Below are 122,383 nucleotides of genomic sequence, written 5' to 3' on the forward strand. Positions count from 1 at the left end.
CTGAAACAAACTTTGAGTTTCATTAGCAAAAAACGAACACGAACAGTAACAAGTAAATGTAAGTAAGTAATAATAATTAATAAACAACAATAATAATGACAATAAGATTAAAGTGAAATAAATTTTCCTAATTTAGGCAATTTAAATATTTCAATTAATGTACAGTGTACTTATATTGCCAAAAGAAATCGTTTATGGCCAACTCGCCGTAGCGTTAAGCCAATGCCGAAACTACGAAAATGTGGTTCAAACGTCGTTTTGTTCTGTTTTTAAGAACTTGCTATTGTTTTCAAATTTAAACTTCCTAGGATACACGGTAGGAAACAGGTGTTCGCCAAACTGTAACAGTACCTTCTTTAGGCAATCATCTATTTGCACGGAGATACTGTGGTTGCTGTTAATTCATCATTGTTGTGATCGTGAAAATAAGACTAAGTCAAACAAAAAAATGTTCTAGCCAAATTAAATAACGGTTATTGTTTACAACAATTACGCCTGTTGCGGTAAAAATAGTTCATCCAGTATGGATGTTTTAAAGATTAATTTTTGTTTTTAAATATCGTAGATAATTTTTCGCTAGAAAAATTCAATTTTCTGTTTTTTACAGTTTCTACAAATTCTACGTTTTGCAAACCGAGGCCGGAGACCGAGGTTTGCCTTGTATACACAAAGCTACTTCGCCGTTTTTTTTATCCAACATCTCCTCCTAATGCGTTCGACGGTAATTTTCGCACGATAGCTTAATAAACGCCTAAAATCATGTAGTTTGTCTCAACGCCTTTCGTTTTTCGATCTTTTCGATTTCCGAATTACGAAAGAGGAACAAAACGAATTTCGCTGATTGGCCGATCATTAGAAATTAACATAGGATTGGCAAAGATGCGGAAGTTATCGAACCAAAACCGCTGACCATTAACATACAACTAGTACAATACTTTATGTGCCATATGCACCAGTATGCGCATAATACCGCGCGGCTGAATTGTAAAATATTTTGGAAATGTAAAAAATGCGGAAAGGCGTAATATAACAGGGAACTTCTGATACAACTGCGAAGCGAAGCGAAGCAAAATTTTGTACAGTGCTTAAAACAACCATGTAGTTTGTCTCATTAAGGGTTCGTTTTTCCAGTTTTTTTCCTCTCCGTGTTACGATACGGGTTCGAAACGAATTTTTGATTTCATTGGCGAAAAGAGGAAAAGGATAACTGTACCTTAACGGGCAAGGTACATACAAAAATTAACATAAGTAATTATTATTAAAAAGAAGGGAATTTGATGAGCACAATAAACGTCCCTGTAATCCGCGAATTTCCGACTGGAAGATATAATTTCCGATAGTGTTCTTGCCGGTGAGACAGAGGATAAGAGATTTTCGCCGGTCAGATAGAGAAGTACAGGGATTTTCGCCGGTAAGATGGAAGTACAGGGACTTTCGCCGGTCTGATGGAAGTACGGGGATTTTCGGCGGTCCGATAGAAGTACAGTGATTTTCGCCGGCCAGATAGAACTACAGGGATTTTCGCCGGTAAGATGGAAGTACAGGAATTTCCGCCGGTCAGATAGTAGTACAGGGATTTTCGCCGGCCAGATAGACGTACAGGGATTTTCGCCGGTCTGATGGAAGTACAGGAATTTCGCCGGTCAGATAGAAGTACAGAAATTTTTTGCTAATATGTTATTTGGCTCAACCTTCTTTGTAGACGACGGTTTTAGCGATGGCACTTCCATAAACAGAAGTATATGTAAACACGTCAGTTACACGTATTCCGATCAGTTAAATTCCGTTTCCTAAATCTTTATAAAACTACCACATTTCTTTCATCAGTACTAAAAATTCTCAACCGAGGCCCGAGGCCGAGGTTGAGCTTATATATTTAGTGATCACATAATTCACATTGAAAGGGCACAGTGTAAAGATAAAGATGTGTGTAGGCTTGTGTTATTATTAAATATCTGGACATATTCGTGCAATGCTGGGTTGTTTAGCAACAGAAGCGATTATTCCAAACCTCAATCCGTCGGGCATACTCATATTGCTGATTTCCCTGGCTGCCCGAAGGTAGTAGAGGGCGGTTTATCTACGCAATGGATCCAGTGTTATCATGTACGTAATGCGAAATTAATATTATACTTTCCGATTGCCTTACTGTTCAACGTAAGTCTCGAGTTTCGTGGAGTTTCACGGATACTTATTCTGCATATAGATATACATGTTCTGCAAATTCCAATCTATCAGCAGCATAGGCGTCCAGCGGCGCGCTCTGCGTTTTGTCAGCTACGATGTTATTTATTACGTCACCAAATTGCAATCTGTATATATATATAATTACAAGTACCAAATCTTAATACCACTGAGTTGTGTATTCAGTTGCACAAATTAGATAATAAATAGAAGCGAGAAAACTTACGCGTGACTGTACTATATTAAAAGCGGTAGTATAGCAATAAAAGGTCACTAAAAGATAGTTTTAGTAATTTAGGAAAAAAATATAATGCTGCATCATTTATTTGTCTTGCGAGCAAGACATCTCCGAATCCGATTCTCCTACTGAACGCTCATCATCGGATTGGCTCATTTCCGAATCACTTTTGCCAATGGAATCTGCACGATCGTCATTGTGAACTTCCGGATGGTCACCTAAAAAACAATGATAATGGGTTATTAAGTATTACCGTCATTGTATGTATTGTGGAACACAACAAAGTATTAACCATGGAGTGCTTCTTTAGCCTTATCAATATAGGATTCCAGGTTATCCATTGCATTGGAAATATCTTTTTCATTGTCACCTTGAGTCAGATATCGGTTAGCAACGAGCTTGCTGACCCGGGAAATTTCAGTTGCTATGGGAACAAAGGATTCACATCCTACAGTAAAACGCAAGACTTTTATTTTCGAGCAGAGTAAATACAAACCATAACTTACCAATCGAAAATCTGGTCTTGTTCAACTTGGATTTCAGGTCAGCACAGGCGTCTGTCAGTTTAGTGATATGTTCGGCTCTACCGTCCCCGTAATTTATTACAGCATTGGATAAGTTGGACAACTCTCCCCATAAAGCCAGATAGACTTTGGATCTGGCTTTGATTTCTGTCTTTAACAGATTTGCCACAGGAAGAACCTTACTGGCCGTGCCAATGTTAGTGCGCATATCCTTTTCCAGGAGCTTGGTTTCGTCTTTCTTCTGTTTGTTGTCAGCGATGATCTTATGTATTGGTTGGTAATCGGTTTTTGCATAATCTTTAATTTCATCGATCCAATGTCCCTCACCAAATGCTGGCATGCTTTCTGGAAGGCATAATTGCAAATGCTGTTGAACCCCCTGAACGTGAAATTGTTCCATTGCCTGGGCAGCGTCGAGCAACTTCTTCAACAATAGAACGAGTGCCGTGAACAGCTTTTTCTGTTGGTGATGCAAATAAGCAAGATCGTAGGAGCTCTTCCGAAAGCGTCGTACCAGCTTTCCCTGCAACATAATCATATTGGCAGTTAGATGCGATATATAATACAGATATAACTTACTGTTTCAGTACGCCACTTCTCAGGTTGATTGCTCAGGCGCTTGGTGATGTATTTTGCTGTTTTATTGCGATAATCTTTGTTTCGGGTGTAGTCTATGCTGGCCCATTCTTGGAAATATTTGGGCAGCTTTGTAGAACGGGATTCGGCGGGGCATCTAATGAAAAATAAAATGTATTATTTTCCAAAAATGTTTGACGCACGCTAACTTAACTGACAGAGTACTGTCTAAAATTCAAACTTGAAAAAAACTATTTCTTTAAATGCATCACATATTCCAAGCGTTTTTTTTGGAGCATCTTTCGTTTGCCTGTTTTACTAAAAAACAGGCAAATGAAGGATACTACAAAAATTAATACTATGCTGTATTACACTTCTTGAAACTAAAGGACCTCGTTACTTTTAAAGTAAAAAAAATCAGCTATCAGACAGAAAGGATCCAGCTGTTATTTATGTTTTATTGTGCAATGTGTTTATTTCTGGAACACTTCTCGTTCGCCTGTTCGGTTTATTAAGCAGGCGTTACGGGAAGTGCTGCAAAAAGTAACACACTGAATTCCCTGTCAAGCGGATCAATAAAGAAAGAAAAATAAAGACAGAATAATCCATATGACTTGCATAGATAACTGTCATTTTGTCAATGAATTTATATATCCAATCACCAAGTTAAACGCTGGAACATGCTGGTCGACTTTAAAATACCCCGCCACAAATTCCAGCGCAACAAAATGCTGCACGTTAGTTTGTTTATTTATACACGAGGTAATAGCAGTTTTTATGTGTACCAACCAGGCAGACGACGAACAAGCAGCCTCAAGAAACTGGTCCTCTTCCGAGTATAGTGATATGCTTAACCATGAACTGCCGGGAGATCCCGACGACTCCGGTAAGTGAATCTGGGTAGTTTATATTTTTTACGTTGACAACTCGAAATCCTGTAGGATATGAAACGGATTCGGACCGTTCCGACAGCTCCTATGAAACAGAAGAAGAAATTGGTAATTAAGGATATACATTTCGAAGGCATTAGAAAATCTCCTTTATACAAATTTCGACTTTCAGGCGACTGTGACTGTACCGAAGAGCAACGCGGGGTCAATGGAGAATGTCAAGTTGCCTGTCATGGAAAGTCTTGAGGAAACGAAAAAAAGAAGAATCCGAGCACATTCTATTTAAAGAGATGCTGGAGCTCTTGATAAATTTCCGATAGGTGTTCAACTTTTTTAACACCCAATATATTGCATTTTCCACTATTAAAGATTACGCATGTGCCCTTTTTTAGCTTAACTGTCATTCCCGGAAATATTTCAGGTTCATAATATTTGTCTGCAGTTGAATGACCGATACTCTCCAAATTTTGTCGATTAATCTGACATGAACCAATTATGTTGACAACCTGATATTTGGTTATTCGTGCTCTCTTGTATCCCATAGCGACAAGCTTTCGACAAAAGTACCGTGCGTATTTTTTCGAGTCAGAAATCGTTTTTCCACCATTAATAGTTATTTTTCCGTTGCGATATAACTGACAGTGGAATTTATTAGGAAAAATAACGCGCCACAAAAGGCAGGAAAACTTTTTTGGATTATATTCTGTGATAAAATTTCGGTTAGCATTAACGTATTCCAAATTAATTTCCTCATTCAACTCTGCAGTCGCAACAATATTTGTTATGTGAGCCATGTATCCCAAAGTTATTAATTTCCTCATTCAACTCTGCAGTCGCAACAATATTTGTTATGTGAGCCATGTATCCCAAAGTTGGTTACGATCTCAGATTCCAGTGGCCTTTCGGTGCATTAATATGTGGTCCGACAATGAGCGGAAAAACACAATATGTTCTCAGAATGCTGAAAGGTAGTGCAATGGATGTTATGCCAACAAGAGTCGTAGTAGCTTATAGTCAATGGCAGGACTCTTATGAAGAAATTAGAAAAGTTTTTCCATCAGCAGAATTTATAAAGGGACTGCAAGGGGACCTCCTCGAAAACGAATACTTTTCCAAAACGGATAACAATCTTTTAATAATTGACGATTTATCCGGTGAAATGGCAAAGAGTGAGCTAGCCACAAAATTATTCACACAGGGAATACACCACAGAAACTTATCTGTAATTTATATAACACAGAATTTGTTTAAACAAGGCAAATCCAGTAGAAACATAACTTTAAATACGCAATACATTGTGCTATTTAAAAATGTGCGCGATAACAGTCAGCTTGATTATTTATCACGGCAAACAGGATTTAAGCACTTGAAAAAAGCCTATAATAAAATTACATCAATCCCGTACGAGCCATTGGTTTTGGATTTAAAACCAAACCGCCCGGATTATTTACGAGTTAGATCACATGTTGTACAGGAGAATAAAGCCGACATCCAAACAGCAAGAATATATACGGATCCAAATTTCTGTGCCATACCATCACCATGACCAGACATTTAAAGGAACTTGCGCCGTTTTTATTGTTTCTCTCGTCTCTCAATGCAAAAGATCGAAAAGCCGTGGCGAATCATTGCAACAAAAAGCATATTAAAGGGTTGGAAGAGTGCTGTTTAAATATTGTGAAAAACACTGTAAACTTGTCACCTGCTGATACCCAAATCTGTAGGCGCTGGAAGAGACCTATACGATTATTGGCATTGCGTCGGTACCCTGTAAAATCCAAAAAAGCGCTCCTGACACAAAAAGGTGGTTTCCTTGGAGCTGTTCTTCCAGTGTTAGCTAGTGTACTAGCTGGTACTCTTAATGCTCAATAAAAAACAATGGAAGTGCATTACATTGTTCCGGAGCGAGACATTAAAAAGCGGGCAGCTGAACTCACTGTTTTGGAAGCTCCGCCCGAAGCACATAACATTTTATCGTTAGGTGACCTGACGGCAAAAATTCTGTCAAGTACAAACTTGAGCGAATGGCAAAAAGCACAATTACTTAGCAAGAATTTAGAGCGCTTCATGGCATTAAAGCCACGAGCACTCCAAGAAGGCAATCCTTTGGACAATCTTCCTATAAATATAAACGATACAGCTTCTGCGGTTTCATCGGCCCTAACCACCCCGTTGGCTGAGCACAAGAAGGTCAAAAGAAAAAGATCGCGAAACACTACGGCCACACCGAAACCACGGAGAAAAATCTACAAGAAAGCTCTATCGGATATTGATTCTGACAACGCGGGGTCGGACGGGTCAAGGGGATATGATACGGAGCCTCCGTTGTCGTATCTGGAGCCTATCGTGAAGATAAAACGCGGAAAGCGAGTGCTCGAACAATCAATGAACGAAACGAAAATATCGCCACAAAACAAATATCAAGCAGTAAGCCCAAAGAAACAAGTTCCCCGAAGGGGAGCTCGAGAGCGAGAACAGACAAAGTTTTTTATTCAAGGACAGGGTATTAAAGGCCGTTGGTTAAAAGTTTTGTGAAAATGTCTGGCTGTGTACCTTTAAATTTAAATTTCGGGCAAGGGATGAAACTTGAACTGTGTTTCATCTTGTTGCTCTGATGACAGCGACGAAAATAAAATAGAAGACTCTTCTAAAGCCGTAGAAAAACCGAACGTACCAGTCAAATTCGACCAGCCTGTTTCCAATGGATCAACACTACCTCAACCCGAGCGCACTGAGTAGTCTGGGAGGATTAGACCGTTTCTACAAAAATTTGCCGGAAAATGCTTCAAAAGATGAAGCAAAGCGAGTTTTGGAGGGGGTTGACGCGTATACATTGCATAAACCTGTAAGGCGAAAATTTAGAAGGAACCCGGTTATTGTTCTTAACAAAAATTCACAATTACAAGTCGATTTGATGGACATGCAAAAGTTCAAAAAATGGAATAAAGGATACACTTATGTGCTTGTAGCCATTGACTGCTTTTCTAAAAAAACAGAATGCGAACTAATCAAGTATAAAGACGGTCCATCTACGGCCGAGGCATTGGGTAAAATTCTGAACCGCATGGGTCCATTTGACAAACTGCAAGCTGATAAGGGTCGTGAATTTTTTAATAAGCATGTAAAACAGTTACTCCGCCAGAAAGATATTTTGCTATTTAGTTCGGAAAATGATGATATAAAATGTTCTATGGCAGAACGTGTCATTCGCACTTTACGTGATCGCATCTGGCGTTTATTCACAAGTCGAAAATCGCCCTTATATCATGATCAGTTACAAAACATTGTGAACGCATATAACAACACCCCACACTCTTCACATGGCTTATGCCCTTCGGACGTTTATGATGAGAATTCCCTTCTCGTATTTAATCGATTGTATGGAAATACGAACCAAAAAAGAAGGAAAGCAATATTTAAGGTGGGCGATTCAGTCAGAATTGCAAAGAAAAAAAGAGATTTCGAAAAAGGATTCGAAACAAATTTTCAGGAAGAACTATTTAAAATAGCAAAAGTCATACCTCATATGCCAGAAACTGTCTATCGGCTTTCAGATTCAAAAGGTGAAGAAATATTAGGAAAATTCTATGCAGCCGAACTAACACGGGTTCGAAAATGAATAGTCTGCAATATCAGCAGCCATTTTACGTAACCCTTCCCAGTGATGCATGTACGGATATTTATATGGATAATACGGCCTCTAGTTGGAAAACCAAACTATGCAAAACAATTTCATTAACTGGAAAGTGGGAGGTGGCTGTTGTGGAACTATGTTACCCGAATTCCATGTACAACCTTCCCGGAGAACAGACGATGGACTGTTTTCAAGTGTATGATATTGTTCCAAATTCGGAAAGTAAAATCGGAATGGAAAAATTTATTTTTGAAAAGAAACGTATAACCTTACACGCAGGAAACTACACTAACGAACAGATCATCGAGACAATATCTCAACAAGCACCAAAGCTTTTACTTGCAAAAGGACAAGAATCCAAAAAGAGGAAAGCGTTTTCCATTCAGCTACTTCCCAATAATCAGAAAGTGCAAATCATAATCGCAGCCAACACAGTTATTTTAGCGATTAATAATGAGTTGCTCAAACGAATATTAGGAATTCACTATCGACAATTGTTTGGCTATCCGGATTCTGTGAACACGAGTGACTTACCGCAGAGTGCCGACGGTTTGAAACAATTGGAAGATTTTTTTATAGAAAAGAAAAGGCAACAACAGATTACGACAGCGGTAACACCAGCGGCAAAAATCCCAACACCAGCAAAAGAGGCAGTACTGTCGCCTTCACCTGCGGCGCCCATAAATCCAACTGCAACTCCACCTTTTGTGCCAGCATCCAGTGCGCTGCCAAAAATAACGCAACCGATTTTAAAACCTGTCGAAGGCAGTCAAGCATCAAGTTCAAAGAAAACAGGTCCGTCCCAATCTTCCAACCCTTCAGAGCCGGCACAAAAAAAATCGAAGCCAGCGCCGATTCTAATAAAGAGTTTTACGTGCACGGCACAGGAAGCTATCAACGCAAAGATTGGAAATCAATCTTTATATATTTATTGTGATGTCGCAGATTTCACTCTGCTAGGGGACACTTACGCGCAAATTTTAAGAGCAGTGCCTATTAAGGACACCGAGGCATTCAAAATTATAACCGAACGCTTTGAAATGCCTCATTATGTTCCACTTTTACGTCCGATTTTTGACAAAATTGAGGTAACTATAGCTACAGATCTCGGTGATAACGCTAAATTTTCGACAGGAAAATCAATGGTTAAACTTCATTTTCGGCCAGCAAGATATTAAAAATGGGCTATAAAAATTTTGTTCCGGAAGCAAGCTTGTTTGATGATTTGTTGGGACATACTCAGCTAGGCGGTGGATTTGTACGCTATCGCGGAAGCTACCAGAACGGTGGTGGTTTCGGAAGTTTTCTTCGGGCCGTATTTTCCAAAGTGGCGCGCTTTGTTGCGCCAGTTGTTAGGGCTGCAGCGCCGCAAGCACAAGCTGCATTAGCTGCAGCGACTCCTCATTTAAAAGAAGCGGCGAGCAAGGCAGTACAAGAAGTGGCCAAATCTGTTGGCAGCAAAATTGCACAAGCTCTTACCCCAGCCCAGCAGTCATCTAACGGTGGCAAAAAAGGAAGAAAATGGGTATTAAAGAAGGCATTCAAACGAAAACGCATTACAAAAATCGGGCGTGTTCCTCCATTTGATCTACCAGACTACATATAGAAAAATGACTTCCATAATTGAAGGATCGGAACCGGCTATTGCCGCTGAATCGCACATCTTTGCAATTCCTCCGTCTTTTGCAGACCGGTTCCGAACGGAAGAGGAAAGAATAGGACCAACAGCGGCGATTCCGGAAAATATTCCGGCCGGTGGTGACATTAATTTTTACATTGCCCCCTCATCAAATGCCATGGTTTCCCTGCCAGACTTAAGCATAGAATTAGAAGTAGCATTAAAAAAAAGGAATACAGACAACGGTTGGGACCGAATCCAATTGACGGATACTTGTGCTCCTGTCAATAATCTGATTCCCTCAATGTTTCAATCAGTTCAGGTTTCAGTGGCTAACCGACTGGTTAGCGACTGTGCAATCTACTACCCTTACCGGGCAATGTTTGAGTGCCTACTGAGTTATACGAAGGATGCAATGGGAACACAACTGACTTCTAGCGGTTTCTATTTGGATAAAGCTGGAAGTTTTGATGACGCTGCTGGCAACACGGGAGAACAAGCTCGTCTAACGCTTTTTACAAAATATGAATATATTCCCCTTAGCGGAAAATTATTTTCCGATATTTTCATGCAAGACAAGCCATTGATAACAGGAGTTCCACTCCAGATACGTTTTGTTTTGCATAAACCCTAATTTTATTTACGCGATTGGGCAAATCCGGTTACCAATGAATATAGGCTGTTTATACGCAACCCGAGAATTTTCGTACGACGTTATGTTGGTAAGCAAGGGTTGATAGAAGTTATTTATTCCAACTGAAAAAAATTTAACAATTTTCTTTCAAAAAGTTCAATTATGGCTATTACAGGTGTTCCAGAGTACATGAATGCCATTAGCAAGCGGTTGCTGACAACAACGGCAAAGTATCCAATTGAACGCGTTCTCATGCGTCCGATCGAATTGCCGGCTAATATTCAAAGCAGTGTATTCAACAACATTCACATTGGTCAGGTTCCTAAAGTGTTATTTGTAGCTTTCGCCACTGCGGATGCTTTCAACGGCACAAAAAAAGCCAATCCTTTCAATTTTCAACATTTCAATTTACTCAAATCAGTGTTGAAGTTGATGGACAATCCTTCCCTAACCGCCCGTACGAACCGGATTACGCAAACGGAAAGTATTTAGACTGCTACGATGGTCTTTTAGACACTTTAGGAAGGCGCAATAGTCCTTTCGGTGCGCTGCCGTTTAATCGAGACGAATATGCAAAAGGATTCTGCATTTATGGTTTTGACCTAACTCCTGGAGGAACTGGGCTTGGCCCACTGAGTTTGATTCGTCAAGGGAATCTGGGTATTCGTGTGGTTTTCAATGAGCCGCTGAGACAGCCGACGATCATGATTACGCTTCTAACGTTTGACGCAGTGATAGAAATTAACAATTTCCGCCAGTTAATTTGTGACTTTACAAATTAAAATGGATAATCTGACAATAACCAAACTTCTATGTGAGAATTCGGAAACAGCAAGAATATTTCGAGGGGTTTATGCCCGTGACACACTCCCGAAACGAACTGAAGTTTTTCCAGCAGCATATATAGTAAACACTGACTTATCCACCGGTTCTGGTGAACACTGGCTGGCATTCTATCAAAGTGAACCGACGTCAATTGAATTTTTCGACTCTTACGGACGCCCTGTAGAGCTGTTTTGTCAGATTAAAGACTGGATAGCTAATTTACATGTGGTTTATCAAATGGAACGCATACAACAAACATATTCCACAGTCTGCGGTCAATTTTGTATATTTTTTATTCATAAGCGTGCTAGCGGGGAATCATACAAAGACATTATTCATTATTTCACGAAGAATTTTGCAAACAATGACGCAATGGTTTGTCAATGGATAAACAATCACTTTAACATTAACACATCAATGTATGCAGAGCTTACGTAGAATGAAAAACAAAGAAGAAAAAAAATAATAAAGCAGCATCAGCAAATTTTTTTGGGTTTTAGATTTCATATTTTTGGTCCCTGAGGTAGTAAAAACGGTGGCAGCAGTAGCAGTATCATTAGCAGCAGCACAAACAGTATTAAACATGAATTTTTTTGGGTTTTACATTTCATAATTTTTGTATCACAAGATGCATGCAGGAAACGATAGTAAGGAAACAAGCAAACAGAAGCACGTTACCGTCTCAGGCGCTATTGGTGTTGGAGTCGCCAACGTCTTCGCTTGCACTGGCTTCATCTTCGGCTTTAATGTCGTTGTTAAGAGGTCCTTTCGGCTTCCCATTGCCTACTTCCGTAAGCTTCAGCTTCTCCACGGCAATTCGCTTGACGGATTCCCATAACGCTTCCTTGTGCTGTTCCAGAAACTGCTTGGCATTGAAACTCAGAATCTTGTCGAATCCAGTAAGTTGACCCCATGGACGTAGCAACAGCATCATCCCAATCATCCGCTTACCATTACCGAGCTCGGTAGTGATGTCGTTCATCATCTCGTCAGTTAAATTCAGTGGATTTATACCCCACTCACACGAATGACTAGCCTCACGGACGGTCGGCTGTGTAAACAGCGTAAGCATTTCGCCACATCGAGCGCAGTTTTCGTGCAAGCGATCCAACCACATACCATACATGGCAAACGGCAATCCAGTCAGCAGGGAAGTAAAATCGGCATCCGCCAAAGTTGCAGTTGCAACCGGAGACTTACGTGCTTTCAACAGAGCATCAATATCACGAAACATTGTCAGGTCCTGTATGGTCGTGCGAAGTGATTCAAAAGACTTGATGCCGAACGAGACGCCGTTTTTGGTGGCCTGCATGTCCCCATTCCCTCGCTTACAAAACTGGCGGATGTTTGCCAGTGCCACATTATCATAGCTAGACCATACAAAGTAGACATCATTGCCAAGATGGAAGAGCGTTGACAGATTGCCACTAGTCAGCTGTGGGTCGCGAATCAGTGTGGCATTGGCAATGTTGTTGTAGATTAAACCGACAAGCCGCATAAACTGGTCATTAGTCAGAAAAATGTGCTTCTCACCGACCGACCACTTGGCATCTGGACCTGGGTTGCTGGTGGTAAAATCTCCGATTACAAACTCCAGGGCTTGAGTTTCGCTGTTAATTCGAGAGCAAACAAACTTATCGTAACCGAATTTCATCGTAGGGAAGCCTTCGTAATAAAACGCAATCTTTCCGCTGGCAAACTTTCGCTTGGCTTCGCCGACTAGATCGTTCTTGTCGGGAACAAACGAACGCTTAACCGGTGGCAGGCCAGTCATTGCTGTTGTAAAGACTGCTGCTGCTGTAAAAAAGTAAATCTGAATTCAATCAGAACCAAGAAAATCAAAATGAAGAGACTGACGAGAGTGCAAAGCCGACGCAGTCGACATAAGTGTTGCTGCTATATATCCACTGTTTTATGTCCATCAACAACTCTACCATCGAGTTGCAATAAAATGAAGTGCAGAAAAATATTTCTCTGTTGCACAAAATTCTAGTGCGTAACAAGTATTATAAGCGCGTTGCTGATATAATTCGCCCAGTCACGCAAGTTCACGTCGTATTTGTCATCGTTAGGCGTTCCAGAAGGTTAGGCTAATAGCTTATTTCATCAGGAGTAATTAAAAAATACCTAGATCCCTAATGGATCGTTTTGCAGCCATTCGAGGTACGCAGCAGCAGCGGCCTGATCCGCGATATCCAGCAGAGAGTGTCGAGAACCGTATGGAAACATTTCGCAACTGTGGGGGTAAAGTGAGCGAAGAGAATGCTCGAAAGTATGCTGAACTGTTTTGGTACTGCTCGGGTATCAAACATCAGATTCGGTGCCTGTTCTGCCACAAAATTAAGGGACCTGTGAAGAAGGCATCTATCCAGTGGCTTGCAATGATGTGTGCACTGGGACAGTAGCTTTTAGATATCGGCAAGCGGCGTCAGCTAAAGTAAATGGAATTGTTGTCGACATTGATCAGGATAACATTGAGTACAATCACAGGGCGCCGAGTAATCCAGAGTGCGAAAAGTATAATGCAATGTTGGCCAGAGCATTTTCTTTTGACGACCGGCCATGGCCAGCCGACAAACGACATCTGGTCTACAAGCTGGCCGAAGCAGGCTTTTATAATTGCGGTAAGTTTGCCATATATGTGTGTGTGTGTGTGTGTGTGTGTGTGTGTATGTGTGTGCGTTTATAAGCAAATGCAAACACCTGCCGCATTTGCAGCAGCTGGCGCACAGTATAACTGTTCGGCTTCTGAGGCGACCGTTTTACCAAGGCGCACGGGGGTGGGGGGCCCCCGTTGCTCCCTTCCGAAGCTGTCGAAGAATGTATCGGAAGTGGTAAACAACGACGACCGGAGCGCTTCGCGCTCCGGGCGCCAGTTGTTTACAGGACAACAAAAGTGTTTTCTCTGTTGTTGTTGTTGTGCCAGGGTTAGCATCACCGGTCCCCTTATTACCTCCGGATATCATTCGCTGCTTCTACTGCTATGTTTTTATTTCCGGATTACCGCAAGATTTTGAGCCATGGATTGAGCATGCACGCGTCTCTCCGGCTTGCGCCTATGTCATGAACGTGAAAGGCAAACGGTTCATCAATGATGTTATACGGGCTTGCCGGTCGCCCATAACCGATATTGGCTTGCAAGGTAAAGAAAAATATATATGAATAAATACATATGACACAATTGCTGCTGTGATTCTTTCTTAATATTACAAACAGTCTTATATTCTTATATAAAGCTTGGTTTTTACAACAATTTTTGCATCAAAATACTTGTGATCTGCAGGCGTGCTGGTTATGGACACAAAAGCAGCTCTCTTGGGATACGAACCAGCGGCCCTCGAACGGGCGAAAGCAAAGAATAAGGGGCGGTTCTATTTTTGGGAAGAAATGGAAGAAGCGCTTGAAAATCCGGACGTGGAATTTCTAGAGCAGACGTATTCACTGAAGGACGCTTTGGAGGTACCTGTTGGAGATGATGCGAGCACTGTTGAACGACTGAAGTGTAAAATTTGCCTCGTCCGCTACGCCAACACGATGATTACCCCGTGCAAGCATCTGGTCATGTGTGGACAGTGCGCAAAATCTTCACTGGAACCAGGAAGCCAGTGCGCATTCTGCCGTCAGGCAGTGGAATCCGTGACTTCGATTTACTTTACTTGATAGCACGTTTTTCTGTGCAAGAATTTGTCGTGCAACAAAATATCACACCGCAAAATAATGTGCCTCATATTACTTCTAGTTTACATATATATTTTTACATGTTCGAAATTTCATGGCTTGTGTGTTTTTTTCCTACTCTTTCTGACTCAGTTCAGGTTTACTTGCATTATTGTCCTCATAGTTTTTGATTTTCCGTGTCACACACACATACACAAACCCACACAACAATATATCTGATTAAAATGGACAACAATTTCGGTTTTTCGGATGACGCAGAAGATATTTTGAATGTGCTGTTGAAGGAATTTAATGCTAATCCACTTCCTCTACCACCACCACCACCACCACCAACACCAACAACTACTGCGACGGTAACAATGTCATCGTCTTCACCATTTTTGTCAAATTCAGGTGTATTAGGTAAGGAAAATAGCAGCAAAATTAAAACTCTTATTACTGTTTTATTATTATCCAAAACTGGAGTAAAAATAACGAGGTATCAGCAAGAACACTTATTGTTGTAAAGTTGTGCCTACTATTTTAAAACTAAAATTTACCTGCATGGTTTAAGCAATGCCAGCAGCAGCAACAGCAACAACAGCATCAAAAACAACAGCAACAGCCGCAACGGCACCAACAGTTACACTTGCACCAACGGAAAATTTGCAGCATAATCAGCTGTCAGCACAACAGCCTGAGATGCTGTCAAGTCCGTGGTCGCCACAACCGAATCAACCAGTTTTCAAAGGTCAGAAGCCACATTTGTAATTCTTATTTAAAAAAAGCATAAAATTATAGGAAATACAATAATAGAATAATAATTTTCGAACACTTTTGATGTTCGTTTTTTTGATATGTTGCAGACGAAACAACGGGAGCTGAAATCGTTCATTATGGTGACATAAAAATATATATTCGTTTCTGATATTAATTTTGTTAAATTGTCATTTTTCTTGTGAATAAGAATATTTAAATTATACAGGGTCTTTTTGTGTTACAGTGGGTGACCAGATATTTCGTCTAACCACGTTATATGGACGTCGAGAGGATTTGAAACGTAATACATGTGTAGACTCACATTTGTTACTACGTACTATTGGAAGCGGCAATAATAAATTTTCTTATTAATATTCTCCATAATTTTGCAGCTATTAATCCAGTTCTCGGATACACTGCGCGATATGAATGCTACAATGAGCGCCATCTTTACATCATCTTGTCACCCTACAGCATCCTTCCGGAATTGTGCTATGGTGATCAGCAACTGCCCATTTCGTCAATTGAAGAAATTTTAACTACACTGCCCGCTATACCAACAGCTGTGGTGCCCACCACATCACTCCAACACCCACTTCAAACTGTTTATGCCGCTCCTACGTCCTCGACGGCCGCTCCCGCTCCTCCTCTCTCCGAGACAATTAATGGTAGAATCGCGCTTTGATTATAAACTTTCATTTTATAACAACTTGCTGAAATATTTTTTAGGTACTCTGCCTACTGCAACTGGTGCGGCGACTAATAACAACAACAACAATAAAGACGACGACAACGAAGACCAGCATCTTGTTCCGGCAGCTAAGCGAACAAAATTATCCCCAACGGCTTCGATGGAATGGATCACACAAAACTTTAGCAGCAAAAGAGACGAAAAGACATTGCGCAATAACTACCAGTTGTACCGAGACGCATATAGCATTCTGTACCGCAAAGGATCTACCAGTCCTTTTATTGCGTTTTTTTGCTCGTCAAAATTTGCGACAGTCGAATTTGTGATTGCCCGCCACAAAAATGCTCGATGCAATGAGCTCGTCATCACTTTGGATATTCTGGGCAAAATCGTTGAATGGACCAATTCAAACCTCTCTGCGAAAGGCCGCCACAAAGCTGTTTCCACCTCTACAGCCAATGCGCATGCGGGAACACTTTTCTGGTACGTTATTGATAGCCACACAAACACGCAGGCAACTTTTGTTCACGAGAAGCGTTCCGCCACTACCAGCGATGATTCATCGTTGGTGTTGCGTATAAAATCCGGTGACACCACCTCCAAAAATAATATCGCCGACATAAAATCGGACGAGCTGGATTTTATAAAGCAGTGCTATAATCATTTCAACACAATTAAAGATTTGCTGCTGTAAGACTGATTTTTCTTTTGCCCCGTCTATCAAAATGGCACGTGTGTTTAATGGTGATAATGCTGAGCATGGTAATGGTAATAATAATGCTGATGCTGTTAACCATGTTGATGACGAAGATGATGTTGCTGCTGCTAACGACGTTAATGATAATATTGATGAAGACCCTTTTCATATAAGAAATTTTTTTGTTCTGAAACCAATAAACGATTATTATAATCGTCATTTCAAGATGACTTGTAAAAGATTTCAGTGTAAGGTACATCACCTTAGTCATATTCCGTTTTCCGAAATCCCTGATACAATTGCTGCTATTTTGGATGCAATTTTGAACAAAGTCCTAACTGATATTCCTAATCATGAAAGGTGTCGCATTAAACTACATAACCGCCATCTGGCGTACCCTATACATACACCTTTCATTCGCCGTGATCAGATGACTGTGGAGCGATTGATGAAAGAAGTTTCACGCGTGTTAAATTCGAACCAGGAATTTGTGCTTGATGAATCGTTTGAGCTGGAAATTCACCACTCCAACCTTCCTGCTGGCTCTTGTCAATACGACATACCCTTGCTGTTGCGCAGAAAACTGGAGAAGATGAGCAGTGTTGTGCGCGTCCGTAATTCCGATAACCTTTGCTTAGCCCGAGCCTTAGTAATCGCCAAAGCATTAGCTGATGAAGATACACAGTTATATAATCGTTTGTACCACACGAAAGGTCTCCGTACTGCTTCCGATAAATCGCTGCAAACAAAAATGGCCAAAGAGCTCATCGCTGGTACAGGATTGGACTTGCGACAATACACGCTTGAAGATGTTTCCCTTTTTCAACAGGCGCTACCCGGTTACCAAATCCTGATTACAAGCATCGACCATCTTAACTCAATTATTTTTGCTGGTGAATATGCAGAAAAAAAATTGCGAATTCTTCACCATAATAATCATTTTGACGTATTGAAAAGCTTACCAGCATGGTTTAAGTCTTCCTACTGGTGTGATCGATGTAATCAAGGATACGATCACAAGAACCGCCACCGCTGTATGTATCGTTGTAAGCAGTGCTTGAGGCCTGATTGCTGTCCTGCTGGTGACGAAAAACTCTACTGTCCAGACTGCTGTCGTACATTCAACGGAGAAAACTGTATGGACCATCACCGCACCGCCGGTTCAGCAGGCAACGGAATCACAATTTGCCAGACCTACTTTATATGCCAGTTATGTAAGTCGTTTGTTTCACGGGCGTCGCGCTCCACAGAACATGTCTGCGGAGAAATATTTTGTAATATCTGTAAATTGCACGCTCCACAAGATCACGTCTGCTATATTGAACCGGAAATTCTGACTGAGCAAGACATGGAGAAACACGAAAATGCAAAGTTTTTATACTTTGATTTTGAAACGTTTCCCTGTCCTGAGACTGGTAATTTCATTCCCAATTTAGCGGTAATACAGGATGAATCGGGTGAAGAGTGGATTTTTCCATCCGACATTACACAAATTGGTCGCGATATAACAAATGAATTCTGTGAATTCCTGTTTTCGGGCTTACACAGAAACGTCTACGTTTTGGCTCATAATTTGAGTGCCTTCGATGGATTCTTCGTACTAAAGTGGCTTTTAAAAAACGGCATTGTGCCGAAACTCATCATGAATGGTGCAAAAATAATGCAACTAGATGTTGCCGATTTTGGTATTAAATTCAGAGATACTCTGAATTATAATCCTCAATCACTGGACGCCTGGGCTGAGGCATTTGGCGCTGCGGAACAGAAAGCAAAATTCCCACATCCAGTTAATCGACCCGAAAACTTTGGGAAAATTATTGCTTACCCGAAGAGAGAAGATTTCAATTACAGCCTGATGAGCAACAAGGAAAGAAAAAGGTTTATTAAAGGATTTTATCGCAAAGACCGCCGAAAGAAAAAAGGATTATATAACGTTAATGAAGAATTGGTAAAATATTGCCAGCAGGACGTAAACACCTTGCGCGTATGTTCACAAGAATACAGGAAATTGTTTATGGATATTTCCAGCGGGCTCTGCCCGTTCACTTCGGCTCTCACCATCGCTGGAATTTGCCACTACTTTTGGCAAGCGCGGATTTTGGAGAAAGATTTGCTGGCTGTTGTCAAGAGTCCGAATCAGCGCTTGCGCTCTCTTAAATGCAGTAAGTGGCTTAATTACATTGAGAATACTGAGGGGAAACAGCTGTTGAGAGAGTACAAGATTGGAAAATTTTTTGTCGACGGTTTTGACAAAGAAAATGAATTGATCTACGAATTTTATGGAGATTACTGGCACGGCAATCCGTGCACAACGAAGGCTACTTTTATAAACCTGACACGAAAATTAACCATGCAAGATTTGTATTCTACAACGATGGAGCGAGAAGCAGCACTACGGGAGATGGGCTATTCAGTTATCCGGATGTGGGAAACTGAATATGATAAGCTCATTACGGAGGATGAAGATTTTAAATACGGTATTAATGAGATTGAAATAATTCCGCCACTGCATCCGAGAGATGCCTTGTACGGTGGCCGGACGAACGGCACTCGCATTCATTACAAATGTGCCCCAGGAGAAGAGATACGGTATTTTTTATTTAGAATAAATTTCTGTGTTCAGAAAATATTTACCAGCTATAAATAATATAAATCAACTGTCTTCCAGGTTTGCAGATGTAATTTCCGAATATCCATTTGTGAATTCACGAAAGCGCTATCCTGTCGGACCGCACGTTCGCATCATTAAAGATTTTGATCAGAACTTGGAAAACTACTTTGGACTAATGTGCCTCACTGTTCTTCCACCGAAGCAGCTCTGGCTACCAGTTTTGCCATACAGAACGGGAAAGCTAACCTTTCCTCTCTGCAGAATTTGTGCTGACACGCAGCAGAACGCAACATGCACACATACGGATGCTGAAAGGTCGTTAACAGGAGTGTGGTGTTCAGTGGAGATTTCTAAGGCTCTCGCTTTAGGATATACTGTCAGAAAAGTCCATGAAATCTGGCATTTTCCTGATTCACGGGAAGGCCTTTTTGCTGAATATATTCAGCATTTTCTTAAGCTGAAAACGGAGGCCAGTGGTTGGCCGTCGAACGTCCAGACCGAGGAAGATAAGGAGCGTTATGTTCAAGAATTTTTTGTGCGCGAAGGCGTCGCAATAGAACCAGCCAAGGTTATGAAAAACCTTAGCCTCCGTGCCTTAGCTAAACTGTTTTTAAATAAGTAAGTCTAATATATGCAATACTGACAAAAGTCATTTTATTATTATTTTATTTAAACATTTCAGCTTCTGGGGCCGGTTGGGAATGCGTGAAGACCGGCTGGCGACTCAATTCATTTCGGAACCGAAAGATTTTTATGAAATCCTCCTTAACGACGCTTTGGAAACGCATAACACTGAATTTTTTAGCGATACTATACTACAGGTTTCGTACAAATCGAAAGAAGATTTTATCACCACGAACCCAAAAACTAATGTCATTCTCGCAGCGTGAGTTTTAGCGCTTTATCTTGTGAGTGCTTTTTAACAACAGTAAAATTCAATAATTTTTTTTTTGCTAGGTTCACTACAGCCCATGCACGGCTTCATCTGTATTCGTACATGGCCCAGGTGGGAAGGCGGCTTATATACTTTGATACGGATTCCCTGATGTGGATCCATCGACCCGGGGATCCAGAAATTGCAATGGGTAATTATATGGGAGATTTAACGAATGAATTACATGACCGGGAATATATTGAAGAGGTCACCGTATGCGCCCCCAAGTCCTACGCTTATATCACCAGCAAAGGCAGACACATTTGCAAAGTCAAAGGATTCACGCTAAACCGTTCTACAAAAAAGACATTAAATTTAAACACCTTCACTTCCCTCTGGACGATGCCAGGCCCACAAGTGTACCCGCTGCGTTATTCCTCTGTTATTCGCAGGAATAAAAGAACACTGGAAATCGATGCGGTAGATCAAGTCAAGCGTTTTCGACTCACCTATGACAAGCGCAGGATTTTGCCTGACCTTTCAACGCTCCCGTTTGGGTACGTTGAGGAAGATGTGTAATTTAAATTTTGGTGCTGCTGCATGACAGCTACCGCTATAGGCAGAATAACATCTCCTATAAGCACTACTAATATTAAAATTATTACGCAGATAACGGCAAGTGCCTTTAGCGCAGGTTTAGATTTTTTTGATGACTCCATCTTTGTGTTCAGTTACGCGAATTTCCAGTTCCTGAACTTTGTGACTTTTAACTTACTTAAATAGTATTTGTCTCTCTTTGAACTATGATTGTTACAATGTAATAAATGACTGAAAAGTATAACGAATCGCTGCGGATATAATTCTAACAATAAAAATATATCACGCTTCCGTAAAGAAACGTATGTTGATTCGGTGAGAATAGTTCGAAAGTTTACCGCAAAATATTTAAATCATTAAGAAAATAATTTTGTTTCACGAAGGAATTATTTTACACTTAACAACAGCTTACCCAGACAATTCCGCATCCTGTTTCGGCTTCTTGACTTTATCAGCCATTGTTCGACGCTTGGGCATTGCAATAATAATGCTATCCACCCTGTAACGTCCTACCAAATATCCAATATATTATTAAGGAAAATGAGTAATATATTCTTTTTTTTGTCTATTTAAGTCGTATTACAGTATCAGTAAAATCATATGACAACGTTATTCTGTGAATTAAAAGCGTATTACCGAGATGCATATATCACCGCTTTGCGGGGGTTGGTACTTGTCCAATTGTGATTGGCCTGCAACAAATATGAGCATTAATTTAAACTCAGTGCAGCTCACAGAAAACCAAAGCGCAAAAGTTATAATACGATGCACATATAAATGCAAAAATATATAACTTGAATATACAACAGAAATAATATTTATAATAAATTGTTCAAGTATTAACAACAGCAATATTAGTACTTCCCTAATGAATACTTATAACAACAATAAACAATAATAAAAGAAATAACAAGTTGTAGTTGTAATCATGTAATAATAATAATGTATTATTAATAGCAATAGAATATTAATAACAGTATTAAATAGTTCATTGAATATTGCTATTATAATTCATGGAATAATATTATATTATTATTCAGTAACAAATTGTTAATGGAATAATAATAAAATAAACCTACAGGACTGTAGATCAATGAATCGCAATGGTAGAATGGAGCATTAATGCTTGGTGACCTTTCGAACGTTTATCGTGGCACCACAGTAACTGTAAAATAGAAAGTAATAATTAGTCAGTGAGACCAATTAGTTGAGCTGAAGACCGAAAAACAAGTAGATGAATAGTTTCTAATAGCAATAAGAGGTTAAACAACAGAAATAAAACCAAAATTATGAAATAAAATTGATTTTTAGTCAAGTGGAAAAAGTTGGTCAGGATTGGTGAGAAACTTTTTCCACCTACGACCCCTCGTTGTTTTTGAACTTCGAAACTTAAAAACGTAACATAAAAGTAGTTCGCATACCACGTAACAATAAAGTGCATATTAAATATCACTTACTTCGAGGGCAACCGCTTGAGGGACAACAAGGAATAGGGAGTAATAGCAGGTTTCAGAAGAACCGGGACGAAGGTGGAAAAAATCTGTCAGAGAACCTGACGGACTTTTTCCACTTTGCGTTAGTGTAGCCAATCGTCAAGCCATAATCATACGGAGCGCTCGCAAGGGCACTGTATTATCAGCAGGAAACAAGAATATAACGAAATGATATAATGATGTCATAGTAGTGATAAAAATTTTATACATACCTTTATTTGTTGCCAGTTTTTTAAATAAAAATGTTAGTTTTCGTCTAGTTGACTCAAATGTTCACGTTAAAGTACAGCATTACAACGCTGATCAGAACTATGACATGAAGGAAAACAACATTCCATCATGTCCGCCTGATTATCACTTGACATGGATGAAAATGGTAAGTTAACTTACACACACCATTTGACTTTCATTTCATACTGTTTCCTCTCATAGACATATCATTAGCAATTTTACAGAATGGAAAACGCTTCTGATAACGAAGTATCTTCCACCGTTCCTGATGAACAGCCAGAACAGGTGGAATTGCCAGAAGAAATTCCAGTCCAGCAGCCAGAACAGGTGGAATTGCCAGAAGAAATTCCAGTCCAGGAACAGGAGGAGCTTCCAGCGGAGGAAGAGGTTCATGATGGCCAGAAGGAGTTGCCCGAAGAAATCGTAGCCCTGGGACTGGCGGAGCAAGACATTCAGTTCTTGCGGGAATGTGCCCGCCGCGGAAACCGTAAGTACTTTAATTACGTAGCTTTTTTATTTTATATATATATATATATATATATATATATATATATATATATATATATATATATATATATAATTCGTGCCATTGCGCGCCTTTGTGGACGCGATGACCGACGAAATGCACGAACAGGCTGCCGAATTGGCAGGATTTTTTTACCAGTTTAATAAAAAATGTTTTTTTTCGTTAGCTGGATTGCTTTCCTTGTGATTTTGCATTTTTTTTAATTTTTAGCACATTTAACTAACGCTTTGTTTATTAACCGAATATTTGTGATTAAACTTTACTCACTCTATTGTTAAAGATCCGTTAAATCAATCAAAACATATCCAGGGGCAGTAGTTACAGCTAGGGGCAGTAGGTACAGGGGCGGTGGGGGAGGGAGTTAGGGGGACCGGAAGTCAGGACTATGTGGGCAACGGAAGTGGTGGCGGGCGTGGGGGCGACGGCAGAGCGCGGGGGGGCGACGGACGTTGGGGCAGTGGAGGAGGAAACAGTACTGTAGCGGACGCGGGGCTGTGGCGAAAGCAGGGGTAATGACGAACGCGGGGGCCAGCGACGGAAGCTCGCCTGTGGCGAACGCGGGGCTGTGGCTGATGCGGAGCCCACTAGCGGACGCGGGGACGACGGCGGGCTAGAAGGGTTTCGACTGATACGTGCGCGAAGGCGGACAAGGGAGCAGAAAAGACGAGAGAACGGGTCTGGCGTTCTTGCAGGTAGGCCTTGCAGATTGCAAATATTTACCGAGTACTCATTCGTATTTATAACAAAATATGTGATATTACCATAGCGAATTACTTTCTGTTGAAATTGTCATTGATTTGCAGTTGCCAAATTCTCTTAGAAATATTATTTGTGTTGGTTATTTATCGACTATCAAAGTAAGTGCAATTCTTGTCGTTTTATTTTATTTAATAATTTCAGATGAAACGTACAAGCTGCCCCTGTAACCAGCATCGTATCCCTTGCTGAATGTTGTGCGGATCCGCTGAACAATTATATATCTACAGCGTCGACATTTTATAAAGATCTGTAAGTGAACCGTGTTTCCGTTACAAAGTGTTTTTTGTTTATGTTTCCCATGGATTCCTTCACTGTTATTCACATTGCCGATGCTTTTCTGCACGTTCGGAATCATCTTTAGTATGGAACGCACGTGCTTTAATTTTGTGCTGTTAATTTACAAAAATAGTCTAAAACACGCGTTGTCACCGTGTAAAATAATGATGGTTAACATTAGTCTTCGTTTTTTGTGCTTAGGCTGATCGCATGATCTGACTGGATAATTATTTTATCCGCTAAGCAGTTCCTGACCATGATTTGGTATTCCGTCTCCTATATTCCCTAATCAAAGCGCAAGGATGTGTTCCTTCCTGTATCGGATAAAATGATCGGTGGTGAGCTGGCTAACGTATTTCTAGCATATTCTTTTGCGTTGCATTTGTGTCAGAAATATTTGATTTTAATATTATCGTGTATAATAATACGTGTATCAACGATTGGTTTGCATATGTAGGTCCGCTCTCCAGTTATTTAATTGTCAAGTCCGGCTGGGATATCGTTACGATTGTGTGCGCCTTGATTGTTTCCTTTGGTTGCAAGTGAAGTGCTTTCACCACTGGAATTAATTTTTACTATTTCTTATGGAATTATTATCGGTATGTCAATATGGTTACTGATGCGATCTTGTGATTTGTTTGTACTCGAGTGACATGGTGCTGTTTGCCAGGGTTTTATTTTGGCTGATGTATTTACCCAGAATTATTGTTTTGGCTGAATGGTTCAAAGAATCGCTTTCGAAGCGTTTTGTTTTCGATAAATTTGTATTTAAAAAATTATTTCATTAAGTACTGTTGGAGTTATGAAAACGTGTGGTTCTGTTAGTATTAAGTATACGGTAATTAGAAATTTTTCTATATATTGTGATTTTTTTGTAATTTATTATGACGTAAACATTTACAGTCCGGAAGTCCAGATGGGACGTGACAAAACGCAGAGCGCGCCGCTGGACGCCTATGCTGCTTCTATCATCATATCATGGTTGATGTGTACCCACGAGTTTGGATAAGCCATTTTGACGGCAACGCATGTGTGATCAAGAATCTGGGTGCAAACTGTATGTATCGATCAATGCGTACTACTGTATGTTAGTCAGTATTACTTTATTTAGATTTTCCTTTCGTGAAAGAGCGGTAAGCAGGAACATTATCTGCGTTTCTTTAAATTATCAGTAAACTTGTGAAGCGCACCGCTGTTAGCTAGCACTACAGTTAAAGACCGAAGCGAAGCGCCGAAGCCAAAAACATAATTAAGTATACACAGAGTATAGACATGTCGAATAATTCTTGCTTTTACTAACTGTGGTATATGTAACAAAAGTCACCTTCGGCTTCCGCTCTTATGGTCAACAATCGATTCCCAGAAAGTGGGTAGCTCGTCTGAGTTCGGAGATTCGTTTGTGAAAATTTAGGTGGGCTTTATTATTTCCCGAGTTTTAATAGAATGCAGCAGTGCTCGTACATAAAGAAGTTTTTTCTTGGATAATGCCATAGCGTTGAAAACTGCATTAGGTGCTGAATTTGCCGCGAGCAGGCAGTGATAGTCAATTGTACTTTGCGGATAGTAGGCGGATTAATATGATTAGACAATCATTTGGAAAGTTTCCGTTTTTTTCTTTTTCCGTTTCCGTTTTAAACAGCTTTTTTTTGGTGACCTTTTTTATTAGAGGGTGCTGCACATTCGAGATCTACGGTAACTTAATTAATTTTATTGGTGTTGTTAATTTTTATTGTTAATTTTATTTATGGTTTTATTAAAAAGGTGGCGTACAAGCTGCATCTCTCTTCTCCTTTGAGAGATACGGATAATGTACTAAGGCTCTTCAGCGGAAACAGTGGCTCTATCGATTCCACTCCACGTTTTCACACGGGAAAAGCCGACGAGGATAGGGCCGGATGCGAATTCTCGTTCACCAATATGGACAACTGCTTTCTCGTAAGTTATTTCTTGGCCTTTATGTATTTTATTGGCCCATGCTAACGTTAACGGAAACTGGGTCCTAATGCAATTTTCCGAATTTTCCGTCCATTTTGTGACAATTGGGGCTGTAGGTACGCAGTTGTTAGGAAATGTGGGTCCGGTGTACTTGTCAAATCCCACCAGTATTGTGTTAGGAAACGAATCTGACGGCGAAGTACCCGGCTCATAAACTATACCCGCACACACCCTAAAGCCGCATTCCCGCATGACGCTGCTTCGTCTTGACAAATGAAGTGCTGGCTGAAGTCCCATCGCTTGTTCTTCACTCGTTCAAATAGCATTTATTACGTACCACTGATGTAAACTATTTGTTTTGTGGTAGTCGTCCACAACACATTTGTTGCCACAGTGGTCCCGTTTTGTTCTGCCCGTGTCTTTTCCACTGGCTTATTTAACTCAAGGAGAGCGCTTTTATTCTAAATCATAGGCTGGCTCGTTTTCTGCAAAAACATGCAGCGCGCGTCGGACAGAAGTATGGATCTGTTTCTCAGTCGGCAAAAGCAAGTAAACTCTCGTGGTCATTTTATTATGGTCTCTTTCTGTTGAATCTCCAGTGCTGATCCGGTCCAATGCATTCGTAGGTGTTTCTAATCAATATGAATCCCGCTTTGCGGGTGGAAGGTCTGCAGGATAAGCATTTACTGAAAGCTGTACGACAAATCGCTTGGCCGTAGTCCGCAAAGTCTCCAGCAAAACCGTCGCCTTAGTATAGTCGATCAAGTGAAGGAGGCAACTGGTTGATATTACCAAACAGGTACACAATTATACCGCCGGAATGTATGTCCGAATACCCTGGTTTCGCTTATCTGGCAGGGTTTGTCCTTTTCTGCAAATAGCGTACGGGTACACCCAATCATACTAAATTTGTCGATTATTAAACAGTGCTAATTAAACACCCAATCCGATGACCGTTGAAGCTCTTTGGTTATGCGCCACCGGAAGTTGGCGCTACCGAAAGTGTAATGTCTCCAAGGTTTTAAGGTTTCAAAGGCAAAGTGAGTTCCGTTCAGTCCGATGACAGTTTTTAGCAAGGTCATACGAGGAGGAGTAAAGCATCTTCGGTAGCGCGTTCGAATGTCAAGACCCTTTGAATACTGTGCGTTGATTGTGCGGCGGCATGATTCTCTTAACAGCCAACCGTGGAAGGTTGCCCATCTACGTGCAACGTGACCGTCACCCGTGGATGAGTGCTATGATTGATAGTGGCCAAGTTAAATGTGGACTGCCAGCCTTCCGCAGTTCGCTGTTAAATGAATCATGCTGTTGCACACTCAACGCACAGTGTTCAAAGAGCCTTGACATTCGAACGCGCTACCGAAGTTCGAAGATGCTTTACTCCTCCTCGTACGTCATTTGTGTATTGTGTACAGTGCAACTTGCATATTATTGTGCGAAGTGGCCGGCAGTAACAAACAAGTCTAGTCGGAACTGAAATCGAATATAAGCGAATGAAATAATTAGTGGTACAAATGAATGGCTACTTGGCCTGCAGAATGGTGGAGGCAACGTATTGAACTGTTGCTGACGCATTTTGCGTGGTAAAGCTTAAGCATCCCCTGAGAAAAACATAGCGTTTTCATAGCATTCGATTTAACTCCAGTAAGCGTGCCTAAAGCATTGGTACAAGTATGCAAACTGGGAATTTGTGTGTAGTATTTGTGCATAGTCATCTGCTTTCCCAAGTCCGATTTTAGCCTTCCGCCTTCCGGTACCAAACTCGATTGTCTTGTCGTCGGTTACTCAATGATCGTAGTAACCGCCCGCTTAAAGTTTTTTTCGTATTCCGCAATCGCACTTCTCAGGGCAAACTACTCATTTCTACAAATTTCTTCCAACTGCATAAATTTAAGATTAATAAGCGGAAAACCTTTAAGCAATGGTCTTCTAACAGATCTTACCTGAAGGACTATTGAAGGCGGTTAAAACTCAAAACTATTACTCGCAGGAGTACCCGTTTTCTAACTGTAGACCTCTTGCGTAACAAAACCTGGATCGACGACATATTTAATCCCGTAAATGGTAAGGGTGTTCTCGCTGTTATTCATGGCAGTAAAATTATTAATTGCACCAATTCGGAACAGGAAATAGCGCTCAGGGACATACGAGTGAAGGCACTGTCTTACACCAACGTGTGTGATTTTAAGAAGTTTGTGCCCTGCAACCACCTTCTCGTCCAGGACCTTGTATGGAAGCGCGGTTGGCCACCCGAGTATCTCGGCATACTCTGTAAACGAAGATCTCAAATAACACGACAGCTAATAAATACAATTATATAAATCGTATAGTTATACTCCTTTAAATAAAATTTTTGAATAAGGAAGGGGAATAAGGAAGGCGGGCGCGTTGTCGAAGTATTCGCTGAATTTCTGGACGTCCAGGGTGGCCGATGTTACAGTACATCTGATAGCGGGGCGCATTTCATGGGCCGCTTTTATCAGTCTAAGAAAGACGTCGGTGTGCAGAGTTCGCTCATGAGCCTGATCCAACATTACCACATCATAAAGAGTCAATCAGGATCCAAAAGGCATTCTCGCAGTAAGGTATCGCCGTCCTGTCGCTTTATGACTGTTTCCCTGCTTGTGCAGTCCTAAAGCGGACAGTGTACCCATTTACAGAAAATTTACGGTACCTGTTAAATTATGTAAAACTTTGTAAAGATTATGTCTTCACTTGTTAAAGAAAGAAAGGTTTTACGTTGCTGTTTTCTTAAAATTTGTATATCTTTGACATTTTAGCAAGAAAATTAGCTGTTCTTTCTGAGCGTAACCTTTTTCGTATCCGACCTCTTGCCCCGGGTGAGAGTTGAGCTCCTCCGCCACCCTTTCCGCTAGTGACAAAGCAGCCTCCCTCCGCGGTTGAGTACATGCAACCTTTCCGCGCGTTGTGAAACACTCTTCCACCAAATACTGTGTAATCTGCTTTGATTTTCCACTGCCCGTTTCGCCAACTACGACCAGAATTTGATTTTTGCTGATGTTATTCAGCAGCTCATCACATCATGCATTTCATTGATCGGCAGCGAATGCCGATGATTCAGTACAGACGTTGTCATTTGCGGTTGGAACATCATAGTGCTTCATGCATAACAATTTTAGTGTGAAGTATGTACTCGTATATGTATAACTTTAATAATACGACATGATGGTGGCTGACCAACAGAGCGACTGCATTAGGAATCAGTACAGCAGCAGGTAGTGCAACAGAAAGTACTGTACCTTTTATATCTTATTGTTAAACTTTGCAGTATTTTGCTGTAGTAATCATAACTTGCATATTCGATGCTAATTTTGATAACGAGTATGATACAAAATTCCTACACGCAATGCCTGGAAGCGACTCCGTATTTTGGGCAGCTTACCATTTAGCAGCTTAGCTAAATGTTCGCTTGCTTGGTACGGAGGAGTGTTCTCTCAAACGTTCTCGATAAGGCTATTCAGTTTTCGTACAGTACAAATACCGGTAGCGTCTATCTCTATTCTATGTACTTTACGTAGCCACGGGATCACGAGACTGCTTTAACTAAGAATTAATGAGATCAATTTTCCGGCACGCTTCAACACTCCTACAACACAATCTGCGTGTGCGAATTCAAAACAAAACCATCGCATCCTTAAATACATCAGTAAATTTAGTTCTCTCAGTCTGGTGCCATTAATTATCAAGGAATAGACTGATATAACATGACCGCAAGAAACGGCTTCGCCTCGCGTTTCTTGTGGTCTAAGGTCGCTGGTCACAAATCTGAAAAAGCCGTACACCTCGAAGTGGGGAAAAATCTCGTGTGGAAAGCAATTAATTTATCAATTTAATTTTGCCCACTCTCACTGATTTCACATTCTACTGTTTTTGAATTTTTTTTAAAGGTGTGTCAACTGCACGTCTACAACTGTTTATGTACAATACTTGTACTCGTGTCCCTTCATTTTGTCCACCACTCATTTCGTCCACCACTCATTTCGTCCACCACTCATTTCGTCCACCATTCATTTTGTCCACCGTACATTTTGTGCACCATACAGTTCGATTCACACTACCGCACCTACTTCGGTAGGTTCGACGCAACCGCCAACATTATGCTGAAGACAGTTACAATGCTCTAGGTTTTCTTAGGATTTCTTGGGTTTCTTAGGTAATTCTTATGTAATTGTAGATTTCTTATGTAATAATTTTCTTCGGTTTTCATGGTTTTTTCGGTTTAAACGGTTCTCTGCTGTTTAATTGCGTAAATAATTAGTGGACAAAGTGAGTGGTGGACAAAGTGAATGGTGGACGAAATGAATGGTGGACAAAGTGAATGTGGTGGACAAAATGAATGGTGGACGAAATAATAGGAAGCCCTTGTACTCCTATCATACGGATCGATCGTATGTAGGCGGATTAACCTGCCAGGATCGGCGTGCAAAGGTGAATTTTATGGCCTTCGGCTTTCACGATGCACGAGCTGGTTATCCTTAACCAGACTGCATCGACAGGATGGCTACCGGACTGCCGGAATCTCTCATAGAACTGCTTTAAGCGCAATCTGTCCCTAGAGTAGGGTGGAAGAATGGAAGATATTTGTATTAGAATACTCCTTGAGTTCTTGAAGGAGAAAATTATCAGTAAATCTATGATATTAGATTTTGGGTTTTTCCTGTTTTCTGCGAATATTCTAACTTTGGGGTGGGGTGGAACTCTCTCCGCCCCCTCCCGACCTAAAAGGTCACAGGCTGCGGGCCTATCTTCCGTCTGCGAGAAGCTTTCAGCCTGGCGTGATTTTGGACTCTTATAAAATAACACTATCAGATTACAATTTGCGTTAAAATATGTGTGAAACCAACAAAGTGCTGACGTGCTGTCATTGACGGCATTTGATGCCGCACATTTGTAAAAAAATACATTTTGTTTACTAAAAATAATAATATCAATTCAATATAAAATGTATGACAGTACTTGTTATTTGTTAAAGTACGTAGTTACCGTGTCACAAGAAATTTTCCATCAGTGCAACAGCGACAACGATGGAATGGGAAATGCGTACACAACGTACAGTGTGTTGTTTGTTGGTGCATAAGTAAGTATTAGCACAGTGTGTCTGTGTGTTTGCTAATTCAGTTGCCAGGCAGTTGTTGCCTTAAAAGTTAAAGAGTAAGGTACGCCACTCCGTTACGCATACGTGTAGCTTGTGCAAGTAAATACCCATCACCTCACATTAGTGTACAATGTACATATTAGTGATATTACGCTTGTGCATGCAAAGTTTATTCGCGGCCACTTCGAGCTCGCCGTTACTCGTCCTCTTCCTTGCTCGAAATCCGTCAAATCAGTAGAAACTTTACGAAGCGTAGTCTGCATGTCGATATGTTACAGTATGTTATTTTCCTGTTATTAGTGGCTTGTCTGCCTTCGAAAATTGCTCTGGGTTTTGACTGACGGGACTACTGAAGGGTTCTTTTTCTTATAAATCTATCTTATAGCTATTTTGACCCATTACGAAGATGCCATAGCCAAGGGGTAAGTGAACTACCCATGAGAGATGATGAGAACAAAATGTCAAAACGCTTCGTTGAATTATTTTTCTGCTGGTTGAGACAATTTTGGGGTTGATCGCTTCGTCGAGTTTTTCGTCGACTTCCGGGTTTTCTTCGTTTTCGTCTATGTGACCACTTAATGCATCCAGTACGACTTCTTGATAAACGTCAAGCTGTTCACTTGTGCTTTCTCAGGATATTCGCTGTTACGAGTACTGTGCTACCATAAATTACCTGAAGTATCACAGATTCAACCTGACTAGCAAGGTAATCATTACACTGCCCACAATTTTGCAGTCCTTCACAGATGTATCCTAAGCCAATTATTGCTCCGGGATCCGTGCCGAGTAATGTATGGCTACTCCCGATGCGTGGAAGGAATCTGGAAGGCATTCCTTTGTATCAAACGAATACATGTTCAGCTAACCTCTGGTTGCAGTGACATGCCGGCAAAGTAACCCGAACATAGAGGTAACATCAGCTGCAAGTCATTTTCCCATCTTCTGGATTCCGCATAACATGCCGCAAACATTGTCGCTTTTGGTGTTTGGTACCGAACGTGTTTGTGCCGGTTCATGTTGTGGTATGCTATTCTGCTCACTACAGATTGTTTATTCTGCTCTTTCACGATCACAAGAACTTCAATCATGCAACTATCTCGACGCGAACTAACTTTACGTCAAGGTTTACGCCACATCCCAGTTTCAACGTCGGTCTCAACGTCGTCAATGAGACGCTTCGGGGGCGTTGCGGCTCACCATAATGCACGCATTCATACGTGAACCTCGAGCATCGGTGTGTCAGTGTGATACAAAATCTGTCCGAAGGGGTCTTTATGGACAATTGGGCTGTTCTGACCAGACACATATTATATTCTTTCTTGTACGTTTCTAAATTTCGAAGGCTTTCGAATTGCATTTCAAGGCCTGGGTCCATTGCGCAAATCGCCGTGTTCGAGTACGTACTTAGTACGCCAAAAGCTTGCGGTTCATTCACTTTTTTATTCACTGTGAGGTTCTTACTTTTTTGTCTTTAATCGATTTGGCAACCGAATAACTTCGCGTCCTGACCGGGCGCATAAGCAATTCCCTGTGCGCCCCGATTGTCGGGGCGCATAGCACTGACCTAAATTTTAAGGATTTTGTTCGAATTCATTTTCGCATGCCGGTATCAGCATGTGGACGTCCTTTGGTCCTAACCAACTGCGAGATGACGGGGAAAGGCTTCGGCATCCCTTGTTTTCCTTGTTGCCGCTACTCATGGGCGTCGCGAGGGGAGGGCGCGCTGGCGCCGCACTTCCGGAAAAAAAGTGTTGAATACCCATATAAAAATCAGGGAATTTTGAACTGGCGCCGTTGTCAAGGCCCCCCCCCCTTCAGAAATGCTCGCTGCGGCCCTGTCACTACTTACATGTATCGCTAGATATTATTTTTCATTAAAAAACAATAAGCCGGTTGCGGTATCAACGAAGGGGTACAATTGACGATAGAATTAACGACGGGGTACAATTAACGAACGTTTAAACGGCAGTACCCGTCGTTATTAACGAAACGAAGGGGGTATCGTTTCGTTAAATAACGACGTTGAAATTCAGTAATGAACAACTGGGCCCACATGGACCACTGAGCACGAAGACTGCATAGGCGAGACAGTCTACCCAGTGAATTTCCGCCTGGGCATTCAGTCCTGAGTTGCCCACTCGACTCGAAATTTCGAAAATTGTACCAGTCTCGACAGTTGAACTTGTGTCAGTGATTTTTTTGCCAGCCATTTAGAAAGCAAAATAATTTACTTTGTCATAAATGTGAAAATTATTGTAAAAACTAAAACACAGTTATACGAATATTTTGCTAATACAGCAACCAAATGTTCTAACTTCTGTAGCATCTTTGTAGCCTGTACTGTGCATCACTGCATACTCACCAGTTTTCAAGAAATTCACGCTTTTCAGAATGAAATGACTGATCTGTATCACGTCTGTGCGGAAACTTAAACCGCAGTTCCCTCTAACGTATTTACATCACATGAAAAATCTGAATTTTGTTATCTTTACGCTGGTATTAAACGAAATGATGAATGGAGACTGGTTGATAGCAGTTCCTTCCGTTGACTTCAGGGGCAGTAAATTGTTTAGTGTATAACGCAACCTCTTACTCGCATCAACGGAACATTAAATTAACAACGCTAAAACCGTCGTTAATTTTGCCGTTAATCGTATGGCCGTGCAAAACGCAACCTACTTAATGTCTATAATAAACGTGATACGAAAAGATGTGTCTGTAAAATGGGGATGCGAGAGGGTACCAATAACGGTTTCCTGATACGAAACGCTTATCTGCAGAAGTTTTCGGAGCAAGCGAAACCTGCTTATCTAGATTTGTGTTTTGGAGAAAAATACATTACCTAAACCGAATAGCACCTAGAAGAGCGAAATATTCCTGTCATTTTACTGAAAGCAACATAATAAAACGTTCTTCTAAAACTTTTTCTTGCCCATCAACTTGTTGTTTTAATTAATACCGATTACAGAGAAACACGTGGAAGTGTCTGTCATGGCATTGCGTATATGCAACTACTCTGTATAGTCTAACGTGTCCTTTTTAATAGCGTTTGTTATGTACTTATAATGTACTTGTACATACTTGTAATGTTCGCTGACGTTCTCAGTTATTTGAATGATATTTACGGATCTCAAGATAAAATTCAATACAAAAACATAAACAACTGCACAACTAGAGCTATTAAAAACTTTCTGATGGAGTGTCTGAATATCTTATAATCAGCCCGTCATGACGTACTGGATCAGCAAACTTACTGCGTATTAACTACTTCCATGTTTTACTACATATTTTCAGCGCCAGCGCACATGACTACCCTAGGGTTTATTTAAAAATTAGTAAGGAAAATCGAGACCGACCCAGGTAGACAAAATTATATAATAATATTGGTTTATAATATTGACTTATTCAAAATTTGCAACGGCAATTTCAGAAAAACATTGACCACGCCGGATTTTTACCTACATTTGTCATGAAAAACGTTGAGAGCTGCCGCGGTCGGTTTTGACTTGGCATCAATCCAGTCTGCCAAAGACTATTGTGGTGCCAAGTCGAAACCGCACTTTTTCGTACAGTGGGTCGTATCCGATTAGCATATGCGTCACTGTACGAAAAAGTGCGGTTTCGACTTGGCACCTCAATATCACCTTTCGCGACCGGATGGATCACTCCAGCGACACCTTCCGACTGTATGTTCCTGCTACCAAGCTAAAAATGCAAGACAGAAAAAATTTTTAATCGACACATAATTATTAATTGACAAGCTGGTAAAAAATTAAAAAAATTGGTGTCTGCTTTTTTCCCAACAAATATTAATTGGTTACGAACTTACGGTTAGCTGAAGAGTTAAGACATAAAATGAAGCACTTACAGTTAAATGTAGTCTTGTAGATACGTACTACGATAGCGCGATCTTTTTTGCGGAATACATCCAGTTTCTCAATGCATCCAGTTTCTCTGTATAATGCTTTGCAGGATATTTACAACAGTACAAGTACACGCAGTACAGTAATAACGCGATTTTGAGAGTCATCTCTTCTTGTTTTGTGACCGTGGACATCTTTTTCTCCCGTACTTTGATCGGCAGATTCGGCACATCTCTCGTGTTCTTCTATGCTCCGTTATTCTAAGCCGTTAAAGTTGTGACAAACGCTCGCTATGATTACCTAATGCGCACAGAAATAAACAAAACTATAAAGGAGGTCGAATTAAAAATTTATTCAGAAGAAATCTAGCACCAAACGGGAGACGACCTTTATCCGGTTTCGCTCATTCTTTCCGAAAAAGCTGTGTTCGTCGATGAGAACATTTTAACAGTGTCCATTTCTTCTTGAAAGCGACGAAGTTTATTACCTTCTGGATTGCGGAACACACGGTTAACCAAAACTAATAATTTTACAATTTATGGGCGAGCCGTCAGTTTCGGAAATTGCTATAGTGGTCTGAAGTTCTGAACCGCCTAAAACATCGTCATTTACCTGATGAACGTATCCAGTCACAGTGTCTGAGTTTCAGAGTTGTTTTCTAAGAGTTTTATTACCTAATAGGAAAGAGAATAGGGTAATACGAGCACAAGAATCAATGTCCTGGAATTTTTTTCCGACGATCCGTTGTCTTCTTTATCCTTGCGTCAGCTTCACTTTGGCGGCCATTCGTCGTTTAGCTCCTGTCCGGCAGATATTTGTGTTGTACGAAACTGGGATTAATATTTAGTTCAGGATTGTCACTTTGGATTTCGAGATTTTGGTGACCACGGTTCGCACCCTCTTCTGGGGAATTGTTGTTTTTTTTTGCTGTCGTTTGTGGGATTTGAGGCTTTTCTACTTCTTTGGGGAAACAGTAAACCTCTTTATTACAGGAACGGTTAAAATCAACACATATGGTTTAATGCCCACGTGTGCTTAATTCCTGTGGCTCAGATGCTCGTGTTTCGAAGGTCATACGCTGGTCGGCGCTGTACTGCGTATCGTTGTTTTCCGTTAGTGTACTGTTGTGAGTAGTGTAATGTGGACTATAGGCAACTACAGCGTTCGTTTTTTGCCGAATGTTTTACTGGCCGCTTGCCCAGCATCGTCGCACACTGTTTTGCAAAGTTCTTGAGCAGTGGCGCGGTGATTTCGCGGTCATTGGTTAAGGATGTCGAAACCGTTTCTTGCCGCTGCGATATTATGGATCACGGTTTTTAAAAAAAATAAATACAATGAGCAACGTCCACAATAACTGACACATGCTCGAACATCGGGCGACGAGCATATGTCAGTTATCGTGGTTGCTGTGGGTGGATGTTCAGTTTGTGAATATTGGAAGACTGCACTGAATTTAATATGAAATGCCGAATTTAAAGGGATTGTACATTCCGCGGTATTCAGGTTCAAGCGAAATACTACGCTGTTCGATAATGTATGACTGGCATACTCGAGTTCCGTTTATCGGGCTAGTACGAATTCGTAACATTCGGTTCACATAAGCCGTTTCCTTTCATTCGTAAAAATGTATACGCGGTGTTAGATCGCGGAACAGCGCGCTAGTTTTTGAGGGAAGTTTCTGTAAAGTATAATTATGTCATCCGTCACAGCGAAACGTGCTACAGCTGCGCTCTGTAGTGGGTTCCGCTGTGGTCAGTTATGGTTCATACTCGCAATAAAGTCCGACTGCGGTAGATTTGCCAAATCCCGGAGTTTCAACAGAGTGCCATTTCAGATCAGTCGGCCTCCATGCGGCATTGTTTTGGCCGACTGATCCATGCGGCATGCGGATCAGTCGGCCTCCATTGCCGCTGGACAAATCAGTCGGCCTCCATGCGGCATTGTTTTAACTTTTAAGATACCATTACCCAGCCTTTCATTTTGGTGCCCAATTTGGCCACCAGGAGGCCGAATTTTCCTTGCTGCAGTAGGGCAGATAATGCAGTAACAGCGCACTATGATATGTATATTACGTAAATTGCCAATAAGAAACAATGGGCTAATCATTTTTTTTATAGCTTTTATTCCAAATTTGCTTTTCGTATGAGTTTTCAGTCCACTTTGCGCTCACTGTGATATCTGTTTTATTACTAGCTTAAAGAGGTACACCCGTGATGCTGGCGTTATCCTGGATTTTGTTTTGATAACAATGCTGTAAAACGCTATAATCATTCTGTCGTGATTAGCGTGATAGTTTTCGCGCTGGTCGCGGAAGAAAGACTTATTTCCCGATGGACTGAAAATTTCTGCACGTGGTGATGTACAGAAACTTTCGAGAATGCCCGACTGAATCCACGGTTGGTCCATATTTCGCACATTACTGTATGGCGGAATTGTACCGTGCGACAGATATCTACAGATATCTAACTTCCAGATTGTCAAGTCGTTTTCGGAGCAATCCGTTATAGCGGTTATTTTCCAGTAGCTCTTCGTGGGTTTGTCGACCCCAGAAGGCAAAGCAGCCCGGTTTAATGTTGTGAAAATTAACTGAGTATTCGTCGCTGGCCTGTTTCGGCCGGAACCGAATACAAGTTATTGTCAAGCTTCCAGTGCTAAATTAAAGATATCGCTGCTTTATAGCAGTCAACAGGAACGTCAAACAAGTCGATGTTATTCTGTCGTGTCACCGTTCCGACTGTACACATTAAAATGCCTCTGGATTTTTTCAGTTTGCTTCCTTACAGTGCTGCATCGTTGTCAGTGGACAGCAGTGTTCCGCTAACCGTACCGACGTTCAATATTATTGTGGTGCAACTTATTAGAAGAAAGAAGACAACTTGCCTTTTCACAAGTTTCCTCACCTCGCATGCACACAGTGCTGTAAAGTGTAAATATCCATTCGTCTGGTTCGCGATCCAATGCTTTCTTTAGAACTAGACGGCTTTTACAAATAATAGCCACAATTACGTTTTAGTCTCCGGTTACGTTGAGTCTCCATATTAAAGCTATCACTGTCGCATCCTCTGAGTCGGCGCATTCGTCGCTAGACTAGCTGCTGCTTTCTGCATTTGGGAATCGGCATAAGTTTTCGAATCCTGGAGTTTGCACTGTTTTACGGTTTTTAGGTATCTGCATTCCTGATCCGAAAGCGATAAAATAAACCGGGGTCTTCATAACAAAAAAAATTCTCCGCGACACAATAACAGCGATTCATCTTTTCGAGAAAACTCGCTGATCGATATATGACTTTAGGAGCCGTATGTCGTGTACATTGAAATTGGCAACATTTCTGTTTTTTTTATATTCCGAAAATGCCGGTACGTTGTCGCGTAAATATGACGCTAGGTTCTGATAACCCTTCTCGTACGTATAATCGGCTAAATGCCGATTATAATCGGGCCCCAAACAATGTTCGGTGGTGCATCGGAACCGACTCGCTGAACCGGGATTTCGCTGGCCAGTCCTTAAATTTAAGAAGCAGCTGACTACCGTTTTCATCAGTTACACGATCGACACAAAAACACAAAATAGTTAGGTTTCCAGATTTCACACACAACGATAAGGCTCATATATATTTACTTGCGCTCGCATATAGTTGTACTCTTTAAAATTAAGTACTGTCTTTATTAGCATATGCATGCCTTTAATTACCGCTAGTACGGTTTTAAAGCACCCCGCACGCAGATATTATACTCTTTACACTCCCTTTCGTCTGGTGCATTTGTTTTACGAAGAATCAGCGTGGCTGTAGATCATAAATATGGTCGTATGGCGCCACTTTGTGGCTTCAGAATGCTTCTCCCAACCGGAATGACATAGCGCTGTTAACGGTATACGGTTCTTAACGATAAAAGATCCTAATCGTCCGATCCATTGTAAACCGGCGAAAAATGTATACAGTTCTGCAATTTTAACTTTCCCTGAATTTTAAACTGCTACTAAAACACTATCGGAAAACCGGAAACAGCCTAAGCCGTACGCTAGTTTCTGCGTCTAAAACCTACAGATTTTGAAAATACGCAAAAGAAGAATATGCTGTGTCGGTACTCGTACATGTTTAAAGAAAAGGAATAAAGCGTAACTGAAAATTTAAAGATATTTTTTTATCTCGCTGCTAACTGTATTGTATCGTTGGCCGCTTGGCCCTGATTTCGCACATTTCTCGGTGTTACATTTACTTGTATTCTCTGCGAATGCCGTATCTAGCACTCAGATAAATTACTCCGTATTTGGCAGCATATTATTCAGCGATTTCGCTCAATGTCTGCGTGCCGGTTATGGAGTGATTTTCGTACCTAATCATAAGCTTACGAAAAGTAGGAGCTAACGGAAAACCGGTAACCGTTCAACGCTGAATGCCACCGCCAAACCCGACATCTTACCATTGGGAATCGTACAATACGAATATATTCAGTAATGCAAAAGTTAGTTGGTAATTTGACTAACTGCCGAGTGCATCGTGATAACAGACATGCAGTCACATGCTGAACAGGAACAGTGAGGGGCCGCGGTGATGTGGGTACTGCTGCTGCTGGCGGGCACATTTACGCCGTGGGTGGTCATGATACCCGTACCCACACGTTGGCCACCGTGGAGCGCTAGAACGTGGTCAGCAATGTGGGAGTATGTGGCATCCTTACCGACGCCTTTGGAGAAATGTACCGTCGTCAGTCTCGTTCCAGCAGGTGTACGCGTTCGGAGGTTGCACGTCGAATGCTCATACTATTACCAACTCGGCATTTTTTACGACCCAACATCAAACGTGTGGCACGAGTTGCCCCCGATGCCGACTGCACGATACTGCCCTTCCGCCTGCGTCGGATCCGACGGATGGATCTACGTTATTGGTAATCAAATACCGTTAATGCAATGTGCGGTATTTCTGTTTACATTTTTTATGTCTTTGGTTTAATTTTTGGTAGGGGGATATGGATCTCAGGGAAGTGTAGGGTGCGTGGAGGCTTTTAATCCGACAACGAAGCAGTGGTTAAAGAAATGTGAGTTCTATGTCTCAGTTCAAACCAGGGCATTTTCGCGTGTGAAAATTCTGCGAATTTTCCTATTAATTTGTGCAGAATGGTAGTACAGATACACATATGGGAAGTGTTTAAAAATAGTCTGAAGTGAAATGGTCCAGTCTCCAGACTGTGGATCATAAAAAATTTAGGAACTATGTAAAATCTGCCGTAAGAGCGTTTATTATCCAGTATCGATTTTCAAGTGGAGCCGCGCATAATAAATTGTAGTGTTTTGTACAGAGTAGGTACGAAGTGGGTTTAGTCTTCGCAAAAACCGGTTTTGTGCGTTCACATAAAGCCGTGACTAAACCACACAGCATACAGAGCAGCAAAACGCATTGCTGTATACTGTGTTAGCCAGCAGCTAAATAAAGTTTCCCGAATTTTTTCCTAAGAGGAAGAATGAGACCGATGCACTTGCAACCAGAAAGAATTTTAAAATTTTTCTAAACTTTCCATACGCATGCTGCCTGTCTGCACAGTATGAAGTTTCTCTGAATTTACACCCGGACCCGGTAAATGTGCCCTGGCCAAATGTCTCATCTGAAATCAAATCTTCTGAATCAAATACCTGCTTTTCTTCTTTATAATAGGTGACATAGGCCGTCTTCTGTACGGCGTCGGAACGTGCTGCATGAGTGACAAAATTTTCGTTTTGGGCGGCATTGAAAGAACTGAAGGTGAGAACACGGTAGACGTGTACGATATACTTTTGGACACATGGACGCCCAGTGACAGCCAGTTGCCAAATGGGCCTTCGGTTATACTGTAGTTGAAATGTGAACTGTTTAATACCACTGATTGTAAACTATTATTTTGATTTGTAGTTATTTGTAACTAACAGATTTGTTGCCGCAGTGATCCCGTTGTGTTCTGCCCGTGTCCTTGCAGTTGCCACGGGCTTATTTAACTGTAGCAGGGCGATTTAACTGTAAAGCATAGGGTGGCTCTTTTTCTGCAAAAACATGCAGCGCGCGTCGAACAGAATTATGGATCTGTTTCTCAGTCGGCAAAAGCAAGTAAACTCTCGTCACCATCTTATTATAGTCTCCTTCTGTTGAATCTCCAGTGTTGATCCGGTCCAAAACATTTCGTAGATGTTGCTAATCAATAATAACACCGCTTTGCGGGTGGGAGGGCCTGCAGGATAAAAGCATTTATTGAGAGCTGTACGACAAATCGTTTGGCCGAATTCCGCATGACGGAGAGATCAGTACGATAGGAATAATTACCGTAATAATCTGTCCTACCGACCTACTCAACGACAGAGTATGAGCTAATATCTCAATGTGGCATAGCTAAGCCTACGAAACTACGCGAAGCGAGAACTGCACCTCCGACGATATTTTAATTAATCACTCCGAACATTGCCAAACTCAGAATGAGAGAACTGATAATCAAAGTACTGCCACTCACGGACTTATATAGACACGGCGCATTCGTGTAGAAATAACCAAAAGTAAATCCAAACACTAAAGGAAAGATCGAGAATGTACAGCGAATAATAGAAAGTACGAGTAAACTCAGTAAAGCCGTCACTTTACGTACGAATCGCTACTGTACTGCTATATTCCGTCACGCAAAGCCTCCAGCAAAACAGTCGCCCTACAATGTACGTGACCGGTCACGTATAGAAGGCAACTGGCTGATATCACCAAAAAGGTACAGAATCCTGCCGCCGGAATTTACGTGCGAATCTCAAATAAAGGGTGTACAATGACGCTAGCTGGCCGCTCCGAAACTAAATTTCAAAACAGCAGCAGCGGATGGCGATAGTTTTTACGGCATGTGAAAGGAGTTATGGCTATAATGGCTTATAATGTGGTAATGTAGCTATAATGTGGTATTACCGAAAAACTGGTATTATGTGGAATCACTGAAATGTGTGATTATATGATTTTCATACTACTTGGATGTAAGTACATGATCTCCTCCCCAGGAAATGTCCGTCCGGGAATAAGGAAAGACGGCTGCGTTATCGAAGTATTCGCTGAATTTCTTGGCGTCCAGTGTGGGCGATGTTACAATACATTTCAGGGCGGGGTGCCTTTTAAGGGCCGCTTTCGGCAGTCCAAGGACGATGTCGGTGTGCAGAGTTCGCTCATGGGCCTCATCCAACGTTACCACAATATAAAGAGTCAGATCAGATTCAAAAGGCATTCTCGCAGTAAGGTACCGTCCGTCACGTACTTTAAGACTGCTGCGCTGCTTGTGCAGTCCTCAAAGCGGACAGTGTACCTGTTTGCAGGATGAAATGGTACCGTTTGAATTAAATAGAACTTTACAAAGCTCATGTCTTCGCTTGCAGCCAGTCTCTGGACGGGTGCGTTCCCTTTAAGTACAAGGAAGAAACGTATTGCGTTGCTGGTTTTTCTTAATTTGTGTATCTTTGACATTTAGCAAAGACAAAATTGACTGTTCTTTCTGAGTGCTACCCTTTCACCTATCCGACCTCTTGTCCCAGCTGACGGTTGAGCTCCTCCGCTACCCTTTTCGCTAGTGACATAACAGCTCAGTGCATGCATTCTTCCGCGCGTTGTAAAGCACTCTTCCCCCAAATACTGTGTGATCTGTGTTGATTTTCCACTGCCGGTTTCGCGAACTACGACCAGAATTTCGTTTTTGCTGATGTCTTTCAGCAGCTCGTCACGCAGTTCATGGATCGGCAGCGAATGCCGTTGATCCATATGGACATTGTCATTTGCGGATGCAACATCAATAGAACACGAAAACGTTTCTTGTATAAAGCGATTTCATGTGCAACAACCTTGGTGTGAAAAAATATGTGTAAGTACGTGTAATAATAAGCAACTTTAATAACACGATGTGACAGTGTCTGGCCCAGTGGCCAGCAGAGCGACTGCACTAGGAATAAGTACAGCAGCACGTAGTGCAAAAGAAAGTACTTTTACCTTAATCGTAAATAGCCTTTACCGTATTGTGTTATAGTACCAACAATTTTTGTACTTTCGATGCTAATTTTGATAACGGGTATGATACAAAAATTCCTGTACATAAAACCGGGGACTCCGTATTCTGGGCAGCGTATCATTTAGCAGCTCAGCTAAATGTTCGTGTGCTTGGTACGGAGGAGCGTTCCCTCAAACGTCCTCGAGGCTATTCAGGAATCGTATGGTACCGGTAACTTCATTTCTAAGTGTCCTGCGTCTAGACTACAATTTGCGCTAAAAATTTAGCAAAACCAACAAAGTACTGGCGTACACACTGAAGTACTGACGTACTGTTATCGATGCTGCACATTAGAAAAATAATACATTTTTTTAATTGACAATAATAGCAGTTAAATATTTAAAAATGTTTAGTATAAAACGTTTAAATTTGAATCATTTTAAGTGGTATTACGCGTATATGCACTTTGTGTAGTATGGCTTTGCCCAATGAAATTTTTCACACCACTTAGTTGTTACAGTACATAGTTATTATACAAGAAGTTTTTCCAAGTTCAACAGCGACAACGAAGGAATGGGAAATATACAACGTACGGTGTGCTGGCATTGTTGTTGTTGTTGTTGCATAAAATAATGTACAGTGTGTGCGTTGCTAATTCAGTTGCCAGGCAATTGTTGCCTTAAAGTGTAAGTACTTACGTATTAGTTGAGCACCTATTAGTGTACGTACCTGTTAACGTTAGTACTTATTATTACCTCACATCTTACGCACGTGCGTGCAGAGCTTATTCGCGGCCATTTCGAGCTCGCCGTTACTCATGCTCTTCCTTGCTCCAGAATCGTCAAATCAGTCGAAACTTTACCAAGCTTATCCAGCATGTTGATAATGTCATATTATTTTCGTGTTTAATTAGCGTGTCTGTCTTCGAAAACTGGTCTGGATTTTGACTGAAGGGACTAATGAAGGAATTTTTTCTTATAAATCTATCTTTTAGCTGTTTTTCTCTGTTCCGAATATGCCGCAGCCAAGGTAAGTAAACTGGTCCATGAGAGATGATGAAAACAAAATCTTGAACGCTTCGATGAATTTTGTTGCTGAATAAGAGAATTTTTGGTTGATCGGTTCGTTGAGTTTTTCGTCGGCTTCCGGGTTCTCTTCGTTTTCGTCATTGCTGACCACTCTATGCATCCAACGGTCAAAGGTCAACGGGTTTCCCTGTGCTTTCTGAGGATATTCGCTGCCACCTTGGAAGACAATATTAAGTAATCGTTTATATCTCGAAACGTGTTTGCGTCGGTTGATGCTGTCGTACAAAATGCTCTGCTAATTATTTTACGCTGTTCTTCCACAGTCACACAAACTTTCAACCATGCAGTTGTCTCGACACAAATCAAATTTACGGCAAGGGTTGCGACTGGTTACGTATCCTAGTTTTAAAGGTGCTTAGTGGGGTTCAATGACGGCAGCAGTACAGGAGCACGGTGGAAGGCGTTTGGTTTCGCCCTTATATAATCATGTTTCTTGTACGGTTCTAAATCTAAATCTCGGATCTACCTCTCTTTCCATTTTGAATTCAACGGCGTGCAAGGAGTTTTCGACCCATTTGTTCCTCTGCTTTCGGTTTTGGTGCCACTTATTGCCATGTCAACGTCCGCCATGTTATCTGCCACTGTGCCACCAGCTGCCACGCCGAGGGCAAAAGAAAATGTGGCGCAAAACTTCTCGACTCCAGGAGGACCATATATGTATATGTATTAGTGATACGAATCGGAATTGTTCTGATATTTAGGATGTCAGTTAAAACCTCCCAAGGGTGCCGAAACTGAGGTTCTTACTTTTTCGTTTTTAATCGACAATGTGTCCTCTATCAGTAGGTCGTGAATTTTTTAAGACACATTTTGTCTCTATGGAAATAATTAATATGGTTCGGCGCACAGCTAGCTTTATCGTACGTACAAGAACACTGAAATAAGCATCCTCACCCGAAAATTTTTGGACGCACACCCGAATACCTTCGCGTCTTTACCGGGGCATTGCCAATTCGCTGTGCGGCCCGACTGGCATAGCGAAAATTGTAACAATTTGCTGAAGTTCATTCTCGCATGCATGATGCCGGTGCTAGTTGGTGGACGTTCTTTGGTCCTAACTGACTGCAAATTGACGGGGGAAATTTCAACGTCATATGCGACGGTTTCATATATATCGCGAGATGTCCCCAGGACGTACTGGCGCAACACAGAGCCCCAGGGCCGCCGCGTGGTGAAGCGCGAGAAAACAAATATAATTCCAATATAAAATCAGATAATTTATAGTGGGCGCCATTCTCACTCTAGAAAACAACGGCGCTCCTGCTTCCAAAAAGCTCACAACCGCCCTGCCGCTACTTACTATTAAATGTTGCTTTTAAAACGATGTTTATTATGAATATGGTGCGAAAAGGGGTGCATGTAATAAACGGAGATGCGAGAGTGTACCTATAACGGTTTCTTAATATAAATCACGTCTTGGCAGCAGTTTTCGGGCAAGCGATACCTGCTCACAGAGATTTGTATTTCTGTAGAGGGGATTTGATAAAGCGAAAAGTTGGAGAGCAAAACATTCTTGTCTCTTTACAGCAAACAACATGATAAACGTTTTTAAAAACCTAAACACCGTCATTAATCACTCAAATCCATGTCAGCTATTTCATGAGCTTCTTCGTCGCGAAATAAGATATATACTAAAACGCTCACATTGCGCTCGAGATTCCGTTTCTAAGGTTCCCTCCCTGTTTTGCGTTTCTTTGCTGCTTGCTGCAATTGTATTTCCTCGCTGTCCGCAAATAATGACCGTTGAGTTGTCTATATCCGATAGTGTGAGAATAATTAATACTTGTAATCCAAACAGAGAACTAAAACAAAACAAAGAAGGCGCGTTATTCGCATTCTGACGACTGTGTCTGGATGGCGCCACCCAGACTTCCCAAGTGATGTAAGCCGATCAGCGCAAAAGCGCATCTGGGAAATTGAATCTCAGTACCACAGCACTTTTAAGTTCTCGGTCATCATGTGTAATGTGGGTTTTTTCCTCGTCCCTTGTCGTATATCTCTCCTGCTGCACGCTTAAGTGGTAACAGCTTTTTTCCCAAACCGATGTTGTTTCCCCATTTCTTGAATAATATATTTACGAACAATTTGTGGCAGCAGAAACATGTTCTTTCGACGTATTTGAAACCCGCGTGTTTCTCCTAGTACGCTAATAAGATACCGGTTTTTTTTCCAAAAAATAATTTAGGTTTCATTGGTTAAGGTTAGCTCGAGACATACTGTAGTTACATTCGACGTAACCCTTCATACTAAAAACTTTTATAACTCATTTTCTTATCTTCAAGGTAAAAAGTAATTTTTTCAGAAGGAGCATGTTGTTTTTTGCAGCGCTGCAAGGCCTTTCTCCGTCAATTATGGTTTTTAGTGCAAATCGTTGCAATCGCGCACCAGCGGTGGTATAGAACGTTCCAAGCATATCGCGTTACCAGATAATGTTACAACGTTTCACGGAGTTTCAAGCCACATTCCCATTTTAAGTTGACTGATATTCAACACGCACATTGTTACGCGTAAAAACGCGGAGTGCAAAAGACGCTTTAAACATACGGCGATCATGTACAACTGAAGTATCGTGTGTGGTTTTTTTTATGGCAAACGGTGACACCTTTGTGTTGCTGATGCCACTTTCCATCCGTCTCAAATTAACCATTCCTACGAGCTCTGCGCAATTGCTTTAACAACTACAGCGTGTAATTATTGTTTACGGATGCCCTGGCGGTGTGCAAAACATTTTATGAAATTACAGTACTATTCTAAAGAAGCATACAAGTGAAAAACCTCCCCGTTACTGCATTAAGCCATCATCTTTATTAATTTGCGTTTTCAAGCAGCAAATTTATTAGTTACTTAGGTCCATATCGAAAATTAATTACCGATTAAGAGAACCACACATGTTTAAACCCTTCTATCATGAAATTTAAATATAGGTACAGTACTAGGATAGCGATATCTTTTGCGGAATGTCGATGTTTCCAGTTTCTCTGTATAGTGCTTTGCAGGGGAAGTACAAGTACATGCAGTATAGCATTAACACGATTTTGTGAGTCATGCGCAGTCATCTCTTCTTGTTTTGCGTAGCTTTGAGTGGCCGTGGGCGTCTTTTTCTCTCGTACGTTGATCTGGATGTCTCTCGCGCTTCTTCTGTACTAAATACTTCCGTCATTATGCACAGTTAAAGTTGTGACAAACGCTCGCTACGATTAATTAATGCGCACAATAATAAACAAAATTTTAAGGGAGGTCGAATTAGAAATTTAACCAGAAGAAATCCAGCACCAAACCGGAGATGACCTTTATCCGGTTTCGCTCATTCCTTCCGATAAAGCTGAGTTCGTCAATGGGAATAATTTTAACGTCGTCCATTGCTTCCTGAATGCATGAAGTTCATCACCATCCGAATTGCGAAACGCACGGTTAACCAAAACGCCAAGTTTAAAATGATGTATGGTCGAGCCGTTAGCTTCGGAGATTGCTAGAGTAGTCTGCACCGCATAAAAAATTACCATTTACATGATGAACATATCTCATCATAGTGTTGGGTTTTCAGAGTTGTTTTCTAAGAGTTTTTATTACCTAATAAGGAGAAGAATAGGGTAATACGAGAACACGCATCAATGTACTAGAATTCTTTCCGGCGATCGGTCGTGTTCTTTATTCTTGCGTGAGGTTCACTTTGGCGGACATCTGTCGTTTAGCTCCAGTCCGGCAGACGTATGTCTTGTACGAAATTATTGTGATCAATAATTGGTTCAAGATGGTCTTTTTGGGTTTCGAGATTTGTGTGACCACGGTTCGCACCCTTTTCAGGAGAATTGTCGTTTTTGTTCCTGTCGTTTTTGGGATTTGGACGCTATTCTACTTTTTTGGGAAAATCTCTTATTACGGGAACGGTTAAAATCGACAAATATGGTTGAATGCCCACGTGTGCTTAATTCCGGTGGCTCAGATGCTCGTGTTTCGAAGGGCATACGGTGGTCGGCGTTGTACTGCGCGTCATTGTATTCCGTTAGTGTAATGTTGTGAGCAGTGTAACGCGGACTATAAGCAACTACAGCGTTCGTTTTTTGCCGAATATTTTACTGGCCGCTCGCCCAGCATCTTCACACACCGTTTTACAATGTTCTTATGCAGAGGTCCGGTGTTTTCGCGGTCATTGGTTTAGGATTTCGGAACCGGTTCTACCGCTGCGATATCATTATCGGTCACGGTCTTTAAAAAATAAACACTTTGGGTTGGTCGCCCGATGTTCGAGCATACGATTGTCAGTTATTGTGGTTGCTGTGGGTGGATGTTCAGTTTGCGAATACTGGGAGATCGCGCTGGATTTTAATATGAAATGCTGAATCGAAAGGGATTTGTTGTCGTATTCATGTTCAACCGAACGCTGTTCGATAATACAATACGTATATCACTGACATACTCGGGTTCGGCATATCGGGCTAGTAAACGTTCGGGAATATAAGCCGTTTCATTTCATTTTTAAGGACATGCGGTTGAGGTTTGTTATAGCGCCGAATAGAGCGCTGGTTTTTAAGGGAAATTTGCGTTAGCTACTCGGTTATATCATCCGTCATAACAAAACGTGCTACCGCTGCGCTCTGTAGTGGTTCCGCTGTGGTCAGTTATGCGGTAGATTTCCCATATCCCGGAGTTCCAATAGAACACCACATGCACTGCTGGACAAATAATCGGCCTCCCTGCGGCATCGCTTTTAAGATACAATTGCCCAGCGCCTCTGATTTTGACGCCCAGTCTGGTTATGATTTGGCAAATGTTTTCTTGCTGCAGTGCAGTAGCGCAGCTGATGCAGCACCAGCGCACTATGATATAATATTACGATATTACGGAAACTGCTAATAATAAACACTAGGCTAATTCTTTTTTATAGCTTTCGTTCCAAGTTTTCTAGCTTTCGCTTCGCTTAAAATTGATCACGCCCAAATTATTTTGTAACTAAAATTATGATGTTTTTGTACTACATTCAAATCTTTGAGAAAATTTTGAAATTATCCAAATTGCTTCAGTAAGGCTTGTACTGTCGTCACAAATTAACTGGCAGCCTTAAAATTAATATAACGGTTAACCTGTAGTGTATGCCATAGCAACACTCATGATGTTGTCCTCTGTAATATTAATTGCTCAGTTGAATAGCGTGCTGAAAGTCTAAATTAATAAATCGTATTAGCGTACACGACAGTGGCGTGAATGGATAGAGAATTCTGAGTTACGGTCAGATTGGAAAGGGAATTGTTATACCATAACGCACTGCACCATGCCTACGACGAGATCGCAGACAGCTCTGGCGACAGTTCCTTCGCATTCTGCGATGGAGCGATTTGATCCAGACAACACAGACTGGGGTGCATGGAAGCAGCGCTTTGACAACTTCGTCGTCCTGTTGGATGTACAGGATGATAAGAAAGTCAACTTACTGGTGGAAAGTTTGGAGCGCAAAGCCTTCGAGTCCCTGTACCAAGTATGCTATCCGCAGAAGATTAAAGAGTTCACAGTGGAGCAGTTGATATACAAGCTGGATCGCTTGTACGTCAAGCAGACATCAAAACATTACGAAAGGTCACAATTCTTCCGTCTCACCCAGCAACAAGGAGAAAGCCTTGTTGAATACAGCAACCGCCTCCGGGCGAAGTCAATCAACTGTGAGTTTACTGGAACGATATTGGACGAGATGCTGCTAGCTGCTTTCCTGGGCGGAATCCAACGGGAGAAGACGCGACAGCACCTGTACAGCAGGGAGCCAACCAGCATAGAGGGAGCGCTGGCCGATGCGCAAAAGTTTGAAAGCAGAATGGAGGAGAAGGACGAAAGGGTGATGGCCGTAAGGGGCAAAGGACCGAAAGGGGTAACGTGCACAGGATGCGGACGACGCCACCTCGTAAAAGATTGTTGGTACAAAAATATGACGTGTAATAAGTGTGGCGTAAAGGGCCACTTACAAAGAATGTGTGGTGGAAAATCCAATTATGTTTATGAAGAACCGGAAAATGTTAACGAGATAGTCAAGTACACCGATATTTTTGATTAACGAGCTGTTTTCCTTTTTTTTTGAGAAAGGAAGGTGTAGTGTATGCCATAGCAACACTCATGATGTTGTCCTCTGTAATATTAATTGCTCAGTTGAATAGCGCGCTGAAAGTCTAAATTAATAAATCGTATTAGCGTACACGACAGTTAACCCACTGTATACCGCGTTCTTTTGGTTACCGAATGGGACGAATCAAAATGTCTCACTGCTGCACTTTCTTTAATCAATTTTCCAACAATAAAAAAACAGTAGTGGCAACAGGTAACAAAGAAAATCTACAATTAAAGAAACGCTACTAAATAAAATATCACTGCTTAATCTGCTACGCTATCGCTACGCGGAAACTAAGTTTCAGTGCTGAATAGGAGTGTTTATTCCGGGTTTGCAAAATATGTGTAAGACCGCTTCGTGTCCCACTCTACCGATACAAGAAAGAGAACTTTGTTTTGGTAATTTCTAGCGAATTTTTTATTCTCCTTTGCGCGCACCGTGACATTTGCTTTATTACCAGTTTAAAGCGGTACATCCGTAACGCTGGCGTTATCCTGGATTTTTTTAATAACGATTGCTTTGAAACGCTATATCTATATTAATTTTGTCGTATTAATTAGCTGCATAGTTTACGCGCTGGTCCGCTTCAAGCTATGCGGAAGAAAAATCTTTTTCCCGATGAACTGAAAGTTTTTGTAGGTGTTGTTGTACAGAAACTGTGAAAAATACCCGACTTTATCCACGATTGGCCCATATTTCGCACATTTCCCGGTTATTACAATTTATGTACTTGCCTTTACCTGAATTCATTGCACATGCGTCTAGACTGTAGAGCTGTTAAGTATCCAGGCAAATTACTCCGTATTTCGGCAGCATATCGTTTAGCTATTTTGCTAAATGTTTGCTTGCCGGTTACGGGGTGATTTTCATTTCGTAACTTCAAGCGTACGAAAAGCCACTCAATATATATATTTGTTTAGTGCAAATAAGGTGCCGATGGTAAAACCAGAATCTTCTACATCTCATTCAGAATACAATAATACGAACATATTCACTAATTAAAAGTGCTTTGTTCGTGGTTGCGTTAATTTCGGAGTTAATCGTAATATGCGTAAATATGTACAAGCCCAGCGCGGATGAATAATGTCTGATGATTTTGAACATGTTTACATTAAGGAAGTACGAGCAAACTTTTGAATTTTTGGAAGATGTTAACAGAGTGTGCTTCTGTGCCCATAGTAAGTAACAATCTGGGGATTTACAAAAAGCCCATGTTAAGCTAATGGCCACCATGGTAACAAGCTTTTGAGTGACCACTGGACTGTGGGGATTGAGCTTTCCAGAAAATTTATGATGCAGGAACACTCTTGACACTGAGAGGATTCTGTAGCACTTTAGAGCGTGCAGATTGGATGTGTGGAACGGGAGAACATAGAGTAGAACGGCAAAGTGTCGAGGACCCTTGTTACTTAGTTAGTATTCATATAATAAACTTCAAAAGACTTAACGACGCTGGCGGAAGTACTGGTACTTTCAAAGTTTCGCCTGGTACCGTATCGTAAAAGAGCTGTGCATCAAAGTCCACAACGGTAAACCCATATTACAGTAAGATTCCTTTACGAACTGCCGTATCATCTGTCCGATGGAGCGATAATTCGAACCCTACAACACCAGAGTTGTGTTAAAATGGCCTTGTGGGAATATTTGCGGTATAGTGGAATCTACCGCGCAGAACGTAACGATGGAACGGTAACGGAATGGTCCCATATCAGGGATATATAAACCGCTGTCCACTACATACATATTGGTGTTTAGCGTCATTTGATTTCTTATTAACTCCATTAGTCGTTTGATTGAATATATTTTGCGCGTAGTTCACTGAAGTAAAATTCACCATAAACCATGGAATCTCGTGTAATGTACGCTGTCCTGTTCGCCGTTCTCGTCGCCTTCGCATGTAAGTCAGCAACCGCAATGTTTTTACGGCAATACCGATAATATACGGTCTTATTGTTCCTGATAATTAATATTTTGATAAAAAAGTGCTTTTGTATACACAGTATACAGTTTCAAACCGTTCTGCTGCTGGTAAATTACAGAATATCTCGCTATATGGAAAATTCAGATATAATAACGACCAATTTAAAATAAATCTGTTATTCTTTTTTGCAGCTAAATAATAATTATTCTCCATTGCTTTTCATAACAACAAGCCAACCTTATAGTATTTCGATACGAACGTTTTGCCGCTTAATATTTGCACTGGGAATTTCTTTACTAAGGTTATTGATTTTTTCTGTAGCATGCTATCCGTCCAGTGAAGCCGTCAGGGATAAACGTAACGTAATAACCGACGCAGCCAAAGGCGGCCTGGGAGGAGCAGTGGCCGGTGCCGTTCTACCGGGCGTCAGTGCCAAACAGGGCGCCGCATTAGGCGCCGCCGCCGGGGCGGGAGCCGGTGCGGCTAAGAAGGATGCCAAAGACCATCAAGCGGCGGCTTAAACAATTTTTATTCTGTACATATGATAATAATTGTTATAATTATGTTTTGTGAAAAAAAATTGCCAATGTATCAGTAACCGCTCCTGACAACGAATCTGCAAACTGTTTTGTAAAAAAAGAGAATGATATCCTTCATGGATTCCAAGTGCTGTGCTTGCCGGTTTGATTAAACGCGGCGCTGTGGATCGTTTCGTTGTACTATAGCCGCAACGTTTTCGCAAAATAAATCATGCTGTTAATAACGGCTAGGTAGCTTTCTGGTTATTTAAACGCCGGTATACAACAGCATACAGCGAAGATTTCATTTCCTGATTTTATTGACCTTCATCCCGATCAGTATCACAGTCATGCGCCGCTGTAGTCGCCGTCTGCACTCTGGCATGTAGAAAAACGCATGGGCACACAAAATAATCTATGGCAAATATTTTGTAACGTGCTACCGTCAGCTAAGAAAAATTTAAATAGGAGCGCATTTTTTCGACCGTCCCGTGAAATCAGAATTTTCTGCTTTTTCCACGCATTGCCAGTATTATAAAATGAATTCCCGGGTATCGACAATAGTCCCCGTTTTCTTGATCCTGCTGATCGGCAGCACAGGTAAATGTCACTATTAATGGAAATAAAATGCTTAATGGAAATTTTGCTCGGTGATGGTTTTCAAAAGAAAAGAAAATTCGGATATCCTATTAAAAAACTATATTACTAAACAAGCGATAAAACTTCAGAAAACCAGTAAGATAATATTTATTTGTAACAACGAAGAAGAGAATAACTTTTCAACCCAGAAAAGTTATTAAAAAAATGTTTACTAAAAACCTTTATATTATTTTATAAGAAAAGTTGGTGAAACTTGTTAGTGTATTCGTGGCAAATAATTTTACAGTTTGTGTGCCGGTACATTCCGTCGCCAAGCGCGGCGTGGTGAAGGACGCCATCATCGGCGCCATCGGTGGCGCGGTCCTCGGGGCGGTCGTGCCGGGGATGAGTGCCAAGCAGGGTGCGGCAGCGGGAGCGGCCGCCGGGGCCGGTTACGGTGCCTACAAAGACTACAAGACGAAGAAGCAGCAGAAACAGGGACAGCAAGGCGCCGGGAACGTGCACCACGGCGATGTCAACCATGATGTCAATCACGATTATTAACGTGCAATGTACATTGACTAATCTCGCTTTTTTAGCCGTACACACTTTTTAATTCTTAAAACTGGGCTTTCTGGCACTGCTTTGCATAAATGGGTTGGTTTAGTGAAGAGCGGCGAGTAAAACTGATGTTTTCCGGGAATATGTCTTAATCACGTCCTCCAGAAGCGTTTGTTGAGCACTTCGCCTAATATGTTGTGTAAAGATTGCACCTTGAGATGTTTGTGCTGACCGTTTGATCAAGTGTTTAGTTACTTGATGATTGTAATCGCCGGTTGACTCATCGTAACCCGAGCGCGTGCATTTCCGTTGAAACGGTTCGACAGTCGGTAAAAGCGGTGCAGTTGCGGTGCGTATTCTGTACGGTACAGATGCGTACCAACATCAATAACACGGAACAGAATATAAACAGCATTAATCACATGTGCTTTTTGAGTTGTAACTGACCGACAGTTATAGTCGCTTTTGGCTTTTCTTAAAATCCATCAATTTTACATAATAATAAGCAGCAGCCAGTTGCTCATTAGTTCATCATCTTTCCTCTTCCCAGCACAATGAAGACTTGTCAGAAGGGTTGTGCGACGATCATGGTTGCGGTGCTTTTCTTTAGCAGCACACGTAAGTAAATGTTATGCTAATTTTGGTAAACTGTTTATAAGTTTTAACTAAGAGATCCTGATGCGCGCTGTAATTATATCTGCATACGTACTTTGTACTTTCTAAAATATTTTAGACATGTTTCTGGAATGTTATTGCAGTACATCATTCACAGTACCTAATTTTTTTGGCCGTTAGTTTCGGAACAAAATTATTCGTGTAATGGTACCATAAAATAGACACTCATAATGTATCATATCATACTTCATGCTTTTGTTCGTTATACATATTTCCATTTACATACTCCATTATGTATGCCAAATATTTCAGTGCTTCCTTTTTTTGCGTTAGAAAATAAGGATTTACATAGTACAATGATGTACTAAACGCGCATAGCAAGACAATTTGTTGACTTCTCTAGGAAATTTAAGAAACTGTATGCTTACCACTTCCACTGTCTAACGAAGTTAAGTAAAGTGTACTGTATATAAAATCACCAAACTTAATTAATTTAGTTTTAGTTTGTGCACCGCTGGAGAATTCACGGTCGAAACGCGGAACGGTCCGGGATGCCATCATCGGAGCCATAGGTGGCGCCATCATCGGAGCCGTGATACCGGGTGTAGACGCCAAACAGGGCGCACTAGCCGGCGCCGCTCTGGGTGCGACTGCCGGTGCCGGCTACGGTTACTATAAGGACCGGAAACAGAAGAAGAAGGGCCAACAAGAGCAGGGAGGGACGAATGACAATACTAATGACGAGTACATCGACCGACATCGGGACTTTGCATGAGAGAGAATGCATATTTTTATGATATACTTTAAAATGTGATTCTAGAAAACCGATTCAAAAATGTACTTAATCTTATGATGTCTTTGGCTTTTGCCGCGATGTACGAATACTGGTACATGTGTTTTTGTATTTTTCCCCGAATACACATGTTCTCTGACCGCTAACATCTACCAGCGAAAAAAACATGCACCCAAAAGCAAATGGAAATTAATTAAGGCGCGCGCACTAACATTATAAAAATAAGAAATTAAGGGTTCTTTGTTTCTCTTCCGCTTTCACTGGGGAAATTTACCTCTGAAGTTTTTCTAAGAAATTTAAAGTAATGGACAAGAGCGGCGATAAGACTTGTGTTTTGGATGTCTTTTTTGTCATGTCACATAGCTGAAGTGCTTCTTTAATTTAAGACAAAACCAAAGTATAAATGCTCGTTCGGTTAATAAATGAGGCACTTCTAAATTGACATCCCGCCGCCAATCAAAACATCCCCATTACTCCCAGTTCCGCGGCAGTAACGATGACATCCCTGCGATCCACAGTACGCACAGCACATAGTTCCTCGCCCCGACCGCTTACAATCCCGATCCTCACGGCAGTCATCCAGCGGCCGATTGGGCGGAATATGCACTGGGCAGCTGCGCTCGCGATCCGCACGCAGCAGGTCATCGCCGTTGGTGCCCGGGCCGCGACAGTAGCGATTACACCGCCCATCCCCACAGTACGGGCAACAAACGGCCCCACGCCCCGTGGCCTGGCATTCGGCGTCATCTTCGCAGTTGTCGATGGTGCGACCTTTTGGGATGTCGACTGGACAAGAATGGGGCGAAACTAAAACAGAAATGTGTTTATATTGCGAATTCCGTTGCATGACCTTTGCAGTCTTAATCAAAAGGAAGAACGCAGCATAATCTTCTAATTTTAAAAAGTTTCAAAATTAAGCGCGAAAAATGTTACAGGTAAAACAATATCAAATACGTATTCTTATTGTTAGTGAAAATTAATTATAAAGCTAAAAAAAACTTTAACGGAATATGCACAGTGGTAGCGAGCTGGCATTCATAGAAGATAAAATATCGTAAGGAGATGTGTATCGAATATTCGAATCATAAGATTCATAACGGTGCCAAACACGTACAAAAACGATAAACGTGACAGGGAAGTAATTCGCGGCATTACTTAACATACAAAACAAGTTTAAAGGGTGAAGATGTCTTTTACTGTGTTGTGGCAATATGAGTTTTGTGGATAAATAAAGGTGAAATTATTTAATTAGAATACGACGTACGAGGAACGTTTTCGGGAGGCACGACTATATTACTGTTGTCGCCTTCGGAATGGCTGTCATCGAACCGGCACTGATACGCCATCATCAGTTTAGCCGCATCCAGTATCGTCATCGCATGCCGTTGGCCCATTTTCACAGCGCCCGGCATTCGTGGGATAATCGTCGGTCGCTGCAGATCTTTGGCGAAATCGAACGCCCCATAGTGCATAACCGACTCCACATCGTAGCCGACATTGTATGTCTCCATCAACGGCAGCCGATCGAAATTATTGAGAAACTGCTGATTGACATTGTCCAGGAAGATTTCGACATACTGGTCACGATCCGGTCGGGATTGTTCATGGAACAGTCCGAGGGAGTGGAGGATTTCATGCTGGATGATGCCGGATGTCATGCAAGAATGGTCTAGGTTAATGGGCTGTTTGCCGCCTTGGCGACCCACAAATGAATTGCATCTGTTATTGAAAAACGCAGTTTGAAGGGGATTTGTTACCAAATCATCCGCGCTCGTAACCCCGGCTATAAATTACCCGAGTCCGCGTTGAAAGTACAAGAAATCTGTTTCAGTTTCGACCGGTTTGAACGTAATGCATCCCAGTGTCCGGCGTTCAATGGTTTGCAGGGCGGTGGCAATAATCTGTTTCTCGGATGGCGCTACATGGTAGTCAGATTAAATTATGCATGTAAAGGTCATCATTCTAACCAGATGTCTACTTTTCGAAGATAAACAGCTGAAGTATCTGCTCGTAGCGATTTGAATTAATGCGCTTATTAAATCAGCGTGGCAGCAACCGACATTTAGAAACGGCTGTGTACCGACCCTAATTTATTTGATGGTTGACGGTTCTTACAGAATGATTCGCTGATGTTAAACGGGATGGCTGTTCCTCCGTTGGGCCAGATATTCTCCGGTAACAACTGTCCAGCTACCGTTGTGGCTGACGCACCATCGCTCAACTGTCCACTGGCCTTCAGCAGGATGTCACCGTGGAACAGGTTATTATTGGCAGCTGTAGATTCTTTGGACCACAGTATCGAAGGATCAATGCGGCTACGCCAGTCTACGAATCGGACATTCATGATTTGCGTTTGTGATATTACGTTGTTGTATGTCGGACATTCATGATTTTCGCTCAAGATATTACGACGTTCTATGTAGTTTTGTGCGCACTTAGTAACCCATGATTCGGGACAACATTGGTGTGTATTGGGGCACTTACCTGCTGGCAACGGTTCTGCGTAGGCTGTGTTTCTCCAGACAAGCGACTTATACAATGCAAAAACAGCCAACACTTTAAACATGGTTATCAAAATTTATGCTGTATACAGATCCGAATTACGCTTCCGCCTAATGGAGTCAGGGAGAGAAAGATATTTTATTGCGCTTTTCTAGCGTAATGCTAAACATTCAGCATCCAGCTGCAGGTTTTCACGTTTTTCTGCTGCTTCATTCGGCGCGGTGTTTTGCCTCAAGGAAGCATGTATCCATCTTAAAATTCTTAGCAATTTTAATACCGGTTCTTGGTATGGACGACGCAGTGTGAATTCATTGCTCATTACTCATTAATGTCAAAACATCTCACTCTTAGCTGTGTGACAGATTATCAGAATTTTTAAGACGATCTAACGACGGGGCATCCATAGCATAAAAAAACATCAGCTAACTTAAAAGAAAATTTGCACTGTCAACATCTGCGCAGAAGCGATGGGATGGTCCGTATAACTGCAATAAGAGGCACAGTCGCTGTAACCGCATCCACCAAACTTTCTCCAAGAAGGCTATAAAATCTCTGCGAAACAGAAAACGGAATACGAATATAAGTTATGCAGTCGCGCCGACTGTGTTTCTTGGAGGACCATCGTTTCATCCAGGGTACATGTAGTGGATCTTTCCAAAGCTCCTAAATAAAAGGCTTTTTGTCCCTTGCAAGGTCGCTGTAACCGAATCCACCGTGCTTCCGCTAAGGATTCCAAATGTGGAGACAGATTAGTATTTGCAGATGATGTAGCAGGCGTGTACGATGCCTGGGATGTAGCCTAGCAGGGTTAATAGGATGTTTATACACAAATCTTCGCCGCAACCACGCTCCAGGGCCACCCCTACCGGCGGCAGGAACACAGCGAGCACGAACTTACAGCAGTCGGTCCCCTCAAGTGGCATTATGAGGGCACCGTCACGGATGGTAATCAGACAGCCTTATTAGCGGATTTCGGTTTTCCACTCCTGCAGTTATTATTAACTAAGCACTTGCTTAAACTCAACAAAATGAAACGTACGAGTACCAGACATTTTGAGGATGTGTTTTTATGTCGTGAGTCCGTGACAATGAAGTCCCTCAGTACCGAGTGACTGCTCGCATAACGCATTTAATAAACTCGAACGTTTATTATCCACTACCCCGGAACTGCAGCGTTTTTAATTTCTCAGAAAAAGTTAATGATTTTCTTCCGGATTCACGCACAGATACTGTACAGCCGTGTTGCCAAGGCAGAACAGTTACTGTAGATACTTACTATCTACTGTACTACAAGTAGTCATCCACCGACAACTGGAGGTAATGTAAGGTGCTGAGCCGAGCGTAAAAGTGTGTAACTATGTATCGTTCCCGTTTATACTTGTACATATTTTCTTTTCTCCTTCATAGACAAGTACTTGCTCTATAGCGAATTTGACCATCATCCTCATATCAAAATTTTTAAGAAGTTTGATTTTTCACTTCAACGCATTTCTTTCAGCTGTCCAAAACGTGCAAGAAATTATATATTATATTGATTAACAATAATATTGATTAACAGCCCTTTTATTATCTGCGGAGAACAAGAACAGCTACCACAGAATACTCGTATGAATTCGAGAAAAAATTTACAGCTTACGCTAAAATTAATAAATAATAATTAACGAAATATCATTTGCAAAACTTGGGCAGATACAACCAGCTATACAAATACATTCGGTACAACCAGTACTCGTATTCAAATACCACATTCGGCCCTCAACCGTTTAAAAAATTATCACTGAGACCTGCGTCTCGTCTAATGTGATATCTGGATAAGGGAGCATCCACCGAATTCCTCAGTTGCCGACACCATCGATCCGGGACGAATGGACGCTGGTCGGGAGGTTGACCTCCCGAAATGCTGCCAGCATTGTAATCGGCGCTAGCTTCTACACCGCTAAATACCCATGACAAACAACAGCAGAATTCAGAAGATTTCCGTATAGAATTTTAAGGCTTTTGCATTAAACGTGGTATTACATCAGTATTCGGCTTAATGAGCCGACTTAACGCGTTCGACCGAAGTGAAAGTCTCGTTTGCTTGTGGTCCAAACTGCCCGCACCAATTCCAAGCTTATTCAAGTACATCGTAACGCTTATTATCCAGGCAAATTTCGGGCTACACTGTACACACTCAGCTTCAAGTGTTTTCCTCATTACTGCTTACGCATAATTCCATTACAACTTTCAAGAAATCTTGCAGCGGATTCCTAGTTTTTCGGTGAAATCATGCAAACGACTTCGAGTGGACGGTTCGGAAAAAGTATAACATTCTAGCGGACGAAACTATTCCGCTAATTGTAAACGAAAATGACCATAAGTGCTCCGTGACTTTTGGCATTTAAATCTGATTACTCAGTTTCTAGACAGCAAAGAACTGCTAAGCCGGAAACATAGTTATAACTAGACGCTCAAGTGGGTGGTGGAATAATGTGAATCCAAGAATTTTCTACTGATGTGCATGTCCACAACAAACATGCTCAAAAACTTTCCTGGTCGCCGCTTGCAAGCTCGGCAAATTTGGGATACGCGTAAATTTGCAGCCGATAATATAAATAGATTCTCGAACGTTATGTTTGGTAATATTTCCGGAACACATTCTCTTATCGCTGTTTAACATTATAAGCTGGAAAATCGCTGCACAAAGATGACTTCGGTTGCGATTATTGGTGTCTTCGGTTTGATGCTAGTCGGTGCGCTAGCGACGCCTTCCAGACAGGAGAGAGGTGAGTCAAAGATCATTAATAATTATTAGCCACCCTAGCTGAACGCAGCTGCGCTCTATATTGAAAGCAGCCTGTATTACTTTTTGTAGAACTCATCGGCGAAGCGAGTGAGACAACTTTGCCGGCTGATTACGTGCTTTTCACCGAGCGATATTGCATAAACGGGAATCCCACCTCGCGGTGCGAGATGTCAACGGGAACCCTGTGCGAATGCTGCCAGGAATACTACCAGTGGCACGAGTGCATGGAGAGCCGTCGACGGGGATTTTGGTAGCATCTGCGCTTGGCCCGCCACTCTGATCGTTCATTGTTCATTGAAAATGACATATGTATAAAAAAAGACCCTGAAACTGCGGATAAATATTTGCATGGTAAACAGGAGAAAACGAATCCGACTGTAAACTGTCCTGCTTCACTGGGCAATGGTTCAATAAATATTCATAATATTTGATTATTATGATTGTGTGTCCTATGCTTTGATTCCACGGCAAGTTCACTGCACCAAAATAAGCATAAAAGGAAAGCATTAAAATTTTAATAAAAAAAACTGAGCCGATGATCGCGGAAAACCAAATTTTTTTATCGTTGTGCAACAATTTTACTTTTTCTTTTGGTGGCTATAATTGCTTTTTTACCTTGAATAGACGACAGCGTTTTCCTGTCAGCTCGGCTTGTAAAGAGTGTAATGTAAACCCACGGTATTCGCTTAAAATTTTAGTGAAAACTCTACTTTGTGTTGGAAAACATGGATCCTATGGCATCAGCTACGCCACCTCGTTGAGGCTGGTCATTCATAATCATGATGCATACCGTAACACCATTTTTTAGAACAAGTTTATTGTATCATTGTACATGCACAGTAAAATCAGAGATAGCCAAGCACAAACCCGACAAGTGTAATCGTGCACTGTTAGCGACTATTTTTTGCTGTTCAGAAAGCGCGTGAAATATTATTTTTAGGATTAGTAATAGCAAAAATCTATGCACCCACATATAACAAGAGCCCAGCTACCAAAATACTCGTATAGATCCAAAAAAAAGCTGACACTAAAACAAGTTACAGCCATCTGTCACACTAACCATGGTAAATGGTAAATGTATTCCCAAACTGTGTACTGGTAGTCTCGATTCTGGGACAACCAGAATACAACACGTTCGGTATGCAACTTGCTCATTGTATTAGAACTGGCTCAATCGGTACCAAACTTTTATCGCGCGACAGTCGCGGCAACGATCGCGACGCTGTGATGGCCGCGATGCCTGTATATAGCCGCGATGCACCGCGACACGGCAGATACCGCAGTCAGGCATACTGCCGCGACGCCGCGATGGCCGCGATGCCTGTATATAGCCGCGATGCACCGCGACACGGCATATACCGCAGTCAGGCATACTGCCGCGACGCCGCGATGGCCGCGATGCCTGTATATAACCGCGATGCACCGCGACACTGCATATACCGCAGTCAGGCATACTGCCGCGACGCCGCGATGGCCGCGATGCCTGTATATAGCCGCAATGCACCGCGACACTGCATATACCGCAGTCAGGCATACTGCCGCGACGCCGCGATGGCCGCGATGCCTGTATATAACCGCGATGCACCGCGACACTGCATATACCGCAGTCAGGCATACTGCCGCGACGCCGCGATGGCCGCGATGCCTGTATATAACCGCGATGCACCGCGACACTGCATATACCGCAGTCAGGCATACTGCCGCGACGCCGCGATGGCCGCGATGCCTGTATATAGCCGCGATGCACCGCTACACGAAATATACCGCAGTCAGGCATACTGCCGCGACGCCGCGATGGCCGCGATGCTTGTATATAGCCGCGATGCACCGCGACACGGCATATACCGCAGTCAGGCATACTGCAGCGACGCCGCGATGGCCGCGATGCCTGTATATAGCCGCGATGCACCGCGAAACGGCATATACCGCAGTCAGGCATACTTGCCGCGACGCCGCGATGGCCGCGATGCCTGTATATAGCCGCGATGCACCGCGATACGGCATATACCGCAGTCAGGCATACTGCCGCGACGCCGCGATGGCCGCGATGCCTGTATATAACCGCGATGCACCGCGACACTGCATATACCGCAGTCAGGCATACTGCCGCGACGCCGCGATGGCCGCGATGCCTGTATATAACCGCGATGCACCGCAACACGGCATATACCGCAGTCAGGCATACTTGCCGCGACGCCGCGATGGCCGCGATGCCTGTATATAGCCGCGATGCACCGCGAAACGGCATATACCGCAGTCAGGCATACTTGCCGCGACGCCGCGATGGCCGCGATGCCTGTATATAGCCGCGATGCACCGCGAAACGGCATATACCGCAGTCAGGCATACTTGCCGCGACGCCGCGATGCCTGTATATAGCCGCGATGCACCGCGACATTGGCCGTATGACAGTTAGGCATAGCTACTGCATTTCGAGCGAGCGATGCTCTGATTAAGGGACAATAATCAATCGGGTATTGAACTAGTTACATGAACTTGTCTTCGAAATGTACTGGTGTTGATCTGATGAGGTTCAACCTCAAAGACCTGCGTTTTTGGGTTACAGCTTTTGGTCTATTTTTCCACTTTTGTTCGAAGAATAAAATGATTATGACGCTTCACACTTCTGGCAAGAAACACGTTGTTACAAATTGTACAAAATCAATAATATTAGGATGCCAATGAGCATAATGTAAGAACAAATGCATCTTTACGTGCATAACATATAACCAGGTTACGATTAACATAAAAGAATTCAGCATAAAGTAAACCTAATAAGCAAAAGGTATATAGCCGGCCGTAGGTTTGATTCATTACGATCAGACATTAATGGGAAAAACTCTGCAACTACCATAAAACTGGACCAAAATCAATGAAAACGTTTCGCTGAAAAGAAAAATCCCAATCTTTCGGTCTCTGTCGTCTCACGCATTTCAAGTGTCTGCCTTGCAGGCAGAACATTTGTAAATTTTTTCCGCTTTTTTCGTCAATGGTCGTTTTATTCCTTGGCACTTCAGATGATACCACAGCCTGCAAACCGTGCATCCAATTCCTGGATCGTCCAAGTCAATATCGCTCGCACAAAAGGAGCACTAAATAAACACAGTGTCTTTAAACCATTTAAATGGACAATGGTGCCCTAGAGTGTCCGACAAGTTTTATGCATTGCTGCTTGAGCATCTCGCTTCGGCTGAAGTAAATTACTAGTAGAAAATCCTCAGATTGCTAAGCGGTTTGCACAAATTGCAGCAAGCAAAACTAATGCGCTAACACGGTTACGGGTAGATGCCATCAGTCGTATATTAATATTCAACATAACTGTTACGAAATCCCGAGAAAAGTCAGAATCGCATTGCATGCATACAGGCTGCATCCCGTTTTCTAGAGATTTAGAAGAGCATTCAGCAAGAAACTGACCAATGCTTTCGAAACGTTCTAATACGAATCTCGTAGTATGATTCTGTCGCATTAGACGGAAGAGTGCTGTGCAGGAGAGCTACTGTTCAAAATTTGCGCGTTATAAAGCGTTAATAAACTGCACCGTCCCTATTACTGTATAAAGAAAAGTGGGAACATACGCTCCGAGTCCTGGCCCTGCATTGCTCATCGCAACATCAGCTTTCATGATGACTTGGTCGCGTCGAGTTGATTAGAACCTTTCCCTTTTTTACGGTTATCTTTACAGAAACCTTGCGGTGCATTACGGACTCAAGCGCACGAGAAAACTTGCTTTATTACTGTATTCACTGATTCCCCAGGCCATTAATATTCTGAGCGCCTCAAGGGGTATGCTCCAATTACTGGCACATGCTTGCCTTTCCATCAGGTTTTTCAAACTTCTTTTTTTTGGCGTGGACTAATATGAGTTTTGTGACACATATTTGAGACTATGGGCGACCATTTGAGGGGTTTTTCTAACTTTCAACTGACCTGAAGGGTGGGCTTTTATTACGGGAAGCTTGTAAAGCGGGGGGTGCCTTAAATTCGATAACTACGGTATAATGCAGTAATAACTGCACCATCTAGACGGATAAATCACGAGCAGCATTCATAAAACACTTCAATTTTTTTCATTTTTTGAAGCATATTTAGCCCACCGTGTTTTAGTTAGGCATAACGAAATAAAGCTGAATGAAATTATAACTTTCCATATTAAACTTCGCCTATGCATTCCCGACGCAAAAACCATAATAAATTTCCCTAAACAAGCAGAAGAAGACGCGGGAACTGGTCTGGTAAAACGGCAAAAGAACCAGTCTTTCCTGTAAACAGATTTGAAAAATTTCGATTTTTTGTGATTTCTACAGCATTATTTTGTTTTAAAGAGTGAAGACTTTGGAGCGGCGACAAGCAGGTCGAAAGGGAGGTACCGGTGATCGACTTTTTTGACGGTGTGAAAAATTAACGCGCACATTGCACCTGTATTCGAGGCGCTTGAGCTAGTGAGTATCCACAGTCCACATACTGCCATTTCGAAGGAACATTATTTCCTGAAGTGTTTACAATGCACACCGTCTGTGCTCAGAAGTAACCCAATTGTAAGAGTACTGTTCTACCGGTGGACAACGAACGCAAGCTGTTCACTTTGCCGCCGGCTCAAGTCCACTGGCGAACATCTGCTAATGAGATTTTTTTACTTTAAGGTCATGGCTATTTTGGCTTATTAATGAATAACCGGTTTTTTCAAAAAAATTCACAGCATAGATGAAAGGTTGTTCTATCGATGTGCAAAGAATGGCATAGATTAGATGAAACAATTTTAAAATCTCAATTTTCAAAATAAGTTTCCCTATACCTGTGGACATATGTCTCATGACCGGCTCGGCTCACCATTGCGCATGCGCCAGGTAATTAGATTGTCATTAGATGCACCAAACCTATAAAAGTATAATTGCGAGAGCGATTTTGAAAAAAGTTGTTTTTATCGAAGTTATATGTACTTAAGTAAATTTGAAAATGAGTATTTTAAAATAAAATTGTTTAAAATTAAAATATTAAAAAGCCCTCGCAAGGTGCAGGAGCACTGTGTTCGCCGATTTATGGTTGTTTCACTTAAAATTTTCTGCTGTTCTGTACAGACTAGTTAATTTTTAGGCGTGATTTTTTCATTTCAAACTTTAAACTGTTTATTTTAACCCGTTTTCACCGTTTTTGAGATGTGAATTTTTCTCATTTTAAACTAGACATGAAAGTGGATGCAAAAAGTGACAATGATTTGAAAAAACTAAGAAAACCGGACTATTTCAACTGAATAAAACCAAAATAGCCATGGCCTTAAGTTGGATAAATGGGCAGATTGAACGCGTATAGAAGTCGACTGGGTCTGCCGTTACTAACCGGCGAGCAAATATGGAATGATATTATACGTAAAGCGAGTCACAAATGAGAAATCAGAGGTGATACTAAAACCGCTTTTACCGTTTGTTGATATTAAAATCGTCTGCCTGTTTCAAATATTTGTTTATGAAAGACTTCTTATTTCCGTTCTCCAAACATTTTATGAATATACAGACAACGTACCAACATTTCTTGTCCCTTTGACGTCACTTCAATTTTCGGCTTCTTTCCCCGCGTTAGAGCTAACACACCTGAAAATTTGAAGGAGCACACATAAAAAAGAACATGTTTGTCAAGCAGTATTATTGTCGCTGGTTTAACAGCAACGACACCTTTTAGAATATCGGTTGCCGATTGGTAACTATCATGAAACTAAAAACATTAGTTTTAAAGGTTACCTTTTGGTTCTTCTGTACGCTTGCGCTTTGCTCGTTTTTTGGTGACAGCATCCAGTCCACTAACGTTTGCCGGATCTACAAAATAATCGTAAGAACAATTACAACATTACCGTGCTGTAAATTCTGTAGCCATATTACTAATATGTACTAAGCGGTGATAAATTAACAAAAGATCCGGTTTTCAAAAAACAATAAATTGTAACTTCATGCCTTTTGAAACCGCAGTACGGGGCGGCGACGGCAGTTGATCGGAAATCGGAACGGCATAAAAAACCTGAGGAACGTGCAACTGCGCACTAGTACTAGCGGTATCGGTTGTCGACTCTCGTTGCCGCGTAAAAATACTTGCCGCTAACGCGTAAAAATACTTGCCGTTGTCAACCTGGGACGACGAACCATCAAGTGCTCCTGTTGCCGACTCACCAGAACCGTCAGCTGGTGGAACGGTCATCGGCGCCGGAGTGATACCTTTTGCTCCTTGAGACGTGACCTCGTTAGTCGTATTAACCGAGAGGGATAACTGGGGTTCTGAGTTGGATGCAAGCGTTTCCTTTGCATCAGACGGAACAGAGGTGCTTCCTTCTGTAATTCCTGCAAAACCGAAAGTCATGATTTTGAATAATTGATGCAAGCGAGGCAGTATCAGCAGCTTGTCAATTTAAAAACCAGCAGGGACAGAATTTTACTCGTATACATAAATTTCACATGACAGAATATATGTACATTGCACAGGTTGTTGAGTCAGAATTTTATGGTTGCAGTACATTCAGCGCTTACCAATTTTCTTCAGCATTGATTTAACATTTTCGGAAATAATCTTCGCAGGAACCGCGGATGCCTTCAGAGACCGTCCACCAAGCCTTACGTCTCGCGAAGTATCAGAGTGTGAAACCAAGCGTAATGTCCGGACGTAAGGTTGTAAAAAATTAACATCGTTGCCTTTGGCTCTCAAATAACTTTCGATTCCATCTTGTTTGAATGCCAAGGAAAGTCCAGTGTTTGACCTTCCTGGGATAAATTTCACATTGTTCCGCACCTAAAGTGAAAATTTCTTGTTTTTGTTTCATGGTTTAATCTTGTTTACCAAAAGTGAAAGCACAACTTTGTTTTCGCTTGCAACTCAATTATTTGCCAATCAAAAACAACCCAAAAATTTATTTTAAAACATTTATTCTCAAGGCTTTTGCTGCGAATCTCCTGGACTTTAAAGTTGTTAGTGCTTTACAGCAAAAGACATTTTGGCCTAATATCTGGCCTGCCAGTCAGAAGGCACTTTGCTAAGTTAGTGTCAATTTTTTATTACTGTCAATTTTTTCGTCCCTTCCAACGATATTTCAAATGTGTAAATAAATCAAATAAAAATTTATGGTTACGTGCGATTTTGCGGCTACAGCGCTGCCGCTTACGAGCAAATTCAAAAGCGAATGGGTAGCCATTGCCGCAGAAAGCTCTCATAGTTAACGCTCCTCTGTTTTGTTCAGCGCTCCTTGGCCATATCCACCTCTTTGGCCCATGATCTAATTGAAATAGATGATCAATTACGCGCTTCGTTCCCGCTGTCATAATGAAACCCCAAACCTACTTTAAAATTTTTACACTTGACAAAAGCTTCCCCCACCCCCCCCCCCACCGAAGCCCAAGCCCGTTCCCGACCCCAGTACACGCAGCCAGCAAAATCCCTTGCAAGCATTCGTGCACGCAGCCGACGCCCGTGTTTCCTATGCCCTCAGTATCGACCGTATGAAAATCTTAAACCTGATAATTGTTATGTCGGCAAATTAATGTTGTTACATTATTTCAAAAAGCGACACTTGAGTGGCATACTGACATGCCTGCAGTTCACCCGTTCTAATTTAAGAAAGTATAGACTTACTAAACAACGGAGCGGAATCGATAACGTCAATGACTTTTAGATCTATGGCGCGATATCCAAACATAATCATTCAGATAACTACGCCGGTGTGGTACTTCGCTAGCTTTAGTAAATTCAGTCCCTAGTATCGCGTGTGACGTCTGCAGTGGGTAGTTCATGATTGTTAGCAGCATTTTACCTAAGCCGTTAGCTAGTACCTTGTAGTGGTTAAACTTAAACTAATTACAGCTGATAACACTTTTTAATGCAGAGCACGCCATTATTAGAACGCACCGTTTCTTCGTCGCACGTTTTCAGAGCTTCCTCAATAATTGCGTTGATGGTAGCAGGTGCTGACGAAACATGTTGCTGTTTCGTATCCGGCGAAAGGGGCGTTCGTGGTTGGACATGTTTGGCTTTGGTTTCTGGCTTTGACTGCCATTTAGCAGCTTCCTTGGAAGCGACCCGTAGTACAAAAGCGCGAAATTCAGTTCTATCCACACGTCCGTCGGGGTCTACCACATCCAAAACCTACACGATGCCCAAAGAGCACGAAATACTACAACGGTAAGCAAAGTAACTATCGCCAGTTGCTTTAGAATTTAACCATCACGAAATGAGGTATATATTCCACGAGTACAAGCATTTCTTGAAATAACGATTCGAGTTATTACTCGTACTAAGTGCTTGAGTATGCACGAAGCTTAAACCTGACCGGTACCGGTTTCTTTTGCTCAATTTTTCTTCGGTCGCTGTGACACACCGCCTAATCTCGTGACAATTACACAGCCAAACCACCTATGAGTAGTGGACATGCGCAATCTCTAATGTGAACGTAGTTATTGAGTGAACTAGATAGCTTACATTACACTGAAATCCCAGCTTACCGTGACGTATATTTTCTAGTTTTTGATAAAGCCGACCTCTAGAAATTGTATTTTTTGCAGAAGACTTCAGCTGATGTTTTAGCTCTCGTTTCATAGCACTTTTAGCCACTATTACGATATCTGGTGCATGCCATTTCTGACCAGTCGGCCCAAACTCACCGCTAAAAAATTTTAAATTCTGCCGTCAACTTACAAGCTTTGACTGCAACAATCCGGAACCGAAAAACCAACGAAACTACAGGAGCAAAAAAGGTTTGGAAAAATTCAAAACCTGTGGGCTTACAAATCCTGAAATGAGCCTGATAAAAAGCGAAAGTTGGACAAACTGTTCGATATAAGGGAGATACAAAGTAATCCGGCTGTTGCGGCAACGATGCGGTCGAATGGCAAGATTGCACCTGACCGATGAGATCAACATAAGTTCAACTCAAGTTCGCGATCGCAGCTTCTTCTCGGTTTGGTGCCGTCTATTTTACGGCGGACGCTGCATTATCGGTAAGCGTCTGCTCAGAATTCGGTTTTATGATACTGGTTGCGCTCGAATAATTACGCCGACTGTAGTGTACAGCCCCCGCAACTTCTTTTCAATGTAAACGTAGAACATCTTCATGCGGGCAGCATCGGCACTCTCACGGCGTTATTGCCCGAGCGATAATAATTTTGCCTACTGTCTCAGCAAATCAAATACGCCTAATGCAGCAAATAGTTCAGACGATGTGTACTGTACTGTACTTTTGTACTGTACTGTACGATGTGTACTGTACTGTACTGTACTGTACTGTAGTACTGTACTTATTTGGTTCCAGGAGGGCCAGCTTGCGCTCCAGGCAAACTAGAAGGTCGGTTTCATAGCTTTAGAAACAGTAAAATCTCACAGCCTTACTTTGCATCCATAGGCATAAACCAGTGCAATGTTGAACGCAATCCGCTGCCTTGAGTGTTCCAGGCCATAATCTTGCAGTTTTTCTAACACCTCATTATAGATCGATTTGTGATATTTAACGACGGCTGCAATATCCGTGTCACCGCACCGCAGCAATTTAACTGCGTGTTGAGAAACGAAGCGGAAAAGTCCTTTATCACGAACGCGGGACTTGGCATCCCGTTCAGGAATTTCTTCAAGGAACGGGATCACCACACAACGAGACATTCCCCGTATGCTACAAGACAGAATTTCGTCTAAGTGGAAAGTAAATGGAGACCTGGTATTGACTCGTACTTACTTATCAAAATTACGAAAGTCAGTGAGCGCATCAGCGTTTAGAGTTACTATAGCTGATGTTCGTGGACAGCGTCGTTCTTTGTAGTTTGCTAAAGCTTTTTTCTCGTACGTATCTTCCACAGCCATTTTCACAATTTCTGGGCTGGCAGGGTCGTGGATAACCACAGGTAATGCTTGACTGGTAATCAGTTCCCGCAGTCCGGCCAGCGTTATCGTTTTCAAATCATACAGTTTCGAAGCTCCAGTCGCAAACATTTCCAGAACCATGCTAGCGGTAAAAGATTTCCCACAGTTTGTTTCCCCATACAAAAGCACCGTCGGCATTCTAAGGAAGTTTTCCACTGTGACGTCGTAATGGAACCCGCCGTAAGCGGCCCTAAAAAACCAACATCTGGAAACAAATTCTATTTTGCCTGATAACAGTTAGGTCGATGCTGCGTGCACGGGGAAACACGGGTATTGGCTGCGTGCACGGGTGTTCGCACGGGTGTTGGCTGCGTGCACGGGTGACCTTTGGGGGGATCCCACGGGTGGTGGCTGGGTGCACGGCTTTTTAATTTGTTTTATGATTTTCGAATTTTGGTCGTAACAGTTACAGTTTTCCAGGTCTTATTCAACCGCAACAGTTTTTTCGACGTATTTCTGACGTATTTATTCATGTGCCATACATAATCTCGAAATAGTTACAGATACTTTTTTTACGGCTCAGATTTTTTCTATGCGGCTTGATGCAATGGTGTCAACTGCATGGTTCATAAGCGGCCACCAAGTGTGTTCGCATCAGACCCTGCTCAAAAAAGGCCATTCCATGATCATCCCGAAAACAACCGCGGTAGCTATAGGGCTGTATTACAGAAACTCTCATGTCTTCGGCTCTTGCTTCTGTGACTTTCAAGAACTCCATGGTACTGCACTAACAATCATTAAGTGGTAACATATACTGTACTTGCTATGCACAGCAAGTTTCGCAGTATTTTTCTACTTGCTGTAGGTACTTAACTGTTTTTTCGTTCAAAAATTATGGGTTAAGTAAGTAAGTTTCCATAAGCAGTAATTATGTAAAAAAATATAATTAAAATTATATATTTAAATTTAAATTAAAAAATTTGAATGAGTTACCCGTGCACGCAGCCAACGCCCGTTCCCAAACTCCGTGCACGCAGCCAACACCCGTGCGGACCCAAAAATACTCGTATCACCCGTGCACGCAGCCAACACCCGTGTTTACCCGTGCACGCAGCCATAATGTAACAGTTAACAGGGGTACAGGACAGGTGTCAGTTGTTAAAAATAAAAAGCCCATAAGAACATCAATAAATTTAAGAAACCGACCGTTGGTCGACAAGAAACGTAGCAAAAGTTCTTTGTGTTCAGTGCTAAAACAAAATGCGATGTCCGTTCGTTGGTCACCGCCACCATACGCATATAGATTCACACCCATGTAACTCGTGGACCCGTGGTATCCGTTCGTCGGCCACCGCAGCCAAAATAAAATATTATCAGTGCCCGCCACACGTAGCAACCCGTACCAACATTATTTTGCTTGTGTGAGTACTTGAGATTCTTGTCTTCCAGTATAGTACATATCAGACCTGGGCATTATAGAAAGTTGGCCCACAATCAGAGTTAAGAGTTACAGGTAGCTTGCGAGAGTTAAGTTACTGTATACAAAGTATATGCTGGAAAACCGCGTTTCAAGTTATACCGCGAGTTACACTACCATAAAGCATATACAGGTATTATTTTTATGAGAGTTCAGTGAGTGTTAAGTTTTCGTCTGAACGATTTAAGCTGAGAGTAAAGCTATTACTCAATAGCTAAAAAATAACTGGCGTCAAGTTAAATAGTTAAAATTAACTGCCCCGGTCTGGTACATATCAACGTATTCCAACATATTCTGCCCGTTAGAAACAAGGAATTCTGTGGTTTCTTTGGCTTCTCGTGTATTTCGACTAAAATGTGCTCAACTAGCAAGCCGAAAATGAGGTCCGATAAAGTAATTTAGGCAAGCACACAAGTGCACCGAATTCGAAACAGTCGTTTGATTACATTGTACCAGCAGAGTGCAGCGTCAGACGACTGGCTACTAGCGGCAAAGCTCAGCTCGTAATTAAAAATATTTAGCCGCAGCAGTTCTCTGTCCACCGCCAGTGAACGGTCACTCCGCCCTGGAAACTGCCTGTACACATAGCGCTGTTTCGAAATCCGGCACTTCGTTTCCTTTCTCCCTAAGATTGCCGGCGCCATGAGATCGAGCATGCAATGGCACATATGTTGAGCAGGGGGACTACTTTATTTGGCTGTGCTAAGAGCACACGACGTGAAAGAAAGTTCACACGATTGCGCATAACATTTTTTATGAAGAATGTGGATCCATACGTAATTTGTCATACCTAGTGCAAGGATAAACCCGAAAACCGCTTTCTTCGGCAAAAAGGAAGCGATGAATGTGAATGCATCATAGTCCGCTGGAAATGATTCCGGAATTGATAGTTCTGGTATGGCGCCCGGAATCCAAATGTATTCAGTTTCGTTAAGCTTAACTCGCTTCCAAGAACCATCGGGCAGTAAACGGAATGCAGTCTTATCACCAAATACGACCACATCTTGATCTGCCTGACGACCGTGACGGGTGACTCTTTTTCGGTACACAGGCTCGTGATTTTCTTTGGCCTTGCTGTAACACAACATTTTTATTTTTATAGATTCCAGCGAAAGTCGTTGTAGTTATGGTGCTAACAGCTAGCAGAAACTGCCAGAAACGTATTGCCGAACGCTGCAAGCATTGTACAGCCGCCGCGAAAAAACGTCGCTTAAGACGGCCTGTTCACAAGACTTATTATGTAGCCCTTATCTCACTTAATGAAGTCTGAGGTCAGAGATTCTCCGTAGTCCTGCAAGTCGGCTTGACTAAGTTTGCAAAAAATAGCGGGCAATCCTTTGCAGCTCTTTTTAAGGGAATTTCGGAAGTTTTCAGCTGAGTGCCACGCCGTGCTGGGTAAAAATCCGTCACTGCAACAAACCGTAGAACAAATGCAGACATAGAATTGGCGAATCCGTATAAATGGGTCAACTTAAAACCTTGGCATACTAACAATTTTCCAAAATCTTCGCAGTCAACTTCGATGACGTAACCGCCGTCAGCGTCCGTATCATCTCCAAGGACTATTGCCTTAATGGTAATTGCACAACTTAACACCTTTCTCTTCCCCGGGTCATCCGTTCGAGGAACGGCCACTTTAAAAGTTTTTCCATGCTCCACACTGAAGGAGTATTCGTAATTCATCTATAGCAAATTATAATGTAATTGAAATGATGTAGTCTAGAGCAAATATTCTAGAGAAAGCATCAAAACTCAATTAAAAAAAATACGTGACGAGCAAATGAAGAAGTAGTTACCGAAGAATCCATTATTCTGAGAGTATGCTCAACACATAAAACTTCAGAACAGAAGATTTTCTTTAAAAAAGCGCATGCTTCTTAATTAATTTTGTTTAGTCTAAGCAAATCAATATGAATTTGAAAATATCTTTGAAAGAGAAATTTTAAATTGTAAAACAAGTCTCTGCCCTTTAAACCAAGACGTAAACACGCGCGTGAGAGAATTGTGTCAGTGATAGGTTTTACGTTCGCACAAGCCGTTCTATTGGCTGGGCTGGTAGCAGCCCTTTAGCTGCCGGACACTGCACATACTGTAGCGGATATTTGACAAAGCAGGTGGGTTTGGCTATGTGCTCTTCTGTGCCGCAACTTATGCAAAGTGGGCGGTCAGAACACGTTTAAACTTGTAGAAGCGCCCATATTTTCTTTCCGGCTGCCTTGATTTCGGTAATGTGAAGGGCGATTCGTTCTGCTCGTAGAGACCTTAAACTTATTGAATTCGCCAATGCTCGTAAACTACGCTCGTGGTTACAGTGACTTTCGAGAATTCTCTCGAAAGTTTGCTATGTTTGGCGGGTTTTGCCATTTCTGATTACAGCAACACACACTGAAGGCTGTTTTTTTAATAATTTTGTAGGTTTGCGTAATTTCGTAACAGTTTGTGCGCTGATCTGGCAAACATAACAGAAAGAAAGAAGTTCAAGCATCTGGAGTTTTCGTTGCCATTATGGCCAACACACCGGAATTCAGTGCGGATTCTCGCGAGGCGTGCGGGTATTTGGTTACCAAGTATGGTTTTCGAAATCTGGAACAATTTAAAGCGTGTTGTGCATTTGTGCCAAGGACAATGCCATCTGGGAAGCGAATGCAGGTATTAAGGCCATTTTGATCTAGTTTGCAGTTGCTAAAGTTTTAGCATTACTTGTCTTTCGTAGACAGTTGTCGAGTCAGATATTTTAGTAACTTTAAATCCCCATATAACTTTATTTCGACATAGGCTATTGCGGAGATGATGAGCCTCTCGACTGCTCAAACGCAAAGCTTGGCACACGACTTTCGACGGCTTGCGCCATCATTTTTCGAAGATCCGCCATACACTGCTCCAGTCGAAGTGCTTTGCCCTCCTGTTTTACACTGTCAAAACAACTGTCGGTGGAAAATTGGCCGACACAGGGGAATGTTGCGAGTTCTCTCCTGGCATCGCAAGCCGACTAAAGTAAGTGTCTTGCTACTCCTAATTTTTAATTTACATTTTAATTTTTTATAAGTAAGGTTTAAATTTTCTGGCTGTCAGGCAACAATTTTTAGCGGAGCAGGAAGAACTAAACCTGCATTAGTGGTAACTCTGAGGTGCAGAGGATGCAATTCGCGGTATTCCTATGGCTCCTGGACCAATCATCGAACCTCGACCTACTCATTTTACAGCACCGGTCAGCCTTACCTGGACGTCTCGCAAGAGGTTTTCGTTTGTCGGCAGTTTGCACTTGAAATCGTCAACCAGATGTGAGTGAACTTAAGCAATTGGGAAGCAGTCTCACTACGATTCTATTCTTATAAAACGCTTTATAGGTTAATGTCACTAAAAAGCTGTGGTTATAAATTTACAAGAAGCAGATGCGGCTTCGCCGCTGCGTTTCTTGTAATCCCGGCCTGTTTGAACAAATAATTTCGAATAATTCGTTAGAAATGTATTTGCTGCCCCAGCGGTTACTGTACGAATTCTTAAAGGAGGACCCTGAGTCAGATTGCTGACGTCCCCTGCTAAAAATTGAGCTGAACCACGAAAAAACTGGATAGTGTGCACTGTGGATGATTCAGTCACAACTCGATTTTGCTCACCGTACAGAGCTCACTTCACAACGGTTGTAGATGTCACTCACTCATAATCTAGCGAATTTCCATGCTTTAATACTAGGCAGTGGTTGTAGCTTGGTCACTTACGCATCTAGTGCTCTCAGTTACTTGGATGCAAAAGTTCCTGTACTGTATAGCTTCTAAAATTAGTACCGGTTGCATTGCCAGTTTTCGAGCCGTCTTACGGAAGCGCACTATTTACAGAACATTCTTGTGTTCTTGAATAGTAAAAGGACTGATAAACAGGGATCTGATATGCGGGATGTGATCTTCCAATAATACTCTTGCGTAATTCTAGCTTGTACGAAAACTAACAGTTGCTAATTCGAACACTTTTTACAGACTCTTTAATCACGCGACATACGACGGAATTGCGGAAACTATGAGGCAGACATACAATTGGGATTCGTGTAAGTTACGATAAAAATGGTACCGTCGTTGTTTCGTCGCCTACCGATATAATGCTATTATTATTATTATTATTATTATTATTATTATTATTATTATTATTATTATTATTATTATTATTATTATTATTATTATTATTATTATTATTATTATTATTATTATTATTATTATTATTATTATTATTATTATTATTATTATTATTATTATTATTATTATTATTATTATTATTATTATTATTATTATTATTATTATTATTATTATTATTATTATTATTATTATTATTATTATTATTATTATTATTATTATTATTATTATTATTATTATTATTATTATTATTATTATTATTATTATTATTATTATTATTATTATTATTATTATTATTATTATTATTATTATTATTATTATTATTATTATTATTATTATTATTATTATTATTATTATTATTATTATTATTATTATTATTATTATTATTACATCAAGAGCAGACAACCCGCTAAACGGGACTTCAACGTCTGTTCGGCACAAAACTAAACAAAATAGCAATTTCTAAGACAGATCAACAGTTCGGAGAGCAAATTTGAAAAATCCCACACCATCAACACTGAGTATATGCAAGTTAACTTTTTGTATGCGCTCAAAGATGTTCTTTAGTCGCATGGCCAGCGTGCCTTCTCCGATCTTCTTCTTCGCTCTGGCAGCAATTCTCGTTGGGTTCCGCAGGTTGTACCGCATTCCATAGTCCGTGAAGTCGATCATTTCGACCATGTACCTCGGCGGATGGTATGCTTCGTGGTTGTAGATCTTGTACAACCACACCGCTTCCGACTGCTTCCAACGGTCGTACACCGGCAGGATGCGCAGTTTCTGATACAGCTCGGGTGTAACCCGCTCCTTGTAATCAGAAATCGCCCGCAGTGCTTTCCGCTGTGCCCTGTCTATCTTTCCGCGTAAAGCCGAAGATGCCGGTGACCACGTACCTGACCCGTAGTCAAGATGTGGCTGTACACAGGCATGGTAAAGGCTCCTACGGTGAGGCAGATCCAGGCCGTCTTTCGCTCGGTTGGTCATTGCGATGCCGTAGTTGACTTTCCGCAGTACGTGATCGTAATGCACATTCCATTTTAAGTTGCGGTCAATGTAAAGGCCAAGATACTTGACCGACTGTTCCGCCTCCATCTGGTAACCGTTAATTGTTACAGTAGGAGAGTGCTGGCTGTTCTTTGCGTCCGATCAGATGTACATTAACTTGCACTTCTTCTCGTTAATGCACAAGGTGTTGTCTGCAAGCCAAGCCGTCACGTTGTTAATCTGAACAGCCAAATTCGCTGCTGCTTCTGTTTTGTTGGCACCGCATCCGAACAGTATGGTGTCGTCTGCAAAACATTCTGCGTCGCTTCCGCTAACTGACGCCGAGCAGGCGATATCAACCGGCCGCACGATATCGACACCATGAGAGCGACCTGAAACATCATAAAATTTTAAAAACCTGATAAAGCCAAAAAATCTCAGAAAGAACAGGAAGACTGGAAGAACTGCACAGTATATGAAAAACAGTAGGTCGAAATTGGGATGGAGACATCGTATCTGCTCACCATTGTGCCGGTCACCGAATTATAGTCGACTTAAAAGGCGGTTCACCGCTAAATTTTGCGGATATTAGTTTATTGGCTTTTATGAATGGTACGCGGTAAAACGAGTATGACTGGGCCCAGCTACCCCCGCTTTTCAGTTAGCTATGCCGAAAACACTTTGTCAGCGGCTCATTCTACAGATGGGACTCACAGTATTCCAGTTACTGAACTTCGATAACCGTTAAGTAATGTGCAATGCCACAGTGTGGCACAACGAACCGTAACTGAATTTCGGGTACTACTTTGCTCAGCAACGGATAATTTTAACCATACATTTTGGAGAATGAATCACCTACGCATTAAAATATCCAGATAGGAAAAAAGTTTCGAAATAAATCGTTATACCGTATTATTTGTCCCCACATCCATTGTACTTTACCCTTGAATATGCAAATTGCAGATCAAAGGTCCTGGCTACACAGCCGCCATCATGCAGGATGAACTGGTGGTCGCACTTCCAATACCATGCTATTGTACTTTATAAAGAGATACATTTAAGCTATGTAGGGGAGCCGCTGTAGAAAGAAAAACTGCTCACAATTCCGTTACATCAAACTTGTAAATAATACTAGTGTTTGCACAACGGGGCACTGGCTAGTACTTTTTGCAATTAACTCCATGCGGGATTTTACTGATTCATGCTTCCGGCATTTTATTGTAACTCCAGTCATTCGATAAGGGAGGGCGTTCAGTATACGAAATATATTCGTTGAAATTAACTGGTGCCGGTAATCAACTGCATAGTCAGCAGAGATTCTCTTATTTTGTATAGTTATTTCAGTTTTATTATGTAAATGTCCCAAATAAACACAGATAATTTGAAATTTTCAGTGTTCTCTCGGAAAACAGTGGCTGCCACTTTCATGCGGCACGAAATTGAATGCGACATACGGGAACAGGATAGTCAGCTATTCAATTTCAACGAGAAAAAAAGTATTCTGCAGTACTTGGACAAGAGAATGGACGCGATATTTTCCACCGTGTACAGACATGAATGCACCCCTGCGTGCATTGCGCGACAGTGTGGAACGATGATTATTATGGACGGAATATGGAAAGCTGGTTTCAGACACTGCATCGCTGAGGTGCTGGTGGGTGCGAACTGCGAAGTACCACGATAACAAATAGCTGCCACGATAACAAATATTTATTTTAATATAAATGTTGACTATCTACCCTATTTACTAAGATAACTTCAGGAAGCAATAAAGTATAATTACAACTTCTTTGAACTGCTTCAGAATATTGTGGAGACTATTCCATTGCTAAACTTTCCGAATGTTTGTACAAACCAACCAGACGGCACTTGTCTGCACTGCGTTAAACATAAACATCTGGAGTCCGCCATAAAAGACCAACGTGAACATATGACCATTCATATGGCAGGTAAGCTTTAGATAAAATTACTAAAATCCTCTTTATGATCAACTGGTTAATACGTTTCAGGGGTCTCAGATATGCTAAAATCCAAAGCAATGTCGGACATTAATGCCTTACTAAATGGCGAAATGGATAACGCTTCCCCGGAGACTACTTGCCGAAAATTTGATCCACAAGTCAGCTGCAAAAAGAACAAGGGCCAAAATCAGCGAGGTCATCTTTATAGTCGTGGCTATTTATTTCTAGTTGGACCCACGGGACACGTCTATAGCTTTGCCCCAATTTACAGGTAAAAAAACAATCGCTGCTCGACAAAAAAAGCTAGCCACCAAAAGCCGGGCATGAAAAACATAGTCGCGGAACCGTAATAAATTTACCATACGATATCGCAACATCGTTAACCTAGGACTTCCCAATACCCGATCCCGTTCGAATTAGATTAGACCATGAAAACTAGGAATTTTCGACCAAATAATTCTCTTAAGAAACATAATTTTTTTAAAAATCTTGCTGGTCATAGGTCTGCTACGGCACAATCGTATCAATCTAACACCAAACGGGCTGACTGATACTAATGACAAATTATGTTTGGTTTCATCACAATTAAATTTAAGATAATTTTTCAAACTAAAATGCTAAAATGCATTTTTCAAACTAATGTAAGATATAAAGTTTTGCCAGCACATTTTTTACCGTCATGAAACTGACCGCCGGGTAACAGGATAAAAATATAAGAAAATGGAAAGGCAGGCTTATTCTTCCGCAAAAAGCTTGTTAAATAGCTGTATTTTGACAGAAATGACTCATGAAGTTATTGGACGCTGTCCAGTTAACATAACTGGATACTAGGAGAGCACATGTCCATGTTACCGCTGTTAAACAATACAGATACGCAGTAGTTGCGGTGCAGCAGGAAAGGCTAACTCGAATACCTAAGAACATGTACGAGCCAGAGCAGTGACCATTATTTTCTTTGTGACCGCCACGAAAGGTCGCTAGCAATCGTAGTCTTTGTGCGTACCTGGAACTAAAAGCAGTCAAGGTTGTACCTCACCGGCAGTTTACGCTTACGTTACCATGCGCATGAACGCGCTTGCAGTGTCGATTTCACACTGATGCGCGTTCATTGCAGCATAAGCTTAAGAGATCTCTGGTTACTGTTCGCTTATCCCGCTTGTCAGCAAAGATAATTTTCTATGAGAGCGGCTTCCGGCGGTAAAATATTATGAAATGTAGCAAATTGTAGAGCAATTATTACGCTGCTGGGTGGTGGTCACTCCGATGACCCATTAAAGGACTCCCAGTAAAGAGCCCTTAATAGAATACCAAATTGCAGAATATTTTGCGACGTACGCTTAAATTTACTAGAAGATCTTGTGTAATGGCTGTAATCTACTGCACTGCCCGTTGTTGTCAAAATGATACCACGTTTTCATATTACAAAATAAAAGTTATGCAAGGTAACACATTGAGTAAACTACGTAGTTCAACTGTACAGTTTTTTGAGTCAAGCGAATGGGCAGGAGGTGTTAGCGACCTTCATTTAACAGTGGTCTCAAAAATTCTCCTACGTTGATGACCACTGGCGAGAGCACCTTAGACCTAAACTTTGCGGACTAGTTTTGTAGAATAGGCCTCAACATCTTGATTCGCAAAAGGAAAATCAAAATTTCTATGCTGCGTTCAGATATACGAGCAAGTTCTTTGCGGTATCACTTTGATATCAACGGGAAGGAACAGGTTATTATCAATGCAAAAATGAAGTCCCCATCTGGATTATATTCAGCTATTAAGGACTTCGAGGTTGCACAGCGCGCGCAGCTTGTGGTGTTTGTCGATGGGTGCGCCGGGCCAGCGGTCATTGCTTTATAGAGCTGTTATTCGTTCAACGCTTGCTCCGGAAGCGGTATTCTTTCATGCACATTGCACCAGTACAGCTTTTGCCCAAATTAGCTATTCTTGGGCCTGGCGATGATTCGGGAAAACCAGAAGTTTCAATAGAAGAATGATTCATTAAACTTTTAGGTGGGAACGCTGAACGAAAGAAGAGCATTACGGGATGTGGCACATACTCTACTATTTACATGTAATACAACAGACCGACGTACCGAGTGGCCTTCAGGCCTTCTCCCCTTACGATTTTTTTCTCGCAATCAAGTTTAGCATTGTCGATAGGCAGCTTCATGGCTACCAAAGTCAATACATCGCTTTCTGGTGCCTCGCAGTCAAAGGAATGGTTTATATGCCCGTATTCGAATGAAGGTTAAAACTTTAGATTACTTGATAGCTGCACTGTTCGTGTTGACAGATCCAAACGCCGCTGCGTACCAGATGCGTAATTATCCCTCAAAAATTAGGCGCAGAATTAGTATTTTCAATACTTGCCGTCGTGCATGACTTGAGTACGCAATCGTATAAAATTATAAAAAATTATTTTCAGCTAACGATCTACTGTACCTTTACACGCATTTCCATGTTTTTAAAGTACTTTGAAATTTTTCAGCGCAGATTCCATGATAATGTTTTGTCTGAGCTCGTGTTTTGGTGTTGATTTGTTCACGAACTGTTGTCAATAGGGCAGAAAGCCTGGGACAAGTCTTCCTCTTTTTAATAAGCGGATTGTATCAACTTTTGCAAGATGTGCCACCTGAGGACTGGAATAAGATATTTGTCTGCTACGACAATATTTGCCAGTTGAACCGGCTGAAAGCTGCCTGTGAACTGCTTCCATTATCTAAACCATTTGATGAGATGTGGCTGCGAGTCAGCAAAATTATCGACGGATTGCACATTCAAAACCACAAAGACCCGAGATGCAGCAAAGATTATCACCCGGATAATTTTTACTCAACCTATCCAGAGGCGGAAAAGCGGAACACGATGGCAGCTGAACAAACGTTCGCGTGGTTGGCGAAATTCAGGAAACAGCTTAATGCAATGAATAAGGCCAAGCAAATCTTCTTTCTCTATCGAATGATATTACGGCGTAATGTCTACCTGGCAGAATGTGTAACAGAGGCAAAGCAGCCGGTTGGTGGCACAATGCGTACCTTTACTGACAAATGAAGCCATTGCTTATTTTTTATTGCAAACTCCGTATATATTTTAATTATACTCCGTATACTTTAATTAGCACATGGTGGATGCATTGTGTGTGTGTCAATGTTTCTTAATCTCCAGGTTGCATCATTATTCTTTATTGTGCCTCCTCATATTAGCGCTAGGTGGGGGTGTAAGCGCCCCTCCCGTAGGTCACGAAATAATAAAAGCCCCTTCCCCGAATTTATCACCTCAAGGCGTCTAAAAAGTTGCCGTGTTGCGTTTTTGGTATGTTGTTTGCACACCCTACCTGCGCCAAAATGCTCATTTAGTTTTTGAATTAAATCCCACTTATGCCCCGCGCAGACCGTTGATATCGGATTTTACGGTAGTTGTGCTAGCGCAAACTTTAATGCTACCCACAACAAAAGAATTCAAAACAATCCAGGAAAATATTACGCGAAAACCAATAGAAGTTTTTGTTGACAGTTTACATCTTTGTTTGGTTGAACTGAAAAGCGCTTTAAAATCACTTTACTGTTAATTGCGTAACGCCACCCTCGCGGAGTCTGACTCATGTATCATCCTTCTACACGCACCATGTTGCGAAAACAGCCAGGTGCACGGGAAAATACGCCCGCTCCCTTCAACTTCTTATTCAGTACAAGCCACGCCCAGCAAGGTAAGAGGGCAGCGGAAGGGCCAGCCAATAACGTAGCGTTTGCCACCGGGTAGCACACCATGCTGACCCACTTATCTCACTTGCATTGTCACTTTGGTGAAATTTTATTTGATTTTTTTTTGCGGGCACTGGATTACTGGATTGTTGATTAGAATAAATTTGCAGTGCTTGAATGAAAATTTTTATTGTTTTTAATCGCTTCCAATTTCCACATTGTGAGAATGGGTTGACTAAAAACTCGAATGGCAGAATAATTTGCAAGCATAAATTTTTTTGTTGTACTGGTATGTTGGCGTCGTTGATGTACTTATTTATGATAGCAATTTGTGCTTCTGTGGATGAACTTAAATTGCTCCGTTAGTGTGGAGATTGGAAACACGTTTGAAGTCGCCATTTCTCTCGAGCAGTGGACGCCGGCAGAAGAATGGTGATACGGTGTACTATTGCTATTAAGGCCATATTTCCTGGAGATGATTCCGACGCTAACGGTGGTTACGTTGTCGAGGCTGATTTCGATGACGTTGGAACGTTCTGAGTAGCAATGTCTGGCCTGTAGAAAATTTATTTCGGGAATGTCTGCTTGTTGGCACGTTCCAGTGAAACACCGTATACCTTTATTCGTTTCCGCATATTTGCGCTCGAATTCACTGATACGTACTTGGGGAGCGCAACAAGCACTCCGCTGGGAACTTTCGCGGTTCCCTTTGAGATGGCCTTTGCAGCCTTTCGGACCGCAGTGTTTCGGAAGGTTAGCCATACCAATTTGAAGAGCTTTAGAGAATTTAACGCTACAAATTTTATCAGATAGAAGAAGTGTTTGTAAACCGCTGCATTGGTTTAGCCTTTAGCAAGATCCCACGACAGTTGTTTGCATTCTCGTGCTATCACCTTGATCGTGTTACAATTCTGCCACATGCAAGCACTTCGCCCGATGCTCGTTTCGGCCACCAATCCAATCGGACACCAATCGATTCGGATTTTAATATGTCTACACAGTATTGGTTAATTTGTAAAGAATTATTTTTATATTCGAATTTACAGACTCTTTTGCTTACAAAATAACCGACGACGAACTTTCGGAAATTTATGATTTTTACGAAACGGTGGATGGCATGGGCTACTGAATGCGTGATTCAACTTGCATTTGTGTACATTGTCCGCAGTTTACAATTAAAGACCAACCTGTACTGCAGTCAGCATAATGTAGTAGCCGGTAATGTTAAACAGCTATTTAATTCTTATTTGTTACGCGCTATTGACTTTTGCAGATGAAAGTATTGTTGAAGTATGGTGCAGAAATGTTCCAGCTTTCTACTCGTAGAATTCTGACTTTTGTAACTATTTCTTTACATGACGAGTAGCCATTTAGATTGAGAAACGTACTTTTGTTTTCTTAAGATCACAAAGATTTGGTTGGTTTGCTTAAGCCACGAAATTCAAATTTTTTAGCCTCTAAATAAATCTTTACGCTCACGTTGTAAACACCTTACTGTTGAGTATCAGTTTATTCGCTCTTCCACATTGTCGCGGTCGTAAACACGGCACCACAGTCAACTTCTATTTACAACCTAAAATTTAGGATTCTGAGTACAATGGGAGAGGTCAATTGCTCTGTGTAAGCGTTACAGGACGCTCAAGCCACAGCCGAATATTAAAACATGACGTCACAGCGCGTAAGCAGGTAAAGGATTTGATTGTTAAACAAGAATTCTGGGATGGGTTTTCAGCTTTCCCGTCCGTGTAACCGTTTCGCTCGACGTTGAAAAACCATAACCCAAGCTAACTCTTCTGCACAAATCAACCAAAGTTTTGTGTGTTTCGAGCAAAAGTACATCCAGCAACCCATATTCGCGCGTCTAAACACAGAATTAACTTTTTCGACGTAATACTGCATAGTGCATACACCACGTTACAGCATCAAAAATGATTTTTTCATTTCCAGTTCGGTGTTCAATTTCCTTCTCGGCACGGAAGCAAATTCGACTTACGATTAAACGGTATTTTTTTCGCTGAGACTTACATACTTTTTCGTGCGTTTCTTTGTTACCTGGCGCGCATAGCTACCCAAATACGGTTGACTTTAACCGTTTAATTGCGAGAACTTGTGTGACCTTTTTACTACTTGCACTGTTACCTGCATCTGTGCAGACCTTGGTACATGGCAAGGCCGGAAAGCCATGTACATAAATCAGGATCTGGATCAACGTCCGCTTTTATTATAAGTTAAGTAGACATTTGTGGGCAAACGAAGTCTAGTCTAGTTTGCGAAGTAAATCTTCTTGTCAATGGTATGATGGTGTTCGAAAAATAAGTGTCCGACCAAAGAAAAAATTTATTTGTGGGTAGCACCTATACTGACGAATACTTTATTTTCAGGAAAGTCAGCCAGGACGATCTCCATCTGTACACCACAAAGCTCACGCGTAACGGTCGTCATTCTGATAAAAAAATCGTTCCATCTGGTCGTAGCGCTCAGTTCGACGGCGTCTTGGAGCGCGTGCTGCTTCACGATACCGATTACAATCAAATTCTCAGCTTCCCCATACAATTGTCAATTACGGAGTCGTTTCCAGCCCAGCTCGACATCTTCAAGTTCCTTGCGTCGTTGCTGCAGAAGGAGGTGCATTTTGGATTCCTCCATAGTTTAGGTAGTTTGATAAGGCATTACTGTACAGTACTGCAGAGTATATCGTCAAAATTAAAACGCTGCTCTGCGCAGCTATCGGTTATCTGCTTTCGTTTGCATACTATCTATGCGTATAATATGGATTCCTGTTACCGAATCCCCTTGCACGCAGTAAAAACAACAGAAGCTCGAAACCGCCAATTTGTCATATCCGCTTCTGGAAATTTTTGGGTCGGCCAAGATTACCTTTGCCTCCCCTTTGCCTTTGCCTTTTCACTTTGCCTTTTTCAACTTTACCTTTACCTTTGCCTCTGCCGCCGCGAACACCTTACCGTCGGAGTTAGCCTTTCCAAAAAACCGCCCTAAATTACCTTTACCGTTGGCTTTAGCCGATGCATGACAGAAGGCCGTCAAACACTTTACCATTTCCGAAGTTTTTTAGCGCCGTGGTATCTTCGACATGGAAAATTATGAAATTTTTGCTTTATACAGTATACTCGTATTAAATTATACCATCGTAACCATTTTTTATTTATATTTTTTTTTATTAGATCAGTTTATTTTCGCAATATGTACAAAGGCGAGGTTCGCTTTTGTACATATTGAGAAATAAACTGATCTTTTTATTGTACATTTTTTATTGTACATAGTACATACTGTACGTCTTATCGCCTTTTCACCGCATAATAGCCAGGTTTAAATTCCCACGCTAGATTCGATCTTAGCTTTCAATGGGTTACCTGCCTGCCGTACAATAAACAATAATAGAATCAATGGAATAATAGATCCACACCATCGAAACAGTGGCTGAGTGGCGGCAAGCGATTTATCTCATGCGTCGAAAGACTGGAAACTGCAAAACGCTGGCAAACTGGACATGACTGGCCTAACTGAAAACGCTATCGTGGTACCGTGCGAGTTTGATTCTGATGGGGCCAAGGTCAACGACATTGTGAGCACTCCTTATTTGCTGTCGCTGATAGCGCAGAACGGTAAATTTTACTCAATTAGCCTTCGATTAGATAAATTTTGCCGATACAGTATCAGTATTTTAAGGGTTTTGTAGAATTTTTAATACTTAATAAGGCAAGCGTCTTTTACTGTTTATACTAAAACAATCTGAATCCATCTTCAAATATGAGTTCCATATAAGCATCTATCCGCTTGAATGTCAGCAGTCGGTCAGAGATATCCTGAATGTATCCTAGCCTATCTCTTATTAAGTCGGCTACTACTTTATGACTACCACAGTTTGCGTCGACGCCACTGTTAATAATCGAACAGGATCTGATCTAAAACGTTAGTCGCCGGTCCAGTTATGTTTACATTATTTTGTTGCTTGACGTCAATTATTAAAAAAAACGGTAATTTGTCTGACGGTAGTCTGTTATGCAAAGGCTAGAGCCAACAGTAAAGGTCATTTAGAACGGTTTTATGGGAAGGCTAATTCGGACGGTAAGGTGTTCGCGGCGGCAAAGGCAAAGGTAAAGGTTAAGTTGAAAAAGCCAAAGTGAAAAGGCAAAGGCAAAGGGGAGGCAAAGGTAATCTTGGCCGACCCAAATTTTTAGAACCTGGCCACAACCACGCGGCTGTTGTAAGCGTCCACAAGATGACGCCGGTGCTTATGCGCGTGCGTATGAATAATGGGGAAGCTTTTACCGACAGCAGGGTTTTGGAAATCTTTGCATCAGCACTAGGAGGATCCGACCTTTACGATCGGAGAACACTGTTTTCAGCCGCACTGCAGCAACTTTCCGCCGGACAAGCATAAACTTTAGTTAATCTAAGCATTATCGGCCCAGAAACTGTGAAAACGGCTGTCAATCAAACGGACGAAAAAAAACCCTTAGCAGCCAACAAAGAACGACGGCTCACTCGGACATCAGCCGTAAGAACTCTTAACGCAGATGCCCTCAACGACCTTCGCAACTTCAATAAGTATGACTTATATACTGCTTGATAGAACTTGAAACTTTTAGCGAAACAATCGTTCTTTTTGTAGCGCACTTGGTATGTCTCGTTCTGTGATTATCCCGTTCCCCGAATATATCCCAGCGAAGGATGTCGAGTCCCACGCTCGTGATAAAGGGATTGTTACTGTCTTTTCTCGGCAGTAGGTGAACGGACTGCAAGTTACGGCACCGATCATAGCAAGACGAAACCTGACGAAAAAAGTTGAAAGCTGTTTAAAGTGACCTTCCAGAAAGAACTCAGCCCAGGACGCGCAAGAGGCGTTAAAATTTGGAATTTATTTTTTCTCGATCATAAAGTTAGTGCTTTCCACCGCTCATATGTGGCACTAATAGTTTGACGTGGTGCCGGAAATGGAACCGTTCCTGTTTTTGATCAAGTCAGTGTTCAGAACTAGCTGCTTGGCCTTCATTTCATGAAACGAACTATGCGTTCTTTGAAAAATTTCAGCAAACTAAAAAATATTGCATTACATCTGAGCAGGATGTTTTCACAGCGCGTGTCCGTCAAGTGTCAAGCATTTTGCACATCGTATTTTACAGTCAGATAAAAGTAGGCTGATATCTTGGCATATCTCCTATCAAAAACCGATAACCTTACGTTACAATGGTCAGGTTTTCTCGCGGGATTCAGCCGGCGTTTCTTCCGGTACTTATACAGAATGAATGGGTACGGCGCCACAATCAACACCTCGAGGACGCAGATAATCGTGGCGCACACCGTGATGGCCGTCGTTATTGTTCGAGTGTCTAGTGTGCTTGATGTGCAGTGATCCACAAAAAAAAACAAATATTGAAATTTACCGTTTAGGTATTTGTGTTCTACCCGCAATTTGGTGGCATTTAAACGTTTTGGCAATAAACTGTATATATGGCCTGGTTTGGATTTGATAATTTCTACAATGATCCTTTTTCTCGTGATAAATTAAACCGGAGAAAAGTATGAAAATTTAAAATATGTTTAAGGAAGTAATCCGGTTCATGTTCCAAAGAATGGAGTACAGGGGTACACACATGAAAACATCCCACTTTCGCACAATTCAAAACATCTTTTTGCGTCGTTTTATTGCATTCGGTAGCCAACTAATCTGTATGCACTGGTGTAAAAGCCGTTTGTTCCCGCATCCAATTGTGCCATTATGGATGAAATAACAGTCCGAAAAATCCAAAGACAACAAGGAATACGTTTTCACTTTTCAGGTCAACGTATGCAAATCATTGGGCTACAGAATGCAATAAAACGATGCGAAATAGTACTTCGGAGAGCGTCAATGGGACAGTTTTTGAGTAAAAAAACATATGGCATGCATATTACTCGAATTTGGCATCATGTACCGGGTCAGCTCCGTTATTAAAGCTCTAGTAGGCTGATGAAAAACGTGATATACACATATAGCCTATAGGACAATTGCATATGTTATCGGTAGTACTGCAGCGCCGGTCCGTGCAACTCCCGCAGCACCACCAACGGCAGCATCGTCACGTGCGTCACCAGGAATGCCGCGGCGCACAAGATAACCGCTGGTCTCGGAGTGTGGGAATTAATCCCAGTATCCCATCGGGAACACGGTAGCGGTTAGCCATGATCAAAACGTGGCAGAAGATAGTCCTGCGTCCGATGACCTAAGCGCCGTGCAGGTAGAAGCCACAGGCATGTTCGCCCAGCCAGAACCGATTGCAATTGTTCTGCACCAAATACAGCTACAGTGAGGCAGCTATAATTCATTGAGTCAGATTTAAGACGTATAGATAAAAAGCGTTATGCAGGAGGCTGTAGTTTGTCAGGTAAAGCAGACAGGTTAGACCGTTGACAAGCAGGGAAACCGCAGCGAACACGCTGTTAATGAGATGACGGTCCCGCTGGTTACACTGGAAACCGCGGTTGCATTGGATTTTTACATAGTTGACACAGACAGGGTTTGGCTGGCTACACTGGTAACGGTGGTCGCATAGATGTCCTCCATAGACCATAATTTTTTCAATTTTAAGACGTAACGGTGATAATGTGGTCGCTGTCTTATTAGCTGACACTGGTAAGTTGGCAACCACAAACGTAGCACAGGAAACTGCATATATCACACGATTTGCGATTACTGAAGCCAAATACCGTCGTTTTGTAAAACTACCGCGATATATAATCTTGGAATTGCGTGGCTAAAACTGAAAAGCCGGGATGTTCCCGTGGTTTTAAAACAAAGCCCCAAAAATCGCGCGTTGTTTAGGATTATAACGGTTACTCATTGCAATGCAGCGCGCGACTACTTCGTCTACGAAATGAGCATCAGATGTGCAGCCGGATTTAAGGCATTTGCTGCCGGTAACCAGATTTTTCAGTCGGAGATCCATTAGCCTGTCGTGCTGTGTTAGAATAAGTTACTTTCACAGTAACATATTATTACTTATTAATGAATCGCAGCATGGTGCTTTTAAATGACTGCATTAGAGCTCCTACATCGAATCAATAGACCGTATTGGATGCTGTTTTATACAGACATCGGGGCCATCGCGGCGTCGCGGCAGTATGCCTGACTGCCGTATATGCCGTGTCGCGGTGCATCGCGGCAATATACAGGCATCGCGGCCATCGCGGCGTCGCGGCAGTATGCCTGACTGCGGTATATGCCGTGTCGCGGTTCATCGCGGCTATATACAGGCATCGCGGCCATCGCGGCGTCGCGGCAGTATGCCTGACTGCGGTATATGCCGTGTCGCGGTTCATCGCGGCAATATACAGGCATCGCGGCCATCGCGGCGTCGCGGCAGTATGCCTGACTGCGGTATATGCCGTGTCGCGGTTCATCGCGGCTATATACAGGCATCGCGGCCATCGCGGCGTCGCGGCAGTATGCCTGACTGCGGTATATGCCGTGTCGCGGTTCATCGCGGCTATATACAGGCATCGCGGCCATCGCGCCGTCGCGGCAGTATGCCTGACTGCGGTATATGCAGTGTCGCGGTGCATCGCGGCAATATACAGGCATCGCGGCCATCGCGGCGTCGCGGCAGTATGCCTGACTGCGGTATATGCCGTGTCGCGGTTCATCGCGGCTATATACAGGCATCGCGGCCATCGCGGCGTCGCGGCAGTATGCCTGACTGCGGTATATGCAGTGTCGCGGTGCATCGCGGCAATATACAGGCATCGCGGCCATCGCGGCGTCGCGGCAGTATGCCTGACTGCGGTATATGCCGTGTCGCGGTGCATCGCGGCAATATACAGGCATCGCGGCCATCGCGGCGTCGCGGCAGTATGCCTGACTGCGGTATATGCCGTGTCGCGGTGCATCGCGGCAATATACAGGCATCGCGGCCATCGCGGCGTCGCGGCAGTATGCCTGACTGCGGTATATGCCGTGTCGCGGTGCATCGCGGCAATATACAGGCATCGCGGCCATCGCGGCGTCGCGGCAGTATGCCTGACTGCGGTATATGCAGTGTCGCGGTGCATCGCGGCAATATACAGGCATCGCGGCCATCGCGGCGTCGCGGCAGTATGCCTGACTGCGGTATATCCCGTGTCGCGGTGCATCGCGGCAATATACAGGCATCGCGGCCATCGCGGCGTCGCGGCAAGTATGCCTGGCCGCGGTATATGCAGTGTCGCGGTGCATCGCGGCAATATACAGGCATCGCGGCCATCGCGGCGTCGCGGCAGTATGCCTGACTGCGGTATATGCCGTGTCGCGGTGCATCGCGGCAATATACAGGCATCGCGGCCATCGCGGCGTCGCGGCAGTATGCCTGACTGCGGTATATCCCGTGTCGCGGTGCATCGCGGCAATATACAGGCATCGCGGCCATCGCGGCGTCGCGGCAAGTATGCCTGGCCGCGGTATATGCAGTGTCGCGGTGCATCGCGGCAATATACAGGCATCGCGGCCATCGCGGCGTCGCGGCAGTATGCCTGACTGCGGTATATGCCGTGTCGCGGTGCATCGCGGCAATATACAGGCATCGCGGCCATCGCGGCGTCGCGGCAGTATGCCTGACTGCGGTATGTGCCGTGTCGCGATGCATCGCGGCAATATACAGGCATCGCGGCCATCGCGGCGTCGCGGCAGTATGCCTGACTGCGGTATATCCCGTGTCGCGGTGCATCGCGGCAATATACAGGCATCGCGGCCATCGCGGCGTCGCGGCAAGTATGCCTGGCCGCGGTATATGCAGTGTCGCGGCGCATCGCGGTTATATACAGGCATGGCGGCGTCGGTGATCCATATTGGCGTCGCGCCAATTTGGTCCGCGACGAGACAGTGACAGTGAATTAGAAGTTTGGTACAGATTGAGCCACTTCTGCATTGTATTGCAACCTGCGTGTCTTTATAGCATCCCTCCAGTGCTGCAAAAGTCACTTTAGACAAAGTGGATATGCCCAGACGGCGCAGATTCATCGTATCCCATCGCTGGGGATTGTCGTCGCAGACTCGCAGCCAATACTGTTGAACCTGATTAACAAACCATGATTTCGAGAAACGTACTGAAAACGAATGAAGTTTGCCTAAACGGCATTTACACTCGAAGGAAGGCTCGAATGCTGCTCCATTCCCCGGAATAAATCAGCGTCTTCGCCCAACGCGCTTGTATCGCTGTGACCTTATCACGTACACGCTGAGAAATCTCCGGGCAGTTGTCGTTGGCGATGGTTACAAAGCGCCGACACCGTTCAGCAGGCGTTTCCGTGGCCCGGAAGCGCAAAAACGGAATAAGCACATGGTCCACATCCAAGCGAACGTCATCTCGGCGACACCATTACCTTTCGCGTTCAAAAAATCCCGGTTCGTCATTGTCGAGCAGTATCTCAAGAGCGGATCCGATTAAAGCTTCCATCGCGGAGTAATTAACCAGCAGTAGTTCCTCACACACCGCCATTTGCATGGACAGCATCTGCGCTGCATATTCTGCACTGTATCCAACACGGTAAATGGCCAAGAACGGTGTTTTATGTAGAGTATGCGCAGCGTTCCTCACGATGATCCGTGGCAAGCGGATGCCCTTCGCTTCCAGTAATATTCGGATCCCCGACATTTTTTCGCTGATATCAAACCTGGCGTTGGGGTATGTGCCGTCATCCAGCAGTGCCAGCGTGCGAGTGTGTTGATCAACGGTGCGGTTCAGTATGGTCATGAATCTGTACGCGCGAAAATATTTTTCCACTTTCAAATCGTGGTCATATGGTTTTCTTGGGCACATTCCCGGGCTGTCGAAAATCATGTCCCGATGACTGACGTATTCCAACAGAAGAAGCCGCCACAATGCGCATACCCTAACCAGGACATTACTGTACAGAAGGAGTATTGTACACCCACGAAATATTCGTGCACTCCGAAGCACTTTTCACATTACAGAGTATGTAATATCATTTTGCAACCGGATTACTTGAAAGCAAAGCCCAAAATGATGCTTTAAACTTTGTTCCATTTTTATTTAGCAACCGAATGCGGTGTACAAACCAATTTGTAAATGAAAACCATCTGGTTGTAGACTGATACTCGAATAAAACGATACAAAATGTATTTCGGAGTGTGCAAAGCTAAATGTACGTACGTATTAAAACGATGCTGTGCTAGTAACCGTGCTAGTAGACGAAGTGTTAAAGCATCTCCACTCGAATTGCTTACTCAGCGCTTCGAGGGAGCTCACTGACTCTTCAGGTTGGAAAAGGATGCGAGGTCACGAAGCAGCTACATACTGTATGATTACGATTACCAGAATCGAGAAACACCAATTCACTGTGCGGCCAGAGCGCAGGCCTGACTTTATTAGTACGTCCGTACGAACGGACGAAGAACGAAAACTAAAATCAGGTTCAGAAATAGAAGGGCAGCTTCCGATAAATGTGTTTAGTCATGCTGTGCGCACGGTGAACTGGTCAGAACAGGTAGCCACACATGGTGAACCGCTCAGACAACATTCATTAGCTTTAGTATCTTACTGGGCCATATAACCTTAACATGACTGTTTTTTACTGCTTACTTTTACACTACGGCTTCACGTTTACTGATACATCACGAAGATAAAGACGTAAAAACTTACCGATACATCCGGAACTGGGTATACACATCCAGATTAGCAAGAACACAAGCGAAGACCGGATGCGCAAGATCATTGATGACCCGCTCACTCATACCTATAGAGGACAAGCAATGCGCGTCATATTAGGAGTACGCACTGTAATCAGTTTACTCGTGTAGCGCTCCATCAAGTAGCGCCACACAGTGGGATGTACGAAAATGTACACAACCAGAATGGCTCAATATTATATGCAGCTGGGGCGGTGAACAGCAGGGACACCACAACATCCAGCCTGCCAGCGGTGCGGTTTGCTTCTGTGTACTTATACAGTAAAGCAGGGAGTCTGGACTCTGGAGGCGATTTATTTGCTAGACATTTGCCAATCGTCCGCTTACCATGCTCGAGGACAGTCGATGGACGAACTTGAACGATATTCGACTGTTCCGCCAGCTGCTGAGAAAGATAGTTTTCGCAGGCTTCCTGTAAGGATTCCCCGCTCCAGAACATACTGCTGTTGGGGTATAAACTCATCCACGAATGATATCGACCGGCATCTTTGTGGACCTCGGCGCAGATCAGGGTGATCGTGTCCACGTCCGCTCGAACATACACGCGGCAGCCCACATAGAACTCATAACGCTCCCCACTGGACGCCCGATGTTTAGTTTGACAATTAAAAGCAAATCTGTCGGTCCGCACGTCCCGTGCGTAACGGCAGTCGGAATTACACACCGCACGCGGATCCAGTCCCAATTGACACGTATTGGTCAGGAAACAGGGGAAGAAATCAATATCTCGAAGGAGGTGGGCGTTGGGGAACTTGATGACATGTTTCTTGAACAAAATCCACGTAGATCTCTCGAAGAAGCAGTCTTCGGGCGACGGAATACTGGCGAACTGGGTAAAGTGCGCCAAGTGACAGGTCACCGTCTGCGTAGTGCCTCCATCATCCACACGCACGATGTAGAACATGGAGTCCAGAATGTGAGTGATAGTTATCAGGCGAAGTACCAGGGGACCACCGGCTTCGTCGCGCAGCGCCACCCTCGCCGGACGGTCGGGAATTGGGTCGGAATATGACGGACGCGTGAACTGATGTGGCCAGATATGGCGGGAGTGAATCCATTCGGCATTGACCGTGCTGGCGTCGAAGTCAACGAAGAAATTATCGCCGTCAATATCCTGAACGTATCCCAGCCACCACTGACCGTTATCACGCTCCACCAGCACCGTGTTGCCGTAGTTGACTTCGCGTGCGCCCGAATATAGCTGACGAAAATACCGGGGCGTTGCGTTCATGGTGAATTGGCGATGTCCCTGGTGACACGTGTAGGTACAGTTACCGAAACTTCTCAACAGTATTTTTACAATAAGAAGTAAAAATACGCGGCTAGGCCATATGATTTGGATTCGCATATGTTAATTGGATTGATTTTATTTTTTGAAAACTACGTTTTAGCTTGATTCAGCTTTCTTGTGCACGTGTCACTTACAGTCTTACACTGCGACGGCACAGCCGCACGCGTACGGTGGTGGCTGCAACTATCGTAATGCAGCGCAGTGGTTCGCCGGGGCCCGGGTGTGACTTAAGTGTTTCGTCGCCATTTTCTTAACGATGTACTGTGATTGAAAGAAAACGACTCTGACTCTTTTAAAATTTCAAGTGCTATGCAAAGGCTGCGTTTGGCTTTACCACGTAAAGGAAAACGCTGGAAAAGAAACGGGGTGTGGAAATTGTACGTAATTCACGATGGCCAGATCGAACGACCGTACGAGAGAAGGATGCTGATGCTTGCTGTAAAGAGCACGTTACAAAACACTCCAGTGGACTGCAACGTTTTTATACTCCGAAATTTTTGTGTTGAACCGTTTCGTTCCCGGTTGTCCATTAAAATCGCCGTAATATCCCCCAAGATGTTCCCTACATCCTGATGACGAAACACATGAGCTATGGTTTATTTAATGGTTTACTTAAACTTAAACTCCGTGTAAATAACCATAGACGAGTGAGAGTGTTAATAATAATTCATCAGTCCTTAATGATCGACTTGGCCTGACGGAACCATACAAATTGTGGATTATGACACATTGAGAGGCCGGAAGTTGGCGGCAACGGCGAATTTGGTTTGGAGACTTTACGTTACACAAAAAGGTCATCGCTGATGGACTGTACTGGTCCTAAAGTGCAGTTCACACGTGCCATTATACTTCCATCCATCCGTCCAGTCCATTATACTTCCTGGGCGTACTCTGCAACGAATGCACGCCACGGAAAGTGCTGGATACGAAGAATTACTTCTCACCCGCGACAGTGGAAGGCAGAGAATGTCATTTACACGGAAGCGCTGCAAATCCTGAGACGGCCTGCTGATCATTACGAAAGACCGCCGAATTGTTGCACTGGTCGCAATGAAACTGTTACGCTGCATTACTGCGACGTACAATATGCACTGTGCATGGGATACTGTTCCTGTTGAAAAATACCTGGAAATTTACTACTTACGAGACCGCTGCAGCTTACATGCGCTCGCGAAGTTTGGCCTGCTTCATGCGCATGACGCCGCCGGTCGTTCGCCTTCACTTCAGTTATTCGCCTGCTCGCGTATGGCAGTTTTGCAGTAAGTTTTCCATCTCTTCGGGGACTTAGCAAATAATCACTTCCAAGTGGGAAGCTAACTAAATCAAGCTGCCAAACCAGGAGGTTGCCATTTGTTCACCCACCGGAAGCAGTTGGAATTTGTAATTTTAAAATTTTCGGTTAATTTGCTTTTACAAAACGCTTAAACAAATTAGAAGTAAATAAATTTACGGAGGAATTCGGGTTAGGTAGCTAGCAAAAAATCAACTGCCCGAGTGACGTTTTCCGGCAGGCGATGGGGGGTTGCCATCGCGACAGAGGGTGTTTAGCACCCGAGACCATATGGCTCTGTTGTGTAGAATTTGTAAGGGTAGTCTTTTTTGTAGAAGCAGTAGTTTAGCCATATGTGTCCTGTCAAGGACGATTTTCGGGTTGGGTGTTTCGATATAAATGAGGCCGCTTTTAAAGTTCTCTGACGAAATGATTTTTGATTGGAAGTTATCGGATGGGGGAGGTAGGTATTTGCTGGTGATTGGTGGTTTTGTGAAGTATAGTGTGTTGTGGGTATATAAAGGAAATCGGAGTGCGGTGGAAATTTAGTTGGTTAAGGGAAATTGTGAGAAGTTTGTTGTGTGGATTGTGTTGTAAGATCTTATTTGATAGTTTGATAGCAAAGGTTGTTGTAGTAAGGTGGAGAGTGGTTTGGAGTGCCTGGGAAGAGGTGTTTGAATGGATTTTGGCAGATTTGTGACAAGTAAGGAATTTTTTTAGTGAATTTTGTCATTATTGGTAATTTTTTGTTGCATTTGGTTTTCTAAGTTGAATAGATTAAAAGATATTAAGGAATAATTAGAGAATTGGTTGGCTTTGGCTTTATGGTAGTGTGGTTTAAACGGAGTTTTAAGGATATCTACGGAGTTTTAAGGATGTTATACAGTATATCTGTATATTCGGATGTTTGGTGTGTAGATAATATCAAGTAGTGCAGCTGCTTTTCGCTTGTGTGAAAGATAAAAAATTTTTAACGTGCTACTAGTAGAACTTTTAGTACTTAACATTATCAATAATGTAACTTACTAATATAACGAGCTAGGAGTTTTGTTGTAATGACTTTTGGTAATTACCTCTCGTAACGAAGAGATACATTAGTCGTTCGTCAGAAAGAATATGAGAAGGAGAGATTTTTTGCTAGTGTAGATTTTTTTGGAATTTCATGTTAAAATTTTAATGCTTTTTTGGGGTTTGAGTGTTTCGGGTGGGTGTTTTGTTATTTTTGCGATTTTTATGTTTTTTATTAGTCAAGTGCCAGTTATGACAACTCTTGAAACATAGTAGAAAAATATATTATTCCATTACTGCGTTTACTAAATTTATTACTTAATTTTATTTTCTTTCTTATCTTTTTGCTTTGTGGCGAACGTTATTTGTTCTTTTATTCACTTCGATCAAGATTAACTTTCAATCGACTACCAACTGATGAAGTGCCCAGAAAACAGCTATACTATTTACAGTTTTACTGTAGTACTTACTATGGTGTTGCGCGGTATTCATCGTTATATTCACTGACGCTTATTGATATACTTTTTCGAACTACACCCAATCATTTTTTCTGTGAGAATTCAAATGTGCAGCACATTAATGGTGCATTACTATAGAATTTTAAAATAGTGGCGAGCGCTTACTTATTTTCACTAAACACCGGTATCGCTAGAGTAGGTTGTTGCACGACGTATAGGTCGTTTTTGAGACTGTTATCTGGGACAGTTTACATAAATGCAGTTTACTTAACTGCAGAGGACTTTCTGTAACCGGTAACTGACGTTATCATTAATAGGAAGGTAGTTATAATATTTATGTTAATAAATGATGAAAGAAAAGGAAAATATGGATCATATGAAGGAAAATAGAAATTATATTATGGAAAAAATGGAAAAGTATATTCTGGTAAAATATAGAAAGAATAAGTGGCATTATAGAAAATTTATTTGGGATTTTTAGAGTTATGTTGTGTAGATATTGTAGTTGATAAAATCAAATTGAAGAAACAGGTGGATGTAGTGTTCCGTATGGTTTATTGTATAGTATATGTTGCGATAGTATATGATGCGTATGCGTATATAGTATATGATGCGTATAATGTACTGTAAAGTTGATTGGTTTTATGGTTTGAATCTGGGTATGTTTTGGAGTAAATGTAGTTATGGATGAATGATTATGTGTGTGGGAATAAGATATTTTGAAGAAACAGGTGGGTGTAACGATCCGTATGATGTGAAGTCTGTTGTATTTGGCGATTTTTATTTTACTAAATCTAGTAAATATTTTGAAGAAACAGGTGGGTGCAACGTTCCGTATCATTCAGTATTTTAGGGTATTTTGATCCGTTTTGAGATTGGCAAGTGAAGTTGGAGTTATGAGAGACAGGTGGGTGCAATATTCCGTTTAGAGGTTTACAAATGTTTTTTATTGTAGATTAAAATTGGAAAAATTTGGAGAACATGACTTTCATTCCGATTTTTGTTGCGGTTGTTTGGTTGTATGTTTGAGTTGTTTTTGTATACATGCCATTTTAGGTGTATGGTTTTATTGGTAAGTGTTTTAATTTAATTTGATTGTGCAAAAATTTTTATTTGCTGGTTTTTTAAGGTATTGAAACGAAAATGGGGACAAGAATTTGGGTAAGTTATACAAAGATGGAAAAAAGAGGTGTTAAGCGAAAGTGTGAAAAGAGTAAGAAACCTAAGAAACCTAAGAAACAGATAAAAGAACAAATATTTGGCAGTTCATATTTTAATAAAATTATGGTTAATTATTATCCTTGACTGAGCCGAAACCATCGGAAGTTACATTTGTCTACAAGCCAATAACTGTAATTACGATAGTCATGAAGCATAAGGTCCTAATTTATATTACAAATTCTTTTGTTATTGTAGTTGCGAATCGTTGACGACAGTGGTGTTGTGGATGTTGTGGGATATAATCAAATTCAACAGCAATTATTTGGACATTCAGCTGCTGCGCATCAAAGCGGATTGATTGGGATTCACGATTTTTCAGCTATGAATAAGCAATATCGCGTCATACTGAAACAGTCTTATGCTTATATTGAAGTTAGCAATAAAAACGTTTCATAAATATAACAAGATATTAACACAAGTTATAATTTTTAATTTTTATAAAATATTCATATAGGGTCGGAGCAAAGAAACAATCAGCAAAACGTATATGGAAGAAAAAAAGCCAGGTATAACCTTTTTTACGAGAATAAATTAATTATTAATCTTCAAAATTAATAATGAATTTTTATTTTGATAGACGAAATTCCAGGAAGTGCTATGGATATTGTTGTCACTGACGACAATACAACCGTACTGCAGCCTGACTCCAGCAAACGATCTGTTGGTAAGAATTTAAATATAATTATTAATTTAAAATTTATTTTTTTTAAATTTATTTATTTACCACTTATTTGTTTATACAGGAACTCCGAAGAAACGAAATAAATGAATGGAATAGCATGAACCGTTGCTTTTACTTCGAGATGGACCAATCGTTTTCATTTTTATTGTTGTTATTTGAGCGATTCATGAATTTATTACCGCCATTATACCATTTTTTCTAAGTGCATTATAGTTACCTGTGGTATTATTATCTGACAGTGGTGGTGCGGTATTATTATCTATGTGATGTAGTTATGTTGAATTACTCGTTTAATACTTGTAAAGTTTGTATCTTAGTATTTTTCTTATACTGAAATAAACTATTATTTTGTTATTTTGTATTGGTTTTGTAGTAATTAACTTTTAAAGTTACCAATAACTAAAGGACGAAATAAATAAGGCAATTTCTTTGTTTTCAAGTTTGAGTAGATCATAATATTTTATAAATATGCGACCTACTGAGTCCAAGTAACAACTTACTGGTAGCTGAGAACCTTTAATAATTATCATGGTACGAGTACAAAATATGCATTAGAACAAAACGGCCTTAACGAAAAGAACAGTTGTATTATGCTATCCTGATCGGGATCATACCGATTACACAAACCGAAAGTCAGCTGATGTGTGGTAACAATAAGTGAAAATAAAATTAAAAATTAAGATGGGTAAATTTTAAAATATGCGTCCAACTGCGCCCAACCAGCATTTACTGCCAGCTCGTAGGAGGTAGTATTTAGAGTCAGGTGTGTGTTATAAATATGCGCCCAACTGCGCCCAACCAACAGTTACTGCCAGCTCGTAGGAGGTAGCAGTTAGAGTCAGGTGTGTGTTATAAGTATGCGCCCAACTGAGCCCAACCAACACTTACTGCCAGCTCGTAGGAGGTAGCATTTAGAGTCAGGTGTGTGTTATAAATATGCGCCCAACTGCGCCCAACCAACAGTTACTGCCAGCTCGTAGGAGGTAGCAGTTAAAGTCAGGTGTGTGTTATAAGTATGCGCCCAACTGCGCCCAACCAACACTTACTGCCAGCTCGTAGGAGGTAGCATTTAGAGTCAGGTGTGTGTTATAAGTATGCGCCCAACTGCGCCCAACCAACACTTACTGCCAGCTCGTAGGAGGTGGGATTTAGAGTCAGGTGTATGTTATAAATATGCTCAGTTAGTTTATGTATGTTATAAACTAACTGAGCTGCGTCTCTATCGGAGTCCTACGCACAACCATACTTCCAACTTCATTAACCATTCTTCTTCATTAACCAACATTCAATCAATTATACAAACACCAGGTGGCGCTTCTAACTCTTAAACCGCCTGCCACTTGGCCGCCTCCCCCGAGGTGGCCGCCCGTTAGGTGTTGATTTGAACTTCCGAAAGTTTAAATAAGCCGCTCAGGCACATGGATGAGAGCGAGTATTTTCCTCCCAGCAGAGAGAGAGAGAGAGAGAGAAAAAGAGAAAGAGGGCAGACAGAAACGCCACTCTGGTCTGCTTGCTAGCGATGCAACTACAGTAAATCGCCCGCATGTATTTACGGCTACTTGCCCAGCTGCACTTCCAGTTTTATCGATCGCTAGTCGCTACTAAGCGCATGTATGTAGTATTTTCACTATGTACAACTACGGTACGTACGGTAATAAATTAATGTATAACTCAAAAGCTGTTCTATCAGCCGTCTGGCACGATACATCTAAGATATTATTTTATTCTGCTAAGAATTTCCTGGGATTATAGTATTGAATACATGTACTCGTATGGTTGCGAATACCTTGAATGTGGGTCTGTGCCTAGCTAGTACTTACTGACCAGTGACCACCATTAACTATGACTCTCGTTAAATGGCTTAAATCGCTGATAAAGGCACAACCGGATATTAAAGGATCAGATGCCGCATCCGGTATTCAACTCGAATCTTCTGCACGTGCAGTGAAAACTTTCGAAGAGCGTGGCACTCAAACGGATGCCAATCCTGCCGGGACGAAGCCACGTCTGCCTCATCCCAAAATTCTCCCGAATGGAGGCCTGCAGTTTGAATCGTTTGAGGATTTTCTGGCTTACTGTAGCTATGAGAATCTGCATCAAATTGGTACCACCGAAGAAACTCCCCCTTGTCGAAGAGGCTTTTCGTGGTGCCTGGATAACTGTGCCTGGTGGATTCTCCCTGTGCTGCTGATTGGCTTGTGTGGCCTCATAGTGTATCTAATCGTGTACATACTGTTTGACTTTGAGGGATAATTTTCGTCTTCGTTCTTCATTTCGGGAAACCGTTAGTTTTGCCATAGTGTGCTGCACAGAAAAGTAGTGCATACGCCCTTATACATTGGCTGTATTCCAGACCGTTAGTGTCATATATGATTGTTTTTCAGTACTTAAGTAACATTATTTACATATTGTTGTATAATAAATTTTTCAGGGAATGTGGTGCTGATTTCATAATTGTTCTTCCATTTGCGCATTTAGAAATGGTTGGGTTTTAAATACTACGGTAGTAGTAATTTCGCAGTCAGTGCTCTTCAACAAGATTTTGTTATTTTTCCGACTTTGAATGTATTTTGTCACAACGTTACCACGTTTATGAGGTCAAAAGAAAGTGCGGAATAAAGGAAAGCAGCCTCTTATCGTCTCCTTAATAAATTATTATCGTAAAACGTTCGATATGTGCAATAATCAGCGTCGGATACACGTTAGATATTTCAGGGAATGTTTTTTGCGAACTGTATTCCCAGTATGCACTTATCTAACGCTAATATTTACCATTACGATGTTTAATACTTTCAGCGCAAAATCTTTACTTACTTAAAGTTCTTTTACTGTATTCAAAAACTTTACTGTTCATTTACTGTTTAATATTAGGTTACTGTTTAGTGTTTACTGAGTAAATCCTTTTATTTTACTGTTTACTAAGTAACACAACATTGCTAATAAGCATGCACTCAGAATCCAAATTCCCGCGGATGCGTGTAATGAAGACATTGTCCATGCACAGAGCGCCGCTGTCTTTATTTCGCCATTGAACAATAATCTCCTCGTTCCACCGGTAGGGCAGTTAGCCGCAGTTTGTACCCCACAACACGCCCTAATGACCGTTGCACACGAAAGTATTTTCAAGCATGTTACACAAGTACATAGTAGATAGTACTAAACTAACGTACTCGTTTGGCAAAGGTGATACGTTTCTTAAACATTTACTGTTTACACCTCTTTAATAGTGTCGGTACTACAGAAAATTCGGACATTCGAAAGTTGTGCATTTGCATGACACTTTGTCGTAACTTTTCAGCATCAACTTTTTTCGGCAAACAAATGCCGGATTTAGCTTTTTCTGTATGCCACAATCCATACATTCTGCTGAGTGCTGACCAAACTAGACATGCAGAGTGGCCGACAATCCATAATTAAATGATAATTTTGTCTTTATTTTGTCATCTGATCTCGAAAATTAAATTCTCACAGATTGTACAATGGTCATCCTACATTTGCAAATCGATATGGAGTCACGGAGACCGTCAGAATTTGCATACACAAACCGGGTCAAACCCATCTCTCAACAGTGTCACGGGAGAAAATGAAAACATGGTCTTGACAATCGGCAGGCCTACGTAGGCAAGCTACGCTCCTGTAACTCCATCTCTTATACTGATTACCGTATGCGGCAAAGTCAAATTGTGCATGCTGTTGCTGCACTCACTGCATCACGTATCACAGAATTAGAGCGCTACACTGCGATATTTTCTCGGAATTACTGAATGCTGGCTCGTGACTTCCTTGTTCTATACGTGAATTACAGCATATAAGCTATCAAACCAGCCGAGCGAACAAACGACAGAACTCGGCGGTCGCTGACTACGGCAAACGCCATCGAATTGGATCAAACCGGCAGCATCCCAAACTCCGGTCCGTCATCCACACCATCCTCCTCCAAAACCGGGAGCGGCGCGCTCACCGTGACCTCTCCTAGCATCTCCGCGTCGGCATGGCTCGGCGACGGCGGCTGTATCACCCGGAAACATTCGTGGTTCAGCAGGCGGTCCAGAGCAACACGGGAGCCCAGCCGGCCCTCCGGATCCAGGCACTCGGTGAAGGAATCCGAAGGCACTAGGGTTGTGGCGTCGGTGCACACCGACACGGTCAGATCGGCGTGTACGGTGACCGTCTGGGTGGTCCAGTCCCCGGCCAGGGTCAGCTGCTGCCGGCTGAAGACGACGGATTTCGTGGTGCCCTTCAGGAGCTGCCAGCCGACATCGGGGGCGGTGTAGTTATGGCTGGATAGTTCATCCCTAGAAAAATTTCAAGTTGCCAATCTTAATGCAACATTTCACCTAGGACCTACATATTGCCCTCTCACTGCGCGAGGTTCAGCAGACGGAAACATCTTAACCAAAATAACCTTGACAGCAAAGAGTGTTTAAAGCAGAATGTTTTTTCGTTCGTACACCGTAACACCGGTTTAGTCACTTTTGCAGTCCGTACCATAGAAATATTTTAACAAGCACGATCATTCTAACATTAACGCAATAATACATAAGTACGAGGCAAGCGACAACTCTTTCCCATCGCTTGAGTAAATTTTATCACTTTCCCTGCTGCATCTTACCCGTGTGCAGGCGCTCACGTGATACTTGATTTTAGCCGTCACGTCGGTTTGCAGCTATAGTTGATTGTGCAAACTGATAAAGAATATAGAGAAGAGCACGGCAGGCGAGATTTTATCGCCGGCTCAGTAAGCGGTGATTACAATGGATACGATATCAGTATCACGTGAGCGCCTGCACACGGGTAAGATGCAGCAGGGAAAGTGATAAAATTTACTAAAGCGATGGGAAAGAGTTGTCGCTTGCCTCGTACCAACAATCGAAAATTAGAAATAAGTAAAACCGTATTTTTAAATACGGTTTTACTTATGTTTTACGGGCATGCGCGATAACACAAATCATTCACAATAAAAACTGTATTTGAAATGTAACGGCCAAAGCAAGGGTACAGAGCATAATAAAAAATTCGGAAGACTAACAAAAGATTGATCAAAAAATAAAGAATTACAATAAACTGATGATCAAACCACTCTTCAATTAAAAGACAACAAATTAAATTAAAAACGAAACACATTATTCGAAAATTCTTTTAAAAAAATGTATAACGCCGACCTGGTGCTGTATTGTACGTCAAGGGAGATCAGAGGAATGTTAAACATTTTCTTACCATAAATCATAGCGTGCCGGTTGGGGGAGACCGTCCGGATCATCGTCAGGAAGACAGTTCGTCGGCAGGATATCCGGCACTTTGCCGGTCCGCTTCTTCCGCTTAATAACCGGCTCTTGCGTCTCTGCGGCTTTCTTGTCGCTATCAGCCGCCACGGGGACTGGCGCCGACGGCTCTTCCTGTGATGACTGTTGCCGTTTCTTCCATCGGCTTTTTCTAGGCGAGTCAGGAACGATTTCATTGAACGAACACGTGAGAAATTCTTCCCGCTGGAAAGTAGCGGTAGCTGGCTTCTTTGTCGTGGCGGATTTCTTGGCACCCTTGGATGTTTTGGATTTCTTGGCACCCTTGGTACCAGACGTCTGCTGACCGCTTCCGCTCTGAAAAAAAAAAATAAAATCCTGATGTCAGAAGTCTTAAAACTGTTTGACTTAACAAATTTTTCAAAAGAGATTTTTTCTTGACTTCTCGACAGTTAAGCAAATTTCCGCTTTTAGGTTTAGGTTTTAGGTTTTAATCGCTTAGTGTCTACAGATACAAGGAATCACTCCTTATCGAGATCTATAGACAGGTCAACATAATCTATTACAAAAAAAAACAAATAAAACTTATATAAGAAAACAGTAAAACATTTCATCAATTTCATCGATTTAACAAAAGTCAAGGTTATTCGACGGCAGATGGTCGTTAGCAGATGCGATCTCCTTCCAAGAGACGTCTTCCAATGCTCTTTGGAATGATTGCAGTGAGCAGTACGATGACGGATCTAAATTGAGGTCGTTCCAAAGTTTAGCAGTCCTCCATGAGAAAGAATTTTCGCTGGCTGGCACTTCCGTTCCACAAAACTTGTTCTGGCAGCTTGAATCGGGAATGGGTGGCGCGACATCCGATCGGCATTCCGAGTGTTACCTGCAACAGTATCGACGGCAGTAACTGACTCATAACAAATAAAAAAATGGCTGCCAAAAGGTATCATGCCGAATACGAGTTTATATGCAACACACAAAGACGTTTTAATGCGACGCAGTTCAACACAATCCCAATTTATCTCGCGAAGCCTGCCATTGAAATTTGACCATTGAAATTTTTCAAACAGATTTCTTTCAGCTTTTCGACTACCCGAGTAGACAAAAAAAATAATTTTCTTTCGGCAAAAACTTTCAGCTTTCTGCAAATTGACAAAATCGCCGAAAAATGTACTCCGCTAACTTAACTCTAAATTGCAGTCCAGTGTCATTTTGAACATAATGCTCATTTTGAAATCACTGCACAACTCAGCGAATGCTGTAGCAAAAAATTAATCGCCATCTGCTTAAATTTTTAAAATCACTTTTGATGGTAAATACATCATTCCCTGCTCAGGAATATGATCACCGATGATTATGATCACCGTACTAGTAGTACTCACGTGATGACAGCGGTAAGCCCATACACTACAAATCTTAACAAACGCCATGTTAGTACAAACGATGCGAAACGATTTTTTGAAAGCCAGCTCAATTCATCCACATTTTCACCGATTTAAACCCAATAACCTGTTAATTTATTGCAGTTAATTTTCCGGTTCAATATAATAACCTTGCGAAGAGTTTCAGTGTTCGTTTACTAGCTTTTATCGGTTGTTTCTCACCTTCTCCCGGGCGGTCTTCTCCGCCATGAACTCCCCGGCCCGCAGCATCCGCACGGGATACGCGCCCTTCTTCAGCTTCCATCCCACCCCGCCCAGCTTCTCCACCATCTCTTCACTAAAATGCCGCGAACAAATCATATTCCGCTCATCCCACGCCCGCGCATTCTCCAGTCCAATGGCCTTCACCCATTTCTCATACACCAACTTCTTCTCCGCACTGTCCTCATCCGCCGGTTTCTTCAGGCACCGGTGCAGGGTCACGCCCAGGCGTTTCTGGTCCACCATGCGCGCCGTACATCCCCGAATTATACAGGTCTGCCGGTGTTTTTTCACCAAGTGCGGCTTGTTGGTGCGGATGCGCGGGACGCGGACGGAGGGGTCCGCTGGCGGCGCCGGGGGTTCCTGGTAACACGGGCGAAATTTGAGACCCTTCTCTGGCGTTTGCGAAATGAGTTTAAAGGAAATTAAATTTGAAAGTTTAATTATGTCATATAATATTCACATTCATCTGACAGTATTAAAATTCAGATTTGCGCGCGCAAACGGATTTCACAACTACGTACACAATTCTTTTGGCTACAGAATACCATAAAGCAATGCAAAAAAGTGTTTGGGAATGCGCTGTCGAGAGTGCGCGACAGAGAAAGTTCCCGTGGATGTACCGAATTTGGTGCTATGTATCAGGCCAAATCCCTTAAATCTTGCGATTCATCCGCTTAAAATTGTTTTTCTTAAGAATTATCTGTAGTATATTCAAAAATTAATTCTACCATTCCAGTTATTTTGAACACGCGAAGCTCTATTTGAGTTTCAAATGATTATCTAAAATAATTATGTCATAATATTAACTCGGAAGCTTTCACTATCAGGCGACGGAATGATGAGAATAAATCATATTCTTCTATCATATTTTATTTTCTGAAATGTACTTCGTGAAATCATTAATTAAACCCTGGTTTTTTTCCGCTAAATTTGTTTTCTAATGATTCATTATTTTATTAAAAATCAATTTCATCCATTTCCTGTCATTTGGACGACGCGAAAGCCAGATGTATTTTGGAATGAATTTAATTTATCGTTCCAAATGTGAAACTGTAACTGTAACCTTACCTGGTATAAACCGGAGCCTTTGGGACGGCGCGGGTAGGTCTTCAGTGTCCAGTGGGGTTTGTCGCGGCGGGCGCGCTCATAGGCGTCAAACGCCGCTTGGATGGTGTGCAGAAGGGTGTCGAGATGCTGGAGATCGGCGGCGGCGGCCCGGTGGAAGAGCGGCCGGAAGGCCAGCGCCTGCAGCTGACTGGCTTGCAGGAGTTTCTGGAGACGCTCGCGACACGGCCGGTAGTTGAGGGGTCTCTCGTCTACCTGAATATTTCGCCAATCAGCTCGCAATTTGTGCAGAATTAGATCACATAAAATATGTTTAATAACCAATCTCAGAACTTACGAGGTAATTATGATTTTCACAATATACAAGTATTCCGCAAAAATATTACCACAAAAGCGCCTGCAAAACATTTTTTTGCATTATATTTTCTAAAGATTCTCCCGTTATATCCGACATAAATATTCACCAAAAAACTGCCCAACGTAACTCCCGTTCCATATTATCACGGGTCGTACCATAATACCATCGTACCAGACATAAACTAATCAGAAATAAATCCCTAAAAAATCATGGAATTATTTTTGTAAGTTATTCGAGTTTGAGTTTTTATAATCATATTTATTTCTAAACAATATTTTTGTAAGTTATGGAATTATTTTTGTAAGTTATTCGAGTTTAAGTTTTTATAATCATATTTATTTCTAGACAATATCCTAGTAACGATTATTATTTTTAAAGAATCAGAACTGTTAAACTGTAAAGTAGCAATTTTCAAACAATATAATTAAAATGCAAAAATATTTTGGTGCTCCCGTTGGCAGTTAGAACTCACTTTAGCATCGTTATATGCCTGGAGAACCTTTGTCCATGCCGCGCAGTAATCAATTTGTTCGGTGTGCTGAAAGGGATTGATTTCCGTGATAAATTCCACCAGCTTCAGTTCCGACTGGAAACTGTGGTAAGGACCGGCGTCACCGTCTTCTCCGCGTTCCACGGCCCTGTTTAGTAATAATCAAACTTTTTTGAACATTGAATATTGTACATCAAGTTACCAACCTATATTCAATAACATATTCATCTGGGATATTTATCTATCTTCACTGATTTTCTTCATAGGATATTTTTCTATTTATTTTTATTTAATTTGTTTGTACTCGTAATAATTTATTTATCAACGCTCACTATGTTATACAGCGCTTTCTTCGTTTATTAAGTTAACATTTTTTAGGTGATCACATCTTTATGTAGTTATCAGTTACTTGTATTATGTTGTACGAGTATGTGTTTATATAGTATAAGATGCTAAATCCGGTTGTTACCAATCGCGAGACAAGGTAACAAAAACGCCAACGCACCGCCGTCGTTTAACCGGCAGTTCCCGGTTGACTTCCGGCGCCAAGTGTTCGGCATGGAAACGCCGCAGATGGTTGAGCAGTGTGGATGTCGTGTTGGCCAGAAACAGTTTAGAGCAGTAATTACATACGTTCCCCGCGGGATACGCTGGGCGGAAATGCAGCCATGCCGGAGATTTCGATTTAATTTCGCTCTTTTCTGCAAACAAACTTCAGTGCACATTCAATGCAGTCAACATTCCTGCACGTTTCTTGGGAACTGGAACTTCCTTAAAAATCTTTCGAAATTACAGTACATGAGGTTGTCGTATTTATTTTATACAATTATTTTAAAAGTCGAGATACACACTTCAGTAAAATTACGCCAAAACTATTTAAAATAAAACCTAAAAATAAATTTAATTAAAAAAAGTTTAAACGACAAATAAGAAAATAAATAAATAAAAAGAAGAATAAATAACAAAATAAAATAAATAAAAATAATTTTTAAAAAAATGAATTAGAAAAAAATAAATTAAAGCTATAATTATGAAAAAATTCAGCCTATGCTTTACGAACACAACAACACCCATTAACGCTATAACAGCATCACTATTCGCTATTATTTCGTTGCCGGTAGATTTTCGCAGATTGTTGGAGCAATAAACCATTCAAAACATTTCCGTGCAAATACCGTTCTCGGCATTTCCTCCATCGCACACGGCAGCTCCACGACGATACAGTGATAAAATTTTCCACTGCCCGTTGGCGTATTTCTGCATACGCTGATCTATTAACGCTGTATTCCCTTCGATCGGTAATTTTTTCACTGCAAAATACCCCAGAACATAGCAATCCAAAATTAAATTATGACAAAAATTATCACGCATTTATCAGCGACAAAATATTATCACAAAAAGCGCAAATCCCATGTAAAAATATTTCAAAGTTAACACAGCATACACCGAACTCGAATCTCACGCTGAAAAAAAAACTAAAAAAAGCCTAAAAAATACTTCAGAATTAATACCTACTGGCTACTGCTTGCACAAATTAGAAAACAAAATAAAAAGGTAAGTAAAAACAACTGTCTGATTAATTCAGAGAAAAATAACGATTGTACAAATAAAATTAAACTCCCACAGGAAATAAAAAAAATGATCTAAAAAACACCGTAGAAAATAAATAACAAAAAGATAAAACCAATAAAAATACGCTAAATAAATTTTATGGAAAACTGCATCAACACAAATTTACGGAAAGTATGGATAACCGGCACTTACACGAGTTGAGGCTGTTCTCCGGGAGGTTGCGTGTCGGCATGGCCTGCGCGCGCACCGGGAGGACGGCGGTGATATCCACATCCTCCGCGGAAAAATGCTCCGTACAGATGTACAGCTCGTGGGTTTTACCCACGTACGGCAGCTGCAGCTGCTGGAAGGCCGCCTTGCGGGGCGGCATGCGCTCGTACAGGCGGATGAAGCGGACGAGGCGGGGGTCCGTGTTGTCGGCGGTGTGGGTGCACAGCGGCACCACGCACGTCTCACACGCCACGATCACCGTCACGCCGCTGCTGTCGGGCATCCCCACAGACTCCTCGGTCTCTGCACCAGCCGGACCGGGGCTCGGATCGGTGTCTGCAAGCATAAAGGTAAAAGAAATATCATGAGAATCTAATATGGTGCTGATTATCCGAAATTAAAAGATTAAATACACAGAAACTACAGTATTTAACAATTACTTACTTATTTAGTTATTACTTTTTTTAATGTATTATGTGTGATCCCTGAAAATAAAACGCTTAAACTACACCCCGAAACGTGAAATTTAAACGCTTATTTATTTAAAGTAAAGTCATTTCCCTTTAACTTGTTATGTGTAATCGAACGCTTTATTCGTATTTAAATTATTTTACATATCATATGAAGTATAACGTCTTATTTAAATTCTTGTTTTAATTCGATTAACTTTGATTCTGATTTTATTGTTATGCCAATCAGAAACAATTAACGTTTTGTGCAAGGAACAACGATGCCGCAGACGCTAACAGAAAAGGAAAACCAGTTAAATTTTTCCATTGATACAATTTTTCGCGCAAATTCCCTGATTTGCTTACAATTCCCAGGTTCCTACCTGGCACAGTGGCCATCAGGCGCTGGTAGTCGGCATCAGCTTGGTTGCGAAAGTATGTGTCAATTAATCGAAAATGAGCCATGAAGCTGTAATCCGTTACTTTGGATACCACGGCTCGACAGTCCTTCTGCAAACATGGAGAAAGATGAATTCTGTTCATGTTTTCACTGAAGTGTTAATTTTTTTATTTCTCTAATTCTTTTCCATATAAACAGAAATGTCACAATGGAGTCTGCACTCAGTGTACTGTACACAGAAATTTCAAGAGATTGTTAGAATACATATCTAGACTGATTATATGTTTATGAATATTGTTCAGAACAGCACATTTGTTATGAAACTGGAAACTTTTTACTTGTTAAATAACTTAAATTTAAATCATTTCCACTAAAATTCCTTCGACTCCTTCTACAGTTATTATTAGTATACTGTATTCACGTTTCATTATAACCAGCATTTTACTTATTATTTTCCTTTTATTAACTTTTTATTTTTTAATTTATGTACGATGTGTGGCATTTTTGGCAAAATTAAATATCTACGTACAACAATTATTCTTGTACGAAAAATCTTCATAAGAAATCTGTGAAGAAAATTAATTCCAGGAGAAAACCAAGAATAAAAGAACCAAACATGTGGCATTTTCGACAAAATTAATTAAGGTATCGCCGCATCTGAAAAAATTATTTTTAGACGAAACATTCTCATAAGAAATCTGAAGAAAATCAGTGGCAGAAGATGAGAAGAAACTAACATAAAAGCCAGTCTTACAAATGTGATTGTAATAAGAAAATTACCCACGAAATTAAGTGAAGACATTAATCAGAATTCAGCGTTACCCGATATCGTTTAAGAAGCTTCTGCCATTTGGCTCGCAGCTGCAGCGGGGTCTTGGGGACCAGAGCGGGGAAGCGCTGACGAAATCGCTCGCTGATCTGCTGCCACAGATGATCCTGCTTGCCTGGCTTCCTGTCATCAACCGGGAGGACGTCGAACAGGAACAGCGGATTCATAGCGATGCGCGTCTCCACCAGCCATCTGCAGAGAGTACAGCACAGCTATCACGAGTGCGTGATCGTCTTACTCATTGAGCATCATTTCAACGATGCCAACAGCAGCACCCGATTCGGTGCTACTGTTGGCATGGCTGAAATGTGCCGCAGAATCCTACTCCCCAGAAACCCCAGGGCCTAAGAGGCTAAGTCTCTTAAGAGATCGGAAATTCGAACAGCAAAGCAGCAAACGGCAAACACTCACTGGGTTTCTTCAGCCTGTGCGTCACGGCTCGGTCGGGAACACGATACAGGCGCCTTGACGGCGCTCTCACCGTCAGGATCATCCATTCTCCAAAAGAAAGAACATGTATAAAAAACTGTACACCACAGTTATTTCAGTTCGAGAGGATAGTAAAGACATTCGCAATCTGATGAGACTCAATGACTCCGGAGAGATCAAAATTCGAATACGAGTATGTGTACCATGTAGTTCTATGTATGTAGTATGTACAATACGTATTAGATCGCGTAAAGGGGGGATCCATAAATTACGTACGCAGCGAACCAGGGAGGGACGGGTCCAAAAAACGTGACAAGCTGTGACGACCCCCGACGAACTGGGGAGGGTGGTCATCTCCATGTATTGCGATTGAGCGAACCAGGGGGGAGGGGTCAAGCAAACGTGACGGACCGCTACGAAGGGGGAGGGAGGGGTGAAAAAACCGTGGTTTTCTGCGTACGTAATTTATGGATGCTCCCAAACGGTACGGGTAAACTGTAAAAAATAGAATCAGATACTGCCCTCCTGGGCGGTCGGCATCTCCGCATAAAATAGTAAGTAGTATTTAAAGTACGAGTTATAACGTCATAACTCGTACTTATGAGTTATGACGTATAGCCGTCCAAAACGTCCGAACACGAGTTACAAATTCAGTAGAAACTTCCGGATACGAATTCTCACTGATCCCTTCTGTTTACGATTGCAGACTATACGTCATAACTCGTACTTATGAGTTATGACGTATAGCCGTCCAAAACGTCCGAACACGAGTTACAAATTCAGTAGAAACTTCCGGATACGAATTCTCACTGATCCCTTCTGTTTACGATTGCAGACTTTGCAGTAGTATCGTGTTCGCATAGTGCATGTGTCCATTTTATTTCAGCAGCATCCAAAGCTGAGTGTTGCATGCGCCAGTCAGACCGCACGGAATTTCGAACAGCTAAGTTGAGCTAACCGAAAGGGCTCTAGGCCAGACTGCAGCGGATATAATTATAAGTTTATGCATTAAAAGCGGAAATGCGCACATTACGAAAGCACGAACGCAATGGTCTCTATGACAATTCCCGTATGTCGCACAAAATTCCGCCAAAGGCATAAATGTTTCCACCTTTCGCACGACTAGTTCGGCATTGTCCCCGAGTATTTCGAAATAGAGCTGTAATTTGTAGCCGCCCAAAAGTTTTGCCCACCAGATTTTTTTGCGTTTTACGTTACGCAGAAAGGTCATCACTCTTAGGTCAGATTTCAGAAGGCTTACATGCGCTCGCGAAGCAGGGCCTGCTTCGTGCCCATGCCGCCGCCGGTCGTTCGCCATCACTTCAGTTTTTCGCCTGCTCGCATATGGCAGTTTTGCAGTAAGTTTTCCATCTCTTCGGGGACTTAGCAAATAATCACTTCCACGTGGGAAGCTAACTAAATCAAGCTGCCAAACCGGGAAGTTGCCATTTGTTCACCCACCGGAAGCAGTTGGAATTTGTAATTTTAAAATTTTCGAATTAAACAAATTTATGGAGGAAGTCAGGTTAGGTAAGGAGAAATCAATCAACTGCCCGAGTGACCGTTTAGGAATTTCCGAAAGTTTAAATAAGCCTCTCAGGCACGTCGGATGAGGGCGAGTGTTTTCCTCCCAGCAGTTAATAGGCGAAGAGAGACAGAGAGAGAAAGAGGGCAGACAGAAACGCCACTCTGGTCTGCTTGATAGCTATGCAGCTGCACTGCTGCAGTAAATCGCCCGCATGTACTCTGTACAGTATTTCCGGCTGCTTGCACAGTTGCAGTTCCAGGTCTATCGATCGCTACTAAGCGTGCAGTACATACGTTAACACTCGTAACAATATGTTATTAATTTTACATGTATAACTCGAAAGCTGTTGCATCAACCGTTTGGCATGATACATCTAAGATATTATTATATTCTGCTAAGAATTTTCTGGGGAATCCAGGACCTTGAATATGGTTGCGAGTAACTTTTTGAATGTGGATTTATGCCTAGCTAGTAGTGATAATTAAACTCTTAATTTTGCTGGGAATTAAACATTATGATTAATTCAATTAAAATTATGGCAATTTTGATTATGCTGAGCGTAATTAAAATTGTGCATTTTTAATTAAGCTTAAGCATAATTAAAATTCGTCAATTTTAATTATACTTAAGCTTAATTCTGAGTCAAATTATGAACAATAAAATAGTCTGATCAAAGAAAACTGAATTTTAATTATGATAAGCAAAATTAAAATTGAATTTTAATTATGCTCCAGTTTAATTAGAAATTGTTGAATTTGATTATGCTGATCATAATTAAAATTGATCAATTTCAATTATGATAAGCTTAATCAAAATTATAAGCAAAATAATTATGATGAGTTTAATATTCACTACTAGCTAGTACTTACTGACCATCATTAACTATGAAATACTCGTTAAATGGCTTAAATCGCTGATGAAGGCACAACCGGAGGTTAAAGGATCAGATGCAGACTCCGGTATTCAACTCGAATCTTCTACACGTGTAGCGAAAACTTTCGAAGAGCGTGGTACCCAAACGGATATCAATCATGCCGGGACGAAGTCACGTCTGCCTCAACCCAAAATTCTCCCGAATGGAGGCCTGCAGTTTGAATCGCTTGAGGATTTTGTTGCTTATAGAGGCTGTAAGGCTAAGGATCATATTTTAACCACTGAAGAAACTCCCTGTGAAAGATGCTTTTCGTGGTTTCTTGATAACTGTGCCTGGTGGATTCTACCTGTGCTGATAATTGGCTCGAGTTGTCTCATGGTGTATCTCCTCTTAATTGTCCCCACTATTTGAAGGATAGAAATTTAGAGGAGATAGGATAGAGGGTAGGGATTTAGATTCGTCTCATGGTGTATCTCCTCTCTTAAGCCTGCTGATTTATTGTTAAAATGAAAACATTCTAAGCGATCCGTTCCATTTAGCAGATGACTGGTTAAGGGACGTGACCCGGTACATGGTGCCAAATTTGGGTACATTCACAAGACCATCCACTTTCGTGCACTCCCAATCACGTTTCTGCATCGTTTTGTCACATTCTGTAGCCAAACATTGTATACGTTGGTGTGATCGAAAACCGTTTGTGCGCGCAAGATCCGGTTGGGAAGTTATGGGCGATACCAGATCCCGAAAAATTTAAATGCAAGGTGTACCAAAAGTCGGATTACGAACAGATCTCTTTCGAATTTTGCAAAAAAAGGCACATAAGTATAAAGATCATTTTGACACAGAAGCAAAATTCTGGAATTTTTTTCGAATTTTGAAATGAATTTTAAAATTTTTTAAACGATTTTTAAAAAAACAATTTTACGGTAACCAAAGTAAGTCTCACACAGGGTAATTGCTCCCATATTTAATGGTCTTAATTTATATGGTCTGATACAGCAAGTATGTCTGTGCAGTATACAGTATCAGTTTATTCTAACTAATTCGTGAAATCAGATTGTTAGAGTACCGGTTTCGGAATATTGATTACATTTATTACAGCATTTTCCTTTACCTTAACAGGCGACTTTCCAATAGCAGCTTGTGATGAAGTACTGGCAAGCGGAAAGTACTTATCTTGCAGTAAAAAAAATTTTAGGTTTGATAATCGTTTTACCGAGAGCAACTGCTTACTCAGGTGGAACCGAGAATTATTGGATGTCAGCCCAAAAACAAATCCACCATTTCCACTACGCAAACCAGACGATTTGTGTGCTTGGTTGTGCGTTCAGCGGGTAATTTCTAGTGATGTCGGATGTCTTTCGGCTGAAAATACTAACCTTCTGCGGAAGATTCGAAGATCATCCATTTGCACTGACATTTTCTTCCCTCACCTTCTTCCGAAGATGGTGAGGAAAGCAAGTCTCACTGCGAATTAAAGACTTCCTACGAATCCGATCACAGCGAACGCGAGTGGTAAATACCAATTCCTTACAGATCTATATTCTATAAGCTATAATAAACTATTATAAGGTATTATCTATATTCTATAATAAACTATTATAACGAGTGACACGGTACATGGTACCAAATTCGTGCACTGCACATGCATGAAAACATTCGCTTTCGCGCACTCCAAAAAATTTTTTGTATTCTTTACAAAAGTATAAAAAGCCCTACCCGGAAAAAATCAAATTGTACGAAGTCGTCCGTATCTGACTGAAAAGACTGGGTCTACTGCACATTCGGTTGGCTGTTATCCTTTTTAGTACCTTCCGCGATCGTCTAATTGGTGTATGCACCAGTTGTAGCACCCGCCTTCGATGGCTTCGATGGCCTTCGATGGCTGGAGTAGAATGTATGCATTTTCTACGGAAATATTCATATCGAAGTGGCTATTTTGCCGCAGTGTTTGCGGCTAAATAGCCAGTTGGCTATTTTGCCGCACTAAGGTGGGCAAAATAGCTTGTTGGCTGTTTTACCGCACACTCTCTCGTTTTACCGCACTTTTATCTCTCGTGCTTTAAGCATTGCAGTTTTGAACCGTAGTCTTTGCAGTGAATCCGCGCTCAGTTGCCGAAAAATTCCTATCCGAGTTTATTAACCAGAATTAGCTCAGTTTATTAACCTGAATAATTTGTCAATGCAAAAAATGCTTCCCATAGAGCACCGTGCGAACAGCGTAGGAGTTATTGGGGATGATGGCTTCGTGCGCTGCGGCCTTGTGGTGGACGTGGCGGACAACGGACTGCTCATCGATTTTCGCTGTTCTCAGCAAAAATTTCAGCTGATTCCGTTCGATAAAGTCCTCACTTCATGGCCAATACCGACACGTGATGTGGCCAAAAAGACTTCCGACCTTTATGTGAAGGTTCCCGTAGAGCTTCTGGTACCAGAGACAGCGAGTGGTCCATGGATCTGGGTGCCCGCTGAAATGAATGTTGTGGGGCACGATATACCCCACCTATGGTACGAGGCAGCTGTTGTCCAGTGGCGGGATAAAGACAACGGCACTCTGTGCACGGACATAGTTCCCCTTGAACGCATCCGTCGGACCCCAACCTTGCTACACTCGGCAGTGATGGAGATGGGTCCTGACCTGGCTTACCGCTGCACCAAACCAGGGGAATTAGTCAAGGCCAGTATGCCGCTAAATGAAAAGGTTGCATTGTTGTCTGCGGAAAAACTTGAAAATTTGATGAAGCGGTTAAGTGAATATCTTCGGATTACGCTGTGGTCGCGAGTTGCCATAGTGGACCTTGCGGACGGCCGATTGGATTACATATTTAAGTCTGGTGCTTTTCCATATGATTCTCAAAATAAAATGATCCTGGTAAGGATAATCGGCTAAGCACAAAAACATCGGGAAGCTGCTGTGCTGTTCTGCTGACTTCCCCGTTCCTTTTTCTGTTTGCGGCAGTTTTTTCACCTGGTCCGCTTTGCAGGCGCATGTGGGCTATGCCAACACCTACTTGACGGAGCTCTTTCTGTCGAAAAGTTCCGCAGAAAGCTGCGGAGAAGTACCGTTGGAGCAGATGTCGCTTCCGGCGGAAGTGTTGCTTCAGGTCTTTTCCCAGCTGGACACTGTCACGCAGACAGTGCTGAGCAGGGTTTGCGCATCTTGGAACTGGATGATGGAGTCGCCCACGCTGGCCTCCACTGTTGTCATTAAGGATTCAGCGGATTTCAAGAGCGACTGGGCTTGTTACGTGTATGCGCAATTCTTTTATCCGGCCGTCATCTATAAACGCCTTCGTACTGGCACGAAACACATCGTGGTGGCCAGGGAACGTTCAGAGCTGAGCACCAAGAACGTGTTTAATGTGCTGGACATGGTCCGTTACGTTGCTGACCATCAGTCTGCCATCCGCTTGCGAACGCTGCATCTGAGCGGCAGGAATCTCCGATTACGGACAAACTGCGCTAAGAACACATTGCGCTGGGACCAATGCACCCAGCATGATGTCAATGTCGAACGTAACCCGGAATGCTTGAAAGGTTTTGTGGAATTGTACGGCGCTCTGCCGTGTCATGTCTTACGTCTGACAAACTGCACAATCACCCTGCACTGCTCTATTTCCGGAGTGTCTACGTGGGAGGAGTTAGGCCCTACTTTATCAATGGAAGTTTCGACGGCGAACATCGGACTCGGTGCCGATTTCGGTTGTACACTGTGGAATGCGTTGGAGGCGGCGCTGTCGGTGCCGCGTGCGGAGGAATTGGTTGAGCTGTCGCAGTGGTTGGCACAACTGAGTGACTCGCAAATGGAAGACAAAATAGTCGTTTGCAAGGTACGTAGAAGAAACGGCGGAATTGCGTAGGATTTGGAAAGATATCATTGATGTACATAAGGTAGTAACATGGATTTAAAGTGTGTAAATATGTAGGTAGTGCTGCATCACTCTTTTTCATGTGTGACATAAGCCATTTGAGAAAACATTTTATAATTTTTATTCATAAAAAAGATAAGTGTCAATAGATGCACTGAAATGCGTAATCAAGATAAGGAACACTCATTTTCCAGTCAAAAATCAGTTAGCAGGTGAAATCGATAGTTTGCAACTTTGCAGTAGAAGTAAATCCTGTGGCATAAGTGGAATGAAATGAAAGTCAATGCTTCATATTCAGGTTATTCAAGTTATTAATTTTTGCAGACTTTGTGTGCGGTGCAGTCGTGTGATCCACGTCTATCTTCGCATTATCGCGGGAAGAAGTGGTGCGTGGAGGGCTTGCAACAACTGCAGTTGGAGAAGCTGTCGAGGCTAGCCCTGCATTTTCTCCTGCAAATCCAATCGAAAAGTGATGAGACGGGAGGTTAAGTGGGGTGCCGGACTTTCTCAACCTAGTGCAATGCAATTATAATGCTTTTTATCCTATGCATTCGGAGGATCCTATGCAACGGCGACATTTAACTTCTTTCTTTTCTTTCGTAGGCAATGTAAACCGCTGTTTCGATTTATATGTATTTTTGTGTAGGATCATAGGATGTGCAGCCAATAAATTAGCGGTGTGAGTTTTTATGCGCAGCCTAGTTGCCATAGTAGACCTCGTGGACGATCAGTTGGATTACATTTACAAGACCGATGCCTATCTTTATGATACTGAAAATAAAATTCTGGTAAACATAATCGTCTTTCTTTGTTAAAAACGTCGGAAGACTGCTAAAAAGTTCAACTGAACTCCTTGCTCCTTCATTTGTTTGCGATACGTGTACCACAAACACAATAACACCATACCATCCGTGTTTTATCTGGTCCGCTTTACAGTCCTTAGTAAACTGTGCCAACAACTTATTAACACAAGCCTGGCTGTCAAAGAACCCCGTAGAATACTGTGGAGATGGACCTTCGGACCGGCTATTGCTCCCGACGGAAGTGCTTCTGCAAATCTTTGCCCAGCTGGAAACTGTCACGCAGACAGCGTTGAGCGCGGTTTCCGCTTCCTGGAAAGAGATGATGGAGTCGCCAACGCTAGTTTCCACTATTGTCATTAAAAATTCAGCCGATTTTAAAAGCAAGGTTTTTTACACTGCCAGTCACCATTTTTTTCTCTCGGCCACCATTTACAAACGCCTCCGTCCTGGCACGAAACGCGTTGTAGTAGACAGCGAACGTTCGCAACTGGACATCAAGAACGTGTTGAAAGGATTGGACATGATACGCTACGTTGCTGATCACCAGTATGCCACTGGACTCCGAACGTTGCATCTGAGCGCCATGAAGCTCTGTCTGGGGATGAGCTGCGTCAAAAACATCCTACGCTGGGACGAATGCACGCATCACCAGCCCAACCGTACGGATTTCCAACGTAACCCGGAGTGCCTGCACTGTTTTGTGGAATTGTACAGCGCTCTGCCGTGTGATGCTATCCGTCTAACAAACTGCACGGTTGCTTTGACGTGCTCTATTCCCGGAAGGTCAAAGTGGGAGGGATCAGGCCCTACCGTGTCAATGGAAATTTCGACGGCGCACATTAGACTGGGTACCGGTTTCGGTTGCACACTGTGGAATGCTTTGGAGGCGGCGCTGTCGGTGTCGCGTGCGGAGGAACTCGTTGAGTTGTCGCAGTGGTTGGCACACGTGAATGACTCGGAGATGGATACCAAAATAGTCGTATGCAAGATATGTACTCATCGTGACGGAATTTCGTAAGTAAGGTCCTGCCTAACATCTGTACTTTGTAAATGTAAGATAGGGCTAACTTTTTGTGACTCCATTAAATAACTATAAATAAATGAGAAGAGATGTACGGCAATGCCCAGATGAAGGCAAGAGACACTGATATGTACTCCTGGTGACAGAGGAAATCGCTTGTTTAGCCATTACCATGGGGCAGGGGTTCCGTGGGTATCTGCGATAAGCATGGTCGAATGAAAAGAATAACAAAGCTTGTTATTCGGCCTATTTAACTCTTTGTAAACTTTGTGTGCGACGCAGTCGTGTGATCCGCGACCATCTTCGCATTATCGCGGGAAGAAGTGGTGCGTGGATGGCCTGCAACATCTGCAGTTGGAGAAATTTTCAGTCTGTAAACCTTTAATAAGTATCACAATGCTAGTACAAAACTGAGTACCAAAGCAGAATATAATTTATAATAAAAACACTTCTTCGATGCTATCCTGTTCGGGGATTGTACCCATCACCCTTATCGCGTTTCCCCGTTGCATTTGAATAGATAGCCGCTGCCTAAAAAACTCTTTTGCGCGTTTTTGGCCGGTAGCAGTTGCAATTCCGTTTCTTATCTTCTGGACGAGCGTTTTAGTTCCATTTCCCCAGGGTCCGTAGATTTCAAATGCTGCTGCCATGAAATTGTACCTTGGTTGCAGCCAGCCGTGTTTTGTCAGCTTTCCTCGCTCCGCGTGCTCGGCCGCAGCCCCGACGTTCACCAGGGTCCGATCAATATACGAAGCCGCCAGTGTGTCTACGCAAGTCACATCGATAGCCAGTGGCTTTCCGCGCTCCCAGGGTACGAGCGTGATCACGTCCGGCCTTTTGCGATCTTTCACAGAGAGACCTTTTGGTTCCATCCTGGCTGGGAAACCTGCGGTTTTCAGGCCGCGGGTGAACTCTCCGCTGAGGCCATCATGTCTTGGCAATCTGCCGGCTGACCGTTTACAACGGAGCCCGTGCCGCCCCAGTTGGAGAAATTGCCGCGCCTAAGCCTGCACTTTCTTCTGCAAGTCCGATCTAAAACTGAAAAGACGGGCAATTAAGTGAGGTGCTAGGTTTTTGTTTAGCTAGCGCAATGTTGGTTGAGTTTTAATGGCGCTTTGTTTTATAATACTGAGCTGCTCTTTCCCCTTTTTATTGCTTTTATTTCGCATTCTTCGCTGAGTTTCGTTTATAGCGGCGACGGTTGATTATTCTTTCGTAACTGCCACAAGCCCTGTAATGGTTTCTGTTCATATTTTGTAAGAAAACGCAACAGTGGGTTAGCGTTGTCAGTTTTCGCATGCTACATTCAGCTGCTGAGATACCGTAATTATCGAATTTGAAGCCCCCCCGTAATTAGAGCCCACCCCCAAGGTCGTTTGAAAGTTATAAGCCCCGAAATAGAGGCCCATGGGCTTAATTAAATACCGTAAACCCCATTTAAAAAATGCCAAAAAGCTGGTTTGAAAAATTGAAGCCCGCCCCCTAAATACAAGCCCATGCCCGTATTCGTAATTGGAGCCCACCCCGTGGGTCATTTGTAATATTTGTAACCCTGGGCTTCTAATTCGATAAATACGGTATTATGGCGAATTAAAAGTTAATGAAAAACAGCTCGCCAAAATCCGCGCGCTTTGCAACCGGTAGTGGAAGTTCTTATTCATTCAGTTGATTAAATCGTACGTAACAACGAAATAGGTTCTCTAAATAGAACTCGTATACAGTACCACATCTTATTGTCATGTTATACAGAGGTCTCGCACATCATCTAGAAAACTATGCAGGTAACGCATTTAGAGCATCTGATCGACAAGCAGCGTCGCACCATAAATGCTAAACTCTCAAGGATCGACTTGGCACAAGAAGTAGAAGGGCCTACTCCTCCCTATACACTGCGAGTGCCAGCAGATTGGTGAAAAGGAGGACGGCGGCGGCGCAGCTCACCACCACCCAAGGCTGGTTGCGGGGTTCTTTATTCGTCAGGAAAAGGTCATGGCCCATAATCTACTAGCGTACAAAAGATCACGGTAGGCGGCCGATAGACCACTGCTGTTGACCTCGTAGCTCTAGAGAATGCTCAGTCGGATATTGGCGGCCGTCGACTGTCCGTGCAGTTCATCCAGCAGTGTGATGATGGTATTGGTTTCGTGAGGAAAAACTGGCAAATGCCATCAAATACAACGCCCAAGAGCAAACGAAAACAGGAGGGACGCAGATAATTTCTACAGCATCACGAGAGAGTGATGATCACATGGACGACCAGCTGCGTTGTGCAGTCGATGGCGGAGTGGCTGC

At 42.1% G+C, this 122,383-nt stretch overlaps 7 protein-coding genes and 3 long non-coding RNA genes across 11 annotated transcripts; 7 read left to right on the forward strand and 3 right to left on the reverse strand.

The window, feature by feature from the left end:
• Nucleotides 1-21,644: 21,644 nt before the first annotated feature.
• Nucleotides 21,645-22,606, reverse strand: LOC129582493 (uncharacterized). The gene is made up of 3 exons (XR_008689629.1): nt 22,467-22,606; nt 22,089-22,174; nt 21,645-21,701 (listed from the first exon to the last, which is right to left on the reverse strand). It is a non-coding gene; the product is annotated as an uncharacterized LOC129582493 (long non-coding RNA).
• Nucleotides 22,607-23,727: 1,121 nt separating this feature from the next.
• Nucleotides 23,728-24,581, forward strand: LOC129582502 (uncharacterized). Its single transcript, XR_008689635.1, has 3 exons — nt 23,728-23,951; nt 24,160-24,267; nt 24,496-24,581. It is a non-coding gene; the product is annotated as an uncharacterized LOC129582502 (long non-coding RNA).
• A 15,269-nt stretch (nt 24,582-39,850) lies between these two features.
• Nucleotides 39,851-41,037, forward strand: LOC129582482 (influenza virus NS1A-binding protein homolog). Its single transcript, XM_055473996.1, has 3 exons — nt 39,851-40,094; nt 40,170-40,244; nt 40,859-41,037. The coding sequence occupies exons 1-3, from the start codon at nt 39,863-39,865 to the stop codon at nt 41,035-41,037; spliced, it is 486 nt and encodes a 161-aa protein (XP_055329971.1). The 5' UTR covers nt 39,851-39,862.
• A 2,999-nt stretch (nt 41,038-44,036) lies between these two features.
• On the forward strand, nt 44,037-50,400 carry LOC129582367 (uncharacterized). Its single transcript, XM_055473881.1, has 2 exons — nt 44,037-44,204; nt 49,446-50,400. The coding sequence occupies exon 2, from the start codon at nt 49,533-49,535 to the stop codon at nt 50,301-50,303; it is 771 nt and encodes a 256-aa protein (XP_055329856.1). The 5' UTR covers nt 44,037-44,204; nt 49,446-49,532; the 3' UTR covers nt 50,304-50,400.
• Nucleotides 50,401-52,071: 1,671 nt separating this feature from the next.
• Nucleotides 52,072-53,038, forward strand: LOC129582269 (uncharacterized). The gene is made up of 2 exons (XM_055473759.1): nt 52,072-52,251; nt 52,597-53,038. Exons 1-2 carry the CDS (start codon nt 52,197-52,199, stop codon nt 52,794-52,796), a joined length of 255 nt encoding a protein of 84 aa, XP_055329734.1. The 5' UTR covers nt 52,072-52,196; the 3' UTR covers nt 52,797-53,038.
• Nucleotides 53,039-53,168: 130 nt separating this feature from the next.
• On the forward strand, nt 53,169-54,280 carry LOC129582268 (uncharacterized). The gene is made up of 2 exons (XM_055473758.1): nt 53,169-53,393; nt 53,680-54,280. Exons 1-2 carry the CDS (start codon nt 53,333-53,335, stop codon nt 53,934-53,936), a joined length of 318 nt encoding a protein of 105 aa, XP_055329733.1. The 5' UTR covers nt 53,169-53,332; the 3' UTR covers nt 53,937-54,280.
• A 954-nt stretch (nt 54,281-55,234) lies between these two features.
• On the reverse strand, nt 55,235-58,005 carry LOC129582159 (zinc metalloproteinase nas-15-like). Its single transcript, XM_055473593.1, has 5 exons — nt 57,826-58,005; nt 57,457-57,666; nt 57,136-57,259; nt 56,606-57,060; nt 55,235-56,148 (listed from the first exon to the last, which is right to left on the reverse strand). The coding sequence occupies exons 1-5, from the start codon at nt 57,905-57,907 to the stop codon at nt 55,775-55,777; spliced, it is 1,245 nt and encodes a 414-aa protein (XP_055329568.1). The 5' UTR covers nt 57,908-58,005; the 3' UTR covers nt 55,235-55,774.
• Nucleotides 58,006-74,325: 16,320 nt separating this feature from the next.
• Nucleotides 74,326-82,044, forward strand: LOC129582167 (uncharacterized). Its single transcript, XM_055473604.1, has 8 exons — nt 74,326-74,576; nt 74,703-74,921; nt 75,000-75,208; nt 75,902-75,969; nt 78,430-78,689; nt 78,840-78,984; nt 79,045-79,267; nt 81,555-82,044. Exons 1-8 carry the CDS (start codon nt 74,433-74,435, stop codon nt 82,042-82,044), a joined length of 1,758 nt encoding a protein of 585 aa, XP_055329579.1. The 5' UTR covers nt 74,326-74,432.
• A 14,436-nt stretch (nt 82,045-96,480) lies between these two features.
• On the forward strand, nt 96,481-98,551 carry LOC129582339 (uncharacterized). The gene is made up of 3 exons (XR_008689620.1): nt 96,481-96,639; nt 98,256-98,309; nt 98,532-98,551. It is a non-coding gene; the product is annotated as an uncharacterized LOC129582339 (long non-coding RNA).
• A 4,176-nt stretch (nt 98,552-102,727) lies between these two features.
• LOC129582162 (uncharacterized) lies at nt 102,728-112,189 on the reverse strand. 2 transcript variants are annotated; one of them, XM_055473596.1, is made up of 11 exons: nt 111,979-112,189; nt 111,561-111,759; nt 110,722-110,848; nt 109,872-110,225; nt 109,283-109,417; nt 108,613-108,808; nt 108,090-108,255; nt 107,263-107,514; nt 106,153-106,554; nt 104,523-104,902; nt 102,728-103,600 (listed from the first exon to the last, which is right to left on the reverse strand). In XM_055473596.1, the coding sequence occupies exons 1-11, from the start codon at nt 112,062-112,064 to the stop codon at nt 103,192-103,194; spliced, it is 2,706 nt and encodes a 901-aa protein (XP_055329571.1). In that variant the 5' UTR covers nt 112,065-112,189; the 3' UTR covers nt 102,728-103,191. The 2 variants fall into 2 exon arrangements, with proteins under 2 accessions (XP_055329571.1, XP_055329572.1); XM_055473597.1 differs by lacking the exon at nt 102,728-103,600 and adding an exon at nt 105,931-105,963 and having other exon boundaries at nt 104,778-105,431.
• Nucleotides 112,190-122,383: the final 10,194 nt, after the last annotated feature.

Source organism: Paramacrobiotus metropolitanus, unplaced genomic scaffold, assembly GCF_019649055.1.
Source record: "Paramacrobiotus metropolitanus isolate TYO unplaced genomic scaffold, Prichtersi_v1.0 Parri_scaffold0000007, whole genome shotgun sequence".
Taxonomy (NCBI): Eukaryota; Metazoa; Tardigrada; class Eutardigrada; order Parachela; family Macrobiotidae; genus Paramacrobiotus; species Paramacrobiotus metropolitanus.

Coding starts and splice junctions, on each gene's coding strand:
- LOC129582482 (XM_055473996.1), top strand. CDS start 39,863: ATGTGGGAGTATGTGGCATCCTTACCGACGCCTTTGGAGAAATGTACC. Junction 40,095..40,169: donor CGGATGGATCTACGTTATTG/GTAATCAAATAC, acceptor AATTTTTGGTAG/GGGGATATGGATCTCAGGGA. Junction 40,245..40,858: donor GAAGCAGTGGTTAAAGAAAT/GTGAGTTCTATG, acceptor TCTTTATAATAG/GTGACATAGGCCGTCTTCTG.
- LOC129582367 (XM_055473881.1), top strand. CDS start 49,533: ATGCCTACGACGAGATCGCAGACAGCTCTGGCGACAGTTCCTTCGCAT.
- LOC129582269 (XM_055473759.1), top strand. CDS start 52,197: ATGGAATCTCGTGTAATGTACGCTGTCCTGTTCGCCGTTCTCGTCGCC. Junction 52,252..52,596: donor CGTTCTCGTCGCCTTCGCAT/GTAAGTCAGCAA, acceptor TTTTTTCTGTAG/CATGCTATCCGTCCAGTGAA.
- LOC129582268 (XM_055473758.1), top strand. CDS start 53,333: ATGAATTCCCGGGTATCGACAATAGTCCCCGTTTTCTTGATCCTGCTG. Junction 53,394..53,679: donor CCTGCTGATCGGCAGCACAG/GTAAATGTCACT, acceptor ATAATTTTACAG/TTTGTGTGCCGGTACATTCC.
- LOC129582159 (XM_055473593.1), bottom strand. CDS start 57,907: ATGTTTAAAGTGTTGGCTGTTTTTGCATTGTATAAGTCGCTTGTCTGG. Junction 57,667..57,825: donor CGCAGAACCGTTGCCAGCAG/GTAAGTGCCCCA, acceptor TCCGATTCGTAG/ACTGGCGTAGCCGCATTGAT. Junction 57,260..57,456: donor TAACATCAGCGAATCATTCT/GTAAGAACCGTC, acceptor ACTACCATGTAG/CGCCATCCGAGAAACAGATT.
- LOC129582167 (XM_055473604.1), top strand. CDS start 74,433: ATGGCCAACACACCGGAATTCAGTGCGGATTCTCGCGAGGCGTGCGGG. Junction 75,970..78,429: donor GACATACAATTGGGATTCGT/GTAAGTTACGAT, acceptor TGAAATTTTCAG/TGTTCTCTCGGAAAACAGTG. Junction 79,268..81,554: donor AGCTTTGCCCCAATTTACAG/GTAAAAAAACAA, acceptor TGTTGTCAATAG/GGCAGAAAGCCTGGGACAAG.
- LOC129582162 (XM_055473596.1), bottom strand. CDS start 112,064: ATGGATGATCCTGACGGTGAGAGCGCCGTCAAGGCGCCTGTATCGTGT. Junction 110,226..110,721: donor CCTGATGGCCACTGTGCCAG/GTAGGAACCTGG, acceptor TTATGCTTGCAG/ACACCGATCCGAGCCCCGGT. Junction 108,256..108,612: donor CTGCCGGTTAAACGACGGCG/GTGCGTTGGCGT, acceptor ATTACTAAACAG/GGCCGTGGAACGCGGAGAAG.